The sequence below is a fragment of the Leptinotarsa decemlineata genome, unplaced genomic scaffold (genome assembly GCF_025532065.1).
Source record: "Leptinotarsa decemlineata unplaced genomic scaffold, Ldec_3_MD MMD2_P_RNA_scaffold_12, whole genome shotgun sequence".
Taxonomy (NCBI): Eukaryota; Metazoa; Arthropoda; class Insecta; order Coleoptera; family Chrysomelidae; genus Leptinotarsa; species Leptinotarsa decemlineata.
In genome coordinates, this window is record NW_027412526.1 from 13,949,686 (window position 1) to 14,093,864 (window position 144,179).

General features: G+C 34.1%; 4 protein-coding genes and 1 long non-coding RNA gene across 5 annotated transcripts; 4 read left to right on the forward strand and 1 right to left on the reverse strand.

Moving 5' to 3' along the window:
* Nucleotides 1-11,310: 11,310 nt before the first annotated feature.
* Nucleotides 11,311-13,362, reverse strand: LOC111513264 (uncharacterized). Its single transcript, XR_002723189.2, has 2 exons — nucleotides 13,189-13,362; nucleotides 11,311-13,132 (listed from the first exon to the last, which is right to left on the reverse strand). It is a non-coding gene; the product is annotated as an uncharacterized lncRNA (long non-coding RNA).
* Nucleotides 13,363-17,189: 3,827 nt separating this feature from the next.
* Nucleotides 17,190-19,373, forward strand: LOC141482163 (uncharacterized). Its single transcript, XM_074174972.1, has one exon. The coding sequence runs from the start codon at nucleotides 17,190-17,192 to the stop codon at nucleotides 19,371-19,373; it is 2,184 nt and encodes a 727-aa protein (XP_074031073.1).
* Nucleotides 19,374-20,073: 700 nt separating this feature from the next.
* LOC111514653 (microfibril-associated glycoprotein 4) lies at nucleotides 20,074-77,843 on the forward strand. The gene is made up of 7 exons (XM_074174509.1): nucleotides 20,074-20,223; nucleotides 23,148-23,223; nucleotides 40,465-40,570; nucleotides 44,398-44,546; nucleotides 56,522-56,743; nucleotides 67,989-68,219; nucleotides 77,471-77,843. The coding sequence occupies exons 1-7, from the start codon at nucleotides 20,188-20,190 to the stop codon at nucleotides 77,692-77,694; spliced, it is 1,044 nt and encodes a 347-aa protein (XP_074030610.1). The 5' UTR covers nucleotides 20,074-20,187; the 3' UTR covers nucleotides 77,695-77,843.
* LOC141481983 (uncharacterized) lies at nucleotides 62,187-67,144 on the forward strand. The gene is made up of 3 exons (XM_074174499.1): nucleotides 62,187-64,801; nucleotides 64,894-65,022; nucleotides 65,085-67,144. Exons 1-3 carry the CDS (start codon nucleotides 64,738-64,740, stop codon nucleotides 67,100-67,102), a joined length of 2,211 nt encoding a protein of 736 aa, XP_074030600.1. The 5' UTR covers nucleotides 62,187-64,737; the 3' UTR covers nucleotides 67,103-67,144.
* An 18,108-nt stretch (nucleotides 77,844-95,951) lies between the features above and the next one.
* Nucleotides 95,952-130,416, forward strand: LOC111507187 (microfibril-associated glycoprotein 4). Its single transcript, XM_074174523.1, has 7 exons — nucleotides 95,952-96,076; nucleotides 97,965-98,034; nucleotides 99,683-99,788; nucleotides 118,753-118,901; nucleotides 123,187-123,408; nucleotides 125,547-125,780; nucleotides 130,061-130,416. The coding sequence occupies exons 1-7, from the start codon at nucleotides 96,032-96,034 to the stop codon at nucleotides 130,276-130,278; spliced, it is 1,044 nt and encodes a 347-aa protein (XP_074030624.1). The 5' UTR covers nucleotides 95,952-96,031; the 3' UTR covers nucleotides 130,279-130,416.
* Nucleotides 130,417-144,179: the final 13,763 nt, after the last annotated feature.

Genomic DNA, 144,179 nt, shown 5'->3' on the forward strand with positions numbered 1-144,179 from the left:
AACTCGATTACCACGTGTAACGGAGTTGAGTATAAATCCCTACTGAAAGTCAAAGAACGTATTAACAATCTCGAGAAATACGCTAGAGATAAAGTAAGGGAAAGGGTAGAACGTTACTGCAGGGCTCAAATAGTCTTACCAGAAGAACTGAAAGATTTCCTGCAGATCGCAATAAGGCAGGCTCACGTTGAAGCTGTAAAGTCTTATTTCGAGAAGCATTTCTGGGACGAACTCAGAATGCTAGAAAACCTAATAAGCCTTCTTAAATCTCCATCGGAAATACAGAAGAGGGAGACCAAACCTAAAGAAGACTTCCCGGAGCTTCCTCCGACAGAAAAATTCATCTTCCTAAAGAAGACAACAAAAACAACCCAACATAAAGAGAATATTTCAGTGAACAATAGATTCGACACCCTCTCAGAGCTAGAATCTATGGACACGGAGGATAAAACTCCCACTTCAAGAAACCAGAAATCAACCAACACCTCTACCGCAACATCTCTACGCAACCAAAGACAAGGTAGCCAACGAAAACCTGAGGAAGCAGTTACAAGGTGACTTCTCCATCAAATACACCGGCAAATCAACACTGTTCTACACAAACACCGTGAATGACCATAAAGCAATCGTAAGTACAATGAAGAGAAATAAGGTGAAATTTCACACCTACACTAGACCAGACGAGAAAATACATGCATTCATACTGAGGGGACTGGATTCAGAACCTTCGGCAGAAGACATTGCAGATGACCTCTACGATAAGCATGAGCTGGCAGTGGAGGCCATATATAAACTAAGAACAGAGGCTAGACCCCTATATATGGTCTTTACTGACAGTAATATTACGCTCAACTACCTGAAACGTAATATCACCTCAGTAATGTATATGAACGTCTCCTGGGAGCTACGTAAAAATAGCAGGGTTATGGCCTGCCAGTTATGGGGCCATGCCACCTCAAACTGCTACAGAGAAATCAGATGCCTGAAATGCGCAGAAACCCACCCAACAGCAGAATGACCTTTGTCCAGAAGCGAGGTTGCCAAATGTGCAAACTTCTCCGGCCCCCACCCGGCGAACAGCAGAGAATGCCCAATCTTTCTAGAAAAGTTCTCGCTCAAAGGAAGAAAGCCAATCGCCCGTGAAAATTTGTACCAGCGCAAGATAACAAACAAGCCAGCAACAACCAGGTCAGCAGGACCAGCCCGCAGGACAGTTTATAGAATTGTCAAGGATGCAGGCGACCACGGGTTCACCACCTATGCCTACCACTCAAGCAAGAGAGACAGGAGTGCGCCCTTGTGATCCCGCCGAAATGATGCGGATACTTCTTAACATGAAAGAGATGCTCATGTCGTTAAATGATTTGATAGCTGTGTTGTCCAAGACCACAGATCCGAGGACCAAATGGCTTACTTATATGCAGTTCTTGCAGAATTTCGATCGCTATAATCTGTAAATGCCCAAAAAGGCATGTATGCTGAATGCTAACGGTGTTAATAATAAACTCCCCAGTACTTTGTACATTCCCACAAAGTGGATATAATGTTTTTGTCCGAAACTAAACTCCGACAGAAACATGGGCTGAAACTTAGGGAAGACCGCCCTAATGCAGTGAGAAGCGGAGGAGTTGCTATTCTGATAAGGAGAAGCATAGCATACAAGCGGATACCACTGCGACCTCGAAGCATTGAACATGTCGGCATAAGGCTCGCTGATGGTTCCTGCATGTATGCTGTGTACAATCCACCATCGAATGGGTATACTTCGCGGGTATACTGCTTGATGTAGGCAATAAGGTCCTCCTTGTGGAAGACCTGAATGCCAGGAGACGCGAGTGAAACTGTTTCAATCACCCGAACGCTAACGGAAAGACCCTATGGGAATATTCGCTCAATAACAATATTGTTATCGAGCACTCTGATGAGGCAACTCATTACCCTTGGAACGACGCATCACCAACCACAATCGATCTTGTGATAAACAAAAACATAAGATATCTCTCTGACCTGACGGTGGTGGACGAGTTGAGCTCGGACCACTGTGCGGTGATCTTTAGTCTCAACAGAGAATAACCTAAGTTTGTAAAAAGAAAATATGACTACAAGACCACGGACTGGACTGAGTTCAAATCCGAGTTCAACAAGCTCACCACACGTCAAAGTCAAATTACTATCGAAAATCTGAAGGAGATAACTGAAACGTTTTCATTAAAAACATTCAGATTGCGAGAGATAAGTTCACAAGATTGATTGTGGTTAAAAGTCACAGGGATCTCCTTCCACAGGACATTATGGATCTTATCCGCGAGAAACACCGCGCCAAAAAAATTTGGCAAAATACTAGAGACCATCGATGCAAAGAGCTCATGCTCAGACTTGCGGAGATGGTCAATCAATGAGTTCACCAATGCTCAATGGAGGGTGAAACTGGAGAGACTTAACGTTCGGGACAACTTTTTGTGGAGGATGTCGCGACGTTTCGACAACATATACGAGCCCATGCCTACCATAGAGAGAGGTAATGAAAGTTGGGTAACCGACGTTCAGAAGGCCAGAGTGTTCGGCGAATATTTCCATAATGTTCACCGAACAACGCCAGACAGCCCCGAAAAGCATAAAAACATCATCGAGACGGCGAGGGGGGTGCGTTCAATGCCTCCGCCATGCCTAAACGGTGAAGATCTTGCTAAAATCCTCACCGACTTTGAGAAGGTGAGAGATACTATAAAACGCATGCCACTACACAAGGCACCTGGCAGCGATGGCATTGGAGCAATTCTACTCCTGAATCTGATGTGCAAAGGTCTCGTACAAATGGTACGTATCATCAATGGGATAATCAGATTGCAACATTACCCAGACTGCCTGCGCGGTGGTAATACCCATTCATAAGTCGGGAAAACTGAAGAGCCAAAGAGAGAGCTACCGAAGGATTTCGCTACTTAGCTTGGTCGCCAAGATTGCGGACAATGTCCTATTGAGAAGACTTCTCCGTCTGGAGAAAAGGCTGAAACTTGTTCCGGAGGAACAGTTTGGATTCAGGCAGAGTCGTAGCACGACCTCGCAACTTGTCCGACTGGTTCATGGAATATAGGAGACCTTTAACCAGAAGAATAATACAGTCATGGTCCTGTTGGACATACATAAAGCCTTCGACACTGTTCGGACAGAGGGATTCATCGCAAAAATGTGGACGGCGCAAATGCCTTTATACATGATAAGAGTCTTGGATTCTTATCTGGTCAGCCGAAAATTGAAGGTAAGAATACACCAAGCTATCTCTACGGATTTTTCAATGGAAGCAGTTATTCCGCAGGGGTCCTGTTTATCCCCACACCTATACTCTCTGTATACATATGACTCTCCAATGTTCGCAAAAACGAATGTAGGCATATATGCAGATGATACTGGCATATATGCCCATTCTTACTCTAGTGAGGTGGCAACACGCAAAATACAGATTCACCTGGATCGGTTAGTTGTACCGTACATGGAGAGGAATAAGATAAGGCTAAATCCGTCAAAGACTGAATTTGTCAATTTCACGAAGGAATTCACCGACGTTAAGATCTTCAGGAAATTGACGATTCAAGGAAAGTGTGTGGAAGAACAGAAAAGTGTGAGGTATCTGGGAGTTATCCTGGACAGGCGCTTGAATTTTCATGAGCATTTGAGTCTGGCAATTCAGAGAGCGGGGGTGGCGATTGTACGAAACGACCCTTTCATTGCACGAAATTCCTAACTGAGTGTGGACAACAAGCTCCTGATATATAAGCAAATTATCAGGCCAGCTATGTTGTACGCTTGTCATGTTTAGCCTTAAAAGGACTCCTTTGCGAAAACTCGAAACGTTGCAGAATGAGGTGTTTCGTATCGTGACTGATAATGATCGATATATTTCATTGGAGCGTTTACGAGACATAGCGAAGGTCGAGCCGATTACGGATTTGATCCGAAGGCTTGCTTACAAACATTTCAAGTGGTTCCTTCCGAAAAGTCCGGTGACTAGTAATATCACGGCAGTAAGAGTTTATCATAATCAACCCCGCTGTCACGGTGGGTTGATTTACGAAGCACTCGATATTTTCCATGAGCGACATGTAAATGACCGTTTGTGAGCTCATGAAAAAAACTGGCATAGAAAACTTCCTGTAGACATTCTGTCCTGGTTTTTTCCCGCACTTTTTCCAGGAGTATCCAGCTAACCAACACATCGACAGCTATATTTTCATTTGAATGACCTGAATATCAAAACCATGTGATGATGTGCATAAGCGGCTGGAGGCACATTACCTAGTCGTTTTAATAAAGTCTATGTTTCTGGGTGAGCTTACATCGCGGGGGGCGTTCCCCACTGCCTTCTCTCGACGGGGACGTAAGGGCGCGTCTGTCTGGAGTCACTTTGCTACTCTACCCTTAAGGTAGAGGTACTGATGAAATTTAGGCATGTAAATAGTTCATTTTAATAAACCAGAGTTTTGCTTTGCTTTTACTTTGGTTTAGTGACAAATAAAAGAAAAAATAACCCCAGAGTAGTAAATGAAGCAGCTCAAATTGAAGTTTTGGGAATATTTGTTTCAGAGCCTACGAGCTCCTTACGATCAATATCAAAACAAACGGGAAAACGCGAGACTGTGAATGATAAAATGCATGAATTTCATCCTTATGAAATGCAGATTCTACAGGAGCTCCACGAGGATAATTATGATGAAAGAATAGAGATTTGTAGAATTATATCTTATCGAGTCAATACCATCCCTAATCTTCTGTTAAACATTCGTTTCAGCGATGAGTGTTCTTTTCTTCTAAATAGCAATGTTAATAGACGAAATAGTTGCTATTGGAGTGTCGAAAACCCACATATTTTTCGGGAAAGGCATACACAACCCATGGAAATGCTGTTATTGGTCGATTATTTCTGAAAAAAATTTTGACTGGCAATCTGTACTTCGAAATGCTTGAAGAGACTGTCGATCTATCCTCTTATAACTCACGAGCTAGAAACTCAAATGGATGCAGAAGGTAATGAACTTTTGCAGGAGGATCTGTTACTTTTCCAGCAGGACGGTACTCCACCTCACTATTTTCTTCCCGTCTGACAGTGATTAAACGAGAGATTTCCGGTTAGATGGATTGGCAGAAGGGGAGCAGTTGAATTGCTCCCGAGGCCACCGGATTTACCCCTCGATTTCTTTCTTTGGGTGTATCTCAAATCCGTTGTTTATAAAACAAAATCTTCTGATATTGAAGAACTTAAAAGACGAATTACAGCAGTATGCCAGTCAATTCCTAATGCAGTTTTCCGTAATGTTATAAGGGAGTTCGAAAACAGACTTTATTACTGTTTAGAGCAGAATGGACGACATTTCGAACAGTAAGATAAGGTTGAGTAAATTTTATGTTTGAAATATCTTCCTCGCAAATTATATTTTATTCTGTTGAAGGACAATGACCAACGAATAAAAAATCCCACGCGTAATACATGTATTTCTGTCATTCAAGGGTTGAAACGATGCCACCTACTCTTCTAATCATTTTTATTAAAAGAAGTCATTATAATAATGCATCTCAGAATAGGCAAACTCCAATGACATTTGTATGTTTAGAATGCTATTTTTTGTATACAACTCATCAAAAAATGCCAATCAAAATGATGTGCCACTTGACACCCCTTCTAAGGGTAACATCTTGGGGGTTAAACCACGAGGGCTACAAATATTCTTCAAAAGTGTCCCCCTTGACTATAAAATTGAACAGTTTTCTCGATCACTCACATTTTTCACTGTGAGGAAGATATTAATTAAGGGTGGGAAGTTTCCAATTTGACACCCTGTATGAATAAAATTGTATTCAAAATAGCGCTATGTATATATATTTATTTAATGAATCATTTACAGCATTGCCTATTCATACAAAATAATTTTTTATCTAGTTTTATCTAGGTTGTATTGAGTCAACAAATAATGGACGTCAAAAACAAAATTATCTCATTCCACTTGAATCTTGAAATATTTCATGTGAAATATTTCAAGATTTCAGAGAAACTGTTTTCAATAATTGAGTGAAAAGCACTGCGGAGGAATTTTTGTAAATTATTTAGTTTTGAAAAGAATTCGTTTGTTGTTATCATTGCTTAATCTGATTAGGTTAAAAAAATAGTTACTGAAAATTTTAAATAACCATCCAACATTGTAATGAAACAATTGATACAGATTGAAACAATTCAATTTTTAGACAAAATATTTCCTAATTCTTATTTCCATTCATTGCTTTAGGGCGACATGTGATGAATTGTCACAAATAAAATGTTTTTATCAAATGAGTGTTCATCGCTTCATTATGATTTCGAAAAAAATTCGAAAAAATCAATTTCAAGTTTCAACACTTGATAATATCAAGCAACTTGAATTTTTCGTACAGAATATAAATAACTTAGAGTACCTCTGATTTCAGCACGTACATAATGATTCAGGGCATATTAATATTTCACTAGTTTGGACTTTCACTGTCTAATATGATATACAGGGTGTTCCTTAAACACATGCTAATATTCAAGGAGGTAATTCTTAGACCCATTTTAAGGAAAAAACTTCCTATGGACGTATGTCCTAAACGCCTTAACTTTTGAGATACAGGGTGGCAAAGTTTTCAAAAATAATCAGTTTTTTAATAATAACTGAGATAATTTTGTAGACATCTTTGGCATATTTTGTACATATGTTACATGCCTCAAGGCGCATTTTCTGATGTACAATTTTCTTAATTTTCTCTGCCAGTGGCAGAGAATATTTGAACGGTTGCGTAATTCCATGCGTAGAAGGGCGGAAGCATGCATACTAAGTGCAGGTGGCCACTTCCAACAATTTTTATAATCAGTTTTGGTATAATTACTAACTAACAAATTTGTGCTATTCGTTTAGACTTACTGTCACAAAATAAAATAAAACTCGTTTTTGTGAAAAATTTATTTTTTTGCAGATTATGTTTTCAAATATTATTAGGGAATTGGTAATGCGTTATGAAGCAATTTTCAGATTCTCATTCATTTTAGAATTGATCTAATTTCTTAATTTGCTTTCTGTCGATTTTTATTTTTTTGAGTGAAAATCATGCGTCGGACAAAGGAATACCAAGAGATCAAATTTTCTCAAAAATAAATGAGGATTTTAAAAATGATTCTATTTTGAAAAGAAAGCATTGGCGTAGTACTTTTTCTCCAAAAATATTCAATGCGAAACCCGTAGGGATGCCACTGTTTGAAAAAATACAAATTTGTGTATATCAGAAAATGCGCCTTGAGGCATGGAACATATGCACCAAATATGCCAAAGATGTCTACAAAATTATCTCAGTTATTATTAAAAAACTGATTATTTTTGAAAACTTTGCCACCCTGTATCTCAAAAGATAAGGCGTTTAGGACATACGTCCATAGGAAGTTTTTTTCTTAAAATGGGTCTTAAAATTACCTCCTCAAATATTAGCATATGTTTAAGGAACACCCTGTATAATTATTTGAAATACCTGAAAAAAAAAATGTTAAAGATATGTTCTTTCCGCTAACCAGCTATCGTACCCCTACGAATGACAACCCTCAGAAGTCGAAACGTGTGCGAGCTAAGGACTAACAGGTCTTACCTTATAACGTGTGATTCTTAACATGGGTAGAAAGATAGCCGGTGAAAATCTAGCGTTCAGCCTGCGGCTTGAACCATCCACTCATACATCGGCCGATTGACTGAGTAAACAAAGCACCCACGTCGAACCGCCCGGCTACTGACCTGAAAGAATGAATAAATCAAAGTATTAGCTGAAAATAACAATTATATTATATAGGCAAAAAACCCTGAAGTGAAATAAATAACAATCAAATAAAATACTAGCAACAATTGGGAATCGAACAATTGAAAAGGAATGAAAAATTGAAAGATTTCAAGCCAAGTTACTTCACTATCGTAACGTCGTGAAGTACCTTGACTTGAAATCTTTCGATTTCAATTTCTTTTTAATTGTTCAATTTTCAGTTATTGCTTGTATTTTATTTCATTATCATTTCAGTTCAGAGGTTTTTTTGGCAATATAATTTTTATTTTCAGCTATTTTTTTTTAATTTATTGATTCTTTCAGGGATTTCAAATCATTTTATATCATATTAGACAATGGAAGTCCGAACTAATGAAATTCACCACGAAACATTGTCAACCACCTTCAAACATCTCAATATTTCTTTTTTCAGTAAAAAAAATGTTCTCAGTAATTCGAAAAATAATCAAAAAATGTAAAAAAATCGACAGATATAGCAAATTAGGTGACTACTATTTTACGGATATCTTCATTTTAATCAAAGCACGTATTGATACCAAAGTCAAATTTTGGATGAATAGTAATATTATATTTTTTTGAAAGTGGTAAACAATGTTTTATGGTAAATTTCATCAGTTCGGACTTCCATTGTCTAATATGATTCCACTATGATTCGAAATCTATGAATGAATAAATAAAATTAAAATGAATAGCTGAAATATCAATTATATTCAGCGATAAAACCTAACGTGAAAGTACATTGAAACGAATAAAATAATCGAGATACAAAATGGTAATGACTAGAGTGTAAAAAGAAATTGAAAAAATATATTTCAAATTTTATCCTTATCGAAAATAATTTTGATTTTTGCTTATTTTCATTTTATTTCTTTTCACTCTCTAGTCATTATCATTTTGTTTGTATCTTGATTATTTCATTCGTTTTACTGTATTTTCAATTCAGGTTTTATTGTCCCATATAATTGATATTTCAGCTATTCATTCTAATTTTACTTGTTTTTTCATAGATTTCGAATCATAGTGGAATCATATTAGACAATGGAAGTCCGGTCTGATGAAATTTTCAGTAATATAATGTCTTATCATTTTCACCCAAAAAAAAATTGAATGATAATATAAATGATGAACAGGTGGAGGCTCAAATTTGATGAAGCTCATGATAAAAGAAAATCCCAAATGATGTACATTTTACTGGTCACATTGTACCAATAAATGGTGATATCTGAATTCGTAATGACTATTTTCGAAGCTAAGGTTCACAACTGACAATGAATTAATCCCCAAGAATGAAGACATGGATTACAAATAATATTACTAATAAAGAGAGGTAAGAGAAATTATAGACCACACGTAATAAAGATATTAAATAACGCTACATGTAATTGCAATTGGAACAAATCGAGAAATAAACCAGTGAAACTACATATCTATGAAAAATTTAATAATTTCGATCTGGAATCAATGTTTATCAACAAATTAAAAATATATACAAGGAAATAAATAATGAAAATTAATAAATTGAAAACAACAATCACGTCTATCCCAACTCTCTTCAGTTTCACTGTCAACGTCCACACTGTTATTATCTACACTGTCATTATCTCAACTTTCCTCACTCTTATTGTCCTGTTCGTCACTATTCCAAAGTTTGGCTTCTTTTCTCTTCAATGTGAAAAAACTGTTCCTAATTTTTTTCAAATTTGCAAAAGATGAATTTGAAGAAGACTCCAGGATTGTTTGCACTGTTCCTTCAGCTTCAGAATAATGTCCATAGTATACACCATCAATATTATGCGAATCGTCAAGAAAGTTACTTTGGTAAGTTAACCATTTTTTGACTTTTTCGAAACTACCAAACTCAACTGCAACACAGGGCAACAACCGTTCTGCTTCTTCAATATTCTTGACGGAATCCTCGGTAGAGCTACTAATTGAAGTTTTGACCGTGAAATATTCTGAAATATCATCCGCTTCCTGAGAAGAAATTTGAGAGACTTCCTCGCAAGCTGAAGAATATTCGCTACTTGAAACGGTATCACACAAAACTTTTGGTTCGGTAACGCCAAGAAGCTCCTCTACCGTTTCTGACAAAAGTCGTTCTAAAATTATCTGTTTTCGTTTTTCAACTGAACAACTCATAATGATCGTGGAAAAACTGTCGTTCTGCTTCGAAAATTTGCACTAAGATGTAAGTTAGACTAGCACCTAGATCTAAGCTAACAAACTGCATTCGACTCTATAAGTACTAGTAGGAATATTATTCTACCTGTCTACTATCATTATCAGGTATTGCAATTTCTTGGGAATTACGTTTGACTTCATATAATCCCTATTTCTTCAATGAACTTTCATAATTAACAAGATATGGATAAGCTATCCACTTAAGAGGCATTCAGACAAAAAGCAAAAACGTCCAGAACTGTAAAGTACATTTTTCAATACATTTTTTTCATCTTGATCGAAAATCCCAGCAAAACTGAGACAACTGTTTCTTAGAATGTGTATGAAATATTATCTAATTGAACTGAAAAAATATTTACAAATATCCAATTTGTAGGCTTCACCTAACATTATTTTTGATTCATTAAAGTAGATCTATGATTGTCTTCGAACTATGCCATTAAATTCATATTTACTAATCCCTGGACGAAAAGGTGGCTATAAATTTTTATCCGTAATACCATATTGTACCTCAATATAATACGTTGAGAGAAAGCTAAAAATGTCTTGATGTATACGGAGTGTTTGTTCTTATACGCTTTATAGATAACAACAGTAGTCTGGGTCATAAGATCATTGTTTTAGGAACTTCTGTCCAAGGGCACCGAAAATTATGATCCCGGGCTAATTCCATTCGGATCGACCTCTTGCAATTTTTGAATAATTTCAAAAGAGGCTCGAAAAGAATGCAAAAGTCATAAACAATTTGTTAAAAAAAGGTGGGTTTGTTTTTTTGCAAATATCCCGCAAAATATTAAAGATATCTGAAATTTGAAAAAAGATCCTTAAAGACGAGAAAATTTCATTAAACCATAAAACACCTCTCGGGACTCTATCACCAATATTTATAATTTTAATTTTGAGGCGTAAACAGCGGGCGACGTGCGCGTCCCGCACGCGCTGACCGACACGGACCTTCAAACAATAAACATTATTTAACCCATCAAATATAATTATTAGGAAAAAACATTCACATACCTTCTAGACACTTGAATAAACAGAAATCTATGGAAAAAAAATTCCCGATATTATTTTAATAGATATACTTTACTTCACTAACTAATTTTTACAAGTTTTAAATTTACATAAAAACCCTGATAATTTTTAAATTGAAAACCTCAAATTTTTTTCACTTTTTGGAGCTTTTCTTGAAAGCCTTCAATAAATATTACCGTTGGAAAAATAAAAAAACTTTGATTTTCCATTTTGTTATTAATAATGAAAGACGTTGAAAAGTGGAAAATTTAATAAGAGCAATAAAAAAAATTTACCAATCATCAATTTTATTCGTATTCCTATTATTTGAAGTTACATAAAAATGACTTTTCATAATTTTTAGCTTTATTTGTTCACAGAATTGTTATGAATAAATGTATTATTTATAAGATATTTGAATTTTCTCTAGAGATTTTCATCAGCGATGAATATTATGATTTATAGAAACAAAATCATTTCTTAAAAAAAATATTGCTTGAAAACGCATTTCTTGATTTACAATTATTTTTTTCTACTAAATATGAATATTGAGGAATACTTTTTTTAATCATAATTTCTATTTCTCTTCAATATTCTGAAAAAAAACTTTTTGTTTATTTATATTCCATATAGGTCCGTATCGGTCAGCGCGTGCGAGACGCGCATCGCCCGCTTTTAGCGCTATTTTCGCCTCTAAATTAAAATTATAAATATTGGTGACAGAATTCCGGGAGGTGGGACTTTTTTTAGTAAATTTTCTCCTCTTTAGGCATTTTTTTTCAAATTTCGGATATATTTAATATTTTTCGAGAAACCCCCCTTTTTTACCAAATTGTTTATACCTTTTGCAATTTTTTCGGGCCCCTCTTGAAATTTTTAAAAAATACTTATTCCGAAAAGATTGGGCCCTGGATCATAATTTTCGGTGCCCTTGGACAGAAGTTCCAAAAAAAGGATCTTGTGATCCATACTACAGATCTAAATATTGAAGCTGATAGCTGAAGAATCAATGATCATCTATAAATTCATTACGTGTACATTCAGATTTTCCAACTTGAGAAGAGTTATCTGAATAATTTATTTTGATAAACTCTGATACACAGAAATATTCCTCAAAATTACGAAGAACGCAGAATTCATAAAAATTCGAAAACAAAATTGGTCAACAATATCCATTGATTCAATATCATAACAAATCGTTATAAAATGAAGTCCCACCGCCGCATCTGTTTGTTTTAACGCAATAACCTGAAAAGATACCAAACGGAATTTCATCGGTTGTCACTCATAAACAAAGTAAATATGGTAAAAAGTCAATTTGATTAATTAATTATTTCTTTGTGTGAATTAGTTGAAATAAAACTATATTATTCATGCGAAGTCTGTGAACTTTTATCGAAAACGCTTACCAGAAGTCTAATTCAATTGTAGTAAATAGTCATAGATCTCCTAAAAATATGATCTACAGCTAGACACGAAAATCGTCTAGATTTTAAATATTCTTGAAACATTCTCATATACTTACATAGAATCCTCATATACAACAGTGAGTTACCTTACTCAAATGGTTACTAGTAAATGAGGTAACAGGTAGAATTTCTAAATAAATAATCTCAGTTCTTGGACAGTAGGTAAATTTTGAGAAAACGAGAAGGATTTGCAAAACAATTACAATCTCAGTTCTTGGAAAGAAGGTTGATTTTGAATATTTACAAAATTATTGGCATTATGAAGAAAGGTTCAACAATGGTGAGTAGTTAACCTCTCGTTGGCCGTTCAATAGGGAATTTAAATGTTTGCCCCTATTGATTTCCGGAGACTCCAGCAGGTTCAATTTCTATAATTTATTTTCTATATTGAGTATGTCGTAGATAGTGTTCAAATCGTGATTTTTCTCCAAAAGGTTGCACGCATAGGTGGAATTGTTCTTCTTCAGTTCAAAACTTTTTTCATGTTCGGAGATTCTCGTATGAACATGTCTTGAAGTCTTTTCTACACGAACTTTTGGGCATGATCCGCATGTTAGTTTGTCGATACCTGATCTATCATCCATTTCTATGTGTGACTTGTTCTTTATAGGTCTTTCGAGGCTTTATTGGCTTCATCAGGAACTCTACAATGAATTGATAAAATTGATTTCAATATTGATTTGACAAATTATAAACTCACGAAAACGAAAGTGAGGTTGGTAGGTAATCCCTTTCACTTGCCGAGATTTGTAAAACATATCGCAAACGACAAACACTCTTGGTAAAAACAACATGAATATAAATACTTCACATCATGTATTGATTGATTGAATTATTTGAAAACACAAATTTGTGACGTTGACAGTTGACAGTAATGAAATTAATGACAGTAATTTTCTTGACCTTGTTGCCAACATACAATGAGAGATGAAAAATAAAAATACTAACTATAAAGGGTTGCCAATTTTGTATCAATCTTTGGAAAGATTATATTATTTGTTAGACGTCCCTTGGAGAGGGCGACTTAGTAGAGATAAAATAAGATAAGCTAAGATATAAGCTAACATAATCTATGTCAGTTCTATAGTTAATTGAATTTTGTTTTTTGAAAATTTTTGTCATTTCAAGAAAAGTTCTCTTTTTTAATTGGATCCATGTTCTAAAATAGTCACATTGTCATAATCAGGTATGTATGTACAATTGTATGTTCAGCTAGAGCACAGGTTTTTTTAAATTTATAATATCGCTTTTATGAGAATAAAGTCTGTCTTTCAATTTGGTCGTGATACTCAGACGGTTCACACCGTTCTGAAGAGACCATGCCCATTACTGATGATGAGGCAAGCACCCCGAAACCGGTCTATCGGTTGGTCGTATCGACATATAAATGATAGTAGATTTCATCCTGAGAGATGTGCATCTCAGTAATCATGTCTCCAAAGGAGGTCATGAAATGGACTATAATTTAACTAAAATTTTATTGACTGAAAGAAAGACATCTAAAAGATTGTTTTTGGAAATGTTATTTATATTACAATCAAATAATTGCCTAAATAGATCAGATATTGATCACCTCAGTGAAATATATGCCATCCTATTAGATATTTATAAAAATTCACATGATTTCCAAAACAGTAATAATTCTGGTTTCACATTAATATAATTCATAACATTTCAATTTTTTTTTGAACGAATTTCCAACCTCCCTATGACAGGGTCTTACTTTCATTTAACAACACCTCTCCACTAGTTTTCATCAAATAATGAGGGTGTTGTCAATTAATTATTAATAAATTGGACATATTTGATTTTGAGTTTTCTCATTGAGTTACTTATAGAACAGCAGATGTCTCTTATCACACTTGCACCATAACAGATCTCTTTTGTTCCATAGTTTTATCATCGACAAACAAACACACTTTTTCAAACTGAATCAGATGACAGCTGTCATTGTCAATTGTTGGTTGTCTCTCTCTTTGTTCTTCAACCACATGACTCATACCGGTGATCCATAATTTTAAAACAAATAACGATTTTCAGTAAATTTCAATTCGATAATCTTATACAGTGTCACCATTAAAGTGCGCAACTTTTTTTTTGAAAAAAATTGAAAAAGTGCATTTCTAGATCGAATTTAACAAAAAGTTACTTGAAAAAGTAACAGTTATTGTTGCAATAATGTTGTCTCTTCAGAAAAGAATAAAAATAGTTTTAATATGTGGTGAGAAAACACCATACCGGCAAGTAGCTAACACTTTTAATGAACGCCATCCAGGAAAAAATGTTCAACATACTACTGTATCAAGGATAATGTCGAAATTCAGAGAAACAGGATCCGTAGCGAACATTGGTCCTTCTAGTAAAAAAAAAGTTAAAGAAAAAGGAAATTTGGAGAAACATGTCCATGCCAAACCCAAGAAAAAGTGAAAGGAAAACTAAAGGAATTCCTCCCGAAAGATACAGTGACGTAGGAGAAAAGGCGAGCTGAAATAGAAAGAAAGCAAGCTGAAATAGAAAGAAAGCAAGCTGATAGAGATGCAGAGCTGATAAGGAAAGAAGCTTAATTAAAACGTGAATTGATACAGGAAGGTTCGTCCAAAAAGTCTACAATTTACGGTGCTGATAGTGTTATCGATTTAGACCAAATGAGTGTTCAAGAAAAGATAGCAAACTGGAAAATTGAAGAAGTATTAACACCGATTTGCCGACGACAAATAACTTCATTACAATGATTGCTGATAATTTCAACCAGATCTGTGATGTATTTAAGCAGAACTCCAACAAATCAAAAAGTTCCGAACAATCAGATAATACAAAAACAAATTTGCCCACTTTTGATGGAAATCCAGAAGACTGGCCGTTGTTTTTTAGTCAGTTCGAGCGTTCCACTCATCTATTCAATATTTGTGAAGACGAAAATATTATGCGTCTGCAAAGATGCCTTACAGGGAGAGCCAGAGAAGCAGTGCAACCACTCCTTATCGCCCCTAAAAATGTAACGAAAATAATTGAAACCTTGAAAATAACATTCGGTAGACCTGAATTCATTGTTTCCAATTTGATAGAAAAAGTTCGACGAGCTACTCCTCCAAATGAGGGAAGATTTGAAACGTACCTGCCATTTTCAAACGTTATCGAAAATTTGGTTACAACTATGGAACTATTTCAAAATACTGGACACATGACGAATCCATCAATATTAAATGGAATTATCATGAAATTACCTCCATTTCTAAGACTCAAATGGGCTGAAGAATCCACTTTAGAAGAAACCATCACTTTAAAAACATTTTCACTATGGATGCACAAAATCGCTTTAGCTGCGTCAAGTTGTGCTGATTTCAACAGTTACAGTTATCCTGAAAAACGAATTGAACAAGACAAATTTCAAAGCAGGAAAAATATAAATGTATTTTCTACAAAAAAATATGAGAAATGTCCCAACTGCCAGAATGATCATATTTTGACAGATTGCCAAAACTTCAAAAAACTTGACCTTGACCAAAAATGGAAATTTGTGACATCAAAGAAGCTTTGTTTTTACTGCCTGAAGCCAGGTCATAATATTTATTAATGCAGGGTAAAACAAAAGTGTGGAATAGAAAATTGCCAAAAATTCCATAACAACATACTTCACAATCTTGATCATAAAATCAAGGCGGCGGAAGGTTCAGTGGATAATGTTTCACTCTTGAACAAGGACGACGATCCAGACATTCATGTTGAAAAAATTAACTTTTTTCAAGAAGAAAATCCTTGAAATTGAAGAATATACTCAAAAAGGCTATATTCGAAAGCTGAGCGTTACTGAAGCTAAAAGAGGGGGCCAGAAAACTTGGTATTTACCACATTTTGGAGTGGTAAACCCCAACAAACCAGGCAAGCTGAGATTGGTATTTGATGCCACAGCAAAGTCGAGTGGAACTAGCCTTAATGATCATCTTTTTCAAGGTCCAGACTTGTTAAAAAACTTAACAGCAATTATTTGGAAATTCCGTCAGAAGTCGATTGCCTTTTGTTCAGATATAAAGGAGATGTTTCATCAAGTGAGAATCCGAGATGACGATTGCTCAGCTCAACGCTTTTTCTGGCGAGGTATGGATCGATCAAAATATCCTGATGTTTACGAAATGAAGGCCATGGCATTCGGAGCAACATCTTCTCCCTGTATGGCTCAGTTTGTGAAGAATAAAAATGCTGAAGAACATTATCACATACTTCCCAAGGCAGCTAAAGCAATCATTGAAAAATATTATGTTGACGATTACTTAGATAGTGTAGAAACTGAAGAAGAAGCCGTCAAACTCATTTTGGAAGTAATAGAAATCCATAGAAAAGCAGGATTCAGCATTTGCAACTGGATCAGCAATTCTCAAAATGTTATTGACAAAATTCCCGAACATTTAAGATACAGAACTCAGAAAAATTTGAATTCATTTCTTCAACAACCTGCAGAAAGAGTACTAGGACTTTGGTGGAATCCTGAATCAGACAGTATTATATTTTCACTGAATAAAGGAAATATAGATTCTAAAATTCTAGAAAAAAACCAAGGTACCAACGAAAAGGGAAGTTCTTAAATTGGTTATGTCCATTTTTGATCCACTAGGCTTTCTATCACCACTAGTTGTAAAATTCAAAATCTTTCTACAAGAACTCTGAAAAAGGGGAATCAGTTGGGATGATGAGATATCTGAAAATATGAATACCAAATGGATACAGTTATTGGAGAATCTCAACAACATCAAGGAAACATGCGTGCCCAGATGTTATGGTTGTCATTTATTTGCCAGTGAAGAAGTAGAACTACATGGTTTTTGTGACAGTAGTGAGAAAGCATTTTCAGCTGTCGTTTATCTACGATTTATTCACAAGAATATAATCTCATCATTTGTAAGTGCAAAAACTCGAGTAGCACCTATAAAACAAATAACAATACCCCGACTAGAGCTACAGGCTGCTGTAATGTTAAGTAGATTGATGAATTCTGTGAAAGAAAGTTTAGAAATCAACATATCAAAAATTTACTTATGGACGGATTCCAGAATTGTACTACATTGGATTCGATCTCAGACAAAAAGATATAAAACTTTTGTAGCAGTAAGGGTCGGAGAAATAACTGAGATAACAGATGTATCTAACTGGCACTGGGTTTCTGGAGAAGATAACGTGGCAGATGAAAGTACGAGAGAATTTTTCCGTGCAAATGAAAGTCGATGGCTTATTGGACCACAATTTTTGACATTTCCTAAGAATCATTGGCCGAAAGAAACTGATGAACCCCTAGAAGAAATGGAATTGGAAATGAAAAGAGAAACTATACTGACAACAACAATTACACACAGTTATTTGCCCAGCCTAGACAGATTTTCTAAATACCGACGACTAATTAGAGCCACTGCATGGATGCTTCGATTCATCAACAACTGCAGAAAAAGGAAAGTAAGCACAAATTTGGAGTGTTCAGAAGTGGAAAAGGCCGAAGAAATTTATATAAAATATGTACAGAACGAATGTTTCCATCAAGAAATTGCAGATTTACAAAACAAAAGGACTATCAGTAAATCAAGCCGTATATATACCCTGACGCCATTACTTGATGATAAAGGAATACTAAGGATAGGAGAACGACTTGAGCAAGTCAAAGATCTCACCTTTTTCCAGAAACATCCAGCAATACTTGATCAAAAACATCGTTTCACGAAATTGCTAATTGAGCACTATCATATCAACTTTAACCACCAAAGACAAGAACTCATTATGAATGAACTCCGCCAGAAATTTTGGATTTTGAAAATGAGAAGTGCAGTTCGCAAATGCAAAACCGAATGTTTCTTCTGCAGGAAAATGAGAGTCCAACCTCAAGTACCTGAAATGGGGCAGTTACCTGAAAGCAGACTACAAAGTTTCACAAGACCCTTCACTATTACAGGGATGGACTATTTTGGTCCAATGGTAGTAACTGTTGGAAGGAGAACTGAAAAACGATATATCGTGCTTTTCACCTACATGAGTATTCGAGCAGTCCACTTGGAAATTGCACATTCGCTCGATACTGATAGTGCCATCATGGCCATCAGAAGATTCATTAGTCGACGGGGATATCCAAGAGAAATACATTTCGACAATGGCACCAATCTACATTCTGCTGATCGAGAATTGATAAAAGCAATAAAAAACTTTAACTCAACAAAAATTTCGGAATTTTTATGCTTTAAATCTATAACGTGGAAATTTATACCGCCATCTTCACCTCACATGGGCGGAAGTTGGGAAAGACTTGTAAGATCGGTTAAAAATGTGCTGAAAGTTACATTAAAAGAGAGACATCCCAAAGAAGATGTACTTCAAACACTTATTGCTGAAGCTGAGAACATGGTGAACAGCAGACCATTGACTTACGTTTCGAACGATGCCCTGGATCCTGAGAGCCTAACTCCCAATCATTTCCTACCTCAATGTTCTGATGGATCTGCACCACCTACAGGAGAATTTGAGATAAGCGACGCAAACTGCAGAAAACATTGGAGAGTCACCCAAGCGCTAGCGGATATGTTTTGGAGGCGATGGCAAAAAGAATATTTGGTCAACTTGAACAAAAATACGAAATGGTACTCTAAGAAAGAAAATATTTCCCTGGATGACATTGTAGTTGTTGTGGACGACACACTTCCCAGAAATATGTGGCCCATCGGAAAAATACAGAAGGTTCATGAAGGAAAGGACGGAAAAATTCGAGTTGTCGAAGTGAAAACCCAAACAGGAATCTATAAACGACTTGTTGCCAAAATATGCAAATTAATTAAAAAAAAAAGATACAAATGTTTGAAGAACGAATTCAATGCTGTAGTGATTTCATCACGAGGGGGAGAATGTTGCTGTTAGAATCACCATGTATTTTAATTGAGTTAATTAATATTTATCACTTGTTTTTATGTTTACAACAAAAAAATTGTTATGACATTGACTTGTTAATATAATTTTGAAGTTGAAGATTAAAAATAGTTAAAGTTTGATTCCTGGTTTATTTGACTTTAAATCAGACAAAATCATAGTAGGACTGACTAGTCCGAACAGTAATGTTTAAATGTTAAAGCTATATATAAAACAATTTTCAGCTACATAGAAATTAATTTCACAATATTGTATATATTTACAATGTGTCTTTATGTAGTAATCAGTGAACCCAACAATATTATTTCAACAAGCTATATAGTATGCTATTTGAGGTTCAACTCAGTACTCCTCGAACTGCTTGAGAACACTTCCATTTGGGGAACTGCGTTTATATTAAATAAACTTCCTGAGAACGTTTTTCCATACGAATTCAATCTCAAGCGATTCAAAATCCAACGTGAATCGCTATTTTCGCACAGGTACCGATTTTAAGGATTTTTCTAGGGGCGCTTGTGTTCTGTCCTTAAAAAAATTGCTTACCTGATGAAAGCAATACCATACGATTATACCAACCCTGTAGCCAATAACAGTATTGCTGTAAATCTAGATTCAACATTGCTCCCACACATGTTGATAAGAAATGCATTTCTTTATCAAATATTGGCACATAAAACTAATTTTAAACCATATTCAATTACTATTCGAAATTTGTAAACACCCACCGATAGTGCGGGCGGGAACTAATATAAAAAATTAATTTCTTTCATGCAAAAAATTGCAGTTACTCTCTGTTATCGATAAGATGAAGGTTTTTCTTTTTTTAATTATTGCATTGGTGGTAAGTCCGTTTAGATGATTTCCATACATGGGTTAATGATTTGTATTTTTTAGAAATTGTTCAGCATTTGTGTGCCTTTCAATATCTTGATTAACTTCAACTGACCTCCACAATAACGCTTTCACCTAAAAATCTGTCAGTTCACTGTATCTATTCATCTGATTGAAAATCGATGTTGAAGTAGTAGTCATATTGCCTCTCTTAGTCCTGTTTTTGCCTGCAAAACTTTTTATTTAATAAGAAAATAAATTCAGTTCTTTTTACCTCTACTATTTTCTTGAAACCGATTTTGCTCTTTCCACTTTATGTTTCCAATGATTGTTTTTGACGAGACCATGTTTGATTTTCACGACTTCAAACCTGATTGAACAAAATCTCAAGTAATATTTTTTGAAAAACACATACAATGCAACTTAGGGATTTTTTTCGATTCATATCGATAATAATTCTATTCAGTTCGTGAATGAGAGAAAAAATTTGGGTTTATAATATTATCAGACTATCTTACTACGACGTCATCTACAAACCTGCCTTACTGCAAACTCCAAAGAATACAAAATACAAAATAGTTGCATCAAATTCGCATACCGCACACGTAATCATGGTCACATGAGACCCTCTTTAGGAAACTCTGTCTAATTGCACATAAAGCCACTTCTACTCATGAAGTTTTGGGATCTGTTGAACCTTCACTAAAGACCTAACCTTGTAAAACTATTGAAATTTTAGGGTGAGGAAATTATTTCAGTCTGAGAACTGAACGCTTTGAAAAAAGTCGACTGTTTTTAGTAGCATTCATGACTTCTAAAAATTTAATTACCACAAATATCTGTCATCGGACCTCCACTCTTTTCATTATATATTAACGACATGCCTGCATATGTAACAAAAGGTCATGTAACATGCTTTGCTGACGATACTACCATTACAGTATCAAACTCAACTTTTGAATACGTGTTTTCAACACGTATTCGAACGTCTACAGAAGTCAAATTCTTAGGAACTCATCTTAACACCAACCTGAATTGTGGAAAACAAATCAGCCATGTGTGTGGAAACCTGAACAAAGTCTTTCATACTATACAGCTGATGAAGTCCATTCTAGATGAAGCTGACATGCTCAATCTATATCACGCAATGGTTCACTCCCATCTTGTCTTGGGAAGGAGTAACAGATCTTAGCAGAGTGTTTGTGGCTCAAAATTCAATATCACGGTAGATATTTGATCTTAACTTCAGAGATATCTGCCGAATAAACTTTATAGGAGAAAAGATTCCAATCTAAACTTCTATTGACATTTTAAAATGTGTTATGTTCGCCAGACATGGGTAGGTATGTAATGGAAGATTTTGTTAACTACCAGTTTTTTCGGACATCAATGAATACAATGATCCGCCATGGTTGATATTCGAATAATGGATTGGAACACATCGTTCTATCAGGTAGCCTGCAAGATCACTCGACTTAACCCCTTTAGACTTCTTTCAGGTCGTCGCGAATTGTGCCACATGTTATGAACATGTGGCATTTTCAACCTAACGCTATCATCAATGATGCATTCGGTAACTAACTAACAATACCAGTTTACTGTAACGACAAGAGTTTATTTTCGTTTCATAACAACTCCCCAGACAACCTTCGAGGACGTGAAAGAAGTACGGAGGGATTTTTTCGTGTGATCTTGAAACTGTGTTTCAATCCATTTTTCGAATATGGAGCTATTGTTTCATTTGGAAAATTATGTAGATTTCAAAAGTAACATACCGCGTTGTAACGAAACCATTCTTCTTTCTTTCTACGTCGTTCGTATTTATAGGAATTATGTGTTGTACTATAAATGTCCTTCTTTTGTCGGTTGGAGCGCCATTGTTGTTTTTCATTCAATATTTTATTATGTGCTACCACTAATAGGTAATAGGCAATTTACATTGTGTCCATGTGGTATTGTTAGCTGAATACCCAAAAGCCCAGTATTGGCAAAGAAACTACGTTCGACGTGGATCCGGAGCATTCCACTGAAAGGATTATGAAAACACTAACTACCTTTTTTTGTAATATTGTTCACTTTGTGCGAAATAAAACTCAGTTTTGCAGTCGTTGCCATTGACACTTTTCAAATCATTCCATTTCGAAACCGCAAAGTTATTTCTAGTGTCTTTGGGAGAAATCCAGAAATATAAGATAATTTATATTTCCTATCGTGTGCCTACATTTATATAGGAATGTTTAAATTAGTTGGTACAGGGGAATGTAACTTCATTTTCAAAATGTATTTCTGTATAATAACAATTTATATAAATTCAATCTCGTACTCTCTTTGGTATCATATCTGATAAACACCTTTTACCACTCGAATAAATTGGTCAAGCGACCGGATTCGCATCTGTTTCATTTGTTCCAACAACCTTGAAAAACCCTGAGATAACGAGATCCTTAGCATTGTCTTTCATTCCAGGAAAACTGAAAGTAGAAAAAAACTGCCACTTCGTGAGCATATTCATTATTAGAAATTAACTGAAAAACAAATAGGTACATAAGTACCCTAGTCATTATGGTTTTCAGGCATCATTCTAATATGAATGATAACCTTCGAGAAAGTAGAAGTACTGCAAGTTGAGGATCAACCAAGTCTTACTGAAATATGTATGTTCCTAAAACATACATATTTCGGTGAAATTATTTCGCCCTACTTGAATATAATATATTCCTTTGAATGAAAAATTGTCTTGTTAGATTTCACATTCATATCATTTCTTATTTACGAAAACGATAGCTCAGTATATTTGCATATAATTAGATCAATATTTGTTGAAAAATATACTTCACAAAACTATAAATAAATAGAATCCCATAGATATGAAAGGGGACAAAATATTTTTATATTACCAGCTTTCACTTCTTTCTTTCAACGCCTAATATATAGTTTCAGGTCAACGGAAATGACATCTGCATAAACTACAGCAGTATAGCGAAAATGTGTGGAAGGACTCCTATACTATGTAAGTAATCACTTGAGTTTCAACTCCTAATTTCTGTCCCGAACATAGTGAAAACAATCAATATACACTACAACAGTATCCACTCGTTAAATCCAAATTTTCATATAAAACGAGGTTTATATGTATGAAAGTACCGAAAGGTCACATATTTCTATTATCTGTTTATTGGAAATTACGACTTCAAAAGTCGCTATTTCAACTTTAAAGTCAAAATCGAAATTTCGACTTTGTGATTATGAGTTTTTTATTTCAACCAGTTTTTTTGACAGAAACCGGATATAATGAATTAAAAACTGGTCTTTATTATAACCGGTTTCGGTCATAATATATCAAAAACTGGTCATAGTAAATGAAAAACTTAGAAATCAGCCTAAAGTTATTTTGTTTATCCCAAAATCAGTGTAAATTTTGTAAATTTCTACAAACTGAAAAGGTCATCAATCGAACCAGACAACTACCTAACAAATCACGAAGCTATAATATTTTTCTTCGCCTATTTTTTTCATAGAACGTTGGGATATATGTTACTGGTAGGTAGATTTTACGTTGTGCAAAAATCTTCCAGACATTTTCCGAAGAGCGACTTTGTCGATACTTTTTTGAACTCCAATCAATACAATTTATTATGATATTCAGGAATTTGAAGTCTATTTCCTAAGTCAGTGAAGTGATAAATCATTTGTAAGTACCTGTTTCATAGGAGTACATGACCGAGTCGGTTTAAAAGTGAAAAGTATAGTATTTATTTTAAACATTCAATTTTGTTGTTGTATGATTTGATATAATAAATCTATAATGACTCTTCATAGTTATATATATATATATATATATATATATATATATATATATATATATATATATATATATATATATATATATATATATATATATATATATATATATATATATATATATATATATATATATATCCAAGTATCAATAGAGCTTCCGTACATTTACAATTTTCTATCAATCGGGCGTCCGGTTTCAATGAGGCGTCCATATATGGACGCCGAATTGTTTCACCATGCCAGGCAGTTCAGAGGTTCCCTATCTTCCATCTGACAAAATTTCAGATGGGCGCCTATTTATCAATTTCATTGTCAAAATTATATGTATTGGCGTATATTCTAGTTGAGTCTTTTTTATTTTGGTGGCGCTCGGGAGGTACGCGTATACTTGTGCCGTATATTTTTCATACATGTGAGCGATTATGAGGCGTCCATATAACTGACAACAATGCAATAGTTTTTGCGAGAGGGAAGTCTCAATGATTTGTTAGAAATATCGTTGATTTGGTATGTTTGTAGGTCGGCGCCGGTTTCATACACAGGGTGACAATTTGAAAACTTACAAGGTCTATCTCTGAGCAACCAAATAAAATATAAGAAATCGCTGAAAACAACTTTCATAATACAAAGGGAGAAACAAATGATGTGATGACTAACTTGTTTTTTCTCTCACACCCTTGCCCCCAGCCACCACAACTTCATATTTTTGAAAGGCAACCACCTACTTGTGATACATTATCTGAAAGCTCTTAAGATATGCTCTTCAATGGTACTCTTCAAAGCTACATTCGATGCAGTAAGTTTTGGTTCATCAAATAAAAGAATTCATTCAGAATAAATTTTATTTTCTATTATTAATTTAGTAAATTTTCAAAAACATGATTTTTACCATCGTAGCATTAATATTAAGACTTGAATATTTTACGCCTCTTCTATTTTTTTTTATTCGTCTCGATAATAGATAGGGATAGATAGGGAAGGAGAGTGGCACCTTGTTTTAGAGGTCTTTCGAATACCTTTACTACTCTGTCAACAGAAAATTTTTGTGACGATTAGTTTTCGAGATAATTTGAAGTTTTAAAGGTATTTGCATTGAGTTCAACTCTTTTTAAAATGAATCAAATTGTTTTTAATGTGCAAGTTACGTTCAGAACTCTCATAAAAAAAATAAATTTTTGCTTTTTATGACAACCTGCTAATACGTGTCCATTTGATGTCGAATTATTTGTTTATTACGAGGAGATTTCTCCGGGGGATGGGGTTGGTTACCACCATTACATTTTAGGTAAATTGAGTGGCACCTACTTATGAAGGTTGAATTGCCTCTTCAAGAAGTTGTTAATAAGAATCACCGGTTGAATTTCCATCAATGAAAAATGAACCTATAATATGATTGCCTAATATTCCGGCCCAGATATTCAACTTTTGGGGATGTTGGGTATGTATTTCTGCGTATTGTCTTGGGTTTTCATCCGACCAATAACGGCAATTGTAACGGTTCACGCAACCATTTGAATAAAATGAGCTTTCGTCCGAATAACAGATGTTATAAAGCAGTTCGGGATTTTGCATTAATATTTCACTCATGCCCTCACAAAACTCCTGTCTTCGGTCAAAATCATCCTCATTGAGTTCACGAACAAGTTTAATTTTGTAAGGATGGTATTTGTGGTTTTTAAGGATTCTCCATGCGATCATATGGCTTATTCCTGCCATTGCGGATAAACCTCTGGTACTTAACCTGGGATTGGCGATGACTTGACCAAACACTACAATCGCATTATCGTCATTCACTACCCTTCTCTGAACATCACTTTTTTCATTTAAAACCGAACCTGTCTCCCTGAATTTTGTGACCAAATCCAGAACGTGATTTCTGCTTAGGTGTTTACCAGGTTTTTGCTCGTTAAATAAAATTGATGAAACCCTTTCGGCAGTAGTGAAAGAAATGTTTAAACAAATAACAATACACGACCCGTTTCAACAAAACAATCGAACGTTGTTATTTAACAAAAAATTGATAAGAAGAACTGCTTAAAATTTTTTTTATTTAGGCATACAAGTTACCGAGTGGTCTGTCTAATGTATTATCAACATGGCAATTTTAACTTCAAATTATCTCGAAAACTAATCGTTACAAAAATTTTCTTTTAACAGAGTTGTGAAGGTATTCGAAAGACCTTTAAAACAAGGTGCCACTCGACCTACTTTCCCCATCTAAATAAAGGTCGTCGGACGCACCTCTCTGAGGGGGTGCGTACTACAAAAAATCTGATTAGTCTGAAAGGTGTCCCCCTTCAATTAGAAATCGACGTGTCCGAGCTTTTTTGAAAATCTTACTTTTTATATTCAAAAACGGCTCTGTTAGGTTTTCGTTGTTACACACTGTATATAGAAGAAAATGTAAATGGCGAAATGTATGATCACATGCTAGAAAGATCTATCGAACCTCGGATAGTTCATGAATTAGAGAATCACAGAGACATACACGGCAATTTATCTTTGAAAGAAAATGTATTACATTTTCAACAGAATGGGGAACCTTATTATTTTGTAGTTCCAGTTATTCAATGGTTAGATAATAATTATGCTGATCAATGTATTGGCAGAAGAGATTCTACTGAATGGCCTCTCACATCCCTGGACCTATCTCCTCTAGATTTTTTCCTCTGGGCCACTTACTTAAAATAGGTTGTTTTAAAGACGACGCAATCTGATTCAATAAAGCCACTGAAGGAAAGAATAATCCAAGAATGCTGAGCTATTTTCAGAGAAACATTTGCCAATGTTTCGGAATGACTTTCGGAAATGAAAATTGCGAAAGTTATAAACAATTTAGTGAAAAATAAAAAATGGGTCCAGTTTTTTGGAAATATCTCAAAAACTAATTGGAATTTTCAAAATCGAAAAAAAAAATTCGAAAAGAGGAAGAAATTTCCTATCGAAAAGTCCTGACTACCGGAACTGTAGGACCAATATTTATAATTTTCCCGGAGCTCTGAAATAGAGCTCTAAATCGGGTGTTTAGCCGCGTGTAGGCCGTGCGTGTTTAGGTTATTTTACAAAAAAAAATTTATAGCATATAAAATATATAAATTGAGGAATGAAAAAATTCAGTCATATACTCAAAAGATAAATTAACAGTAATCTGTCGGTAAAAAATTTTTAATGCAATTATTAGATTTATTATGCTATTGTTAATTAACAATTTTTTATCACTCGATTATCATTATTGCAAGTGTGATATTTTTCAAACTAAAAGTGTGGAATTTTTTTCCTTCCATAGAGTTATGATTATAACGGTTAGGAATTGATTTACTTCCAAAATATTGAAAAATTATTATTTTTCAGTTATTTATTAACCATTTACTGCATTTTTTAATGAAAAAGTTTAATAAAGAATCGAAAAAATTTTTTTATTCATCATTATTACTGATATGTTTTTTTTAAATCAGAAGCTACATAAAAATATTTTTTTTATTTCATCACTTATTGTTTAAAACTTTGTTATAAATTCGATAAAAAATGGAGTGAATAAAAAAATGCATGGTTTTTTTCATTCATCAATTGCAACTGGAACAAAAATGAAATGAAAACATTCATTTGTTTATAACAAATTGTTTATTCAATACACAATGGAGAATTTTAAAAATTAAATTGTTTTTGTTCCGAATTAAAAACAAGATGAATAATTATTTTAAAAAATTGGTTTCTTAATATTATTAATTGGTGGTAAAAAAATTGTTACTCAACAAATGCGTTTTTTTGCATTGTAAAAATTTCTTCAAGAGACAATTGAAAAAAATCATGATTTTTATCAAAAATTAAGATCCAAAAAAAATTCAATCATGTTATAAACAATGCATTTGTTTATAATAAATTTTTAAACAATGAGTGATAAAAATTTTAAAGAAATATGTTCATCTAACTTCTGATTTGTTGATGATCGAGCGATAGAAAATTGTTAATTAACAATAGCGTAATAAATCGAATAACTGCAATAAACATTTTTTACCGACAGATTATTGTTCATTTATCATTTGAGTATATGCCTGAATTCTTTCATTCCTTAATTTATATATTTTAAATGCTGAAATTTTTTTTAGTAAAAATGGCCCAAACAGGCACGGCTCACGCGCGGCCAGACAGCCGATTTCGAGCTCATTTTCAGGGCTTCGGGAAAATTATATATATTGGTCCTACAGTTCCGGGAGTTGAAACTTTTTTATAGGAAATTTCTTCCTATTTTCGAATTTTCGATTTTGAAAATCTCAATTAGTTTTAGAAATATTTTCAAAAAATTAAATCCATTCTTTATTATTCTCTAAATTGTTTATAACTTTTGCTATTTTCATTTTCGGAAGTCGTCCGTTTTCAAAAACTTTCTAGACACTATTCCGAATCGAATGACACCTCAACCATAATTTTCGGAGACTGCTGAAGAAAGTTCGGAAAAAAGCACTTCTTGATCAGATTAGTCAAGTTCAAACATAGCTTAACAATCTTTCAACAGCTACAGATTGGGGATGAGAAAAAACAGAGACTCTGTTTTTGCCCATGAAAACACCATAATCATTGGCAGGTTTAGAATTACTGAAACTAGTTCATTGTAGTTGCATAGTAGGTATCTAACTGCAGTAAAACTTAAAGCAGTAGAAAAACAGTGATGAGTGCATCCGATGTTGTTGGGATGATGACAATTTCAACTTCGAGTACGGCATGATTGTTGATCAACAAAATACTAACCATCCAGTATATCGAAAACTGATTCAGGCATTCTACGTATCAAACTCAGATACTAACTCTGACGGTTAAGAATGCGTTAATAATAAATTGTTTTGGTAATAAATGATAAAATTAATTATGAAAAATGTTTCTGTCAATTTGTAGAGAAATGTCAATTATGATTTTCAAAATAGAAAACATTCTCCGAATAATCATTTGAACATTCGAGATATATAAAAAAACGTTCATAAACAATTAAAAATCGTATTTTTTTCTGAATATCATATTATGAAGATAAAAATTTTTTGAATTCCCATACGGTCATACACAATTTATAAACAAATTGCGCTAAAACAGTTTGTTCAACTTACCGAATGTCTTTATTTGATACAGAAACAGGATATAATGATAAATATATAGAAAAATTAAAACAATATGTTATGTTACTAAAAAAAATCATAATGAACAAAATATAATGTTTTTGAACTTTTATAATGTGATCTTGTGGAGCACATTGATAAAAAGAGATTCACGTTCATTACAAGACCAAACACGACTATGATACGATATTTCATCATGGAATCCTAGTGCCTATCTTCCGGCTCCATCATCAGATCAGCTCCAGAGTACCTACCATATTGTCATCAAAATCACATAAAACTGCCAATTTTCATAACGCTACGATCTTTAAAAGATGGTTAAATTAGTTTTCTTAGATTTGACTACATAGTTACATACATACATACAGGTCGACCTAATAAAAGCGTATTAAAAACGAAAAACTCTAGAAAAAATTAAAAAATATTTAGGTCAGTCCTTAAAGAAATATTGAAAAATGCATGACTCGAAAAATCGTATACCATACACGGAAATGAATCTTGACAGGTCTTGATGCCTTCTAGATGGCTATCCTGTGTAGTGTGTATCAGCCAAATGGAATAAATATGACACTGAGTAAATATGACTGTGCTCAACAAAACACTCAGGCACGTCCAATTTTCAACAACCAAATTTTTCAATGCTCAATAACTCAGTTAACGGGAACAACAACTCGACCACGAACTCGGGCTTTGCAACCGTTACCACATCGCCTCTGATAATGTATACCGCAGTAGTAGACGAAACGTCAGGCATAAAAACCTGCAAACCACGCAAACGCTGAAAACAGATTTTACACTGTCATCTACGGCCGTGAATATTTACATTCTTTGGTAATTCATATTATTTATCCTATCGTCTGTCATTTTGGCGTCTTCAACTAGTTTGAATACTTTGAATTCTTGCTGTTTTCTAATGGAAATATACAATGAACTTTTTGTAATTAAAGTTGAACTTTCAATAATCACACCATGCATGTGTCGGTTTCACTTCTCCTATCATTATATTCGGCTCGCTTAAATATCATACAGTGTTAAAATGGAAATATGCCAACCAAGACAAAAATTATCGAATGATATTGAAAATTTCGTTATGGAATAAACTTTTCATGATCAGTCAATATCACTTGGTACCTATGTAAAAATGAAATACATACCGGCTACCTGAAATCCATACGCAATTTGTCGTTGGCACAACGCTTGTTGAAAAACAGATGTGAAGAAATTAAAACCCACTTGCTGCCTACATTTAATGCGGTAAATATTGGCAACGTTGTAAGGATTCCCAATAATCTATTTCATGTATGAAAATATACTTATTGGACTCCCTATTATCAATCAGATGTCTGATGATGGTGTATACTGAGGAGTTCTTATGAATGTTTGACGGACGGACGCTCTACTATCGAATCAATAGTGAACTCAATTTTTTTATGGTGGTAAAAATGTCATGCCAGCCTACAGAAATCAGTTTTCTAGTACTTACCATGAAATATATTCGGTAAATTCTTCAAATTATGATGGACGCCCTATCAGCGCATTCAATGTATGGATGCCATATTGATATCGGGATGTATATATATATATATATATATATACGGTGAATAACAGAATAATGGAACAATCGCATTGATAATCGAAAAATAGAAATAGAATAGAAAATAGAAGATGTGGAAAGACAAAAACATTACAAGTTCACGTCAAGCATTTCGGAAGGCTGCTCTATCGTTTTGAAGTCGCCTTTTGGAAAAGGGAAGCGAGTTGGTGGTTTTGTTGATGGCAGATCATTGATGTTTGGGACAAAGCATTCTGGCGATTACCATGAAAACATGAACGGCGTTGTGTTCGAAGAATATTTTGTGCAAATCTAGACCACATTTTATCTAACTTCATGATTCTGGTGGATAATGTAATTATCATTCCAGAAAAATTTAAAGAACACCAACTAATGCATGAAGCAAACCAAACGTCATTGAATGGCTTCGACAAAAAACATAGCAGTTGACGAAACTATTGACCATAGTATGTTCAAATGAAGCTCGTTTAAAGAAATATCTATAGTCGACAAAATGGCACAGGAACAAAAAGTTTGCGTCATAGCGAACTTAATCCCATTGAACTCGTTTGGGCTCGATTCGAAGGTTCCGTTGCAAGAAAAAACACAACACTGAAAAAAAAAGATGTCAACGTATTGAAAAAAAAACACTTCACTGTGAGATTTCCACTTGAAAGTTCACATAACCGCGACACGTGTTTTACTATACAATAGCATCTTCGTATTGTGACATCGACTGTATTGTGACGCTCCAAAATGCTATTGTAGAGCGAAACACGTGTCGTGGTTTTGTACACTTTCAAGTGGAAATCTCATATTGAAGTGTTTTTTGAATACGTTATAATGGATTGTCATCAAGTATCGTTCAGTTCTATCATATTTTTTGAATATTTTGAGATACACTTCCAAGATCCTTGAAAAATATCGATTCTAAAAACGGCGAGAATATATTGAATATGTTTTGAAAGAAGAGGACAACAATATATGGAAGTATTCAGTTGAAGAAATCATAGAATCTTTGATCATAAAATTCGATGACAATACATTGTATTAATCTGATGATAACCAGCCATAACTTTTGCTTATATCTACTATCTTCCTGAATAAATATAGCTATTTATTATTATGTTAAAATTTCAAATTGAACTGTCATTACAATATTACTTGTAAATGAACAATTTGAAAACCGCACGGTACTCCAGGTGATAAAACGAACCAAACACTCATAAAATCTCTTCTTTGCGACCTTTTCGGGAATAGCTGGTTATATCAACTGCAGCAAATCATAACGAAATCAAAAAATTTGTTTGACCTCTGTTATTGACATTTATCACAAGTATTTATTACCCTCTACTATCGTGAAAAAGAAAATATATTTTTTTGTATTAACTTTCCATGAAATATTTTGCAAGAACCGTCTTTATATTTTGAATATCTGATATAATGATAACGAAAGAGTAAAAAGCAATGTTTGATTGCTCAAAATGCTGAATAATGATGATGTTGAAGGGTTTCGAGATTTTTTGGATTATGTCAGACATTTTATTTCTGATTTGATGAATAATATTGAGTATATTCACTTTGAATCATCTTTCAGTAGAGATTTAATATTTTTGGAGCAGTCGATATTCTCCCAGCTCATAATATTGAGTACTATATCCATTATATTGAAATTGTTTTCGATGTGATGAAGTAAATTTCTGATCACCACCTATTGCTATTTGGAGACTATGATATATCAAATTGTAAATGGTATAATGTTGAACTTGTGTTGATGTTGACTGCCCAGATAATTTGCCAGCACATGTACTATTTACTAGAAACATTCGCATATTCCAATTCGCATCAAGGAAATAATATACATCACTACAGAAATATATTAATGATCCATCCTCTAGTAAAAACTCAATTCAGAAAGGATATTTCCAATGAAAACGTGAAAACTTAAAAAATTCAAAACACCTTTTTGGGAAATAAAGGATTTGGATTTCTACTTCTTCATCTTCATACAAAAAAATTGTGAAAAATTTCCGAAAGGAGGAGGAAAGTAATTTATTTCAGAATTATTTCACCACATATATCTTTATCATGCATATGAGTTACTCTCAGATACAAACTAGAAGAAACAGTCCTCTCGAAACGAATACTTCCATATGAACATTATTGAATTACACGCAAGAAAAAGTACTTTCGAACACAACATAGTATATGAAAGAGATAAACTTTTATTTACATGGAACATGGAACACATGGAACAATGTCCTCCGATTTGACTCTAGACTATTTATATGACGATGTGAAGACAAGAAATGAAATGGAGAGTCTAAGAGACGCAGCTAGACGCAGATGATTGATGAGAAAAAATTACCAGGTGCTGTAGGCGGTGTTGTAGGTTACTACTACCTGATATTCTTCCGAATATAAATGAATAAACAGAATATCGTTTAAACCAGTTTGAATATTTGATAAAGTTGATTTTTTTGTTCGGTTTCATTTCATTATTCAGAATTGGATACACCGAAAATATTTGACTGTTTTAACATTGCTTATCGCTGTATAATCAAAAATTTTATAGTGTTGGTAACAAAATTGAAAAATCTTTCAATTACGGTGCCGTTCGACTAGTATTCTCATCTGAAAATGTTGGAGATGTATCCCCTTGAAAACTGAAATTGATGTTTTTCACGAAGTTTTTCAAGCCTAATACGAAATGATTTATTCAGGGAGGCTCGTTTCAACTCAACTGCACTACATGCAGAGTGGCCACTTTTTTAATGGGATTGTATTGGCAACTTTCAAACCAAAACCAAATGAAGAAGTTGCATTCATAAAAGCACTGTAAGATATCACAATGATAGTGAATTCTGTCATTTTGATTTTTCTTCTTTCTCCCATGTTATTTCAAAGAGTATCAAAAAATAATACGAGTATTTGTTATTCGATAGTAAATTTTCCTCAATTTGACGTAATTATATTGAAAATCCAACGTTTCGTCTTTTGTGAGACACCATCAACCACATTTTTCTTCAATAGGGACCTGCATATTTCATGACACTTTTCGAAATAATTTTTCACGCTGAATTCAACGTTATATCATACACCGTCATTCAAAGTTGATTTTCAAGTGATTTTGATTCTCATCTTAATATATTTGCATTTCACCTTTGATTAAATTAACAACATGCAATACATTTCGATTCACTCATTCATCTTGAACTGAATGAAACGTATCAGAATCAAAGCAAGAAACAAATAATTATTATTTACATGTTTCGAAAGAAGGAAAACCCAATTCATAGTAATTGAAAGGAACTATCCTTAATTTGAAAAAAAATCGAATGATTATTTATTCGAAAGTAAATGAAAATGAAGTGAGTATTCGAAATGTCCACTATTTTGTAAAATGCACTTTGCGGTTCTGGAACTCAAACTTCTTGTACATTTTATACCTTCCAATGCGTTCTCAAAATTCTCGCTAGGACCCATTATTGTTTCATTTTTTCAAAACCCTTTGAGGACGGAATTTATTTTTCTTGGAAAAAAACAAACTTTTATGGAAAAATGTCTTGATTGATTCATTTATTCACAAAGTAAAAATAACGTAGGATCGTGACAAAAAAAAAAAAGGTTATGGTTATTTCAAGTGACCACTAGGCATCATCTAGTTCCGTTGAAAGCTATAAAAACAATTTTTATTGTTTTTGAGACATAATCCCACATTGCACGTAGAACACTTCCAAACGTGCTGTGGTCCTCACTACGTACCCAGATTTTGTAGCCCCTTTTTATAGGTTTTTTAGGTATATACTGGCGTAAGCTATTTCTTCCTTTGTAGCGTATCATTGATTCATCAATGGCTTGATGTTAATTAGACGCGAACGATTTCTGATACGATTCTGACAGTGTGTCAATGAGCGACCGAACTTTGTGAAGTTTATCAAACTTCGCGTCTTACTTTGTTGGCTGAGTTGCATTACCATTCATGTGTAAGTTACTAAGCAACCATCCAAACTGGTCTCTCCCCATTATGTAAGGGTCTCTCAGCTCAATTCTCGATGACCAATGATCTCCATAGTTGGGCATGGATTTTAGTCCCATGAGAATATTCAATCCAATGAAAATATTTATTTCTGACGATATTGTCGCAAGGAAAGCTCTAGAATTGTCACCGCTTTTCTGTAAGGCATAGAAGTTTTTTTGAAAAACAACGTTTTCAATCAAAACATTTGTAAACAAATGAATGAATATATTAGTTGAGCTCTCTACGTCTCCTGGAATGATTGGTCCTGTTTCCAGTATGAATGGAAAGGGGTTTGTACAGAATGTGGCAAAGCTTGTCCATTCTGTGGTCAGTCTCCATAGTTGTAGTTGTAATTGTGATAGAAGCATTTCATCTTTTGTGATCCATCCATCAGTTTATTTGGCCATGGTAGGTGATGCATCAATATCACGCCGACAAACTTGTTCGAATTGCTCGTCATCCAGCATATGAATATGCATTGATTCTATTTCAAAAAAGCTATGCACATCATCTTCTGGACCTTTCATAATTAGGGATTCTTCTGGGTCGGTCGATAATTCAATGCCTTGTGGTCAGCCTGGAAAGCCATACAGTATTTTATGCAATAAAACATCATCACAACACGTACGGAGTTACAGGCACTAATAATGGCTTATTTTCAGATAGTTCGACATAAAAACACATTCTCACTTGACATGCTGAAGACACGTTACTCATAAAATTGATTTGAAAAACTATAACTTCGTGAGCAACCCTTACACTTGAAGAATTCGTGAATAATGGTAATACATACTATGTTCAGGCGGATTTAAAATGTTTGCAATAGTAGTAGTGATATAGGCAACACATTATACAGTACGGTTACACCGCCTGTCCGCCAGACATTCAGAAGAATGATTTAGAAAATGTGGTTTCTTGAGCTGACCAGTTGTCCTCAAAGGGTTTTAAGGCGTAATGCTTCTGATGGAAAGTTGCAATTCTGTAATTGATTTCAACGGGAGGTGTGGTATAACAACAATATTGCGTACAATATTATGTGGGGAGACGAAATGACATTCAATAAATTCTGGCATCACCTTTCGAAGGAACAATCACAGAAAATCCTCCCTAAATTCATGAAGTTAGACATCCATATCGTTTTTCTTTGAACATATGGTGCGGTTTGTTAATTAATGAATCAGAATCCTATTTTATTGACGACAACCTAACCGGAGCAAAATATGTAGACATTATAGAAGAAATGTTGGATGATCTTCCTATATGGTATCGGCGTAATAGTCCATGATTTCAACAAGACGAATGTGGTCTATATAATTCAAAATAGTCATAGATAATTCAAATCGAATATTTTCTGATTCATGTATTGAAACAGTGGCATGGCTTGCCAGATCTCCGGATTTCACTACGTTGGATTTTCATTTGTAGGGATATCTGAAAAATTAAATTCATGATATATATGAATCCCACAATAGTGATTTTTCGCGAGAAGATTGATTATGCCTTAGAAGGTATTCAAAGAGACGAAATGAGCAAATATATAAGAAGTTTGAGTTCTCAACCGCAATGCTTTTCAATTACTTTCGAATTATTGTTTAATTTCTTTTCTTCAAATAAATGATAGTGCCGTTTAATCATTATAAATTTAGTTTTCTCCACTTTTGAAATATATAAATGATAACTTGTTTCTTCCTCTGATTTTGATAAAATCCATTCAGTTCAAGATGAGTGAGTTGATTTTCTTATCGAAATATATTGCATGTTGTTAAATGAACTGAAGGTGAATTTAATACAGATCCGAACTGAAGAAATTTGGGCAGGGGTCAAAAACACCTGAGAACCAACTTTGAATGAATTTATATGACATATCGTTGAATTCACCATGAACAGTTATTTCGAAAAGTGTCATAAAATATGCAGGTCTGTCTTGAAAAAAATGACGTGGCCCAGAGAGTACGACACGTTGGATTCAAAATATGATTACGTCAAATTGAGAAGAATTCACTATCGAATAAAAAATACCTCAAAAATTTTTGATCATTTTTGAAAGATTGTGGATGAAAAAGAAGAATCAAAATGACATGATTTACTTTTCTAATGATATCTCAATAACCGGCCCTGATATTTTTGATTCGTTTGAACCACTCGACAATATTTTTATGAATGCAACTTTTTCTCCTCCTGACCGACCTTCTAACTCTTACGGTTCAAAAGTTACCAATACAATCCTATTAAAAAAGTGGCCATTCTGTATACATGTTTGCATTTACACAATTCATCATAGTTATATACGCTGGTATAGGTTAGAAAAATATTTAATTTCTGTTGTTGGCAGCCAACTCACATTGGTCACAGCGGAAGTGTTTTTAAGCAAAAAATTGGTTTCGCATTGTATATAGTCACGTCTAGTTTTTGTTTTTTTTTAAATATTCAACGATGAACCGAGTTATTTAATAAATCTAGGTCTGTCTAATTGTTTTGGTATTAATTTCAAATTGGTTCAATCAGTATGAATAGAAGTAACCCGCATGATTGTTTTATATAATAAGTGAGATCACTTTTGATGCAATATCGATAATAACTATGTAAAAAGGATATTTTCACGTGAAACCACCTTTACGACGACCTATTTGAAATACACTCTGTAAACGCAGTGTAAACTGATACACAAAATTGAATATTTCGCACTAGTGCGAAATATTTCATTTCACACTCGCTCGAAATGAATATTGCACACGGTGTACTCGCTCTGCGATTGGTACGATTACCTAACTATAAACTAATTTTTACTCATAGATACCTCTGACAATGACATACCTACAAACGGATTCATAACATTATAGTGTCAATCATAGTTACTGATAGTTACTTATAGTTACTGAGTAAATAGGTAGTGAATCGTATACTTTGTTCAGTTTTCTATGGTACATATAATAGTAAACAATTGTTTACTATTCTGTGGTACAACCTTACAATCAAGCCATTCAAAGTTCGATGAAAGAAAATGATAGTATTCCATTGGCACTGAACAATTGTTAAAACATTACCATCAATAATTATTTCTCTAATGATATTTTATAAATACAGACCAAAATATACCCAAATATTTTCGTTAAATGTTCGATAAAATGTGTTCTCTTTGTATAATACATCTTTCTCATATGCTTTTTCAGGCAATTGAATTGGTTTTATGTAAAAATGATTTGTAAGTAGGTATAACACAGTTATGCGGAAAATATTGTGTACAACTTGATAGTTCGTACTGGAACCTCTGACGCGAAATGAATCTATTGAAAACACTCAAACATCACCAGAACAAAAATTACGGTCTCTCGAAGCACGTTTCGCTAACCAAGTTAGCGTCCTCAGGAGATCATTAAGACTAAATTTTACTACAATGTTAATGTTTTTATATCCTAGCGGCCTAACTATTATCTGTTAGTATTACCTAACTACACCGGTTAATATTATATAACTACTACCTGTTATTAATACCTCTAATTTTTTATGTATTTCCTCTATGTTAGTAATCGTCTCTAATATTCATCGGTTTTTCATTTAGAATTATAACAAATATGACCAAACAAAAGGCTGTTCGAAATAGTACCTTTGTCGCTATTCATAGAACTCATTCCGTACTTTTCGATTTACAAGCTTTCGAAGGCATCCAGAAAGCTGTTGTCATGTACCGGTCCAAACAATTTCTCACTTATTCTGTGATCGTTTTCTGTGGCATTATTAGCGATACTAGATTTTTCCGGTCTATGAAACCGAACGTATGAAATGTGTTCCCTCTAGCGAACTAATATAGTCCGTTTGGTTTGACCAAGATATTTTTCATCACAATCCTCGCAGCTTATTTCGTTGAACCCAGACTTTTCTGTTTTCAACGTCTTATCTTTCGGACTATCCAACACTCGCTAAAGTGTACGTGCAATTTTGAAAGCCACTTTTATATTCAATTATTTGAATGCTCGGACCAACCCATTGGTGTATTTGGGTTCATATGGAAACATTATGAGTTTTGAATCTTTTTTGTTTTTGGAAAAGTCAAGACATTACGAAGATTCTCCCTAAATTTTTGTTTTCAAATTGATTCATCCACTATGTTTGATAGATACCCATTGCTTTCAGCCACCTCCCAAACAATGGACAAGAAATTGTAGTCCCGCCAAGAAGAGCTGTCAGGGATATTTCTGAAAGTGCTCGTATTCCCTCTATATACATCAAACTCTGGACTCTTATCGATATTTTCAATAGCTAGTACATCAAAGAATGGTAATTCTTTTTCAATTTCATACATAAATTTGTACTTGCAAATCTGTTGTTGAGGTAAATTACAAATACCTCTACCTTACGCTTATGCTTATCGAAAATGGCAAATACATCATCCACGTATAGGATCCAGGTTCCTGGAAAGTAATCCAACTCTTTCCTTGCCGCAACAACAGACCTGCAAGTATGAAATTGAAAATAACAAAGAACTATCATTCTTGGATGTACTAGTTATTAAAAATATCGCGATAAGAGTTTAGAGTTTGATGTATATACAAAGAATATGAGCACTTTCAGGTAAATCTCTGACAGCTCTCATCATTGCCCACAACAAAAAATGGCGGGACTACAATTACTTGTTCATTGACTGCTCACATTTTCCAAGAGCGTAGAAAGGTACGAGATTGAGGAAAAAGTTAATAGGGAGGTGGCTGAAAGCAACGGGTATACATCAAACATAATTGATAAATTGATTAGAAAACAAAAGTTTAGATAGTACCTTTGTAATACTTCGACTTTTTGAAAAGAGAAAGATTCAAAATTCATAATGCTTCCATATGAACCCAAATACACCAATAGGTTGATTCGAATATTCAAAAATTCAGTACAAGAGTGGCTTTCAAAACTGCACGTACACTTCAACAAGTGCTGGGCAGTCCGAAATACAAGACGCTGGACAAAGTTTAGGATTTGCGAAATGAGCTGTGAGGATTGTGCTAAGGTTGGTGCCAACCATATGGATATGTTAGCTCGCTACAAAAAACATGTTTCGCATGTTCGATTTCATAGATCGAAGATATCTAGTGTCGATCAACATGCCATAGTAAACGACCATAGAATGAGTGGGAAATGTTTAAAATTATTGAGACCGGTACATGACAACATGTTTCTGGATGCCTTCGAAAGCTTGGAAATCGAAAAGTGCGAAATGAGTTTTATGAATAGGTCCTATTTCGAATAGTCCTTTTATACATAATACTTCTAAATAAACATCCAATAAATATTAGAGATGATTACTAACATAGAGGAAATACGTAACAAATTAGAGGTATTAAAAACAGGTAGTTCAGCATAGGATCAATAACAGTTAGTAGTTATTCAATACTAACCGGTGTAGTTAGGTTATACTAACAGGTAGTAGTTAGGCCACTAGGATATAAAAACACTAACATAGTAGTAAAATTCAGTCATAATGATCTCATTAGGACGCGCGTCGTGAGACCATCATTTTTTGTTCTGGTGTTTTCCTACGGCTCGTGGTTCATAATCTTGCCAAACTCGTATGAAATATCCTATTTTTCCACACTAGTATCACAATATACTATTTGACGCAAGTACCACTTTGAATATGTTTTTAAAACGAGTTATTATTTCGACATACCGAAATACAAAGAACACAAAAACTTGAGACCTTTTCTCTCGTATATAAATCCTCATTTCATTTAGTTTGCATTCTCCATAATATCAACCACTGACTGATCCATTCATTATATTCTACAGCGGAACTCGAAGAATTATTGTGTCCTAAATTCTGCGCAAGAAATGGTAAGGATTCCTTCCGGGAAGAATTGGAACCGAATGAAACTGAAAGATTAGAAAACAGATTGTGAGTAATTCATATTGTTATTTAATTTCTGGTATGAATGTTGTCAACTCAAAAACTTCTCATCCAGGTTCAACCTTTCATCAGGGACCTAAATTTTGAATTCACTCCATTTTTTGTAAATCATCACTTTGGGGGGCTGTAACCATGGAAATGAGGAAAAGCACATAAGAACACCCAAACTCTTTAAAATCGGAGGGTGCAGCCTACCCATAATCCTGTCCTATAATGTGCAGTTTGAATATTAGTTGCATTGACAGGTTACATGTAGCCCTAAAATGCTCAAAGTATAATTTCTTCGTAGTAATAATAAAAATCTGAAAAATATTAATGAATTATTACTGTACCTACGTATAACCAGATGTTTACGATATGTTTCTCCAAAAACCAGATACTTTCGTCAGTTGTAATACATGTCTAGACAAACTAATCACTATTAGTCGGTACTCACTTCTTCAAGTTCGAAATTTCGATATTCTCATGAGAAGTTGATGAATTTTATTCATTCAATTGAGGAATCAGAGTTGGTTGACAAGTTGTGGAACATTATTCAAATAGAGGCTATGAATCTGATGGTTCTATTATCTCTAGGTATACTTACCACTTTGAGAAATTACGAATTCAGTAAAAAATAGTTTTTCAATAGTCTCATGAATGATTTATAACATTTTCTATATTTACAGTCCACATACTCACTTTGTTACTAGATTACACGTACTCCATATATCGCACAATAAATAGTAAAACATATTGTAAGAGTTTTCGATATTACATATATATTCAACAGAAATTGTTGTTGTTGTTGTTATCATGAGGATAGAAAAGAAATAAATCAATTTGTCAAGCTATTTCAATCGGCGATTCTAGTCTGTGTTTTTAATTAGTTCAAGTTTGAAGATATATACAGAGTAAACAAAAGATGCGGAAAACAGATGACAAAAGACAAAAATCACTATCTCACTCTCATACGCTTCGATTAATATCGCCTCACATCTACCCTCAAAGTTTGTCTAGGCAGATGTTAGACCTGTCAGAATTATCTGACTACTGGGAAAACACTTTCTTGTAGTTATCCAAGTAACATTCATGAACAATAACAATTATATCAGACAAAAAAACTGAAATTACATTAAAATGAAATGCAGGCAACAACTTAAAACTGAATTATTAACAAGAAATTAGAATTAAAAATTATCAACATGAAATGAAAATTAAAAATTTGAAGATTTCAAGCCAAGTTACTTCACGACGTTTCAATTGTTAGTATCTACAATCGCCCCAGTCATCACCCGAAGACAAATTCACAAATTGAGTATAAAATTAATTATTTCAGAATAAAACAGACAGGGTTTGTACGATACTATCAATCAGAAATAATATTGTATCTGTTGTAGAAAATTGAAAGAAACATAAAAAAATCATTATAATCAATTAGAAATGATGAAATGTTTGGAAATAATAGTTGTGAATTGCTTCTTTAGTTACGAACATTAAATGAAGCTTAGATGAAATTAAGGTATTTAGACATAAATGAGGTTATATGAAATTTGTAAACATATAATAGAGAAATGTAGCTAATTTTAGAAGTATCAATCAAAATTGTAAATTATCTAGTTTAAGAAATATGAAACTTCGAAATTTGAACTTGTGACAATTAGTAGTCGGTATCCAAGGAGAGTAGTTGAGATTCAATTTTTTGTCAACAAGAAGATTCCTTTCCAAGCCTCAAGAGAGAAGCTACGCTAATTTTATGCTCCACGAATAATTGAAAAATAAAGTCAAAAACTATTAAAATCCAAGTATATTATTAATAAAAAATTATAATTGCATAAAATCTGATAATACCTACCTGCAAAAGCCAATCCATCAAGTAAGAAAATAGAGAAAATATCTTTGAGCAGAGTTCGGATTTCCAAAGGCCACTCCCGGTGATTTTCATCAAATTGTTACATCACTTCACACATGAAAGAAAGAAACCAAGTATTTATACAACAATATCCAAAGTTCAAACTTGTCACTGAATAAAATATACAATATGCATATAAAAGATTCGTTCAAATAAACAATAAGGACAAATAATTTGAAATTATATTCATGAATATAAGGCGATTTGTGTCAGAACTTAGTACTCGATGTTTACACAAAATAGAGTGCGTACCGTATTCAATTCACAGTGCGGGTGTAGCATAGAAAATATTTTTGAGTTGGATTGATGTTTTGCGAATTTTTATGAATTTTGATATTTTTTTACACTTTCATTAAATTGTTCTGTATTATTTTACGATTGTGTCTCTTCCAAAATTCATCCACAGTCACCTTTGAAGATCGTGTTGTTTCCTGGAACGTGATATTTATATTTGAGCAAGAATCCACCTGAGGTGTTGAGAAAAACTCCTATACATTGAGATATAAGAATTCAAACTCAACAAAGGAGACAACTCAAATTTATAAAATTTGAAAAATAAATAGAAATAACAAATCTAATATATAAAAATGGATGTCTGTTGGTTGGTTGGTTGGTTGGTAAGTGATAAACTTCTACATCACTCAACCGATCGTGATGAAACTTGACATGTTGAGTAATTTTTCATTGCGGTTTTTAGGCTATCAATTTTTCTCTAACTCGCCACTAGATGGCGCTGTAGAGCAATTTTTTGAAAGCACTGTTCTATAACGCTGCGCACCCCTAAGTTCGTTGATTCTGATTCTATCAAAACATTGGAACAGCAGAGATACAGCAACATAGTACTAATTAGTACTTCAACTACCAAATTCTACGTGGACGAAGCCGTGGGCAACAACTAGTTTTCTATAATATCCAAAATGAATTACTCATCCACTTGTAGAACACTATACTAAAAAAATCATCAGAAGTAATGAAAAGGCCACTAACTCAACACAACTGTTTGGTGTGGATTTTGGGCTAGCGGCATCATCGGTCCATATTTCTTTGGGTCATCCCTGTCAACGGCGAGCACTATAGGTCGATGATCACCAACTTCTTTTGGCCTGAATCAGATGATCTTGATACCAACGACATGTGGTTTTAACAGGACGGCGCTACGTGCCACACAGCTCATGCCACATTGGTCATTCTACATGAGCGATTTGAGGGTATGGTCATCTCACGTGGAGGTGATGTGAACAAGCCACCGAGATCGTGCGATTTAACCGCGTTAGACTTGTGGGGTTTTCTCAAGTCGCAGGTATATGCGAATAAGCCACAAACTACAGTTGTCCTCAAAGCCAACATAATCCATGCCATCGGTCAAATTCAGCCTGATTTATGTGCTAGTCATGCAAATTTTGACGTTTTGAATGCGTTCCATCCATAGAAGTCGCGACTGACATTTGAACGATGTTATATTTCACACCTAATGGCATCAATAGGTCATTAAAATGGATGACAACACTTTATGAAATACCTTATAGAAAGGACGTCTTGAAATTTCTTAACGAGAATTTTGGAGAACACGAAAGAAGTTTTGAAGTAAAAAAAACAATTCGATGTTATTGAATTTATTTTCATAAAAATTTACTAGAATAAATCGCAATTAACCACTTACTGTTTCTAAAATCAACCTGCTCACCAAGAAATAATCTCTATCATACCTAATTACTTTTTCCTAAAATCTGAATGACAACCTAGAATTAATACTAATTAGTTAACTTTGTAATTCGTATAAAATGTATTGTGAAAAATGTTTTAACGTATCAGTTCAACTGAAGAAGCAACTCTGTTGTGGAACTCCTTCATAGTGTGAAAATTTTTGGATTATCATTCATATTCTTTCATTGAATTCAAGATACGAATCGAGAATTTGTTTCAGATCCTGTGCATCTCCAAGTTTGGCGTGTCAGAATGGTCCACTATGTGAAATTTTGGTGGGAATTGACAAACCTAAAATTTGTCAACTACCTTGCGACTATGAACAATCAAAAAAAATTCCGAAGAACTGTCAAGAAATTTTGAAGGAAGGTAACTATCACCTTCATTTGGCAATATTACCAGCCTCTAAAATTTTAACTATTCTTGGATTTGATTGAATACTGAGTTTTTTATGAGGATTCACAATCACTGCAAAAAATACCCAAAATCCTGAGATCGATGCCCGTCCGAATTCCTTGATTTATATTGCATTTCAATTGCCGATTACTTCATTCAAATGGAAAAACACTTTTGGAAAGTTAATTTTATCTAAACAACACCGGTATCCAAATAGAGTTCCTGAAAAATGTTGTTCGAAATGTATTACGTCAAACCTTAGATCAATGAATAGCTGAATTGTGTCTCTCATATCTGACAGTATGAATGTAAATTGTCTCCTTCTCTCAACTTTTGATCGGGGCATAATATCAAAGTGAATAAAATTCACGTGAAAAGTAATGATTTTCAGTAATTTTTAATAAGAAAAGCAATAGTGTTGCATCACTTGTCGTCGACAGGGTGGTCTGTGATATGTCATTTGATATGCATTCCAATTCTTCACTCAACACTTCATCAATTAGCTGAATATTGACGAAACAGGTACATGTAAGCACTTAACATAAAATAAATAATAATTGTCCAAAGAAACTTTCCCTCAGTTATCTCAAGGGTGCGATTTTGTTCCATCCTTTTCATTGAAGAGGACATAGGCTTCTCCACTCACAAGTGATTTTGGTGAAATTGGTGACACGTGTGAATCGTTGTATTTGTGCCACGCGCCAGTATACGGGTGTCTGCAGTATGCTGTATAATGACCTTTGTGAGTAGTCCCACTGTGATTTAAAAGTGCATATAGATTATAACAAAAAGTAGCCACATTTTCTGCTGCACAATTGTTCATATCTGAATTCGATGACAACATTCAATTTGCCTCTAAATCTTTCCGTTGGAGAGAATCTTTATTAATATATTACTAAAATATGGGGAAACTTGTGTACTGATAGGGACTTTGTGCATTTTCTCCTTTCCTTGCATTTCGAACACATCAGTTTTTCATTTCCATCCAAGGTTTTTTCTTTTGTAAACGAATCCAAGCATTGCCACAAACTCAATTGGTCGGTTCTTTGTGATATGGAGAGAGACAACTCCCAGAAAGGATCAAAGGTTACTGGTGAGTGTCCACAGTGTGTGCATTCCATCGTGGATTTCAATTGACCAACGAAATTATCTACAATCTTAGAGTTATGCATCCTCAAATATGTGAGCCATGACTCTTGTGCATTTTCGCTGTCGCCCAATTTTTCGTCAATCTTCGTTAAAATTGGTTTAGGTTTCTCATCAATTATATTAACGTCTTCATGTAAACCTTCTAAAAGAAAACGTGGGTTTCATTGTTTACCTTTCTTCCAATTTCATTGATGAAAGATAAGGCTTCAGAGGCGAAAACACCAAAAGTTTCAACAGCTATTGGGCGAAATATATAATTATTTTCCAAATTCTGATATTTCCGTAGTTTGGAAATTTCTCCTAAAGACGCAGCAGCAACGGCTTCCGCAGAAGTAGTAGGAAGATGGCAAGTTGCTGATGTATCTACACAAGTAAAGTCCCAAACAACAGATGTACCACTTTTCTATGGAAGAAGTGTCATACCATCCGGCCGAGATAAACAACTAGCGCTAGTAGAGATTCAAATAACCAGGTTAAAATTGAAAAAAAATCTGAATACTACTAATATATATATATATATATATATATATATATATATATATATATATATATATATATATATATATATATATATATATATATATATATATATATATATATATATATATATATATATATAATCGATCGCTTCAAAAACACTTTACTAACTTTCTTCCAAAGCTCCCGATGATTCAACTTCCATATTCTCTGTTTTACTATCACTGTCGTCATTTAAATCAATGATGCATTCATTTCCACCATTAATATGGAAGTGTCCAATCTCCATATAGTCTTTCTCAACAAAAATTACTTTTTTAATCCTTTTCTGCCAGTATTCTTCGGTAATATTAGGTACTTCTTCTTTATCTAGCTCTATTACTCTCTTATCAAATATTGGAAAATTATTTTAACGCCTGATGCTTTGTTTCAATTTTCCCAAAATCAACTCGATGAGGTTGAAAACACAAAAATAGGGGGGAAGTCTCAGTATGGTGTGTCCATACATTTCTGCAATACTCCCAAGGGCATATAGTTGGTTTTTGATATAGTTATCTTCAAAATACAAATCGATATTAATCCAAAAACTTTGTATTTCATCTTTTCTCGAATTTTCATTCGGTACTTTGATGAGCTGCCACAAATGATAGGAGCGTTGTCAAGAACTATTACACTATTTGCATCCAAATTTGGTATCAATGTGTTTTCAAACCATTCCTCAAAAATATTAGCTTCCATGTTATCATGATAGTCAACATTGCAGTCCTCAAGTTTTTTCCACATAATTTCATAGAATACGGAAGCCGTCCTTTACTTCCTCCGCAATTCACAATGATTAGTCGCGATCCCTTTTTTTAATAAGGTTTTTAGCAGTGTAGTACCTACAATTTGAATCACATTACAATCATATTAGATGTACAATATTTATAGATATCAGATACTTTAGTGAAATCTCAAATTTATCTGGATTCAAGGCATCACTGTAATTGGTACATACCTTGATGATATGTGTCACATCTAATTCTTCATCACAGGAAATACATCTTTTGGGGTTTTCTTTCTTCAGTAGATGCTGGTGGCTATACCTTGTGTGGCCAATCCTGAGACGGGTGAGAATTTTCTGATGTTTTCGAGAGAGTGATAGGTAACTTTGGAAGTTTAAGCTACGATTGATTGTTTTGAACTTGTTTTTCTCCAGAGCTTGCCACCTTTCTCTCCATGTATTCATTGTTAATTGTCGCATTTTATGGATCAAATCTTCATTACACAGCTACAGCTTCGAAGTCAGTTGAAAGTGGAACTTCTGCCTCAAGAGATTTTTTGGTATATATTGTTACTCCTCCTGCGGCTCGGAGTTGATTGTTTCTAGTTTTGTGGACGGAGTTATAGTGTTTCAAATTGTATCTATATTTTTCAGTGAAGTTGATTTTCTAAAGACATATAACTGGGGGTTCCTCCTCACTTATTAACTCTTGGAGCATTTCCAGATGGGAAAATACCCCGTTTATATTCCACTGCAATATGAATGATATTGAGTAGGTTTTATGGTATTGGGAGATCCTAAAATGTATCTAGAGATATGTCACTTTCGCTTCCGGACGCTGAGATGTTAGACCCAGTTTCGAGTTCTCTTTTGAGCTGTTTTATTATTATCTTTTTCAATTTTGTGATTCTTACGTTCACTAAGAGCCGGATATATTTTAGTGAGTATACCTAGAAGCATGTGAATTTCCTCCATATACCTGGGGGCCACGCTGAGGGGGTCTGGTGAACCAAACGAATCCTCCAGAAAACTCACAATTTGGATGTAGTCGAAAGGATATTTAGATAGCTCATCTTCAAGAAGTTGTTTGGCTGGGGCAACCAGGGGCTCAACAGATTTGGTGTGTATTGTCTTCGTTTTCTTCTCAGTCTGTGAACTGGGAATAACAAAGGGAGGCTCCAGTTCTTCAGGATTTAGTATCGGTGGTTTGATCTCTGAATGAGTTCTTTTTTGCGAGTAGGTATTTATTATAATGGAAATTTCTTCATTTTGTGGGGCTGAAATTTCCACTGGTTTTTCTTGGACAAAATTGACCAAAGGATCAATTATATTCAGAGAAGTTTCTTGGGTTTGAGGGGCTGGATTTTCGAGTGATTCTTGAACAATATCTACAAAAAGCTCGGTTACGGTTTCTTGACAGTAAGCAGCGATATGGCCATTTTTTTTGCATTTGTAGCAGATGGGTTTATCATCAGAAAGGTAAATATGGTAGGGGTGTTATCATGTAATGAAATAAATGATTCGGAAAGATGAAAAGTATTCATCGACTTGACTGTGGGAACTTAATATATGGGTGTATTCAGGTTGGGATATTCCAATGCAAAAAAATGTTATCGGTGATATTAGGGTTAATCCTAGATCTCTGGGGCTCTGTTGTATGATGTTGTGAGGTATTGTTGGACTCACGTTAGAAAGGATTAATCGAGTAGACGGTGTAATTAAGCGGCGGGCTTTCAGGATTTGACGGTCGACTTCAATTTCTCCTTCTTCATCAAGAAATGTATCTACGATTGTCTGGCTAGAAAGGTAGATGCAAACTCGATTGTTCGAAATTTTAGATGAGAAAATTGGTTCCAAGGGCGATTATATATTTCTGGATTTTCACTTCTTCAATAGCGACAAATATGATGGCTAGTTCCTTTGATGGAAATTTGAACGTTTGTACTACTTTGGAGTGAGACTGGTTTGGGGAATTTGATGAGTTTTCTTGATTATGTATATCATTTTGAGTACCCCTGTAGTCAGGAGTACTCGCCAAGTCGATGTTATTCATGTTCTAGATTGATTTAATGGAATAACTAGCATCACTTTCTCCTAAGTGCGACCCTGTTTGGAAAACTGTCCACTATTCAGTAGCAGCTGATAACAAACTGATGTAGCTTTCCAACAAAAACTGACCGAGATAACAATTTGAACTTTTTGTTACACGAATACGATTATTTTAAATTTTAGTATCCATAATTCTCTTAATGTACGACTGTTCACTATCCGAACTCAATACAAACTCTCGTGATACTTTGTTTGTAGGCATGTTAGGCTACACATTTTCGAACCAACAGTCCACCCTTTCGTAACTGTGTCGTGAGTGTCATACCAAGTTTCGTCCAAATAAAAAATTTGCCATTGTTCTTGTCTATATTTAGTTATTTGTTCTAAGTATTTGTTACGCAATTCCATTATTCTTCTGCTTTCCATAACTGCTTGACGTTTGTTTATTATTTTAATTCCAAATTCCAGTTTTTTCATCCAATTCTGAAGAGTTTTGTCACGGCAGCTCACGTTATGGTCGGAAGTATTCAATTTCTTCCTTATGATTTCAGTTGTAGGAAAGTCATCGCTTTTGTAACAGTCGTATATTGTTTTTCTCAATGATTTTATCAGATGAACATCTACATTTAGGTTTTGGTAATCCCGTATCACATCACATCCTGCGTTCATAAGGTGTGTTTTTGACTATTTTACGTACAGTTGAGAAAGGAATTTCGGTCAAATCTGATGTTGCTTGTAATAGTTTGTTTCCCTCGAAACCAAACTTGAGATTCTTATAGATATAGATTTTTGTATACATTGAAATATACTCTCTGTGTTTCAATCTGTTTTTTAAAAATCAATATTCGAATGCATCCGAATCTTATTCATTGGTATATCTTTTTCGCATTGTTCACCATCGTTATTGGAATTACTACACAGAAAAAAGTCTGCGTTGTTATCAAATTGGTTATTACTATTAGTACTTGTCCAAGGACGCCACATTTTGAACAGATAACAAAAATTTGAAGTAATTATAACTGCACCAATATCGAATTTCAACTCTCAAATCGTGATCAGTTCCTGAACTGAACATTGACAACATAAGGAGTATAAACATTCCCGCATTCTATTCGTCACCGTAACATGACTTCAAATTCAATTCTATGATTCTTCAGCCAATCGTAAAACTCGGTTGGTGAAAATTATCCAATACGACCGGCTAATTCTTCAGTCCACGTGGACTACTTGGCAGCGGAATCATTTCTTTGTATTGGTTTTTTTGGCCTTTGAGGACGCCGACACCTTTATCTATTCACAATACCAGTTACTTCGACTATACCAGTTCACCACTCCTATTATGAGCATACTTTCTTTCAGCAATCCAAATTCAAGTGATTGGCAAACACCAATGATATATTTATGAATGTATCTGTTGACGGGGAGAAACCGTAAATGATCTCAAACGTCTTTCATTAGTTCGGACTTCCATTGTCTAATATGATATAAATTGATTTGAAATCCCTCCACTAGTGAGGTAACTTGGCTTAAAATCTTTTGATTTTCAATTTTTCATTTCTTTTTAATACTGTTTAATTTTCATCTTGTGTTAATAGTTCAATTTTTTTATTGTTGCTTGTATTTTATTTCATTGCAATTTCGTTTTTTTTTGCTTAATATAATTGTTATTTTTCAGCGAATCTTTTTGATTTTTGATAGATTCTTTCAGAGATTTCAAATCAATTTATATTATATCAGACAATGGTATTCTGAACTGATGAAATGCAACACGAAACATTATCAATCACCTTCCAACAAACATCCCAATGTCGTTGACCTTTTTGACTATACTCTGCACTCTAGTTTTGATTGGTTTTAGAATGGCATTGTGTCGATAAATCACACATACATTTAGCGAAATATTATGTTATTACCGATTTAGGTAATTGTGTTACTTATTGCATGTGTTTAATAGGAACAACCCTTAACGAGTTTTGTATGGTTTTTTACTTGATTTGGTATCCTGATCCATCATATAAGATTTATAACTATAATTATGTATTTCACATATCCTAAGATGTTCGTTATCTGTTATAGATAACATATTGTTCACGGTTCGAAACCGACATTGTTTACGTTTTTATCTCATTTTCTATATATTTTCAAAAACTACATTCCTTTTGTAATTCAGTAGTTGATTGTTAAGACCTAGCTAGCCACGAAGAGGTCTTTCCCGTTTGGAAATAGCCGCTCGTTTCCAAGTGAGCTAATTAATCTATGTCCTCGCTCCGAAGTTCGATTGCATTCTGCATTCTTCAATCTTCACTACAGTAACACCTCCGGTACTGTCGAGAAAGAATGTAAGAAACCTCTGATGGCGTTTACCCTGGTGCGACAGTTGTTTTGTATAGTTTTCGACTATTTCATTATACTTGTAGATGTACCAAGAAAGGGTTCCGATTCATGGAATCCAAGTTATACGCAGTCTATTGCAGAGCTCATCAATAGAATGAGAAGTGGCCCTGAAGAAATAAATCTAGGAACATTCCATGATGTGAAAAATGAATTTCTAAACTAACTCCATTACTGTCAGAAAGTGAATGATGGTTGATTTGAGGAAGTGAATGATGGATAAACTGAAATGAAAACGAATATAGAGCTTTCATTCACTCACAAACAGATGAAACGATTGCCAAAAAAAGAAGAAGTATCGGATATATAATTGACCTATCTCTTAAACGAATATATCACAAGTCTTCCACTCCTTGAAAAAAATTGATAACGCCTTCCCGATTGGAAATGTTTCTTGCTCCTTCAATAAAGAAGGAACTAGTTTGAGTTCAACTCAAGAATTTTGTATTGTTCAGGATCAAATGATAGCTTTGATTCCGTTTTGTTCTTGTTTCATTCAAATATTGTCGTAAATCTTTATTCATATTGTTTTGTTATGGTCTCATATTGTTTTGTTATGGTCTCATAGTGTCTACAATATGTAGGGCATTTCAAATGAAACACTATACAAATATCAAATGTGATATACCCTTGGATTGTGAATTTATCGCTTCATCAATGTCTGTAATGAAAAAGACAGGTCCGTATTCAAAAAAAAAAAGTTGATGATGGCCATGAAACACGAAACGTTTTATCGAATATTCATTGTCACATCGTCATAGTACACTTCAAATAAAATAACATTTTATTTTTCCATTTTTTTATATCGTCCTAAATAACAATTTCATTCGAAAAAAACGAAAAACAGCATTTTTGTCCCTGTAAATTTTCTTCGACCATTCTATTGTTCCCGATAGCAGTTACCTTTTTTCCCATTTAATCGTATTCGTATCTGTTGTGGTTTGGAATATAGCAATGCTACCACATGATGAAAGAAACGGCCCGTATAAGATGAACAGTAAGGGATCTTGAGGTACTCCAGAAGGGCAAGGAAACGATCTGGATTCAAATCCATTTATTGTTACTTTTTGTTCATGATTTATTACAGACGACTGAATTCACTTTGATGAGTTTTCGCTTACCCCCACTTCAGTTAGTTTGTTCATTAGGGTAGGGTGATCTATTCTATCGAACGCTTTACTGAAATCGGTTATATCAAATCAATCTGTATACCACTTCCACATTTTTTCTTATGTACTCAGAATAAACAGTCGAATTGGTTTCTATGGATCTTTTGGGGAAGAATCCATGTTGTTGTTCAATGATAACATTTTTTGCTTCATATAATGAAAGATCATAAATAATTTTTTCCAATATTTCACCAAATACAGATAGCTTGCTGATGGGCCTACAGTTTTTTACATTCGATTTGTCACCTGATTTGTGGATAGGGGCGACATGAGCTATTTTCCACAATTTAAATAATATAGATGCAAGTGATAGATCATAAATAATTGTAAGGGGTTTGCTTGGGTACAACGCGCATTTTTTATAAATGAAGGTGGAATATTATCTGATCCAGGACATTCAGTAATGTCTAGTGTATTGATTAAATTAAGTACTAGGTTTTGGGTAGCTTTTGTAAATTGTGTGAGAATATAAGATAAGGATGATGTAAGAGTTTTTGGTTAAGTATACACGGATTCAAAAAAATCTGCAAATAAATTACACGTATTACTGCCGTTGTTGGCAGATAAGAATTTTCAAAACGTTGTGTTGTTGCTTGGTATTTCGGATTCAATTATATCTATGTAGTCACATTAATCCTGCCGTATCAAATCTTTTGCGCGTTTTCTCAAATCTTTATAATGATTATAGTCATATTGGTGCCGTTGTTGGCAGAGGAGTTGTAAATGACCTCATTGGGAACACACACAGTTGTTTTCCTTTTGTTAGATAAGAATTTCCAAAACGTTTTGTTGTTGTTTGGCATTCAGATTCAATTATATCTATGTAGTCACAGTAATCCTGCCGTATCAAATCTTTTGCACGTTTTCTCAAATCTTTAAAACGGTTATAGTCATAATTTTTTTTTGTAGTATTTTTCTGTTTTATTATTTTAATAGTTTCTCTTTTGGAATATGTAGGGAATCTGCTGCCAGGTCTTCTAGTTGAAATATTTCCATCAATCATTTTATTCAATTCCCTGTAGAATACAGGAACTGCATCATCAACCCCTAATGAATTTCACTAGTTCGGACTTCCATTGTCTACTATATAAAATGATTTGAAATCCCTGAAACAAGTAAAAAAGAATAATTAAAAAAGAATTGTTGAAAATAACAATTATATTAAGCAACAATAAACCTGAAATGAAATGATAGTGAAATAACCTACAAGTAAAAATATAATAATTGAATAAATAAAAAATTAAAGGAATGAAAAAAGAAAATAATAAAAAAATAAAAAAGTGTAGAGATTCCAAGTCACGTTAGTTCACGACGTTTCGATTGTTGGTATCTACAATCGTCTTCGTCGAAACTAATTAGTTGATCGACGTGGAAAGCCTTTACACCAACGTTCCGGTCGAAAAAGCACTCCAAATCATACAGAGAAAGCTATCCGAAGATGGGAATCTGAAAGAGAGAACGAATCTACCTATAGAAGTAATTATGGAATTACTAGGATGCTGTGTACGAAACTGTTATTTCCAACTGAAGGAAGAATTCTTTACACAAGATGAGGGACTGCCAATGGGATCGCCACTTTCACCAGTCATAGCCAAAATATATATGGAGTGGTTTGAAACTCTGGCCATTGAAGAAGCCCACAAGAAACCTCGAGTCTGGTTGAGATATGTTGACGACACCTTCATGATATGGAACCATGGGAATAGTGAACTAGACGCCTTTCTGAAACACATCAACAGCGTGAGACCTTCCATCACTTTCACAATGGAGAAAGAAATCCACAAGGAATTGCCATTCTTAGACGTTTTGGTGAAGAGGACCGACACTAAGTGGGAAACATCTGTATACCGAAAACCCACTCATACGGGACAGTATCTGAACCACGAATCCAACCACCATCAATCGACAAAAAGAGGAATCATCAAGACTCTATTAGACCGTGCTTTTGGGCTCTGTAATACAAAGGAAGGTCTCGAGAAGGAACTAGACATCATCAAAAATGATCTTCAGCGGAATGGATACTCCAAAGCGATGGTGGAAAAGACTTTGGCTGAAAGACAGCAGGAGCCTCGCAAGGAAGAGAAGCCGTCACAACCAGTGCTTGCACTTCCCTACATCAGAGGATTATCGGAGAGGATAAGAAGAATTGGTTCCAAGTACAACATTAGAACCTGTTTCAGATCCGGTAACACTATCCGTAGCAGCCTCACGAAAACCAGGCCTCCAAACGCGGACTGCGATTCCAAGAATTGCATTTACCGGATACCCTGTGAGTGCGGAAAATCCTATATTGGTGAAACTAAGAGACCATTGAATGTTCGCATTGCCGAGCACAAGAAGCACACACAGCGAGGAGAAACCAGCAAATCAGGAATAGCAGACCATGTTTGGACCCATCAACACAACATCGAGTGGTCCCAAGCTGAGATCTTGCACAGAGAGGAACATTGGTTCAGGAGAAAATTCAAGGAAGCCGCATACATGTTGTCCAACAACGTATTCAGCCAGGCCAGCGTAGATATACGAAACATATGGAAACCCATCATCAAACGAAAAATGACCAACTCCCGCCAAAACGGTCATCTCTCACGGAATCAGTGAAGCGGAAAATGGAAAGTAGAGAAAGTGAAAGTATTTCAACGACCTATAAAATAGTCATCTCTCGGAGGAATCAGTCCAGTCATCACCCGAAGACGATTGTAGATACCAACAATCGAAACGTCGTGAACTAACGTGACTTGGAATCTCTACACTTTTTTATTTTTTTATTATTTTCTTTCTTCATTCCTTTAATTTTTTATTTATTCAATTATTATATTTTTACTTGTAGGTTATTTCACTATCATTTCATTTCAGGTTTATTGTTGCTTAATATAATTGTTATTTTCAACTATTCTTTTTTAATTATTCTTTTTTACTTGTTTCAGGGATTTCAAATCATTTTATATAGTAGACAATGGAAGTCCGAACTAGTGAAATTCATCACGAAACATTGTCAATCACCTTCAAACAAACATCAACCCCTAAGTTATGAAATATTCTCTTCCAATCGGTAATACTCAACAGTTCATGTATTTTGTCAAAATCTGCTTTCTTGAAGTTCTTGACAGATTCAAGTGATTTTCTCAATGGTTTAAGCCTATTTAGTGAAGGGTGGTGCTGAGAGTCATCTGGCACCAATAGGTCATCGGAATGTTCAACGGATTTAATGTAATTTTTGTTTGATAACACAAGATCTAACAGTTTCTTGTTTCTTATCATCAACTCATGCATTGAATTGCATGAGTTGATGATAAGAGAAAGAGTGTATCAGTTCAACATATTTCTGTTCAACATCCCGAGGCTCCAAGTATACTTTATTTTTTTCAGTTGATGATAAGAGAAGAACTGTATCAGTTCAACATATTTCCGTCCAACATCCCGAGGCTCCAAGTATAATTCATTTTTTTAGGTATCTATTTTATACCAGATATGTTGACATCTCTTGAAATAATAACAATATTATTTTACAATCACAATTCAGAGGCATGTAACTTTACCTATACCACTATCGCTTTATCAATATCCGTAATGGGAAAAAAAGTTGATGGTGTCCGTGTTGACACGACACGTTAAATCAAAAGTTCATCATTCATATTAGAATTGGGAAAAATTATTGATTCACCATATATTCAGGGTGCTTTTGGAATAATATTATTTTCCACTTCGTAACTAGAATAGATAGGTGGTTGGATTTATCTAAAATCAGTAGGTATATCGTTATTTCATTTCCGAATCTCGAATCGCTGTATTTATCAAATAGTGTCTTACTAAGCCGTCGTTGTTGTTGAATATAACCTAGTATGGTTGCAACTATTATGCATTTCCAAAAATAGCTAAAACAAAAACTCTGGGATCCTAGAGAGCTCAACAAAATATTGTCATAACCCAAAACTAATACTTTTTTACAGATTCTCTAGAAAGTGGAATGTATCTAATAAAACCAAATGAAGCATCCGAGCCATTTAGAGTTTTATGTGACTTGAAATTGAATGGAGGCGGCTGGACTTATATTCAGAGACGATTTGATGGTTCACAAGACTTTGATTTGGGTTGGCGTGACTATAAGTTTGGATTCGGAACTTTATTAGGAGAGTTTTGGATTGGACTTGAAAATATACATGCACTAACAGGTTTGTTTATGTTCTTATCAACGTTCGTGGTACCAAGGTACGTAACGGAAGAACAGTGAGAAACTCACTAATCATTGAATTTTAAGAAGTTACGATATCATTGAACGCATTCTATACACTTGTTGCTATATAGTTATATCCATGCTTTTCATGTATTAGATGCTCACTAATTTGGACAGTAGTTTTGAGATTCCGCATTAGCGCGTCAACCCATTAACGACCAGTTCGACAGCTCAATTTGTAGGCAAGAAGATGTAGAGTTAGAGATATGCCAACACTGTTTGTGAAACATGCGTGATGTGATTCACCCATTCATTATTGCTGAATAATATTTGAGGCGTTGATATACATGCAAACTTGGAGAATGGATGTTTTCCCTACATAAATCTGATAAAGTTTACAGGTACTATAGACACAGAGATGTAGATGTAGATATGAAACTTATGCCTGATCCATGTGTATATTGCTTCCGTGATGTATTTTCAGTTACTCACAGGCAAAACTACCATCTCAAGCATTTGATATTCATTAGATTTACTTTATCTGTTCTGAATATGTTTTGTCCTCGAAACACAATATTTTAGTGATGAACATATGATAAAAAAATATCCACTATGCTGACAGCTACTCCAAACAGAGGCGCTATTTTCTGACTACTGTTATTGTAGGATTCCAATGAAATATTATCTAGTTCGTGATATGAAAATGATGAAATGCATAATGTTTTTTCACCACATCCGTGAATTTTTTATATTCTATTTGTCGAAAATTTGATGGATGTAGCCGTTACTACGTGGTATGAGATCATAATGAAAAGAGAAATGAAAATTTCCATGTTTTTCACCACTTTTAATAGTAACTAACGTTACTGCAGTTTTGTCCTATATGGACATTCTCAAACTAATATAATAATACAATAATACAAATAATACAATAGTTTATTGTATTAGTTTGAGAATGTCCATATAGGAGGAAACTGCAGTTACGTTAGTTACAATTAAAAGTGGTAAAAAACATAGAAATTTTCATTTCTCTTTTCATGTAAAAAATTTGTTGAATTGGTGATTATTTCAGTATTTCGAATATGTTTGTGCTACTTATACAAGAAGTGGCAGCACTGTATGAAATGGTTGTGATGTTTACTCCCAAATACAGTCAAAAAATTGTGAAATTGAGCACGAGATAAATCTGGAAACGTGCACCGAATGAAAATACGGCTGCTGATATAGTCAGTTAGTTGAAGTTCCGTCACCAAATGTTGAATTACCTCCCAATTGTGACAACTCCACCCAACAAATTAACCTTTGTACCTCAGAAATCGGTTTCAAATACACCAAGTGAATCGTATTGTTGCCAAATTGTAACAGATAGCGAGAATTTTGAGAAACTTCACTTTGTGATTTATAAACCAAATAATTATATCTGCAACTATGAACGATTTCACAAATCTATCGGCAGAGCATCTCCAGTAATATAATTTACTACTGAAGGCGAATCAGGACTAAACCAATTAGATCAAAGACGAATTTCAAAGAACAACTTGTAAATTGATACAAAAATTGAATGAGGCTAATCACGAAATCGAAATTTTCAAACAAAAATTTGTTGAACTGGAGAATAAAACGAAATAATATTCTTGTTTTTGGTATTGAGAAAAAAGAAAATGAAAATCTTATCAACAAAGTTATTGATACTCTGAACAGAAATCTAGAGTCTAGAGTAAATGAAGAGCATATAAACGACATGGGAAAAGGATCCACAGCCCCGATACTTGTTGAATTTATTTCAGCCCTTCAGAAAAAATCTTTATTCAGCAACAAGGAGAAACTCAAACAACTGAGGGAAAATAATATTTCAATTGCAGATGATTCATTGACAGCAAATAGAGAGACAATAAAGGTTTTGAGATATCATCAAAAAACCGCTCAATCGCAGCACCTGGATGCAAAAATAAGAGGCTTCAAACTCATCGAGAACGGGAAACCATACTCTATTGAAGAACTACAAAATAAAGAAAAATTGAAAGACGAGAAAGAGGTAGGTTCTTCGATTGAAGAAGGAATTGAGAGTGAGGAAGAAACGTCCCGTCCGTTGGAAAATCTGAAAAGAAAAGAAAGAAGAGAAATCTCAAATACAGCCCCGTGAATACCAGAAAAAAAATAAGTAAATTAAATAAATTTCCAATTCATAATTAAATAATATATAGAAAAGATGGATCCATATATTAGAGAATATGAAAACGAACCCATTTCTGCCAATATAATACGAGACCTTGATTGCTTCAGGGACATCGTTGACCCCGGTGAGTTGAAAATTATACATATGAACATACGTAGTGTTGCAAAAAATATACATTCCTTCTTAGTCTTTCTTGATAAACTTTCAGTTGATATAGATATAATAATAATACAGAAACACACCAGCTATCTGATCCCTACTTATACAGAATTCAAGGTTATCAATTGGTGTACAGTCATGGATCACTCAACAAAAATGACGGGATAATTATCTATATGAAGGAGTCACTAAAAGTGACAACATGTAAACTACTGATTGGTGAAAATGATGCACTAAAAATTCAGATTTCCACTGAAAAAAAAAAGTTACTATTACTGCCATTTATCGTTCACCGAGTATTGATCCGAAAGTTTTTAATCAACATTTTCTGATATATCTGAGAAATTTTCAAAAAACAGAAATTAATATAATTACACGAGACATAAATAAAAATTTGATTGGAGATTCTGATTATATAGAGATTATATAGAGAATATCCTCAGTTACTTTGGATTTGTTTCATATATAAATGAGTATTCACGATTACCTAGTCGAAGCTGTTTAGATCATTTTTTTGTTAATAAAAACACAAACTGCAGAGAAATGCAAATGAAATCTTTCATCTTCAGATATAACATTACAGATCATAATCCAATAGGACTTACTTTCCATAACAAAGCAAACAAGTCGAATGTGTAACAGAATGACTTCAAATTATTTTTAAATTACGACAAATTGAGGAATTCTTGGCAAAATGAAACCTGGAATGAACCTTATCAAGAGAATAGTGTAGATTATATTTCTGCAAAATTTATTGAGAAAATGAAAAATTTCACAGAATTCCATACAAAAAAAGTTTATAAAAAAATGGATGACTTCATCTTTACTGAATTCAATTAACGACAAAATTAAACTTCAACAAATTATCTCTGAAATATCCGTATATAAAAATGAAGAATTGAAAGAAAGGTATAATAATTACAAAACCAAGATCGAAAAAATTAACTAAACAAGCAAAAAAAGATTATTTTTCTAAACAAATGAAAAATCAAAACTCATCTGAAGCTTTATGGAAAACTGTAAATTATCTTTGTGGAAAAGGTAAAACTAAAACAAACATATAGGCGATTGAAAATGCAGATGGCACTGAAATAACGAATAAAAAAGATATTGCGGACAGATTCAATGACTATTATAGTAACATAGGACAAAAACTTGCTGAAAAAATCTCAGATGTTCCCAATGATAGCGACAGAATCGAGTTTTTTTATCAGACCATGTATTTACATCCTCCTGGACCCGATAAACTAAGGGCGGACACCTTAAAAGAGACTGCATCAGAAATCGCCAAGCCCCTAGTATTCTTAGTGAATAAATGTTTTGATATGGGGCATTTTCCTAGAATACTTGAAAGCGGAATAATAAAATTCCTACACAAAGGTGAAAATAAATCATCTGTCTCTAATTACAGGCCCATTACACTAACCTCTAACTTATCGAAAATAAATTGAAAAAATCATCAAGAAAGGATTATACTCTTAGTTAAAAAAATTCAATATTTTATCAGATCGTCAATACGGCTTTAGAGAGGGCAGATCTACAGAGGACGCTATTCTGAGAATGACGAAGATAATTTATGAATCGTTAGATAAAAAAATTTTTACTGTCATTATTTTTCTAGACCTGTCTAAAGCATTTGACACTGTCTCTCACAAAATACAACTCAATAAACTTAAACGATATGGAATAAGAGGAAATATTTATAACCTTCTTGAAAACTATTTATAGGGTAGAGAACAAAAAGTTCAAATTGAAGGAATTATCAGTGAAACATAAACAGTATCATATGCAGTACCTCAGGGAACTATTCTCGGACCTCTTCTGTTCTGTATCTACATAAATAGTATGTTATTTCTAGACACTAGTGGTGAAATCATTAGCTTTGCTGATGATACTGCTGTGGTGTACCGAGCATCAACCTAGCAAGAACTCAAAGAGAAAGTAGAGAATGACTTTCCCAACATATCAAATTGGCTTGGAGGGAACAAATTAACATTGAACTATGAGAAGATAACTAACCTTCCTTTCACGTCGTCAGATTTTGGGCTTTTGAATGTAGGATTAGACTCTCAAATGAAGGAAGGTGACAAAATAAAGTATTTAGGAATCATTGTCGATCGACATATGAAGTGGAATATGCAAACAAAACAAATATCAAGAAAAATAAGAAGTTTTTTATCTGAATTCAAATATTTGAAGGATTTCTTGAACATCACCCAGTTGAAAACTGTTTATTCTTCCTTGATAGAGTCCTTTTTGGGCTGAGGCGGGGTCAATGATTGCTTCTTGAACCAAGTACAGGTTTTGCAGAGATGGGTTCTGAAAATTATGTATGGCAAAAAGCTGACATTTTCTTCTGACACACTATATAATGAATCTCAATGTAAAGATTTGAGACAAATATTTGTTAAAAAATTTTACTTCATGTCAAAGCTAATAAAATTCAACTCACCCCTCTTCTCTTCACCCTCTTCAACTTCAATATCAGAAGAGCTGATGCAATTTTCTTTCTCAGAAGTGAAAAATGTGTAGGTCAACGAAGTGCAAATTACCTTGCTCCAAGAATATATAGTTTGTTACCAAATGAGCTAAAGAATATATCTGTTGATGAGTTATTCAAAGAGAAAATAAAAAAGTGGATTGTCAGTAATAGACCAATAATCAATACAATTTTCAAGCAAAGACTATAGAGAGAAAAAAAATGTAAAATTAACCGGATTGTGACTTAAATATAACTGATTTGGGAAAAAACTTTGGAATGATGATAACTTGGTGATCGAAACGCGTGGTGAGGTGTTGAAAATAACGATTTGGTGTTGGGAAAAAACTTCAGTAATATTCAGTATCGTAGTTGTTTTGATACAAAGATATTTAGATGTTAGATATTACATTTTTTTTAACGATTATGTCAATTGTACTCTTATATTGAATTTATGTTGTTACTGCCTTCATGTACACATATACAAGTAGCTTTTGCAGCTACTTCTGTGTTTTTTCCGTGTTTATTCACCACTTATCCTAATTTATTGAGTTACTGTATTTTCAAATGAACTTTTTTGTGTATTTATATGTTGCTTACTGTGAATAAACCTTATTATTATTATTATTATTATTATTATTATTACTGAAGATACATGTATAGGCGCTTCTGCCTACAAGTGTATGCAAAAGCGAAAAGGGGTTGCCCACAAGGAGTTTTATCGCCACTGATATGGGCGACCCTAGTCGATGACCTCCCCAGGAAGCTGCCAGGAAAAATATTTTATTGCTTAGGATATGCGGACAATCTGGTTGTGATCACAAAAAGAAAATTTGTTGGCGTTATATCAAAGCGCACGCGAAAGGCTCCTAACATAATCGAGAGGTGGTGTGAGTATGAGAATATTTCAGTTGAGTTTCAAAAACCACTGTCGTGTTTACAAGAAAAATAGTTATCATAGGACTGAAACCACCAATGCTGAACAAAGTGGAGCCACGAAAGTAAAATACCTGGGAGTGACTTTCTTCTGCAGAAGAATAAAAGAATGTGCGGAAAAAACTGGAAGTTGAACCGAATAATGACACAATGGCTATATGGTAGTTATACCCATAATAACATATAGTGCCACAACATGGTGGACAAGAACAAAGCAATCGGAGACGATTGAGCTACTAAGTGGCATCCACACGTCGGCATGCTTGAGTGTCACGCAAGCCACTTTAACGACCCCAACTTGAGATTTCGGTGTTCTTCTTGGCCTTCCACCACTATATCATCACTCGTATATTCAAAGAGGAGCCCGAATGTTGAAACACAGGGGCCAACTTCAATCAGCCAGTCGCAAGGAAAAAAAAACCTAAAACTGTACAACGAAATGACAGACGTCAAAGAAGTAAAGGAATAAGCTCTCAAAAAAGGAATAACTGCGTATATATTCGAATTTTTATCCATTTCTGAAGACGGAGGCAGATTTTGGCCTCCGAAACGTAAAAGATTGTGGAAGGTAACAATTACCCAAAAAAAGGTCGATAAAAAACAGAAATTAATATACTTTAATGTTTATCGTAGTTTATCTGTGTAATTCATGATTCGTTTATTTTGTGGAAATTCATGATCACTTCAATGGAATGAATGAAAACTCTTTTGTTTAATTTTATTTTTACGACTGGTTTTGGGTTTCATTCCAATATCAAGTTTCAAACTAACAAATACATTTGAAATCTGAAAACAAGGTTTTATGAGGAATTTGTAGGTGAGCTGGAAGGAAAGGTAGTCAAATGAACAATGGTGCCAAATATAAAATTCAACTGTGGAGATTATAGAAATTACCGGGATTGTTAAACTTATGAATTCAAGAGTGGAGATTAACATAAATCGAGTTTAGAGGTATATATTTCAGGTTTTCAATTAATTTATTAATTTTCGTGAACAAGGGTGCCAACTATAAAATGCAACAGTCAAACTTATAAATTCAATAGTGGAGACTAACATAAATCGAGTTGCTTGTTTAGGGATGTTAATTTGATATAATAATTTCCATGGCTTCCAACAAATTAATTTTTTTTCCTTTATCACATATGTGTAGGATTGTGAGATTATCTTTACTTACCTTGTGTTTTGATTCTTGTAGATGATCATACATTGTAGATTTTTTGTCCAAACAGACGTTTTCACGAAGCCTTGTGCCAAAATTTCTACCAGTTTGGCCTGTATTTACTGCAGAGCATTCATCACACTTCATTCTACAGGGTATTCATCGAACACGTGGCAAATATTCAAGGGACTATCCTGTGGAAATTTCGTTTTTTGATGATTTTTGATGAGGCACTTTGTTTCGAAGATACATAGCGGAAAAGAATTTCGACAATAACAATTCATCATCAAAAATTACATGGAATATTTCTGAATCTACAAAAACTGTTGAAAATGACTACCTCCCGCTCAGATACAAGAATCCAATCTTCTCCTCATCGACTCCTGAAGTCTTTCAAAAACACCAGGATCGTTTCTGATTGCGTTACACCCAGCAAATTGAATGTCTGCAGCCGATTGTAGTAATCGAAAAGTTGTTGATAGGTACCAACAAAATCGTTAGATTTTTTATTACTTGGTAGGCCCAGTATACTGCCGTGTGAAGGTAAAGGGCAGTAAGTAACACTTTTGCCAAAAATCAGATATTGATGTTGCATACCTAAGCAGTAACTGCGCTAACTCCACACATGGTTTGGTATACATTTACGAATCAACTTAGGCCATAAATCGTAAGGCAAACGGCAGTAACTGACGATTTGGCACCACAGTGTTATGGTAATAGGCAGTATCTAACTCAATAATACATTACTGCTGTTTACCTACACAGTTACTCCTAAGATAATTTCAAATGTGAATGTAAAAAGCAGTATCTACTTTCTTCATTTGTTACTGCCTTTTACCTCTACTTTTGTATATGTTGTTTGTATTATTTCAAGACACGAGGAAGTATTTTACCAGATACTGCTTTTGTTCTAAACGTCACATGACACGTTTTGTCCTCGCATGAATTTGCGCAGGCTTCAACTTTACTGTGGTAGTTAGTTGCTCTCAGTTTCTTGGCGTGCGTAGACATGCGAGAACTTGCTCGGTACGCCAACTAACATTTTGAAATATACTTTGTGTTTATCAAGAAGTTTCAAATAAAATGTCACGGGGCAAATATTTAGTTTCTTTGGCAACAGATAATCGAACGGAAGTATTAGCTCAAGGTATGTATATTATTGAAATGAAGTAAATAGAATATTTTATTGGATTATTTAGACATGTTCATACAGAAATCCAATATAATTTTATATTTTAGACCTTACAACACCGGACTCAAGAACTTTAGCTAATGAAGTTCAAAACAAAGAAGAAATAGATGAACCTATTATTATTCAAACAACTACTACTGAAGCATTTTCTTATGAGACAGCATCTTATCACAGAGGTAAGCACATGATTTTTTAATGAATGTGATTCAAACTATAAATAATGACTTCGTTATTTCAGAACTTTTACAAACATCGGCTAAAAATGCACAAAACGATGAAGAAATTGGTGAAATTACTGGATACTCTGACGATTCAATTGTTGATCCGAATTATCAACAATCTGAGAGCTCAGAAGATAATACGAAGATAAGTTGCGAAGCTAATGAACATGAAAACATGAATAATGAAATAATCTGTACCCGAAAAAAGAGAAGACTAAGGAAAAATTCAGAGAGGAGGGAGAGGGATAAGAACAGTCATCAATTAAGGAGCCCATGTGCATGCAAGAAGAGATGTGTGGAAAAAATAAATGAACAGAGAAGAGTAGCCATTTGGAATGAATTCTATAAAATGGATTACAATACAAGAAGATCTTGGGTACATGGTCGAATTGAACAAAAAGGTAAAGCACGTTCAACAACGAAGGTGGAAGTACGGAAGAGAAGTAGATCTTTGATGTATACGTTACCTGATGAAAACGCACATTCTCAGACTATATGCAAAAAATTTTTTTTGAGAACTCTTGGCTATGACGAAAAAAATGATAAATTCATTACAACGGTTTTTAAAAATTTGGCACCGGATAGCATAAATCCGAATAGAGACAGACGAGGATTAGCAGCACCGAAAAATAAGTGTAATCGTGAAATTCTGCAACAACATATTTCATCCTTTCATCCATGTATAAGTCACTACCGAAGAGAACATGCTCCTAACCGTTTGTATCTACCTCACGATATCACAATTAGAAGTATGCATGCTGATTATCTTCAGAAATTTCCGCAAAAAAAAATTAGCTATTACACATATCGGAAAGTAGTGTCTGACATGAACATAAGCTTTACAAAATTAGGAAATGAGGAGTGCGACCACTGCATGATGCAGATTCAGCATATTAAATCGCATAATGAGGCAACAGCCACAGTAGTAGAAGTAGACGAAAATCTTAAAAATGCAGAAGGTTCTAATGAATATGAAACAACACACAGAAATAGTACTGGTAAAACTGCTACTACTGATCTGAATCTGTCAGCTCTGGAATCTTCAACTACTAAATTTCGAGCCTCTTGTACAACATGTATGAAATGGTTACAGCATATTGAATTTGCCAAATTAAGAAGAGTAGAGTACAGGAAAGATGTGGCAAGGAAAAAGATAGAAACCGAAGCAGTGAGGAGTGTAGACTTGCAAAAAGTAATAATGCTGCCAAGGATTCCCGCAAGCCAAAAAACATTTTTTACAAGAAGAATTGTAGTTTTTCATCTAACATTTGCATCAATGACAGATGTGAAGAGTAGAGACGTTAAAAAAAATATAGCAGTTTTATGGCATGAAGCTGTGGCTGATAGGAAGAAAGAAGAAATTGCATCTGCATATTATAAAGCTTTAGTTGAAGAAAGAGATTACCTTAAAGTGATGTATTGGACAGACAACTGCTCTGCCCAAAATAAAAATTGGTGCTTATACACCATGTTTGTCACAATTATAAATTCAAATGTAATAGCCGCGTCTGAAATTACCATCAAGTATTTTGAGGCTGGCCACACATTCATGAGTGCGGATTCTGTTCATCACGGGGTGGAACAGAGCATGAAAACTACAAACAAAGGTAACATTTATGACTTCAACGATTTTGTCAAGGCCGTAGAAAATTCCAATGGGAGAAAAATGAACGCAATATGTTTGACAAATGATGATGTTTTGAACTGGAAGCCTGGAGATTCAAAAGCCAAATCCAAACAAAAAGATAGACCTTTACTCTGCGATATATCTGTGGTTCAGTTCAGACGAGGGAGCCGATTATTATTTTATAAAAACAATATTGATGACGAAAAGTTTAAAGAATATAATTTTCTTAAAGTAAATTTCAAACTAGAAATTCCCAATAAACTACGGGATAATTCTAGAGGTGTCTCTACACGAAAGAAACAAGGCATAATTTCGCAACTATGTCCCCTCATGCCTGAAAACAGACGACAGTTCTGGCTTTCATTGAGAGAAGCTGATGTAGAAGATTTGATAGATAACGACGATTAATTTGTTAATAATATAGGTACCTACTGATTGTTTTCTTTTAGTGTCATGTCAATGTTTTTTTGCTTTGCTTCATAATAAACTGCTTGATTCATTTTGTATTTGTTTTATTCATTGAGCCGATATTATTTACATGAATCTGAAATATTACTTACTTTTACTGTTTCGAATATCATTTTTTTATTGCACTACTTTTAGGCAAACAGCAGTAACTGCTGATTTCTCCACAAAAGCCAAAGTAAGAGAATTTTCTTTTTTGTGAAAAAATAATACATATTCAATAACGATATTCAATGTCTTTTTATTTGAAATCAAAATAAAAATAAATTGCGTAGAACAAAAAAGACTAAAATGACAATATCTCGAAATCATTATCATTGCACTTACTGCTTTTTACTTTCACACGGCAGTATAATACGCTATACTTTTATTTCGGCTACGTTAATAATTTTGAAATTACCATAATTGTTAATGTCGAAATTTTTTTTCGCTCCGTATCTTCGAAACAAAGAGCCCTATCGGAAATCATCAAAGGACAAAATATCCTGAGAATAGTCCGAGGAATACTCCCTCAATTTTTTGCCGAATGTTAAATAAACACCCTGTTTATATATATAGCTGGTTTTTTTCATTCTATATCGTTTGGATTTTGCGTAGAATAGAATTCAGGTATGAAACTCGAAAACAAGTGTAACAAGTACGGTTCCTTAAAAGCAAATAAAGTATCTCGTCTTGATTTGGATAACCTCGATTGATAATATCACATATTGTTAGGAAGTTTTAGTTTATTCAGTTTATACCTCAAGACAATCTCCTAATCTCTACTGGAAAACACTTCTAGTCCCTTGTGGAAATGTAAAAGAATTTCTGGTCACTATTGTTTTTTTAGGTTCTGAAACCAATGAATTGGTAATAGAAATCACTGGAAAAGATGGGAAAAATGTTTATGCCAACTACAAAACATTTAAAATTGATGGAGAAGATAATGGATATCGACTCTCTGAACTGAAACATTTCATCGGTAGTGCTGGAGACTCCCTATCTTTTCACCTGGGGAGCAAATTCAGTACCAAAGATATCTTTTTTCCCGAAGGAAACTATAATTGGCCGAAGAGTTGTAGTGAGTATCAACAACATTGAAGTATTTCGCAGCGAATACAGTCTAATCTAGACGATAATACTAATTTTGTTTATTCAACAGAGCAATAATGGAATAATACCGCGAATCCGATTATTCACATTTTGAACAGATAACCATTTCAAACCTTATATCAGGTTGTATATAGTTCAGCTAAAAGACATAAATATTTTTCAAAAAAAACATTGAAGTGAAATATATTACTCACGAACTGTGTTGAGAGAATTCAAAATGAGAAGAAATAAATAACTCGAGAGATAAATACCGTTTGATAATATATATATATATATATATATATATATATATATATATATAATATATATATATATATATATATATATATATATATATATATATATATATATATATATATATATATATATATACAATATATATATATATATATATATATATATATATATATATATATATATATATATATACAACAGAATAATTAGTGACTGGATTAACTATAAATCGATTTAATTCGTGAGGTTGCAGTCAATAGCTGAAATATGATAAAGAAAATAAAAAATCTAGTAATTCGAGTATCATTCAGAATTTTCCCACTTGACATTGTCAGCCAAAATTTTTATCAACTGTCATTCATTAATGTTTTTCTATCTGTTTTTGAACCATTTTATATTTTATTCTCACGTTAGTAAGTTCTCCATATTTATATATTTTTTACAAGATATATAATCTTATTATTGTAGTTGTCCTGACGAAGGTGTGAAATATACCGAAAGCTTGACATATAACAAAGAGTTTTCTTTGTAACAGCCCAGCTATTGACTGCAACCTCACGAATTAAATCGATTTATATATATATATATATATATATATATATATATATATATATATATAGATGAATAGATTAGTACTTTTTGATCATTCCCATATTGATTTCAATTTAAGAGCCACCGGTATACAGCTGTTTCAGCCTATTGGGCATCGTCAGTACCGGGCAGGCGGTCCTCGATTGAAGACAAAATAAGAAAAAACCACGAAAGTACTTGATAAAAATAGCTGCGTTAACGCAAGCGAAACATAAGTGGAACCACCTATTGGTGTGACACCCAAGTCAACTTGCTAAGTTTTTATGTCAGTGTTGGTGGTTTGACCAATCAACCGACAACTGCGGTGGCAGAAATTTGGGAAGCTAACCTGAAATGTCATCGGAAAACGAATCCACATGTTTCTAGAAATGATATGAAATCGAGAAAGGTTAATGCAGTCAAGCTGCTGGGAAATAATTCCATGAAAATCAAAAGATGAATAGATTAGTACTTTTTGATCATTCCCATATTGATTTCAATTTAAGAGCCACCGGTATACAGCTGTTTCAGCCTATTGGGCATCGTCAGTACCGGGCAGGCGGTCCTCGATTGAAGACAAAATAAGAAAAAACCACGAAAGTACTTGATAAAAATAGCTGCGTTAACGCAAGCGAAACATAAGTGGAACCACCTATTGGTGTGACACCCAAGTCAACTTGATTGGTCAAACCACCAACACTGACATAAAAACTTGGCAAGTTGACTTGGGTGTCACACCAATAGGTGGTTCCACTTATGTTTCGCTTGCGTTAACGCAGCTATTTTTATCAAGTACTTTCGTGGTTTTTTCTTATTTTGTCTTCAATCGAGGACCGCCTGCCCGGTACTGACGATGCCCAATAGGCTGAAACAGCTGTATACCGGTGGCTCTTAAATTGAAATCAATATGGGAATGATCAAAAAGTACTAATCTATTCATCTTTTGATTTTCATGGAATTATTTCCCAGCAGCTTGACTGCATTAACCTTTCTCGATTTCATATCATTTCTAGAAACATGTGGATTCGTTTTCCGATGACATTTCAGGTTAGCTTCCCAAATTTCTGCCACCGCAGTTGTCGGTTGATTGGTCAAACCACCAACACTGACATAAAAACTTGGCAAGTTGACTTGGGTGTCACACCAATAGGTGGTTCCACTTATGTTTCGCTTGCGTTAACGCAGCTATTTTTATCAAGTACTTTCGTGGTTTTTTCTTATTTTGTCTTCAATCGAGGACCGCCTGCCCGGTACTGACGATGCCCAATAGGCTGAAACAGCTGTATACCGGTGGCTCTTAAATTGAAATCAATATGGGAATGATCAAAAAGTACTAATCTATTCATCTTTTGATTTTCATGGAATTATTTCCCAGCAGCTTGACTGCATTAACCTTTCTCGATTTTATATATATATATATATATATATATATATATATATATATATATATATATATATATATGATGAGCTGTTTTCTCGGGTTTCGCTCCGTGTTCTGTGTATTTTCTCCCCATAAGGATTATTTTCACAACGTTTCGGCAAAGTCTCATTTGCCATCTTCTGGTGATGTCTGTTTTTTTCAACTAGTCTAGTTCGAAAATAAGTACCATGGAAGTGTAGATCATGCAAAGAAGTAACTAACTGAAAAAAAGTTCTCCTGAAACATCTACTGTCATATAAACATTGAATTACACGAAAGAAAAAAAATCTTTCGAAACAAATACTTCTATATGAACACTGAATTATACAGACGATACTTTTCTCTACTCAGTTTGTATTTCAAACATTCGTTGTGGAATAAAATCAGATATCATTCACATGCGTTCTACTTTAAATGAATGGTAACGAATTGCCCTTGCATGGAACACTGTCATCCTCACTGGTATACATCGATGTTTCGCCGTAAGACACTTGCCCTAAGGCTCTCCAGTTTCAAATTGAATAACATTATAGAAAATACACACAATTCATTCATGAATTACGATTTTTAATATCAGAGAATAAGCTTGTTCTGCTTATGTCATCGATGAAATCGTATTGACATTCATTCACCTATTTGATTTAATCCCATCCAAGAGAAATCTTATTTGAATTGAAGGAGTTATATTTTTAGGAGTGATTTATTTTTAGGAAAGGAAGTTCTTGGCTTTCTACTACTCCATCTTGATAAAAAAAATGAGGGAGTCTTCCAAAGAAAGGAAGAAAGTAATCAATTTGAAAATAAGTTACTCTATACATGGATGTGTAATCATGCAAAGAAGTACAAAGAGTACAAAATAGTTGCAATTCAGAAGTAACTTATTATTCAACACTCGAAAAAGATGTTGTGTAGCGAAACACGTGTCGCAGTTTTTGTAAATCCTAGTGAAAATTATACAATAAACTGTATTATTAAGTTTTGATATGGATTTTCATCAAGTATAGGCCAGTTCTATTCAATTATTGAATTCATCTTACCTAATCATATAAAATTTAACAACTGGAAAAAAATTCTTGACAGGTATAGATGAATGTGTCATATTTCTGATGGACAAAAATATGTGCCAACGTACCAAGTTTCTTCCATATTTATAATTTTTCTAAATTGTTGGTGGAGTTATTTGGAGAATCAAATAAATCTAATATATCAGCAACGTCTTGCTAAAAATGTACGAACTGTTCACGATAGATCTCAGAACTGTTTGAAGAAAGGGTTTGCGCCTTTTCGGCTTCACCAGAAGAAATATCGAAGACTTTCTATTGGAAAAATATGCATTGAACAAAAAATGCTAATAATTTGACAATTTATAGAAGACAATTCTGGAAGAAATGGAGATGTTTTGGTAGGTTTCCGAGTTTTGACGTATCAACTGAAACAGTTTCATACGTCAAGAAAGTACTTCAAGCACGCTACTGGAGGTGACAGCCGCAGTTGCAGTTGAATCGTTTGGAGATTGTAACCAAAGAAAGCCACGGCGAAACCCGGAAACCAACCAAAGCATTGACGCCAGCCGTGAAAGCCTACATTCTTATAGAAATAAAAATGCTACTAAAGTCAAATGAGCGAATAAACTAGAGTTATTGGGTGACTCTTCAATTTTTTGGCGAAGGTGCAAATTCTTTCATAATGCCATGATTTTTTCTATATGCTTTGCTCCCAACGAAAACGATTTTCATGGATGGTTTGGAAGTTCATAATCTTGATAAGACTTCTGGTATAAAGGTGGAAATAACGGATCTATAGTTATAGGCATTTGAAGTTTGAAGGCATCATTTCCCGAAAATGAACAATCTTACCTATATTATTTCAATTGCCATAATTTTATTTAGAGAACAATATCGAAAATTTTTGCGAAAATAATTTCTGATATACAATTACTTACATGAAATAGAAATAGTGACCTATAGTATGGTTCAATTAAGTAACCTAGAAATAATTTTATGTTTTCGATGTTCTTTCGAAATTTGGCTACCAAAAGTTAATGCGTATGCAATAATTACATTCGATTCATTGGTTTCATAAACTACACCTTAGGATTTGATCCCCACAAACTTCATCTGAAAAATATTTCACGACACGTTTCGCTAACACAGTAGCTTCTTCAACAGAAATCACTGTTGAAGTACGAGAGTGGAAATAAGTGAACATAATACCATTATGAATAACGATTGTGGGCCAATACCTAATAGTATACTCTATTATTTGTTAAAATAATATTTCAATTATTAGATTCCCCTGACTGTAACATAAGGAAACATTGAAACATTAATTTAAGACTAGTAGATAATGCAATATTGTAAAATTATTTTAAGACACTCAAGACGCAGGTACCTAGAAGAGGTACCAATGGAATAAATAAGGATAACTTTGTAAATGGGATTAGTTTGATCTTCGTTTCGAAGATGTTCACTTGGTGATTGAAACACCTGTCTCGGTATTAAAATAACGGTTTGGTGTTGGTAATATTCATTACCACATCAAAGGTTCCAAACAGTGCATCACAAGAACGTAACGTAAGTCGATCAACTCCGCCAGCCGAAAAAATGTTTGCTCGCGATCCGATGAAGTCTACTAAAGCCGTGTTTGCTTGGTCTGATTTTCGGAGGTCCTACTGGTGAGAAAGTTATCGAAGTGCTCTTTTCGTTAGATTTTCGGACGATGATTTGTGCGTTGTTGTGAGGCGGATACGGACTTTTTCTGTTAAATAGTGCCAGGCTGCTGCTAACTGAATATTCTGTACATTTCGTCATTTTCCTCACAATAGGACTCTGCTGTGATGTTCCGGCCCGGTTACAGAAAGTTATAATGAATCACACCAGCCGCGATCCACCGTACAATAACAATGATCATTTTTGGTGGGTTTTCGCCTTTGGGAAGTGCCTGGGTGGCACATCGGTGTCCAACCACTGTGCTGAACATCTCCTGTTGTCGTAGATGATCCACTTTTCATCACACGTGACGATCCGATCAAAAAAAAAGATGGTTTGTGTTGCGTTTTTTGAGCTATTTGACGTTTTCAATGCGTTTTAAACCATCAAAAACCGCATGGTAGATAACTCCCACTTTTTCCGCCATCTCACGTACCGTTTGTGATTCCTCAGATTCCTTAAATTCTCGTCCTGGATTACCAGGATTACCAGAATGAAATTTCGCAAACCGATTCATTGTCAAGTGTCTGATTGATTTTTCGGTCTATCTTGTAAACGATTTGGTTCAAAATAATCAACAGCATAGCAATGTATGGAATACAAAATTCTCTATCGATAAGTATACACTACGACACATTAGAATGAATATTCATTGAGATATGGAGCTACAAAAACACATGACATTAAAACAAACAAAACTTTTGAAACAATCTGATATTATTATCCGGAAGAATTTTTTCTGGAGGACTGAATACTTTTCATGTTTTTGTGGGTATATAACCTTCCACACCCTGGATAATGAACAAAGTTAAATCAGTAGAGAATATGCTGAATTTAATAAAGGGCAAAGTTCACTCCAAAATGTTACATCGTAATGTAAACCACTGAAAAGTCCAATCAGTCAGTAACTTGTCGTATTCATAAATTTTGCCATAAAAATTTAAAGAAACAATTGAAAAAAATTAAATATTTATACCTAGCTTTTTTTAGTGGTCGACGTTTCTAAAAACAACCTCTTTTCAATTTCAAAACCTGAAATCCACTCCAATACCTGTAATTTACTTCAAAATTTTCGCCTCCATTTGTATATAGCTATAATTCTTTTGGCATACATCAGAATTTGTCATGCACTGTTTGGAACCTTTGGTGCAGTAATGAATATTACTGGCGTAATTCCAACAACAAACCCTTATTTTCAACACATCGACACATGTTTCAATCACAAAGTGATCATATTCATGAGGAAGATTAAAAATTTGAAGATGATCACTTGGTGATTGAAACACGTCTCGAAGTGTTGAAAATAACGGTTTGGTGTTGGAATTAAACTCCAGAAATATTCATACATCAGGATGATAAAATGTCCAGATGTAGGAGATTATATGCCAAAAAAACTGTAAGAAACCCAATAATTAATCTTCCTGAAATAGTGGAATGAGTTGTGAGTTTAGTATTGATGTCATGAGCAAACAAGTGAACACAGGTTACTATGCTATATTGCAATTGAAAAATAGGTTCAATACCAATCGACTCATCAATGTATATTATGCTCAAATCTACCCCATATATCATATAAGATCAACATATATAGATGCCCCAGTAACTCATAAAGAATTATTGGACTTATTTTCAGCCTAAAACCAAAAGAATCATGTCGAACACATTTTCAAAGATATAAAATTTCAACACTTCTATGTATTTCCTAATGTATAATGTGCAAGATATTGTCATGTGCAACATATTGATATGTGCAACATATTAACATGTATCAAAAAGTTTTTCAGCGCCATGATGACCCCACCACAAATGGATACCTCACCAGAATTCCTGCACATATCTCCTCACCATTTCATGGAAAAAGTCTTTCATATACGGTGTGACACACTTAATATTAAATCACCTCTGTATTTTGGTCATTTTTGATAGCAGATAATTCATTTTTGGTACAGGCATAGACCTTTAATGGCCGCAATACCTAGCCCGAGTGAGAGCCAAAAGAGCAAATTCTTGATACCGAAATGAGTTATTCGAAAAAGTTGCTTAGAAATCGATTTTGGCCCTATATACCAAATTTCAACGCAATATTCAAATTTTGATTTATTTTCGATTTTTATATTCAAGTCCGATTTTCAATTAATGGTTTTGAATAAGAAGCTACGAGATTAATGAATTTGGTAGGAATAACCTAATATTTATTATGAATACATTCATTTCATTGAGTTTGACTATTTTATCATTTCTGTACCTTCTTATCGAAACCATCAATTGAAAATTGGACATGAATATGAAAATAACAAAAAAAATCAAATTTCCAATTTTGGATTGGATTTTCGAAATCAATCATTGGGCAACTTTTTCGGTAGGTTTCTCCAACGCGAAACAAAATAATTATAATTGAGAATTTGCCGTTTTCGCGGAATCGCAGTAGGCTGGGTTTTGGGCTGTCATTTGGACTGTCACCGAAACTCAAATCTCCGCTTTCAAAAATGACCTAAATACAGGAGTGTCTTCATCTCATGTGTGTCACACTTCATATCAAAATTGAAGTGATATTTGCAAGATGAATTTCTTTCACTAGTTCTTCTTCAATGGCCAGAGTTTCAAACCACTCCATATAGAAGAAGAAGAAGCCCACAAGAAACCTCGAGTCTGGTTGAGATATGTTGACGACACCTTCATAATATGGAACCATGGGAATACTGAACTAGACGCCTTCCTGAAACACATCAACAGCGTGAGACCTTCCACCAATTTCACAATGGAGAAGGAAATCCACAACGAATTGCCATTCTTAGACGTTTTGGTGGAGAGGACCGACATTAGGTGGGAAACATCTGTATACCGAAAACCCACTCATACGGGACAGTATCTGAACCACGAATCCAACCACCATCAATCGACTAAAAGAGGAATCATCAAGACTCTATTAGACCGTGCTTTTGGGCTTTGTAATACGAAGGAAGGTCTCGAGAAGGAACTAGACATCATCAAAAACGATCTTCAACGGAATGGCTACTCCAAAGCGATGGTAGAAAAGACTTTGGCTAGAAGACAGCAGGAGCCTCGCAAGGAAGAGAAGCCGTCACAACCAGTACTTGCACTTCCCTACATCAGAGGATTATCGGAGAGGATAAGAATAATTGGTTCCAAGTACAACATCAGAACCTGCTTCAGATCCGGTAACGCTATCCGTAGCAGCCTCACGAAAACCAGGCCACCAAACGCGGACTGCGATTCCAAGAATTACATTTACCGGATACCCTGTGAGTGCGGAAAACCCTATATTGGTGGAACTAAGGGACCACTGAATGTTCGCATTGCCGAGCACAAGAAATACACACAACGAGGGGAAACCAGCAAATCAGAAATAGCAGACCATGTTTGGACCCATCAACACAACATAGAGTGGTCCCAAGCTGAGATCTTGCACAGAGAGGAACATTGGTTTAGGAGAAAATTGAAGGAAGCCGCATACATGTTGTCCAACAACGTATTCAGCCAAGCCAGCGTAGAAATACGCAACATATGGAAACCCATCATCAAACGAAAAATGGCCAACTCTCGCCAAAACGGTCATCTCCCACGGAAAATGGAAAGCGGGGATGAGTGAAAGTACTCGAACGACCTATAAATAGTCATCTCTCGGAGGATTCAGTCCAGACATCACCCGAAAACTATTGTAGATACTAACAACCGAAACGTCGTGAACTAACGTGACTTGGAATCTCTCCACTTTTTATTTTATTTTTTTCATTTCTTTATTTTTATTTATTCAATTGTTCTATTTTTACTTGTATTTTATTTCAGTATTATTTCATTTCAGGTTTAATTTGGTTAATATAATTGTTATTTTCAGCTATTCATTTTCAATTCTACTTTTTTAGTTGTTTCAGGGATTTCAAATCATTTTATATAGTAGACAATGAAAGTCCGAACTAGTGAAATTCATCCTGAAACATTGTCAATCTCCTTCAAACAAAGAATTTCTTGATGCAAAATGAAGATGTGTTTGCTTGTGCGAATGAATATGCTCTGAAATGAATGTTCTCATGTATTATGTGTATTAATCTATTGAATAGTGATATTTCCATTTTAGTACCATCTCATTGGTACTGATTTGTTCTACAAAAATGATTGCTGTAGATGGTATCCATTTTCAATAAACTTGCAATTAAAGGTTGATAATGTTTTCAAGGGAAAAATCATTGAAACTGAATTCCTGAATAAAATTATATTTCTACCTGAAATTATATGATCACTAAACCGTCTAATATTGTTCTCTTTTAGAGGGTGGTTGGTGGTATAATGATGGCTTCCATAGTAGCTTGAACGGAGCTTTCCTGAATAACACTTTCATTCCTGAGAAACATGAAGGGCTATACTGGAAAACATTCGAAGATAATCAATATGTATATCCCAAAACGAGGATGATGGTCCGGCCTGCCAATGACTTCTGGTACGAGCAAAGAAAACTAAGATTGGGAGATATAACTAACTCATTTGAACATTAACATAGAAAAAACTTTAAGAATGTCTTTCTGATGTATTTTTCGAGGCTCTTCTACTGGCTGCATCGAATTTAATATGTATATAGTCCAATGCAGATTTGAAATCAAACTGTATACAACTGTATTCCACAAATAAACATTTTCCAGGTCTACACATCCTTTTTATCAGTTTTGTTTCAGATTTGAATATACCGTGTGGGTAAATTTCAATTAGGTGTAGCGGAACATGATGAAAACGATGAGATTTAGAGGCACAGCTGAGCTACTCTTCTTATTTTTAGAAACATACGAAAAAAAAATCAGTAATTTGTTTTTTCGTCGAGTTTGCTTTATGTTTCAGTTAATGACCGGGAAATTTGACGTTTTCGTCACCAGAACAAAAATATTGTCTCATGGCTTACGTTCTGCTAAGTAAACATCATCTGGGAATGACAGAATTACTTTTGACGGCTATGATAATGTTTTCATATGCATTTGGAACATGCATTATGACCTTGCATAATGAGGATCAATTCTGTTTGAAAATCTGTTTAAAATCTGTTTTTCCGTTAATCAGCTGTCGACCCCATATGAACGACAACTCTTAGAAGTTGAGAAACGAGTGCGAACTGAGGACTGACGAGGTCTCACCTTTTAACGTGTGATTCCTTTGTGTGATTTGACGGAAAACAGATTTTAAACATATTTTAATAATACTCACGCAATCCATGACTACAGTTGTTCATGAGAATGATGTCTCAACAACCACCGTCAAGAAAAACCTCAAAAGATATAAGTTCCACCCCTTTGAACTGAAGGTATTGATTAAATGGAGATGAATCTGACAGAAAAATACAGTTTTGTTAATTAGTGTTCGAACGTCGATTGAAAATCGACACTGTCCATGAATTCTTTGTTTTTGTGACGATTGTACTTTTTCTTCGATAGGAAATATCTACTGCCAATATGTATTGGTCAGACATAAAACTTCACTTACTCAAACTTCTGCGAAAACAAATATCTGGGCAAGAATACTGGAAAATATCATAATTTTGGTTCCGAATCTCTATAGGAGGATCTGACTAATGATTTACATTTGGAAACTTTTCAATACCTCATTTACCCATGGGATTCGAGAATATGTTGCCAACAATCAAGATGACTTTGAAAAATTAACTTGTTTTCCAACAACATTTTGCGGCCCCACATTTTGTTAGGCCTGTAAGGGATTGGTTGGATCAGACACATCCAGGCATGTGGATTGGTAGGCGCGTCGGAATGGCCTGCGTTACATTGCTAGCATTAATCCAGGAATATTCCAAAATGTTAAAAATGAGTTCTAAAATAGATATTCACCGTCAGGTGATTCGAAAAGAATTTCATGAAAATTTGCTCAAATGATGAATAACAAAGTGAAAATACTCGCTTCATGACCTCGAAATTACTAATTTATTTCTCTTTTCAATGATTATTCATTCCAAATCATTTGACATAGAGTGGCGGAGTTACAAAATCCCTAGTCCCAAATTGAAATATCATAACATCAATAACTCCGCAACCAGTTGTCGGAACTCAAAAAGAACATTTCATACAAAATACCACTATACTACTCAAAATACAAAATACTACTCTTTTCAAGTGGCAAATAGGGTCACACTATTGGCTATTTCATCAAAGAGTACTTGAAATGATTCCTTTTCACAAATATTTTGTCCGACTCTGGCCCCGTTCTGAAGTTGAAAGAGAGAAAACTATTTACATCCACATTGTATATATACCAGCACTTCGAAACAAATGACGTGAATGAATAATATTTCTCTTGAAGTTCAAGTAGCACTTTTGCCATACATCAGAGTATTATTTTGACTCCAATAAAAAAACGCAAATATTTTTGAAATATTCCCATAATAATAATAACAACAATGATAATTTGCATTTTTCAGTGGACGAATGATTTGTTCAGGAATCGTTATAAAATTAGCGTCCAATCAATTACATTCAAAACACAACTAGTATGCGAGACCTAAATGTATACCTATATGCACAAGCTGGCAACAGTGCTACATTTTTTTCTCTTTAAGCATTTTTTGCATGAATCAAGATTGTGGCGACCCATTATTTTCCGTTAATCACCATAATCATCATAATCCTATCATCATACTTCTCATATCAATTAATATCATATGACAACCGGCATATTACGTGAGTACATCAATAAGTGAATAAGTAAATAACTTTATAAGGTTTGGAAGTTCTTCGAGTTTTTTGTTGAAACCAGACACTATATAATGTATTAACTTTTTTCATGTATTCAACGAAAGTCATTTTTTGTGGAGGAAAAAATCAGTTTTTTTATCGACTTTTTTGGGTAATTGTTACCTTCCACAATCTGAAAAATTTTAAATTTTAATAGAGAACTTTATACAAGTGTAGAAGGGCAAACTATTTAGTTTACCCCGATAAGTTACTGCGTAAAAATCAAAGTATTTTTCAAAAGTTACTGATAAATAGAAGATTTTTCTTTGTGAAAAATACTTTGATTTTTACGCAGTAACTTATCGGGGTAAACTAACAATCATTGCGTGTTATTTCAACATTGAAAGTTCCAATTCGAAACGTACGAAACAAAGGCAAATGTTTGCTACGAATTTCACAATAAATATTCAAAGAAAAAACTCACCAATAAGACGATACACAGGTTCTTTTTTTCACTAATAGACATTACTGTTCACAATCACATTTCACAATAAAACTCTATATGACATCATGAAAGTATTTCTCAACGATAAATGTCTGCAATATACTTCTTAGATTTCCACAAATGTTTTCTAAACAAATTTTATCTAGATACTCATCTCTATGCAAACCCGAAAATGTGACTGCGTAAGTCGACAACTTCTCTCTGATATTCCGCAAACTGTCAATGTTACGCAGAGCGTTTGTCACGCATTTCGAGACAAGCCTACTTATTCTTTGTAACATTTGGACGATTCCATGATTTTTAGCTGCACTTGATTTTTTTATTCTAGAGTGACATCATACGGCGTACTAGTAGTTTGAAGCCGTAGTGAGTATTGAGAGTAATTGGATTATCATCTGAATAATGCATAACGAAGAATCATAGACAGGTGGAATTTTTACCACTACATATGTAGTAAAATATCATGTCAAATTAGGTATTTTGGAGTTGATAAAATGTGAACAAAATAATTCTTTAAGTAGGTTTTAATTTAGCAAGGCGCTACAATTGTGTCTACTAGGTAACTCCTACATACAAAAATACCAAATAATCGAAAACATAATCAGTTGGTCAAAAATATATTGAAATTTATCATTTTTTCATTCGATAATAATTATGTGACATACATAAAGTTCACTTCATATGGATGCTTTCTTCATTAACAGATACAACCAAAATTCGAATTTGAAACTGGTTTCTGCTCGAAAAAAATTTCTAGAATGCTTCTCAATTCCATACGATTTCTCAATATTTCAATTGTCTTTTTTCTCAAATTTCTTCAATCTTCGGATAATTTTTTCTGCTGATTCAGCATGACTCACATTTAATTCATATTTTTGATAGAAACAAAACCTGTATGCAATATTTGATTGAGAGAATATTGGCCTTTTACCAGAAAAAAAATGTGATAGAATTGACGATCCGTGATGAATCACACTTCATTAAATACGCCTGAAGAAGGTGTTGCATTGGGAAATAAGCTATCAGTTATCTTAACCGTTTAAAAAAAACTTCACACAGAAAAATTATTCAAATAGAAAAATCAATAATCATATTGTCATGAGCTTGAAAGATGTGTAATCAAATAACGCTTTTTCATTCGACTCGCAAGGTTTGTTGTTCGTAAGCTGGGAAACGTAAAACATATTTCGAAAAATTGCCAAAATTTAGTTAAGCATCACTATCCACCTAGTATTTCATCGAATTTATATCCAGTCTGAATAATTTTTGTGAAAGAATGTAGGTGACGGTAACTGAAAAATATTTGTTGAATATTAGAGGCCAAACACAATGCATTTATGATTCAACACCAGGCAGCGCTAATTCAATCCTTCATATATCTCATCAGTGGTGACAGGCTGGATCACAAATGTATCACTGGACTCAACTGCTCTCAAAATAGGAACTAGTCTGACTCAACTGTTCTCAAAGGACAAGCCACACAAATGAGGACGATGACAACTCTCCTCACAAAGACGCTACCTATAGGATCGGCAGAGAACCCAATCGTCAAACATCAGAAATAAATATGGCTCCCCAAAGTAGTCAACTGCTGAGCCATGCTTGGACACCGACGTTCGACGAGATTCGTCGTCTGGCATAGTATTCGAACATTTTTAAAATTGGTAACCTGATGGTGAGATCATTATAGAATATTTTTTGTTGGCGTGAGAATAGCCTAGGTATTGAGAAATTCATCTTTCCAGTGAACGGAATTCAAGTTAACCATTCAAAAACTTATGAAGAGTGATTAGAGTATTTGAGTTACTTCCATAATGCTTCCATAATGGCATAGTATTCGAACATTTTTAAAATTGGTAACCTGATGGTGAGATCATTATAGAATATTTTTTGTTGGCGTGAAAATAGCCTAGGTATTGAGAAATTCATCTTTCCAGTGAACGGAATTCAAGTTAACCATTCAAAAACTTATGAAGAGTGATTAGAGTATTTGAGTTACTTCCATAATGCTCAAAGTTTGAAAAGTTCAAAAGGAGCATAAGTTCATAACCTCTTTCGAGATAATAAACATTATATTTGATAAAGAAGTATTTTGAAGATTTTCTCTGAACAACCATCATCAAAGTTATATTTGAAAGATCGTTTCCAAGCTGTTTATCTTCAATAATGTTGTGGAATTGGCCGCGGAGGTAGTGCGCCCGACTCACGATCGGAAGACCGTGGATTCGATTCCCGCCTCGAACAGATATTTTTCTCGAGAGAATTTATCTCGTTGAAGCTGGAATGATTCTGCAACCGTGTTAGGAATCACACTTTGAAAGGTAAGACCTCGTTATTCCTTAGCTCGCACAAGTTTCTCAACTTGTGAGAGTTGTCGTTCGTATGAGGGCGACAGCTGATTAACGGAAAAACAGATTTTTCAAACAGAATAAAAAATCAAATTTCAGAAGAATCAAATACAGGGTATCCCAAGGCTCCGTTCTGCGACCATTTCTCTCGATCATTCGTCTGAATGGACTCTCCAATTTCTTATTATCAAATGAATGATTATTTTTGTTGATGAAACCACTTCGGTTTGTTCTGTCAGCAACGATTTGAGTTGAAAGTGTTATTAAACATCGTCGAAGAGAGAGATGTGTATTGCTCTATCGAAAACAAAATAAAGCTGGATAATGAATGAACGCAAAAAGTTAATATTTTTTTTCTACTCATTTTGGTGCAATGTGTTGATACACAGTAAAAAGTATTTCTTTCGAAGAAGATCATAGGTTGCTTTGAAATTTTTATCTCTATTGGAGAAACTATTACTTCATGCCAACAGCGCCATGTTCCACAAGAGAATCACACTTTTTTTCAACGAAGAAATCAAATTTCTTAGACAGTCAACGCCATCATTTGTTTGATTATATTATTGCGAAGACGAACTATTTTGAATCAAGAAAATATAATATCATCTCAAAATCTACCACCTATTTGAGGAGAAAAATAAAGTATTTCAAATGGAGAGCAATAAATATCAACTTGATCTGAACACATATTGTTTGTTTGAATTTAAAACTATATCCTTTCAATAACGATTATAACAAGAGTTTTGTGAATCTATATACAGAACTATATTATGATCGACTGAAGATAACAAGAAATTGGTATAAAATGAACAAAGTTTCTTTTAATGAAGTATTTCATCGCATACGCACCAGTATGTGTTGAAAAGTAACTTGGTGTGTTGCTATTTTAAGGAGGGAGTGTTTTATGTGTCTGTAGGCAGTGCAATTCTTTTCCGATTATTTTGTATCTACCACAATGGAACAGATTTTACAAGACTGGTGTCTTACACAGTTGAAAAATATTTTCATGGATAAAATTGAGGTGTTTGGGTTACTTGGTAAAGAAACTCCCCTATATCACTAAGTACTACTTTATAAAGGTAGTACCGAAGAGAAAGCAGTAAACTTTGACATCAACTCTTAATTTTGTCCTCATTTTGCGAAAATTATATCGATGCTTCCTAATTTTTCACACATGCATTATTACATTTGTCGAGCTCTGCAAGTCTATATTAATTTTAACTGCACGGAGTATCTTGTGAGTATCTTGTTGATAGAGTAAAGCATTTCGAAAGTTTAAAATAAGTATGAATAATGATGAACCAAATTAAATAAAGTTACAAATCAAAATCATTTCCTCTTGTTTGTATTTGGTTATTAGATTCAATCAACCAAATATTATACTAATTTGAGTACCAGCATCTCGTTGGTAGTAATGGAGCTTCAGATCGGTTCTACTTAAAATTACTTGTCTTCTCTTAAACTTCAATATGCTTTTTACCATCAAATATTTTTCCATAAAAAATCATCAGACCATCGATTGTTGTCATCTCCTGCTGATGCTGTAGATAAAAAGCATTACGTAGTTTTAGTATTGAGAAAAGTACTTTTCGGCAGAATCAGAAATACAGACTCAGTGATTGAATTTACATGAATCTCCAATCATAATATTTCATATTCAATACTGATTATGTGAATTCCATGGAAAAATTTTCAACGTGGGAATGAGCAAAATATAAATAAAAGTCGAGAAATTTCAGTAACAAATGTATTCAAACAATTAATAAATCATAATAGACTTCTACAAATATTTGAATATAAATTCTTCACAAATGGTTAATCCTAATCTAAAACATTAGTATATTTTATTATTGATTATTATTATTGAAATCTACTAAACAACAAATATAGTCGATTTCGAAACCTTTCACTGGAATAATGTTCTAAAATGAAAGAGAACAGAGATTAGTGATTGTCTACATTTTCACAATAATACTATTGGATCAAATTCTACTAACTAGCTTGGATATTATCTCATACAAATATAAAAATATAATAATTTTTTTTGTACAAATCCAATTTAACAAACGAAGGTATCCTTATTTTTTGATAATAGAAAAAAAATGACGTACTTCATCACAGAAAAATTGTATTAGAAATATGACTATGATGACAAAATTCACTCAGCTCTCCAACCATAACTTTCGAACCTTCAAATCTACTGAAGTTGAGAATTCTAGCATTCAATTACTTAGGTACAGACCTGAATAATAGTAAGTATCTACAGTAAATCGGAAAATATAGAGTTATTTATTATAAAAGTTATGAATAAAAGACATACCTCTGTTATATATGATTCTCAATTTATTCCATCAATTGCTTCCTTGATTGAATATTTTCCTTTTGCCAATTGACGGAATCATTTCTTTGAATTCTCCATAAATGATCCTTTCAGCTATGTCAAAGGTTACATCATTTTCTGTTTGAAAAGTATGTGTTTTGAGTATATTAGTGGGAGATATATAATATATGTATTTTTTCACCTTTGAAAATGCCAATCACGTCATTCAATCCCAAGTTATTAAGAAATTCCTCCATGATTATATTGTATGTTTTGAGTTCATGCAGTTTTGTTGGATGTCATCATTTCTGTAAATATGTTACAAATACTTTCCTTTTTCGGTCTTACTGATTTTAATGAAGTAATACAAGAGAAAACTGGGATTATTTCACAGTGTTCTTTAAAAGAAAAATCTGAAAAAGAGGTTCTTTCAAGGATTCAGTATATACTATCATGATGAAAATGAAATCATTTTTCACGGAGCCATTCAATCATTTATGATGTGAGAAATTTACAATTTGAAATAAAGGTACAGTTCTTTGCCGACATTGTATACCTATTTCTGTGGCAAATACCTTAATTGTATTTCATCTGAAAATGTCAAATTCTTTATCCAAAGATCAAAGGTCAACTAGGTACCTAGTGTATGCATACCTACCTCTCAATGATAATCATTTCACTCGACTTCTACTTTCTTAAAAACAGAATTGAAAACATCGAAGCTTTCCTTCAGTCATTACATTAAACAAGCCACTTTTATAGAGGATAGCTGACGAGAAAAATGTATGGGCACGTGCTTGAAAAAAACGATGTCCGTTTATCTATCACATGCTATTCATAATTCTTCAAAATATAGAATGAAAGAAAGTATATGAATATCAACATACCTACGAAAACACTGAAAAACTTCAATCCACGTATAATCAAAAAGAAATTGTAAACCTTTTCGTCATTTCCTTGCAAAACACAAAACACATTTTTAATTCTTTTTCCATTTGTGATTAGTTTACGGTTCTTGCGCAAACGCAAGACCAGCACTCTATTCCTTAGAAGTATTTCAACTAGACCATTTTTTTCAAGGAAATGATTCAATTTTTCAAACCAACAAATAATAAAAATATTGAAATGACATTATCCATAGTCTTGAAATTATTTCCAAAATTAGTTAAATGTATTGATATGTATTGATGAAGTAAAAATAATTATTCAGCTGATTCAATTATATATTAGTGTCAAAACAGCACCCCATAATGCTTAACTGAATTGGAAAGTTTTCATTCAACAGACGTACTTTTGATTTGATAAAATTATACTGTTTGACTCAACCGAATTATTTTGAGAGCACAATAAATGTTATTCTTGAACAATTCCACTATTCATTTGTCTAAGTAAAATACCTCTTGAATTGAAATATTAGAGAAATCAAAATGAGAATTTTATTTTGTCTTTGCAAAATTATCATCTAATCGATACAATACACACATGGTTTGGAATGAATGATATTTAATCACAATGATGAAATAAATTAGACTAAATAAATTTCTTTGAAGTAACAAATCTTTTTTTTCCGTGTGAAAAATCCTCCACATTGATTCAAATTTCCTAATCTCTTGTTTTAAACATATCTTTTATCTTCTTTCAAATAAGTGTAAATAAAACTTGTTTTTCTCTCAGACCGAATTCATTTTTCATTGAACGAGAGAGTTGGTCTAAAAAGCACCTACATATGAACGCCACTAATAGTACTCACACGACACTTTGAATTCCTATAACGGTTTCAAAATAATTATTTTGAAAGACAATTTTTCTGTAATGACTTCTGTCCACCTCTAAGGGATCTGAGGTACGTCTTTTAAATTGATTGTTTATTTTTTATCAAGGAATATTTAAGCACCTTTCAACTTGCTAGGAATCGTATGTCAAACAATACGACCTCAGAGAAGTTTGAAAATTTTAGGGTTCTCGTTCCACCTGAACAGTTCTTTATTGAGAATATATATGTATATATATATATATATATATATATATATATATATATATATATATATATATATATATATATATATATATGTAAGACCGGACCGCCAATTAATTTTTATTGTTGTATTTATTTTATTTTTATCGTTGTTTTAACATATTGTAATAATTTTACAACTTCATGCAATAATATATATATATATATATATATATATATATATATATATATATATATATAATATCGAGAAAGGTTAATGCAGTCAAGCTGCTGGAAAATAATTCCATGAAAATCAAAAGATGAATAGATTAGTACTTTTTGATCATTCCCATATTGATTTCAATTTAAGAGCCACCGGTATACAGCTGTTTCAGCCTATTGGGCATCGTCAGTACCGGGCAGGCGGTCCTCGATTGAAGACAAAATGAGAAAAAACCAAGAAAGTACTTGATAAAAATAGCTGCGTAAACGCAAGCGAAACATAAATGGAACCACCTATTGGTGTGACACCCAAGTCATCTATTCATCTTTTGATTTTCATGGAATTATTTTCCAGCAGCTTGACTGCATTAACCTTTCTCGATATCATATCATTTCTAGAAACATGTGGATTCGTTTTCCGATGACATTTCAGGTTAGCTTCCCAAATTTCTGCCACCGCAGTTGTCGGTTGATTGGTCAAACCACCAACACTGACATAAAAACTTGGCAAGTTGACTTGGGTGTCACACCAATAGGTGGTTCCACTTATGTTTCGCTTGCGTTTACGCAGCTATTTTCATCAAGTACTTTCTTGGTTTTTTCTCATTTTGTCTTCAATCGAGGACCGCCTGCCCGGTACTGACGATGCCCAATAGGCTGAAACAGCTGTATACCGGTGGCTCTTAAATTGAAATCAATATGGGAATGATCAAAAAGTACTAATCTATTCATCTTTTATATATATGTATATATATATATATATATATATATATATATATATATATATATATATATACAGTGTCACACATAAAGTCCGCATCAAATGGGATTTTTTTTGTTCATCTCTTGAAGCAACTTTTGATATCTCCATTAGGTTGGGCTTTAAAAATTATGCCAAATGACATGCATATGACCGATCAAGTGATTTTTCTTCCCTGTCAAATTTGACATTTTTCCAAAAAATGTTCGGAAAAGCAATTATTGCTCGTAATTTCAAAAATCGGTAAGGAGAGAAGATGATTGTTTTTTCATTTTTCACCCATACACCAATTTTCAGCTCTCTATTACAAATTTAGTTTTTTTACAGTTTTTCGAAAATTTGAGATTTGCCGATTTCTCAAATTTAGTCAAACCTCAACAATGTTAGTGCTTTATGCCTAACTTATCTTTCCAACGCATTTTTATTACCAATTGCAATTCTAAATACAACTTATTTTGCAAAAATTCAAAACACCAGAAAAAATTATGCCAAAAATGATGCAAAGTTGATACAGTTTTTAAAAACAGATAAATATTTCACTTTATTTCTACTTTTTGCGAAGTAGCTTGATACATAAGCATAATTAAAAAATATCAATGAAAAGTCAATAATTTATTCTTTACTGCACTTTTCAAACAGTTGAACTTTGATTTAGTAATTACGAAAAATTACAACGCAATTAAACTAAGGGAAGGAATTATACGAAAGTAATTTCACATTCACTAAATATCTTTTATGAGGTATGAACAAAATTACTTCAGAAATCAATTTAGATTTTGTTGCCTAGAAAACTAAACCGTAAAAAATTCTAACAAACATCTGTTAAAATAAAGTTATAATTTAAATTGAAAACACTAAATCAAATCGAAACATATGCCTAAACCATGTAAATACCAATAGAAGTACAAAATAAAAAGTCACATTTCGGTGTGCTTTCCATCACGTTCAACAGTTGGTGGTACTGTCATCTTCTAGGCACTCCTCAAACTGTTTTAGGAGTACCTTGAAGATGAAAGTAGTACCAACTGTCGAAAGCGCTCGCAGATAATCAATAGATGATATGAAGCTTCAAATCTTTTTTGTAAAATATTTTGATTAAGTGGCAACTGTTTTCATATTTTTACCTTTCTAAATTTGAACTAGTGGAAATAGTGGATGAGGATGACTTGCTGATTTCTTTTTTCGTTTCAGAATTCAAGTGATGTTCTGGTAATTGTGGATAAACAAAAGCAGAATGCAGAACTCAATAGACGATAGTGATTTTTTTAATGTTATCTACCGAAATTGCATTTAGTTTCAAAAACTTTATTTGTGTAAAATTACTAATAAATTAATTCATTGTCTTGTTTGAGTTGTTATGTAGTTTATAGACTTCAATTTTATTTTATTTGTTAATTCACAATTTGTCAAGAATATGTCACTTTTTTATATATATGTTTTCTGAAAATTCAGATCTCTATTACATCTCTCTCTCTCTCTATTACAGTTCTCTCTATTTATCATATGCTTTTTTAGGATAATATTTATGATTAGCTGATTAACGGAAAACAGATTTTAAACAGATTTTTTTAAACACATTTGCAATTGCTTAAATTAAACCAATCATAATATATAATGTATTATTTAATTTCCTCCCTTATCACTTGTAGCTGTTCATATTACAGATGAGATACTTTGGATTCAAGTAACTAAAGACATGCATATGAAAGGAACAGTTTTTAAACAAAAGCATAAGTTCATCTTTGATGAAGTAAATGGGTTTATTTGATTTATACAAATAGAAGCGTTTGAATGAAAAATGCTTCTCTTTGAAGAAAACAATTAATTTCTCCTAGGGAGATATTTAAATAGTGTTCCAAGTTAACATATCATTCTTTCAATACTTCTCTTGAGCTATTGTGATGATTTCTATTGAAATGTATGCACAATCTTGGTGGAATATTTTTTTTTACTAGTAAGAAGCGTTTATTCAGTCCATTTGAATTAATGATTCAAATTCAAATTGAGGGAATATACATATTTTCAGTTTATGAAAATATTTCTTCATGAATATAGGAGAGCAAGATTTTTTTTGAATCGGGATAATGTTCTTCACTTTGAGATTTTTATTTTTAGTGTGTAGTGTGAAGTTATTATGATCAACAATAGACGATGGATAGACGATGAAGTCATCAAACTTCATAATTGAAACGCAAATTAATCAGTTCAGTATTGTAACTGCTGGTTTGTCGCACTTTATCTATTCAATTCGGTCATATGCCTCTTTCGCCTTTTCGGTGCTCTCACAGAAATTCATAAATATATGAAATCGTTTTTGAACAATCAATAATCAGATATTCAGAGGTGTCCTCCTGCACTTGAACATGCATGATTTTCGTAATCAATTAAGATTTTTAAATTTGACCTCAACCATTCATCATTTTTCCTTTCTTATGCTTGAAGACTGGCAGTAAACAAATCTAAAGCAAATGAACTTTAAACGTTCAAGCCAGTCTCGATATACCTACACGGTGGGTTAAATGGACTAATGGGCAAATAACGGATATGCAGTTGGTTACTACCTCTTCCACTACATGGAGTGACATTTTGTGATGTTCGCTCCAACTTCGGAAGAGGAATGAAATACTCTGAAAGAATTCCGATATTCAATTGTGGAATATCATTGACTTTAGGTCGATGATGGTCACTATCACTGATGAGTGGCTAATAAGCCCGAAACCGGTCTGCAAGTGTGCCCGTTCCAGAATTGAAGGTCGACTCTTTCAGTTGTATTGCCAATTGCATATGCACATTTTCTGTGAAGATTCCTGCACTGACGCCTGTCGGATATAATCCCACGCCCTTCATGATATTAGCCAGGGAAGTAGTTGTTTTCTGATAGGCGTCAGTCCATTAAACCTACTGTGTAGGTACATCGGGACTGGCTTGAACGTATAAAGTTCATTTGCTTTAGATTCATTCATTATTTGTTCGATGCAAGAAAAGTTGCATCGACCGCAAGGGTCATTAGCAATATGTTACATCGGCTTCAATTATAACAGATACAAAAAAAAGGTACAAGAAACAAAATTGGATCGGATCTGAGTGGATCTCAAAGAACTTCAAGTATGTTACATACATGAGAGTTCTGCCATCTGGAGTTCCAGGATTCCTTTAATAACATTTTTAAGTAAGGTCTTTGATCGCCGTATGGTAATTTCTCTTCCAAGTCAATGTTTTGGTCTCGTAGTGCTTCACGGGCTGCTTCATCTGCAAGTTCTCTTCCTCTGATTCCGACATGCCATGGTACCCATAGGAACATGATGTTTTTAGTTTCTCTTTATGTCTGATAGATTGAAGAATAGTGAAGAGTGTTCCAGTATGAATGCTTCCAAACTTGTACGCCGAGTTAAGCGTCAAAAAAGCTGCAACAACTCCTTCTTGTGACTCTGATGCATCGGTGTAAATTTGAGTGTATGTTGGGATATTTGATAAGAATGTTCGGAGGTGGCATTGTATCAAGTGCGATGGACTAACTGATTTGTCAAAACTAGTTTGGTTGAGATCGTCTATTGGAAATTTGATCGTCCAGGGAGGAATTGTTAGAACATTATAATGGGTTGGAAACGAAAATTATGGGAAAAGTTTGAAGATATATATATATATATATATATATATATATATATATATATATATATATATGATGAGTTGTTTTTCCGGGTGTTCATCCGTTGTGTACTATTCGATAGTCGACGTTTCGCCATCATCCCAGATGGCATTATCAAGACGAGTTACTGCTTCGCTTCGAGAGGTGTAACGAGAGAGTTACACCTCTCGAGTATATATATATATATATATATATATATATATATATATATATATATATATATATATATATATATACTCGAGAGTCCATCGCAGTATGTACGGGGTGACGACACCACTTGCTCTCAGTTGATTGTTTCTGTTTTTGAAGAAACAATCGTGATGATTTTCGACGTTGAAATGTGTTTCTTGTAAACATAATACAGATTGTTTGTGGTCAGAAATCAAAAATTTCAGCATTTCTTGTTGGATATAAAACCCAGTTATATTCCATTGTAGAATGAAGATGAATGACTATTATCAATTGACTTCTTGGGGGGATATTCCACTTTCTAGTCCAGAGAATATCGCTTCTTCTAACTTAAATTGGTTTGTAAGCCTTTTTCCTATTTTGGTACATCAAGATTGTATGCTCCTATCTTGAAAGTGTGGGTTTAATACCGAAAGTATATTCTAGGGAATCTCTGAGTTGATTTTAAGTCATTACGAAATTTTCTGTTTCAATAAAGTTTTAAGCTGGTACAAGAAGGGATTCTACCGTTATATTGCTTTCATTAGATGGGATAAAATAAAGTTGTTTCAGGGTATATCAAATGGGTTTTTGGAATGTGAATGAAGATGCGGTAAGAAGTCTTTCACGATGAATGAGAATGGAATCAGGAATTGAGATATTTTCTGGAAGAGAGATGCATAGTTGTCTGCGAGAGCTTATAATATGGGAGTTCCCGAAATTAGGTATGTTTACTCTGAGGAAGAATGAAGGAGATACCAATCCCAATCTAGTCTGATGCAGAGCTTGTTCGAGAATATCGTGTGGAATAGGACATAGGTCGGATAACGTTAGGAATTCTGGTTCCTGTAGTCAAATACACTTAACGAACTGGATGTTTTGTTATGATTTTTTTTAGTAATCATAAGTAACCTGAGTGCGTCTCTGCATATTCGAGATCGACAAGAACTATCGGTTCCAATGAAAAATTACGTAGAGATTTCGATCAAAATATATAGTAGAATACGTATGAAACTGAAGAAAACGAATTCACTTACGTGAAATTTGATGATTGTGTATGAACAGAGAATAATTAAATAAACTTTGATGTCGATGAAAATATAAGTCAATGATGGACTGGTTGATATGTGAACTATATCACTCGCATTCAGACCCGGACCCACCATTCATTGTTATGATGTGCTACATGTATGAAGTAGGTACTTTTATCAAATCAATTTATGCCATTGTCGCTGTCAACATCTTTTTGTGATTCCTGTTGCAAATATTTTAGGAATTCTTTTGGTTTGAAGATACATAATGGAAAAAATCCTAAAAATTCAAGAAATAGTACCAATATTCCTGTTCCCGAAACCATCGATGTCTCAAAAAAAAACGCACGCATAACCTTCCACAAGAGTCTGGCTGCTTTGAAATGTAACTATACCGTTTCTAAGAGGAACGGTACTGAAGGCTACGAGATTTTTTCTGCTTCCGTCCTCTCGAATACCATCGATGAATGTATCAAATACAATTCCACCGAATCCTAGGAGAAACTTCTTTCATTTGGTTACAGAAACTTCAAAATTCCGTATGATAATGGCAAACGCAAAATATCTCTAGCAAGTATCATAAAAAAAACCTTCAATCAAATGACATTTGAAACTACTGAAACTAAATTTATCAAGAAATCCAAAAATCCGTCTATCTTAATCAAGATGGTGATCAATAAAGTATCAGATGGAGATCTTTCAGGAGCTGTGAAAATTCTATATTCTGATAACAAAGTGGTGAACTTCAGCACGAAAACCTTTCGTGAACTCCAGTCCAAGCATCCTCAATCAAAAACTCGAATTTGTTACCAAACTAACTCCTTTTCAACTAGTTCTTCAGTAGTGAATGAGAATGGAGTTCGTCAAACAATCATGTCCTTTCGTACTAGTTCTTTTGAAGGTTTGAATTCTTTGAGGCCATCTCATCTGCAGGACTTCTTCTTGGTTCCCCTCTCACAGAAGAATCATTCATTACATTTTTTGAGGAAAAATTGCATAATTTCAGAATAATGTCTTTTCGTTCTCTTGCAATTCCAAGACATGTAGCTTTCCTCAGGAACTATTTGATTATTCCAAAGCTCATCTATCTCATGAGATGTTTTCCAACCTGACACCACCAAACATATCTGATCAAGTTTGATGAAGAAATTCGTATCACTGTTCACTTTTATTGGATGATCGATTGGAAAACAATGCATGGCATCAGGCTACCCTTTCGGTTCAGGCATTCGCACAATTACTGATCTTTTACTACCTGCCTTCCTCTCTCAAAGTTGAAGTGTGACCAATATGATTGAATTTTACCACCCTCCTTTCCATTGGATGATAACTCGAGGGAGGCCGAACAACTATGGATCTCACGAACTGATCTAGAAGTATCAATTATCAGAAAAAAATTTCAACAAACCTATGGTATTCCTCTATTGAAAAATGCCTTAAATAATTTGTTAGACTTGGCTAAATCTCCTATAGAAGAGTATTAAAGCAGTGTCGTCAATACATGAAGGCGCTTGGGTGAAAGCCTTACCAGTTCCATTCCTTGGTGCATCATTGAACAATGAATCTTTGAGAGTTGCTGTAGGTCTTCGACTGGGTTTCGAAATTTGTGTTCAACACGAATGCAAATGTTGAGTTTAAGTAGATACCCTAGGATATCATGGATTGGATTGTGGATATAGCGCCGGACTCTCTTCTGGTATTAGACTTTTAATGATGTCATCAAACGTTCAGGTTCGGTAAATATACCTTCCATCTTAGAACCTACAGGCACTTGTAGCGATGATAGGAAACGACCAGCTGGCATCACTCTCATTCCTTGGCGCAGAGGATAACCGGAGCAGCAGCTCCATCAGGGAAATTGTCAGAAAAACGAAAAAACAGTAACTAAGTAGATAATATTTTATGCAATAGCAATCGAAACAACTGGTGCATTTGGCTGCCAAGCATTAGAGTTCATTCAGAAATCAGTATTAGAATCTGAAACGAAACGAATGACTCAAGAGCTACCTCTTTCTTGGTATAAGAAAAGCATTCTGATTCAGAACGAAAATGCAGCTTCATGTTTAGGTACAATTCCTCGATCAAAAACACTAAGTAAATCATCCAGGTTTTTCATGAATAAAATATATCATTGTCAACCTCATGACGGATACGCCAATTATATCCTATCGGCATTTCCAATCGAGAATTATCCATCACAAAGCTCTTTCTCCGAAGCCGCTATCCAGTTTTTACGCAACAGAATTTCTCGGTTCATAGTTACTCGAACAACAGTGAATACGAATGTGTACAGACAATGCAAGAACTGGAGTTGTGCAGTGGTGGAAGACTCACAGCAAAACGGTAAAGCTTTGACAGAAGAGGAAGACGAAACTCTGAATGAGGCTGAACTTAGTCCTCTGGCTGAGCCCTCACAGCCCCCAAAATAACTAATTCCCAACAAAGTTGGAATTACAAACCCTAATTTTTTCACAAAATCGAGGACAAGTCTGTTCTAATTTCATAAAGCCGATGTTTTGTCAAAATCCGTGAGTAGTTTCGACAAAGTCGCTTTCGACCAGGCCGCCAAAAACAAGTAAAACAACAATTAACCCTTGGGTCCCTTCAAGAATTCCAGAGAATGTTCGACCAGTTTGTAGATCCCGATTGTTACAGAATAGGCGCATATTTCTCTACATTCACGATAGACAGTAGGTCAGTGAGTTTGCAGCCGAAGGGTCTGCCTAATCGAAGCAATTATTGCTACATCAACTCGATTTTGCAAGCCCTGATCGCAGTGGTAGGTCCATCACTTTATAACTTACTGATCAGTCCATACAAAAACTTTAGTTTTAGTTGGAATATGTCGTTTTGTGAGGCAGTTTGACTACTCACCTTCCAACATCAAGACGAAAGACATGAGAGTGGGTAACAATTCGACCCGACGTGGATTTATAAAGTGTTGCATAGCAGTTGATATCATTATTGCGAATCTACATTTGACACATTCAAAACAAAAAATTAATTTCAACATCGTAACATTGCTCCCACACGGATTGATAAAATATTGACTTTGTTATCGTGAAATATTGGCACATAAAAACTATTTTTTAATCATATTCAATTGATAATCGAAATTTGTGAACACTCACCAATAGAACGAGTGGGAGCTAATATAATAAGATACATTTCGTTCTCGCAAATATTGCAGTTATACTGTGTTGTCGATAAGATGAAGACTTTTCTTTTTTTACTGAATACAATTTTTCTATCGGTGGTAAGTCCTTTCAGATAATTCTCATTCACGAGTAAATGATTCATATTTATTCAGAAATTGTTCAGCATTTCACTTCCTATGGTTTTTCTTAACAACAAAATCTCAAATGATGTTTTTTGGGAAACAAATGCAATGCAACGTGAGAATTTCCTCAATTCATATCAATGATTCTAATCTGTTTTTGGATAATGGTAAAAATTTTGGTGGCCTGTAGCCAAAAAATAGAAAATAATTGCATCAAATTCGCGGCGCGGCGATTCGTTGCACATGAAGCAAATACAGGAAAAAAATTTCACTTTCACTCATGAAATATTGAGATCTGCTAAACCTCCTTATCTACGAAACAAAGTATTTCCATTGTGGCGAAATGAAACACCCCATATGAATGTTCTGCGTATTCCTAAACATTCATGAGAAGTTTCTTCTCCAATGCAGCTAAATTATACTAAACTATCCCTCTGAAATGAAAGATCCAATTTTGCAATTTTGGATGGAAAATATTTCAGTAGACCCAGATTTTATATGAATCTTACAATTGTATTAATAATGATTGTGAAGAAAAGAGAATTGAAACTTTGTATGTTTTTCACCACTTTTATTTGGAACTAACGTTACTGCAGTTTCGTCCAATAAGGACATTTTCAAACTTATACATTATACAAATAAATACATCTGAAAGGTTGTTTTTGAAAATGTTATTTATATACCAATCAAATAATTGTCTTAACAGAAGACTAGACATTGATCACCTCAGTGACATTTATGCCTTTCTACAAAATATTGATAAAAATTCACGTGATTTACAAATCAACAATAATTCTGAATACTCATTGATATAACATATGGAATGTTTTACCATTTTGTAACAAATTTCCAACCTCCCTATGGCAGGGATTTACTTTCTATTATTAACATTTTTTTTATATAATGCATTTGAATTGGGTTTTCTCATTGATAATCTCATAAAAAAGCTGATGATTCTGATCACACTTGCACCATAATTGTTCTCTTTTGTTCCATAGTTTCACACCATTTTCAAACTGAATCACATGACAGCTGTCAGTGTCAATTGTTTTGTTGTCTGCAACCACATAGCTTTCACCAGTATTTTATAATTTCAAATCAAATAATAATTTTATTCTGTGAATTTTAATGATCTTCCATATCAGTGAGGATTCAAACTCTTTCAATGTAGTGTCTTGTTTTATTTTATTGATATGTTCAATTGTTTAAATGTAACATTCTTTTTGACATGCCCATCCTCACTAACAGTAAGTTGGCCTTCTGTAAAAAATTCAAAATATTGTATTATCATCACTTTTTACAGCTTCCTTGAAAATGATAATAAACTTTATCGAAATATTGGAATTACTTGTGTCATACAAGTACACTTCCGTTCTGCTGATCATCCAAAGATAGTTCCTAAGTATCATTTATAAAGATGTGTAGATTATGCAAAGTAGCATATCTGAATTGGGTGCTTCATCTCATAATGTTATCCAGATTGGAGCTTAACAGGCAATGAGGCAAATGTCCTATTCTGAAACATCGGATGTCCACCAATGAGGATAGATGTGTTCCGTGTGAGCGAAAGTTTTACTTCTTTGATGTACTATATTATTCAGCAATCCTGTAGAATGATATTCTGATTCAATCCCACAAGGGATTTTTAAAGTACAAAGTGATTAGGACATTTTTTATAATACAATGTTCCTATGAAAGTAGTTGTTGCGAAAGTTCTTTTTCTTTCGTGTAACTGAATGATTTTATGGAAGTAGTTGTTTCGAAAACATTTTTTCTTTCAGTTTGTGTCTGAAGGTTACTCCTTTGCATGATCTACACATGTTTGTATTTTGAAATTGATTGCTATCAATCTATATAGTTTCAGATCAACGGAAATGACATCTGCAGAAACTACAACAGTATAGCAAAAATATGTGGGAAGACTCCTATACTAGGTAAGCAATTATTTGAGTTCGAGGTCTCAATTTCTCTTTCGAACATGTTAAAAGAAATCAATGTAATGAATATTATTGTAGTTCTATACCAACACCAAACCGTTATTTTCAACACCTTGACACGTGTTTCAATCACTTAGTGATCATCATCAAGAGAAAGATTGAACTAAGTCTGCATATAATGTATATGTTACGGTAAAAGTACATAATTCGGTAAATGTATACAATTACCGGTAATTGTATACATTTACCGGAGTCTTTGATAAAAGTAGGAAATAACTTAAAAAACCTTCTATTTCCTACTTTTACCGGTAATTGTATACAATCGCCAGAGGAGCTTGGTGAAAGTAAGAAATTCACATTTCAACGATAGACATGCAAGCGCAGTGTTACCACGCAATTGTTTACCACGTGCATGTACAATAACCAATTATGTACATTTACCGAAAAATATATACCATAAATACATCTGCTAGGTACCTGCTTCCTAATTACCAAAAAAAATTTTTCACAATATTGCCTCATCTACTAGTCAGGTAAATCTGACTAGTAGATGAGTCAATATTTCTCCAGTAATATTTTTTACTACAAACAGTGCATCAAGTGAATCAATATTCTCTGCAACAATTCGAAATTGAAGTCGAAATCACGACATTAATTCCGACGAATTTCTGAGATTGAAGTCGTAATTTCGAGATTGAATTCGAAATTTTAAGATTACAATCGAAATTTCGATTCTAGACGTTGTGATTTCTGAGAAAAAGATAATGGAAATTTGTAGCCCTCCGCGAAGTTTTATCCAAAGATATCAATTTCAAACTTCGTTTCGAAGTAAAATTTTTGATTTCTGAAGAAAGATGAATTCGTTGGCCGCTTCACAAAGAGCAACAAACTCTGATTCAATTATGCTCAAAGATACACACTTCTGTTGTATGCTGCACCTACTAACTGCGATTCCTGCAAAAATACGAATATATCCACTAAATGACTTTCGGTCTACCTGATTTGTCAGGAATCGCAGAAGAGCCACACTGACAGGGGGCGCCTATTGATAGTTCTCATTTGTTACCGTAGCATTCTCCACATCATGAGTAAAAAGAGCAATATGAACATATTTCTCAATATATTGAATAAGTTACAGCTTCACAGTATTTTCCATGAAAAACATAAGTCGAATTTTATTCGTTACACTCAACGAACTCCAAAATTCATGAATTTTTTCATATTCAACGATAGACGTTGTCAATTGAAAGGTCTAGGTCTTTCGAATTGTAACTGGGTATCAATTCCAAAATGGTTCAATCAGTATAAACAGAAATAATCCTCATGATTGTTTTCAATAATTACGAGCGCTTTTGATGCAATACCGATAATAACTATGTAAGAAGGATATTTCCCCATGAAACCATCTTAACTTTGGAAGATTATATTAATCAATACTCTTTGAATTGAACATCAACAGATTTGTTAAATTTCATTATTTTCAGTCATTTCCAACTTTGGAAATATTTTCAAAACAAGTTATTATTCCTACAAACCGAAATACAAAGAACGCAAAAACTTGACAAAACCTTTTGCTTTCGCAATTCATTCAGTTTTCATTTTCCGTAATATCAACACTGACTGAATTATTCGTTTCATTTTACAGCGGAATTCGAAAAATTATTGTGTCCACAATTCTGCGCAAAACATGTTGAAGATTATTCAGAGGAAGAACTCGAAGCATATGAAACTCAAAGATCAGGAACCAAAGAGTGAGTAATTCATGTTGTTATTTCATTTTTGGTATAGATGTTGTCAATTCAGAAACTTCCCATCATTATTTTCAAAGAAAAATTCAAATTCTCCGGGTTCAACCTCCCACTAGAGACCAACAATTTGAATTCACTTCATTAGAATTATCATTATTTAAAAAAACATCCCGGATTTATACAGATCTATATCTTTCATCATAGAGTTATTGAAAACATTTTTATCATACTTTGTTGCAAGTTCGAAGACGAATCATATTTTATTGGGTTCCTTATCATTCGGTATATCAATTAGTTGATGTGAAAATTCAAAAATGCACTTTTTTCAATCACCAGAACTGAAACAATAACTTGGTTGGTGAAACGTGCATCGAGTGTCTGAGAAAAGTGTTTGTTCTGAATTTTCTACACGTCAGAGGTTTCCGCTTTATCAGATGTGAAAATGTTGAAGTAATTTCACGATGGCAGAAATTTGACAGATGTACCTTCAGCAAGATGATCGTTTTCAATTGTCAAAGTTCGAGAGTCCCTGTTGAAAGACCCTATATAATGTTCAAAAAGGCCGTTGATTTTTTTTTAATTACAATTATACCGCATCAACCACCTAGGTTATTAGCGGTGGAACAATAAGGTGTTTTACATTTTATATCATGTTAAAAATTTTGATACATTTCAAAAAACACAACAGTGAGTCTATATTCTTGATATCTAGGATACTGAAGTATTCATTTCCTAAGCCGGATATACGTCTTTCGTTTTGGTAGCTGGGATATTCCATGATAATGTGCTTAACACTAAGATCAACGTTGTAGTTGAGGCATCGGTTGGGTGTTTCTTTCTTGATTAGATGTAGGTGAGTATACCGGGTATGGCCAATGCGTAGTCGGGTGAGAATGACTTGCTGTCTACGACTGAAAGGGCGGTAGTTGTTGATAACTAGTTTTGGATTGATATCCCTGACTTTATTGGGGGTTAAGAAGCCCACCGTTCTTTCCATCGTTTGAATATATGTTTTTTTATGTCGTTATATAGATCTCCGTGTGGAACCTGGGAGTTTTGATATGTTCCTGGATATGCAATGGAAGCTTTAGCTTCTGCGTCAGCGATTTCGTTGCCTTTAATGCCTGTGTGAGATGGTACCCAGACTATTTCTACTCTTTTTCTGTTGTTGGTTAGTTCTACAAGTTCTGTTTTGATTCGAAGAAGAATGGCATTTTTGGGGTATAGTTGTTGAAGTCCTTTTATTGAACTAAGCGAGTCCGTGAATATCACGGAGTTGCCTTCGGTTCTATTGCAGTGTGCTAGAGCAGTTTTAATGGCGTGTAGTTCAGCTGTGTAGATACTGGAAGCTGGAGGTAGGGGGTAAGTATAATTATTCGTGTTCGTTATAACTGCTGCAACAACCCCATCATTTGTTTTGGAGGCGTCTGTATATATGTGGTTAAAAGATTGGTATTTTGATGCGACTAACTCTGAGAATGATTTCTGTATAACAGCTGACGGTGCACTATGCTTCGAAAGAGCGATCAATTGAGTATTGCACTTGGGAAGATCAATCGTCCAGAGAGGTGGAATTCGGATGTTTATAAGATATGTGTTACAGAAGTTGAATGAGGCAGTAACTATTTTATTGATTTGGGCATATAGTGGTGTGGGTATGGCTTTGTTTTGTGGGAAAATGCGTGTGTATCGGTTTGACAAGGTATTTCGATATGTAGGATTGTATGTATTGGCTGATATTCTGGCAGCATACTGCCAGGTATGGCGCCAGGTATTGGCAACGGAGCTCGAGGGGTTGTTCTCCTGCTTCTACAAGTAGGCTTCCTACCGGACTGGTGCAGAAAGCCACCATAGCAATTCTAATGGCTGTGTGATGAATGACGTCAAACACTTTCAGAACAGATTTCTTTGCTGTTGAAAAGACTATGGATTCATAGTCTAGTTTGGATCGTACTAAGGCTCGATAAAGGTTCAACAAAATTGTATTTTCTGCCCCCCAGGAAGTATTGGCTAGAACCTTCATTAAATTGAGACCATTCGTGCAAGACCTTCTGAGGAAAGCCATATGATGATTCCACTTCATTTTGTTATCAAAAATCAAACCAAGAAATTTTATCCCATCAGTGAAGTTCAACTGCTCCCCGTTCAGAGTGAGGACTGGAATGCTGTCATCAGTTCGTTTTGAAAAGATCATACCTTTAGATTTGCTCGAAGAAAAGCGAAATCCTGAGTATCGGGACCATGTTTGTAAGCTGTTTATTGCTTGCTGTAGAAGGTTGCATATTGTTTTGGTATTTTTTCCACTAACGTACAAGACTAGGTCATCTGCATAAAGGTTGGCCTTCACTGGCATTTTGATGTCTTTGAGAATGTTGTTCATAGCTTTGATTCTGATAATAATAATAATAGACGATTGCTATAGACATTGTGCTACATATGAATTTCTTCACATATCACTCCTGGAATTGTGGGGAATGTTCCTCCTGACGAAAATCAAGTAGTTCTCATAAAAGAGCTCTAAAACAACGCATTTTAAACTTAACATTTCAACCTTTTTCTTCAAAAAATTATTTAAATACTTAAAAAAGAGGAATGAAATAATGCATTCAACATTTGAAGGGATTTGTTTCCATTCCACCATTTGACAACATCGGTTATAGCTAATAAAGGACAATGAATCTATTACCTGTATGAGACAAACAAAGATAACATATTTCAGAGGCGTGCTGTTCTGTTTCCATATGTTCCGAGTTCCGAAACATTCTGTGACATATGACTTTTTGTGCACCCAACCTATTCCTCTATATAAATAAATAACAAAACAACTGTTGTTTATGTGGCTTGTGGAGGTGGTATTGAACTATAATTTATATTTTGCCTTAATTGTTGATTTATAAAGATAATTTCCCTTTTTTAAAGTAGAATATCTAGGTACGTATAAATTATTTCAACTTGATTTAGGCGCTGTTGCCAATATGTGAATTAGAAACAAATTCCTTGAAACTTAAAACCGAACATTTGAAACATCAATTTGAATACTTTTCGAAGTGAATTCGAAAAACGTATGAATTAAAGTCAACTTTATTTTGTTCAAACTTGCATTTGCTGTAATAACCCAAATTGAGAAACATTCCCCATTCCGTATTATGAATAATCGCAATAAAAAATAATTCTCCAATTGATAAAACTTACTAAATGACATTCACTTCATATAAACATAATTTGCCCCAACGAGAAAATCTAAAAATTGATGAAAATACTCAAATGACAGAAACCGAATCCGTTAAGTACCTTGGCATCATTCTGGACACACATTTACGGTGGAACCTTCATTCTAATTCAATGACGAAAAAAAATTAGAGGACTAATTGGTAGACTCAGGTATTTAGCGAACATTAATTCAGTCTTACTTATCTTATGGTATGCTGTGTTGGGGAGGTATTCTTGACAGTTACCTAGAAAAAGTTACTGTTTTACAAAGATGGGTTTTGAGGATCGTCTAGAATAAAAAAATCTCGTTTTTCTATGATGAACTTTTTTCATTGAGCAGAATACTCGACATAAGACAGTTATACTGCCAAATAATAATTTTCAGTATTCACCGATCATTAATTGAGCTCAAACCTATAGAACATAATCACGCCACTCGTGGTAAAAGCGAAATATGACAAAAATATTGGACAGAGAAGTATATTGCATCTAGGCCCCAAACTACAGTGTGTCTCACTTCTCATGAAAACATCCCCGTATCGTCCGTAATATTCGAAGTGGAACGATGAAACTCTCAGGACAGACGGAAATGCTCAAAATGCACCTACCTCCTGAATGGGGTTGGCCAAAGTGATATACACTGTCCGCCACTCGCGATGGAACATCCCATTTTTACGGTAAAACATATTAGGGGGCAAAAAAGGTTCAAAATTCCTTCAGATTCATGATCAGCACTACCAACACTTCTTTCCTGAAAACATTTCAGTCCTGAAAAATCCGAATTTGTCTTACTTCTTATGGAAACACCCCCGTATCTTCCGTAATATTCGATGTGGAACGACGAAACTCTCAGGACTGATGGAAATGCTCAAAATGCACCTACCACCTGAATGGGGTTGGCCAAAGTGATATACACTGTCCGCCACTCGCGATGGAACAACACCCCATTTTTAGGTAAAACATATTACGGCGCAAAATAGTTCGCTTCCAATACCTGAGCCCCTTCAGGTATTGGAGAGTACTCTCCTCCGGAGAGAACTCTCAGGTATGAAAGATACAGATGCTGTGAGATGCTATCATCCATTTTGAGTTTATCTGAGGAAAATGTCACAGCACATTCCCAGATTATCGAGATAGTGTGAAGCAGTGTATGAAAAATTATTGATGGCGGCATCTATTATGACTGAAGAAGATTATTTGTGAAAATAATTCTTGTTGCTGAACATCCAAATTCTATCCCAACCAGAAGTGAGAGCTCTCGATTGATAAGCACATCAAGAACTTCAACATATAAAAATTTCGGCAAAATTCAAGGCAAGCTATTTCTCATAAGAAATGTGCGGGGTCCTTTATCAAAATATTGAGGAAACATTTTACCATCCAAAAAAAATTAATCTTCATACTCATTGCAACACCGAAACAACTGTTAATTTTTCAAGAAAAAAACCGCACTCGGTGAACAGGTAGATTATTTTACCTACTTGCTGAATTGTTGTCTGAAATCATTTGAAGGGATTGAATTACATCAGTTTCATTGAATCATGCGGTGCCCTGAAATCACCATGGAAAACTGTTGCTCATTGATATTTACTGTCAACCTGACAATATTGTTGAAAGATCTTGTATTAATCCCCAGACCAGTTTTCATTGCATTTGTTGTTTCTAGGATTGTTGTTCTTTAAATCACCGTTGTTCCTGTTGTTTCTGCCATGTTTTTGTTCCCATTGTGTTTATTGTTCCTGTATTCGTGTTGGATATTGTTCCTGAGTTCCAGTTGTTTTCTGTTCGTGAGTTCCTGTTCATATTTTAATATTTCTGAAGTTCCCATTTTAACTGATATCAGCTTAATTTGATCGACATAGTTCAACATGGCACGTCTGTCACTTCAAGCAAAAATTGAAATTATTTTAAATGTTGGTGAAGCGGTGAGGTCTTATCGTGAAGCGGCCGCTGAATTTAATAGAAGACACCCGCTAGAGGTAGCTGTGAACGGAACTGTACATAAAATATATAATCAATCTATTCGTGAGCATCGGCCAAGTAACAAAGGACAGAAAAATTGTAAAACATCATATTGATGATGATACGATATTGGCGACTCATCAAGCTAATCCTAGAATTAGTTTAATAAACTTATCGCTTCAACTCAATATGAGCCGCAGTAAAATATGAAGGTGTTTAAAGAGGCATAAAATGCATGCGCTCAAACCCAAATTTTCACATACATTGCACGAAGGAGATGAAATCCGTCGTACGGAGTATTGTTTATGGATGCAGGGAAATTATCTCAATGACAGGAATTTTTTAAAGTATATCTTATACAGTGATGAGGCTACCTTTACCACGAATGGTGTTGTACCTTCCCAGAACATGAGGTTTTGGGCTGAACAAAATCCAAATCGGGTGGTGAATTGTAGAGACCAGATATCTCAGAAAGTTAATGTGTGGTGTGGTATCCTAAACGAAAATATTTTTGGGCCATTTTTTTTTTTCGATCAAAATTTAAACGGACGACTATTCGTTAATTTTCTCGAAAATGCATTTTCCGATGTGTTGGAAGAACTACCTTTGGATGTGAGACACAGCATGATTTTTCAGTTAGATGGTTCACCAGTTCACAATAGTGGCATAACAAGGGTTTGGTTGAATAGGAATCTACCTATGAAATGGATAGGACCCAATATCCCTCTCGTAGTATGGCCACCACGATCCCCAGATTCAACTCCACTGGATTTTTATTCATGGTTAAACTTGAAAAATAAAGTTTATAAGGATAGGCCAACAAATAAGGAAGATCTCCGTGCAAGAACTATACAAGCGTGTAGAGAAATCATACCTAGAGAACTGAGAAGAGTTGGAGGAAATAATAGAAGGCGCATAGAAAAATGTTCGATTGGAGGGAAATTTCATATGGGGCACGAAAATATAAAATTGTCAACAGTTGAATCATTTGAAATTGATTGTTTTGTTTTTCAATTGAAAATGTGATCTTGAAAGTAGTACTTCGAAAGAATTTTGAACTACATAAAATTTTCGCCACATAATATCCTTCTTTTAAATAATGGGAAAATGAGAATATGAACTAACATTAACCATCCTAAGACCTCACTGATTACATGTTTCCGTCCCTCTTACAAAATTACCATTTTCTCTCTCATTGAGAAGGAATAACTTTCCTGACAACAAAATAAAAAATAAATTATTTATGTGAAAACAAAAGTTGAGTTTCTCTTAAGCAATTTCGTTCATGTTTTGATGTCAAAACCAAAAAAAATCTACTTCATTTATTACGGGAGATACGGGGGTGTTTCCATGAGAAGTGAAACAAATTCGGATTTTTCAGGGCTGAATTTTTTTCAGGAAAAAAGTGTAATCGTAGTAAGTTGCTAGTCCTTATCACGAATCTGAAGGAATTTCAAGCCTATTTTGCCCCCTAATATGTTTTACCGTAAAAATGTGGTGTTCCATCGCGAATGGTGGACAGTGTATATCACTTTGGCCAACCCGATTCAGTTGGTAGGTGCATTTTGAGCATTTCCATCAGTCCTGAGAGTTTCATCGTTCCACATCGAATATTACGGAAGATACGGGTGTTTCCATAAGAAATGAGATAAATTCGGATTTTTCAGGACTGAAATGTTTTCAGGAAAGAAGTGTTGGTAGTGCTGATCATGAATCTGAAGGAATTTTGAACCTATTTTGCCCAGTGTATATAATTTTGGCCAACCCCATTCAGGTGGTAGTTGCATTTTGAGCATTTTCATCAGTTCAGAGAGTTTCATCGTTCTAACTCGAATATTACGGAAGATACGGGGGTGTTACATGAGAAGTTAGACACACTGTATATAACAAGTTACCCCCACAATTGAAATTGATAAGTAATGAAAATTTATTCAAACATAATTCGAAAAAGTGGATTTTCATTACAAATAGGATATTCTTTAGTGACCCAATGAACAATAAAATGTAATGATTAATAAAAATTCTGAAAAATTCTGAAATTCTGACACAAGTACCGATAATGAAAATAATACACCTATTATGGGTAACTTCCCGAATGTGAAGAACTCTCACGTACAAGCAATCACTTGCTTCTGTGAGTACCTATGTTTATTTCATGGTATTTATATAATGTTAGTAGGAGATTTGTTCACTCCACGACGTGTGGCTGAGTAATGCGTATTCATCGGTCTGCCCTCACCTCTCTCCATGCAGTGAAGGCTGTGACGTAACGCATCGCTCTATCCCCAGCAGCAACCGTTCAACGGTAGGAGAGCTAGATGTGCACTCCACGGCGTTTGGCTGAGTGATGCATATTCATCGATGTGCCCTTACCTCCTTCGATGTGGCGTTGGCTATGACGTAACGCATGGCTCTACCCTCACTCTCGACGGTGACGCGTAGGCGGTGTGGACTGTGATATTTAAGAAGCGGGCGAGTGTTGGTTATATGTCAGTTTTCATCGAGTGAGTTAGTGAGAACATATCATAGAAAAAGTATTCTTGTGAATGTGGTTAATCTTCTAGTCGTAGTGACAAACTTCGTCGTCGTCAGCTCCAGAGTTATCAAGGAGGTCCATCAGTGGAACGAGTGAGATTAGATGACGCTGCAATACCTATGTACACATGTATTTGTTGTAATGTGATGATTCCATTGACTCAAGTGAATTCTCATAATAGAAGTCTGCAACATAAGAATAATGCATGTGTACAATTGAGTGATAGTGTTCAAATTATACAGAATGCCTTCAAGCATCGGATTGCTACATACAGGGTGCAGAGTTCCATTGTTTTCACCGATTACATGTTATTCTTTAATGAAATCAGGCAGAAAGTTATAGAATTATTGGAATCAGCCATCAGGGTTTACAAAATCATCAAAGTGAATATGGAAGTATTTGGGAGTTATATTCTGCAAACACAAGACCTGAAGGAAACCAAATCATTTAACTCTCAGAATAGAACATTTGACCAATCTACTGATTTGAATTCCTCATTTGATGGATTTCGAAATGGGATTATTGCTCAAACTACAGAATTCTAGGAACGTGATTCGGGTAAGCATTTCTACCAAGATTTAATTGGATGGATCAGTAATTTTGATTTGTATTTAAGGTTGGACTTGTGAAAAAATCATGTTTCTGGAGGTGAACATCAATAAAAACAGCCCGCTCAGTGGAGCTGCCTGAATGTATCGAGCGTAGGAAGGCCGTGGTTGATGTCCGTAATGAAGATCAGCAATGTTTTGCATGGGCTATCACTTCAGTACTACATCCTGCAATCGATAGAACGTCAGAAGTTTCATCATATCCACATTTCAATACAGTCATAGATGTAACAGGTATGAATTTTCCGGTAAATTTGAAGAATATTGTGAAATTTGAAGACAAGAATGATATTTCAGTTAATGTGTACGGTTCAGAAAGTAAATTCGAGAAGGGTAAAATAATGTATGAAACATGTAGGAGACATTTCAATTTGTTACTTATCAGAGATGATTTTGGTAATAGTCATAATTGTTGGATCAAAGATCTTTCAAGATTAGTTTCAAGCCAATTATCGGCTCATGAACATAAGAAATATTTTTGTGATGGATGCTTGTTTATTATATTTTTCTTTATATACTTTATTTTTTCTTTTCTTCAACACCTTCTCAATCAGATATACCTCTGGATTTTTGGTTCGTAATAACTCTTCTTCGTAAAAACATCCTCTAATAGGTTGTTCATTCATATCTTCGAAATTATAGGTCGTGGGGGTGGTTTTATTAATTTCAACAATCTTGAAGAGTTCCGTGTTGAAGTTCGCAGTGTAAGACTTTTCAAAAATATTTTTGTACTTGCTTATACGTACAATATCATTCAATTGGAATTTGGGTTTACTTTGTTTTCTTCCAACTCCTTTGATTCCTTTGAATTTAAATTTTGTTGTTGAATCAACATTGATGGGTGCCATACCTATTGTACGATGAACTTCATTGTTATATCTACTAGTTATAGTTGGAAGAATATCAAGCCATTTGTGGTGACCTCTTATCGAAAATTCTTTGTAGAGCCATGCCTTCATTGTACGAATCACTCTTTCTGCTATACCCGCCTTCTTTGTGCTAAATGTTGAATAATGATTATTATATTTTCGCATGAGAGATGAGAAGCTTCTATTAAAAAATTATTTCCCTTGATCGCTTTGTATATGTTTGGGGAAAAATTTGGCTCCCATTAGTACATGTTTCATTGCATTAGTTATTGTACTACCTGTTTCATATTTAACTGCTACAGTCCACAAATATTTTGGGTAACAATCAATCACTACAAGTATATATCGGTATCCTTTATTACTTTTTGCATAAGGTTGTAGTTCAGCTAGATCTATTTGCCATAGATCTGCAAAACCTTTGATGGTGGTTATTCTCCTACGAAAATTACGTCTTGCAGGTCTATGTAATTCATTAACAACTTCTCGTTTGACATCACTTATTTCATTAGTCATTCTATTTCAAAATGATTAAAGGGAAAAGTTGATAATGTTACTGCATTGAATGATGATATGAAAGTGATCATTACTTGTGGATATATCAATATATTATACCTTCTTCACGTAATTCTTCAATTATTGAAATTATTTCATTGTCATGTCCAGTATGCCCAGCTGACTTTGAAGCTACCAATAGTCGTAGACGAGCAACTAACTCTTTCGGTGAATTCCAATACACATAATTCACAGGTTTAGAATTATGTTTTCTCCATTTACTTTCGTTTGAGTGCTCCACCAATTTTACTTCTTCTTCTTATTGGATATTGTCGTGAGTCTAATAGAGGTTTGATAACTTCACGAAATTTTACAGAATTTGTGTTTTTAAAAGCATTCTTCAGATGATATTTTTCATATGAAGCATTCGTTATTTTCAATATTTTGGAATATACTTGACGAGTTTCTTCATTATCATCATCTTGCGGATTCTTCAGAAAGATCATATCATACAAGTCTGGAGTACCTGCGCTTTCATATTTTTTCACTATATTAGCATTCCAAAATGAAATGTTTCCATCTTTGAAATGTACCACTAGACTTCCCATTTTCAGCTTTTGTGTAATAGGATCCATACGTACACCAAATGTTCCATCATATGCTGGATTTCTAGATTTTACATTATTCAAATGTTTCGCCAAAACATCTTCACGACTTTCATTCACATTAGGTGAGGAGTCATGTTCCGAGGAATCGATGTGGGACGATGATGGTGTTTCGAATAGAGTTGTTCTCATATCGTCTTGAAGTCTGCTCGTGTCACTATTCACAGATGATACACTACCAAAAAAATTTTTTTTTTCTACTGCAGTACTCATGGGATAATTTGAAGTAGATTGAACATTTCCATGGTTTGACGATAACATTGATTATTTCGAAGTAGCGTTTGATGATAAAACATTCAATGGTTTCGTTATGGGCTCATACAATTTCCCAAGTGTTGTACGATTTTCAATATTATCATTCTTGATAGAGTTGAATTTTTGCCTGACAGCTTCTGTTGTCCCATCAAGTTGACGTTTCAAATTCATTTCACTGTTTTTATCTTCAGAATCATTTTTCGTATTCATAATGCTCTTTTTAAATTATAGCTCAATTCGCTGATGAATTGACCTCTACAATATTCAGTGATCGAATAACTTTAAATAATAAGATCATGGATATATAAAATTATCGAATCCTTTGCGATATCTACCTTCATCTATTCTTCTGTCCTTATCAATGACTGGAAATCCATATTGGTCCTCCCAGCATTTAACACACATCAATGGGAATTGTTTGAATGTTACATCGGGAGATAAATGATCTGAATAAATATGATGTAAATTCGTCTCATCTTGTTTGAACATTATGATAAAATTGGTATCGTCACGCACTAATTGTTTGGGTACCCGTGAATATGTCTGTGCGAGATAAAAACAATCAACATCCTTATGACGTCCCATACAGAAATATGATCTAATAATATCCTGCTTTTCACATATCACATCATCGAAAATGAAAACAGAATTAGGCTTAGCTTCGTTGGGTTCCACTATTTCTGCATTATTGCTGAATGTATAAAAACCTAATCCTTTTATAGGTTCCAAAATATTTCGCAAGTACTGATTTTAGGTTGATTGAGTGATTTCGAATATAGACTCACATTTCTAAATCTCAATTCTTGTGGATGTGTTAATAGCGATATCATTGCATTCGTCTTTCCACAATTTGAAGGTCCTATAATGAGTCCTCGAACTGATGATGGAAGTAGTGGACCATGTCTGAATACCCTTTGTCCATTCAATTTACACCCGAATTTCTCATCTAGATTATCTACTGCAAACTTTTTTTCCTGTTTTACAATGCGCATCGTGCCGTGGTTGGAGACTATATGAATGTTATTAGCTTATTCATTTCAATGTGTACCATCAAACGATACGGACGTATTGAAAGTGGTCGTAAAATTAAAAGAGGTTGTGGTTTTGTTAATGATTTAATAAACAAACTTCCTTTCGAGTAACATCTACCCGGAGGTTATCAATATTGTGAACCAGGTACACAACTGAAACAACGTTCAGCTCGCAATGATCCTGAAAGCAATAAATTAGATATCGAATGCAAAAAACGCGATATTCAATATTCTAAGATTTCATCCGATCTTGCAGCAAGACATTTAGCCGAAAAAGAACTAGAATACAACGCTTGGGATAGGTTTAAATCAAAGGACGCGAGTATTGGGGAAAGAGCAGCTGCATTACTTGTCACCAACATTATGAAAACAAAAAGACATATGGGCATGGGTTGTATCAGCAATAAGAAAAAAAATAAGACAAAACAAACAAAGAAAAATGAAAATAGAAAAGTTGCATTTGGTGCTGGGATAATCCATGAAGTGCGAAATGTATTGAAGAAAGCTGATTGGGATCAATTTGTGACGAATAATAGCAAAAAAGCTATCACTGTGGCATTGCAGGCGGCACGTAAATACCTCAAAGCTGCCGGTGAAAAGAAGAAAATCCGCACACCACGCATAATTCCTGTTCCCAAGATCGGTGGACCTTTGCCATTGATACCAATTTTTGCTGGACTATCCGCACTAGGGAGTTTAGCGGGAGCCGCTGCTGGTATTACCAAGGCCGTGAATTCAGCAAAAGCTAACAGAGCGGCTTTAATGGAAGCCAATCGCCACAATAAAACCAAGGAGGCTGTAGCATTGGGCAAACGCGGAAGTGGAATATACCTCAAACCGTACCGTAAAGGTTTAGGACTATATTTAAAACCATACAAAGCCGCAAACAAAACAAAAAACTAATTGAACCTCTGCCTCAGAGGCCTCTTACTGATCTCGATCTCAGTTATTATGCACAAAAAATGAAAATTCCACATTTTCGTGGTGTTTTTATGCGTGACAGATTACCCTCTTCAGGTCCAAGACAAAACGAGACAGCTATTGTTGATTTAGATGGAATAAGTGGACCAGGAACACATTGGGTGGCATATAAAAAATGCGGGAAAGAAGTCGCATATTTCGATAGTTTTGGAGATCTACCCCCACCATTGGAATTGACTCGATTCTTTCGAAAATGTTCGAATATAAAAATCAAATATAACTATGATCGTCAACAGAAATTTAATACAGTTTTCTGTGGTCACTTGTGCTTACAGTTTCTCTCTGAATAATTTCCCAAATAAAAAATGGATACAACACCAAAATTGGATCGAGGGAATGAGGTTTTCGCTTAGAATGTTTTAAAATATGGTACCTTGAGAAAAATGGATAAAGTGATGCTTGCAAATATGCCCAAGGAAGTGATACTTGCATGTGTTGCACATGAGACTGCATATGTTTGGGAAAAGTTACCTAAACATCTACAAGATGACGTCGATATAATGAAACATAGATAATGTTATGAACACCATCCCGATGAAAATTTAGATTCAAATGTTAATGCTATACCTCGAAAATCTATGTGATGTTTTTGTAATATAGAGGATGTGAATATCGGTATCAATAAAAATGATATTTATTACAATGCAACACCTTCGAAAAAGTGTAAATTGTCTCAAATGTGCTGTTGCTGTGCACAACAATAAATTGAAATGTGTTTCAAAATATTCATCAGTCATGTCACGAAAGTTCGAGCTACAAGCTGTCGGGACAAGTGTTTTGAGTGCGGATTTTTTTCCATCAGTTGAATTGGATAGGAACAACCGTTATGGATTAGGACTTTCAGGATTCTATGGATGCAATACAATCAATAATATAACTGAAGCTAATAATTTAATGAGTTTCAGAATCAGTAATGACAAGTCATCGATATTTCAAAAGTTTACAATTGAAATTCCATGTGGTGCTTACGAAATAGAAGAGATCAATGCCGTCATACAGAAACATATCATGTTCAGATTGTTTCATGATAAAAAACCAATTGATATCGTTGCAGATGATATTTTCTATCCACACGACAATAATAAAACATTCAAATGTGAAATGCGATCCAAATATGAAATTGACCTGACACATCCAAATTCTATAGCAGAAATGATGGGGTTCGCTCATGACATATTTCCACCAAATCAGATATATGAATCCTCATTACCAATAAACATTACAACTTTGAGACTTATCCGCTTAGATTGCAATATAATATCTGGATCATATATGAATGGTAAAGAATCCCACATTCTTTTCTCATTCGATATTGATGTCGAACCTGGATACAATCCTACTGAAGAACCACACAGTATAATGTATATGCCTGTCAGTCCAGAAGGTCGTCAATTGATTCACAACATTACAGTGCGTATTTTGGATGAAAAAAATAACTTTATCGATTTTGGAAGTGAAGAAGAGATTTTCATTATTTTGGAATTGAATAAAATCGAATAACTATTGTTATGGGTTTCATTCACAATAGACAAAATCGTATTGAACAATCCCAAACCAAAACGAGCTGTACTATCAAAAAGAAAAGTGTGCATAAAAAGAAAAGTGTGCATAAAAAAAAGTCATTCCACAAGTGTATGCTAAACAGTTAGCACATAACGCTCTGTCTGTGAGTGATCCTGAATTTTTGAAATCGATTGGATTGAGAGTGAGAAAAAAAGAATGGTGCTCGAAACAAACAGTGAAAAGTTGAATATATTCGATGAACCAGTGCTCGATCATTCTCTCATAAGTTTACATGAGCACACATATAAGCCCTACGGATCACCACTATTCAGGAATTCGGATGAAATTAGAATTGCAATCAATAATCAAGATGCTATACTAGATATTGCCGAAAGCTTCATTTACATAGAAGGTAAATTCACCCCCAAAGATGTAGCGAAAACATGCTATCTCTCGAAGAATGCATTTGCATTTCTCTTTGATGAAATTCGTTACGAAATGGGTGGTGAACAAGTGGCTGTTGTTAGAAAACCTGGGATAACATCTACAATGAAAACCATGATATCATTCGGACAATCACATGCTAACACATTATTGACATCTGGCTGGGGACTTTCACAATTGAAACAAGATATCTTGGATACAAACAGTCATGTTTTTAGTGGAAAACTACCACTGAAATATTTGATGGATTTTGCTGAAGATTACAACAAAAGTATCTTGAATGCTAAACATTGATTTTGATTATCGCTCGATCATTCAAAAACTCATATATAGGCGAGGTTGATGGTGATTTAGAAATAAATAAAATCGAATAGAAAATAAGACATATTGTACCAGATGATAAACACAAGCTCAAACTTTTTAGTAGAATAAACAAAAGCGGTCTGAATGCCAAAATCAAGTTGGCTCATCGTATGTGGGACCTCTATGAACTTCCATCATTATGTGGGACTTCTTCAGACATATGGGCCATCAAAACAACTAACGTTCTGGAAACTCCTCGTTTTGTCATCATCGCATTCCAAAGTACTACCACATCTGAAGATAGAACACAGGATATTACAAAATTCACAACTGCTGATATCAATAGTATTCGAGTATACTTGAATTCTGAGGTTTATCCATATGAGCGTTGGAATTTGAATTTCGATAAAAAAAACTTGATGCTCCTGCTTATTATGCTTTTAGAGTTTTTAGCGGAGTTATTATGATAAAGATATGAGTGAACCTCTGACATTGGACATTGGACAATTTAGAGAGAATCCACTATTCGTCATCGATTGTTCCCATCAATCGAATGCAACAAAATCATCAACTATGATTATAAAGATTGAGTTTGAGACAGGGAAGACCAAGTTTCCAGACAACACTGAAGTATATGCATTAATTTTGCATGATACAGTTTTAACATACAATGCATTGGATGGTTCAGTTCACAGCAGATATTGACACTCTTTAAATTATTAATACTATTTCATTTTTCCACTCTATCATGTACTGTTTCACGATTTATTTTTCTTTCATTTGTAACTGACTTTTATCATGTATTGTAATTTTTCCAAATTCATATATATCATATTCATTGTTTTGTAATCATTTTCTATTATAAATAATGGGATTTTAATAAATGAAACATGAAAATAATACAAAGTTTTTCATTTGACATTATTTATGATTTACAGGAACATACAGACTTATAAAGTAAGTGTATTCAACTAAGTTAGTAATGTTTATATTTCCATATAATTATCATCTAAATTATCTAATATATGAATATTATCAAAACAAAAAGAAATTCACTATACATAATCACCATTATTATTCAATCATACTGAATTTGACTAGAGATCGCGTTTTCATACCTGCAAAACTTTGCGGGCTCTGACCTAAATACACAATCGTATATTTACCACCCGATGAGTTGATACAAGTTATATCGTCATCACTGAATTGCAACGAAATACGTTTTGGTAGCCATATTTTAAATAATTTATCATTGCTCACATCTTCCAAAGTTAATAAAATTGATTTTCCAAACCTTGTAGAAAAACTTGACATATTCTTAATTATATATATTTCATCAATTGGTAATGATGATAAAGCCTTTTGCTCTAGTTTTTCAACCTCCTGTACAATCAAATTATTGATTATATTTAAGTCTACTTTTGAAACGGACATGATGAAAATATGTATGAAAATATAACCAATTTCCAACAGAAAAATACACTCACCGTCTTCCTTCTATTACGAACTGAATAACTCTCTACCAATTGCTTACTGCTGCAGATATATTCGTCTACTGATTTCATAGTGTGCTAGTCATTTCTTTTATGTTCAATAGCGCGAGTCACCCCCACCATGAAAGCATGAAAGGTTCACATTGCTAGTTGCTACCCACTAGAGATGCCTGACGTCACAGTCAAACCCACCTCCCAACTGGATGCGATAACAGATGCCGATACGAACGCCTATTCGTATCGGCATCTGTGCTCTCGGAGAGGGCAGACCTTAGCACAGTCCTCGGCCACCTGCGTGTCACCATCGATAGCGAGGCTAGAGCGATGCGTTACGTCACAGCCTTCTCCACTTCGAGAGAGGTGAGGGCATACCGATGAATACGCATTACTCAGCCACACCTCGTGTAGTGAACATCTTGCTCTCTTACCGTTGAACGGTTGCTGCTGCTGTGAAGTCACACCACTACTAACTTGGTGGCCTCACACCGATGGAGCATTCATTACTTGAAGGATCTTCGAAGTATGCAGACGTATGTTTGTACATAGACAAGCTCATGATGAAATCCTGTAAAGTGCATTCTCTCTCTCACACACACACACACAAAATTTCTTATGAAAAAAAATCCTGAACGATCCATGAACCAGACACTTCAAGCTCACATCGCCTTGACTTCACTAAACAACAACGAAAAAAAAAGCAGTTAATACGTCATAGTGGTGGGGGGAGGCTTAGAACCGGCTCAAATCTCCTACTAATGTTCAATTGTTTTTTGTTATTTTCTTATTGTTAAATAAACATTATTATTATTATTATCATTATTAATATGTGGATAGGCTATTATGAGAGATGTTGATAGTTTGTTTTCAATTCACTGTTAGACTTCCGACATTAAGTATTCCAATGGACCTTTGTATTATTTTCTGTTGATCAACGGAATAATACAATTTTACTTAGTACATCCACAATTCAAGAAGATTTTTGGAGCTCTTGTTGATACTTTGGCCTGAGTTTGTTTTTGACTACTTTCGAAATTAATAAAAACACTTTTTCTGAAAGTTTCAGTATATTCTCTTCTTCTTGTTTTTTTTTAAATTTTTTAGAAATCAAAGAATACCTGCAACGTCTCAGATCTTATTGTGATCATTTGTTTTTGTATTCACCATACATAACTGAATTCAAGTCACTCTTCTTTCTTCGGTACTGTCACTAATGAGGGCGGTCTGTCATTTCAAAAATTATTTTTCTTGGGCTGAGTATCTTTCGATTGAGACCGTCAATACTGACAAAAACAAGTTGAATTTACTTACGTATTTTGACGTGCGGATTACGAATCCAAAATAATAAAAGCAGTGATCTTCCTTATTTCCAGAGTTACAGCCCTACAAATCTCTGAAATTTTCAGCCATCTTATTCCACAATACAAACTATAAAAAAATCAATAACCCATTCATCACGTGATGATATTCACCAGTTTTTCTCCGAAAAACTTAATTAAATTACGGAATTGCTTTTTGGTTATGAATCTCTCTGTTTTACCTTTTCCAGCATGAAAATCTGTTTTTCCGTTAACTAGCATCGCCCCCTACGAACGACAACCTTAGAAAGTCCAAACATGTGGAGCTGAGGATTAACAAGGTCTCACATTTCAACGTGCGATTCCTAGTCATAGTTAGTACTTACTATCAACAATTTTAATCCAATTCGAGTAGTTTTGCCTTCACTGAGACCTTCAATCGTAATTTCGTTGAGATATTTATAAATCGCTCAAGAACATCTGAAAATTATTAATGGATTGTACTTACGTTAAAGTATAACAATATGTTTTAGATGTTTACTCAAAAACTAATTACTTTTAATAAGTACTCACTTCTTCAAGTTCGAAATTTCAACATTCTCATGAGAAGTTGAAGATTGTCGTTTATATGATTGAGGAATCAGAGTTGGTTGAGAAGTTGCGGAAGATTATTGTAGTGAAGACTGTGAAGCTGATGGTTTTATGGTCAGCTCGGTTAATAATGACATAGTTTGTTAACTGCCTGTAGATGGACTTGCAAATGTTTGTTTAGTAATGGCTTTCGATAGATTACAAATTCAGGAAAATATAATTTTTTCAACAATCTTTTGAATGAAATTATCTATGATAACTACAATCCATATATTCACTTGGTGAAAATATGTCATTACATTTCAGGTATATATTTTTTGTAGTTTGGAAATGTTTTGGTTTCTGTTCTACTACCAGCTCAGGTAATAACGACATAGTTGTATATAGATTGTCTGTAGGTGAATTTGCTATATTTTCTTTCGAGAAATTGCAATTTAGAAAGTAAAATATGTTTTCAGTAGTCTTATGAATGATTCATAACATTACCTATAATAATCCATATATCTACTAGGTTCAATAATGCCGTTATATTTGGAAAAATGGGATGACAAAAAACTGCTCAATTTGTATAGAATGCTTTCTGAAATTGTTTAACGTTCCAGTTCATCTGAAGAAGCAACTGTGTAGTGGAACTCCTCTTGAATAAAGTTCATAGTGTGATAATTTTTCGATTATTACCACTAATAACCTTTCATTGAATTCAAGATACAAATCAAGAATTTGTTTCAGATCCTGTGAGTCTTCAAGTTTGGCATGTCAGAATCGTCCACTATGTGAAATTTTGGTAGGAGTCGACAAACCTAAAATTTGCCAACTTTCCTGCGAATATGAACAACCACAGAAAATCCCGAAGAACTGTCAAGACGTTATGAAGAATGGTAACAATCATCTTCATTTGGAAATCTGTTTAAATCCGTTAATCAGCTATCGCCCCCATACGAACGACAACTTGTGCGAGCTAAGGACTAACGAGGTCTTACCTTTCAACGTGTGATTCCTAACACGATTGCAGAATCATCCCAGCTTCAACCAGATAAATTCTCTAGAGAATTCATCATCCCAGCTTCAACCAGATAAATTCTCTAGAGAAAAATATCTGGTCGAGGCAGGAATCGAACCCACGGTCTTCCGATCGTGAGTCGGGCACACTGCCACCGCGGCCAATTCCACAATGTTTTCAAACTTCACAAATTTCAACTATTCTTGAATTTGATTGAAAATTGAGTGATTCATGGAGATTCACAGTCACTGCAAAACTATTCTAAACCCCACGAAACTGGAGCTCGTTAGAATCGCCATATATTTCATTCTTTCAGAAAACACTTCTAGGAAGTTCATTTTTCAAAAATACACACAGGTATCCAAATAGAATCTGAAATGTATTACGTTGAATCTCAGATCAATGGACAGCTATAATTTGTCTCTTCTTTCTCACAGCGCGGTTGTAAAATGTCCCACTCATTCAACTTTTGTTTCTATATAATATCAATGTTGAATAGAATTTCTGTTAGAAGTCATCATTTCAAGTACTTTTTGATAAGTTGCATCACTTGTCGTCGACAGGGTGTTACCAATTTTTTTCGAATAGGAAAAAGTTCTTGTGGGTTCTTGTGATATCTCATTTGATAGGTATTTCAATTATCTATCCAACACTCTTTCATTTTTGTAAATCACAACAGCCATTTTTGAGGATAATGAGGTCTGTTTAAAAAATTGTTTATTACATCATAATATGTTTCTCAAGTGATTTCGTTGCAGGAGCAAATAAACGATAAATATCATTATTTTCATAAAAATCGCTTCCTGAGGATGATAAGGTCTGTTTACTAAATTATGTATTACATTATGAGTTTCTGAAGTGAACCTTTATTCTACCCACGAGAATGAGCAAATAAACGATGAATATCATCATTTGATCATTTTTAAAAAAATCACAATAATCACCGTTCACTTTCTGGGGATGATGAGGTCTGTTTTCAAAATGATTTATTATATTATATGTTTCTGAAATGATTTCGTTGTAGGCACTTTTTTTCTATCCACGCGTTAAGAAATAAACCGTGGATGTCACAACTCAGCTGTCACGTATTCTCTCAAAAATATCTGCAGGCGTCATATCAGGCAATTCAATAGGTATATCTGGAGGACAACTTCTGCCTGTCTAGCACTTTGGATAATTGTCAGACCGATAAATGAATTTTCAACTGATATAACGTTTCAACAAGATCAGTTATATCTTCATTATGACAGTCGGGTTTGAAAGTTATTGGATAACAAATATCCAAACCGGATGAAGTGACCCTGAAAAAATTGAACCAGAATCATTTCATGATGTGAGATATTGTGAGAAAAATGAATTTGGAAACAAACTTCATTATCAGCTATAATATCCCAAGGACATTGATAACTAACGAAATAATTTTATCACAGTTTTCGAAAGCACGTTATTTGGTAACATCCCGACGCCGAAGGCGGTGGGATGTTACCTAAAATAACGTGCTTGAGGAAGTTGTGATAAAATTATGAGTTATTTATCAATGTTCGAGGGATATTCGGTGAGAAAATTTTTTGCAATTCGAACAAAATCATTTATTGAACACACAGTTATTAAAAGAACAATTCGTATAATGATATTCCGTTGATCTTGCTGTATTTGCCTCGGTTACTGCATAGGTGTTTCCACGCATACTATTGGTTATTTGGTTATGATGTTCCTGATCAATATTCAAATAAGGCTTCATGGAATTTCCATTATTGTGCCCAGTAATTTTCAACAATTGCTGTTCTTGAACTCCACTCTTAGCTAGTTGACTGACTGCAGTTGCTCTATTAGTGATTGGTTATTTTCCTCTGTTTCGTATCCAAGCTAATTGCTTCAGCAGAAGATTTCGTCCATCCGTCCATAATTTAATGAATAATCTGACAGGACAAGCATTGTTATCACTATTTTGAACTAACCATTTGCTAGAGGCGCAGTTCTTTGAACCCCCTTGGCAGGTTTTACTGAAAATTGGATTATATTCTATCCTATTAGTTGGAGATCCATTGTTGTCCTTTTCGATATGAAAATAATCAACTAAGCAAGCAGCACCTTCACCACCTCTCCAAGCCAATTCCACCGCTGCTATGTGATAAAATTTGCGTAGGAGTCCTATAGGGGTATTTTCATCCCAAAAGTTTATAATTTTACTCATTTCATTTGAAGTTAATGGTACTGAGCTTGTTTTGCGTTTAGTGGGATCTGTTTGTAAATTTCTTCGTGCTGCGTCGCGTGCATTCCGCGCTTGTTTGAATGCAACACTTTTAAAGGGGTCTAGCATGATATTATACTCCTTGTAATACTTTTCTTGTAATAATTTGCTTGTTATATTCCATACGGTTTTAACAGTAGCCTCCTTAAACTCTGTGCTATCCTTTTTTCTCATATTAATCGCCCAATCCTTGAGTATTAATGCAAGCTCTTCGAGTACGATTTCCATCCAATTCATATTTTCTGGCGTCACAAAACTCCATAAATATTTTCCAAGTGTATTTTTTACTATTGACAGTATTTTTGGTGTATTTTCTTCAATGATTTTGTCAATTGCCTCATCATTTTGAACACCAAAGCGAGGAAGTGACATTTTCGAAATAAATTGAATTACTGAAATGTCAAACAACTTTATTGTGTTGATTGCTTAGCAATGTCATGACATAAGTGATAACTACCCATGAAAACTATCCATGAGTAGTTATCAGTGTAATGATGGTTTCATTGGTTATTTCAACACACATGACTAGAAATAGACAAATTTGATAGGATAATTTTTTTGGCAAAAAATTTTCAGCTATAATATCCCAAGGACATTGATAACTAACGAAATGATTTTATCACAGTTTTCGAAAGCACGTTATTTGGTAACATCCCGACGCCGAAGGCGGAGGGATGTTACCTAAAATAACGTGCTTGAGGAAGTTGTGATAAAATTATGAGTTATTTATCAATGTTCGAGGGATATTCGGTGAGAAAATGTTTTGCAATTCGAAAAAAATTATTTATTGAACACACAGTTATTAAAAGAACAATTCGTATAATGATATTCCGTTGATCTTGCTGTATTTGCCTCGGTTACTGCATAGCACCAAAGCGAGGAAGTGACATTTTCGAAATAAATTGAATTACTGAAATGTCAAACAACTTTATTGTGTTGGTTGCTTAGCAATGTCATGACATAAGTGATAACAACCCGTGAAAACTATCCATGGGTAGTTATCAGTGTAATGATGGTTTCATTGGTTATTTCGACACACATGACTAGAAATAGACAAATTCAACTTAGCATCTTCAAAATATTCTATTCTGTTTCTAGTTCCAAACAGATCAGCTTTTATTTCAGATGATTCATGTGATCTCATTTAAAGTCTAGATTGATAAGTAGCGAAGATCCTAAAACGTTACTCCTAAGTAAGTTTCGAAAGTTGGTAATTGCCTAGAAAAGGAGCTGAGCGTCCACACTAGCGCAAGAGAATGGAAAGCTTTATCAGCTTGGAGAGATATGCTCCGTTTTATAGTTCGCCGTTTTGTTTTATTCAATATTGCAAATTTTAAACTGGCACATCAATTCACCAATGGATAACGTGCATAACTGCTTCATTTTCATAATAATTAAAGATTTACAGAAATACAGATATAATAACAGATTACTCACCACTCACGAGTGTAAGTCTGTACGAAAATTCAACATTTATAAGTAACTTTCTTTCAAAGCAAGTGGTACTTTTCTCAAGAGCTCACTTTCAAACCTGTCATTGGTTTGGAGGCGCAAGTCTCTGCAGCTTTTACTGCAACATAGCTAAATGCAACCAGAGTCCAAAAAATCACTTGAGAATTGGGAGAAAATCAATCAACCACCAATTATTCGGGTTGTTTTTGAAATAATATAATTGTTTTCTACTTCATCACTTGAAGATAAAAGTGAAGATGAAATGAATATATCGTTATCTCATTCCAAATTTTCAAAACTCAAATCGCTGTATTTATCGAATCATGTCTAACTGGGCGTCATCAAATATAAACTAGTATGGTTGCAAATACTATGCATTTCCAATACTAGTTAAAACAAAAACTCTGAGATCCTAGAGAGCTTAATATTATCATGGCTCAAAACTGATACTTTTTTACAGATTCTTCAAAAAGTGGAACTTATCTAATAAAACCAAATGCAGCATCTGAGCCATTTTGGGTTTTATGTGATTTGAAATTGGATGGAGGCGGCTGGACACATATTCAAAAACGATATGATGGTTCACAAGATTTTGATTTGGGTTGGCGTGAATATAAGTTTGGTTTCGGAACTTTACTAGGAGAGTTTTGGATTGGACTTGAGAATATACATGCATTAACAGGTTTGTTCATGTTTTTAATCAATTTTTCTGGTATTAATTAGATTATTTCGATGTTTTTCACGAATCAGACACTCACTAATCCAACCAATATTTTTGAGACTAAGCATAGCCCTTATCCCATTACGACCAGCTCGATAGCTTTATTTGTAGACATGAAGATGTTGAGAATTAGAGTAATGACAACGCTGTTGGTGAACGACATTGTCTACGCATATGATTAACTTATTTATTATTGCAGTTTTATGTTTGGGTGGCTGATACATGTTGACTTGAAAAATTAAATTTTTTGACCTAACAGTCACCCGATAGATTTTTCAGCTCCTACTAAGTATTTTCGCAACTTGTAGGGAGCTGTATTAACACACTCAATGAACTAAGTTTCCACAATAATGTTACGCCAGCCTGGATAAACGGACACGAAGCACACAAGTGCAATGAGGAGGCACATGCTTCAACCCATCAAGGTGCATCCAAGGCTATGATAAATTCAAAACCCTTCTGTGGGCTGACAAATACCAGCACAAATTCATCTTTCAATTCGTGGGTGCAAAGCAAATCGCTAAATTGGTGGAACAAGCGTCCAGAAATGGGCCAGGCAAAATAGTTCATATAGGAACTCTCTTCCAAATTCGCGGGAGACCTGCTAAACTACAATCGCAAGATTGCAAGGTTGGTGGTGAGTCTACTAACGGTACATGAAACACATGAGCATTATGGGCCTGACAGAAAAAACTCAATTCTGGTTCTGCCAGAAGTGAGAAAAAACCGCACTATACGTGATATGTAGATGCGAAGCTTAGGAAAGGAAAAACGGAAATAAGAAACAAGAAACCAAAAGCAATGATCTTATATAAAGGAGCCAATATGAAGACTTTGGAGTCTCATTAAAGAGGTCAAGTCATATGAACAGTTCTGATAACCCAGGAGCATTATAGATGCCCAAGCTCTAGTTCGAGAGTTATTTACGACGCCATGAGTCACCTTTCCAACAAAAGACACATATCACCGAAATAACAACCAATAACAAAAGGGCTTTATTATGAGTACTTGAATCATGGTAGATGATTACCAGTCACCGAATAAGATAAGAATTAGCAATAGAACCACAGGAATAGAGTTGAAATGTTTTACAAACTACATAGGAGATGGAAAGGCTTCTACTAGATGAACAAGGATGTAAGTAACTCGATATAACTTCGGGTAGGAAACCACTGGTCAAAATGGTTTTTGATCGTTTCAAACTCGAAAAAAAAATGTACTACTGGGGTCTTGATCCATCACACCTAGGTCATTCTGAGGAGCAAACCACTGGTTGTTCACGTAGAAGTGCTGGTTTCCTTTCATGTTATTCGATCCTTTCAAACCATAAAATAGATGAGGGGGCACTTAGTGGAAACACAAAAAAAAGCTCATGTAATCTGTCGCATTCAGATAACTACAGGGAGACAACCACTTGTTCACGTAGAAATACTGGCTGCCCAATTATTGTTCTCAATTCTTCCATTAATATATTCTTCTTCTGTTCATTAGTCATTGGACCCCACTGGACATATTAACTTGTAGCCTTCTGGATGTTATAGTCTGCCAGAGGATCATTTCTCAGTGTCGTAAGGGGGCGTGAAGGAACTGCGAATAGAAACATATGTTCAGGCTGGTTATATCAGAATTGAACAGGCAAGTTATCTGCATCAGACTTACTTGAATAGATAGAGAATGGTACTGGCCAGCGATGTGCTGTAACTCAGCGCAGCGAGTGTACTAAGCAACGGTTGAGCTTCTTGAATAGGCCAGAAAAGTATGAGAGAGCACCAAAGAATATACCGCAATGTTTGTCCTAACATATTCAGAAAAAAATCAATTCTGAGATCAATTCAGAATGTAATTCAAAACAAGCGATGAGTGAACAAGTGGAAAAAGTGCGGTTTCTTCGAAACAACTGAAGTATCTCTTCTCCATTTGGATAATATCGATCAATAATATCACATTTCGTTGAGAAATCACACACAAACGTAAATATATTCATCAACAATAAGCTTTCGTTTATTATGAACCAGGAGATTCCACAATCCTTACTGAAAAGTACTCTAAATCCCCCGTGAAAACGTCATGGAATTTTGTCTCACTGTTGTTTCTTTCAGGTTCTGAAGTTAACGAATTGTTAATAGAAATCACCGGAAAAGATGGAAAAACTGTTTATGCCAACTACAAAACATTCAAAGTTGATGGAGAAGATAATGGATATCGACTATCTGAACTTAAACATTACGTCGGTAGTGCTGGAGACTCCTTATCTTTTCATCTGGAGAGCGTATTCAGAACTAAAGATAATATATTTCATCCCGAAAAGAATTATAATTGGCCAGAAAAGTGCAGTGAGTATCAACGATATTTGAGTATTTCACAGCAAATACAGTTTAACCTCCTAGATGATGATACTAATTCTGTTCATTCAACAGGGCAATAATTGAATATAACAACTATGAGAAACCGATCATTCACATACTAAATAGATAATCATTTCAAACCTTATATGAGGTTATAAGTAAAACAGCTATCAGACATAACTATTTTTCAACAAAAACAAAAAAGTAAAATATATTACTCACGTTCTGTGTTGAAAAAATTCAGATTGAAAATAAATAACTCGAAAGTACAACAAAAATAAATTCAGTTTGAGAATATCACATGAGTGTCATAGGTTTAACACAAAAACATTGAAAGCTTCACAGTTGAACATGTTGAACATCTTTCTGAATATCATCACCGTAATATTTCACTATACTACTCGTATAATCGAAATGTTTCTATATTATACAGGAACACTCAAACAGTTTTGTTTTGAGTGAATGGGTGAGTACCAGTAGTGTAGCTGGTACAATAATTGAGTTTCGAGGTTTAAGATGTCCAATGTCCATGTACTTTCATGTTTTGGTAACTTCATTCACACCTAGCGCAGATACTTCGTACTCTTTGTTATCAATCATTGCTCAACAAGATTGATAATTTCCTCCGTTGTGGACATATTGTAACGTAACGTACGGGATTTTTCTAAATCTTCAGTTGAATTCAAATTGAATTTCACAACTGGAAAGGAATTCTTCAAGAGGTGAAGACAAATGTTAGTGATTCTCATTCATCGTCTCGTTCATGATGAACAAAAAAATGTATGTCCAATCAACGTACTTCTATGTTTATCATTTTTCCTGATTTCTGGTGGTGCTATTTGGAGAATCAAAAGAATAAATCTATTAGCATTGTCATGCTATTTGTTGTATGAACTGTTCAAAATAGATTCAAAAACTGTTTGAAGGAAGAGTTTACGCCTTCCTGGCTTTACCAGAAGAAATATTAGAACACTTTTTATCAGAAAAATATGAAATCAATGAAAACTGCTAATAATTTGACAATTTATACGATTTTATATCTCTTGAAATAACACATTTTCAATTAAGCCCAGTTAATGAGAATCAGATTTTCACATTTTGTATTCATCAAGAGCATTCCATGATCTGAACTCTGATATGATTTCTGAAAGATTCTTCAAATTTTTGGCGAAGGAGCTTTTTTCAAAATACCATTATTGTTTCGATATGCTTTGCTCCCAATGAAAAAAATTTTCACGAATAGTTTGAAGGTGCATTATGTTGATACATCTAGTAGAAAGGTGGGAATATTGAAATTATAGTTGAAAGTTATCAGCATTTAAATTTTGAAGGCTTTATTGCCCGAAAATGTGTTCTCAACCAAGTTGTCTACATTATTTAATTAACTTCATTTCATTCAGACAACAATATCCAGTTACATAAAATGAAAATAGTAACCTATTATGTGGTTTAATTGAGTAACAAACAAATATTTTTTGTTTTCGATGTTGCCTCGAAATTTGGATATCAAAAGTTTATTTACGAAAATTATATCCATTTCACTAGGACGCCTTTCTGACAAACAACAGAGCATGTCAAAAATGATAAATTGGGTAAAAACTATGAAAAACAACAAGCTCCTCAACTCCAAAAGAAGTTTGTTATTATTGATACGAATTCTTACCTAACGTATTGTGTAGAATAAATTTGCGACTCTTCTTTCACATATAATGAAGGGTAGGTATGGATGTTGGAATAATAGTACGTTCGAACATAAACTGATCTAATGCAGCTCATCTCACTACTCGATAAAGTTTCACTTCTTGAATTTTCGAAGTTCTCACAGAAGAAATTTCATATAGATAATTTCTCTACTGTACAAATTCAAAAGGAATGATATCCTTTGAAATGTACACTTTTTACCAGATTTAGCTACTTCACGAATCACCCAGAAATTTTGCAGTGTTATGAATACTCAAATAACTACACTGAATAAAACAAAAGTTGAAACATTATCCAACACTCTTCATTTATCAGTCGTTCCGGAATAATTAGTAGTTAATATTCGTTTCAAAAATATGCAAACCTCGATGAATATCATAAGTGTATGACATCCGTCGTAAAATTAGATCATTTGGTCTCTTGGATTGACTCACTAGATCATCTGTTATAACACCTCTATATGTTTTCGGTGTGGATAGTAACATAACTTTATTTGAAGGTGGTTGATCAAGTTTCGTTGTGCATTTCATTATTTCGGACTTCCATTGTCTACTATGATATACATTGATTTGAAATCTCTGAAAAAATTTGTAACAAAGTAAAAAAGAGAATAGCTGAAAAAATAACACATATATCAAGCAAAAAAACTGAAATTACATTGAAATAAAATACAAGCAACAACCAAAAAAATTAAAAAAAAAGAACTATTGACACGAGATGAAAATTAAAAAATTAATAATTCCAAACCAAGGTACTTCACGACGTTTTGATTGTTAGTATCCACAATCGTCTTCGGGTGATAACTGTTATCATCCGAAGACGATCGCGGATACTAACAATTGAAACTTCGTGAAGTAACTTGGTTTGGAATCTTATGATTTTTAATTTTCATTTCTTGTTAATAATTTTTTAATTTTCATGTCATGTTAATCGTTCTTTTTTTCATCTTTTCGGTTGTTGCTTGTATTTTATTTCATTGTTTTGCTTAATATAATTATAATTTTTTCAGGTAATTTATTTTTCAATTTGTTACAACATGTTACATATTACAATGTTACATTTCAAATCAATTCATAGCATATTAGACAATGAAAGTCCGAACTAATGAAATATAATATGTGTACGATATACAACAACGGTTTATTTCAGAATTCGAGAATAGAAAAAGAGATGTTTGCAACAAAATTAGCCAGAAACATATCATGATGTGAGGAATGAATTTATGAACAGACTTTGTTATTGTATACCTTCTGAACATTCATTTGAATTACCTGAATTACCCTCTGCAGATTTCTGAGACGAATATGAAGCAATAACTTGGAAAGAGTCCATTCAATTTCAAAATACAAAATAGTGGTGAATAGAGATATGAAAACCCTATCAAGTATCATAGGATCCCCTTTCCATTCATCGTTCTCTCAGCGATAAGTTATGCAACTCTATTTTCTTTCTTGGTAAAAAGTACTAGAAGCGATAAAATTTTACTAAATTTTGTACGAGCTTGATATCTTGTTCCTTGCAGAACTTAGAAGGGGTGAAACTTCTCAGGTCCGTACTATATGATCCACATAGAAACAATAACAACGGTATAGAAAGGAGTAGAATTAAATATGTACCCCATAATTTATTTGTAAAAATAGAGGGGGAGAAAATTAAAAAATTTCGTTGAGAAAGTAATCTGCCATTTCAATAAAACAATACAAATTCACATGTAACATTAACGAGTAAACATGTTAGTCACATAAGCTGTAGGAGTACGAGAAATATTTGGCTACTCAATAGATGCAATATACAAAATTGAAATGTTTATAATAATATTCATTCAGTTGCAGCAGGGTTACCAATTCATTAGTGAACATTTCTGTCAGTATTTCCAAATATATGAGATTAATAGTATATTAATAACGTTACTAGAATTTATATTTCGGTGTATACCAATTATTTGAAATTCAATCGGTATATTATAAAAGATCACGTGTGACAACAAAATCATTGTACACGGCACCATTCAGTTGTTGATGAGGTAGGAAATTTTAAATTCGAAAATAAGATATGAATTTTCGAAGCCGATATTTTCTATGATTATACACTCAAAAATCTATACAGAATTTTAAATACAGCCCTATATATTTTTTGATCATTCCTTCAGATTAGAAATCCTCTTTTCAACAATATAACACATGTATCCATTTTTATAGAAAATGGCATCAGAAGAGCTATTTTCTTCAATTTTATTATGGCAGCACTATCGTCATCTATAGAAATGTTGTCAAACAACTCAATGTCTTGCTACATTGAGGAACATTTTTCAATGTATTTCCCTGGAAATAAATAACGGTATCATCTGCAAAACTGATTGCTGCTCCTATAGTGTCAATATTCCATAAATAAAACTTTCGATATATGAGGTGAAAACTGCTGAACCAACAACGGTTCCCTTTGGCACAACAGTTCTTTCAGAAGTAAAATCATTGAAACACAGATGAAATTACTGAATTTCTGAATGATATCATCTTTCTACCTGAAATGATGGGATCACTAAACCGTCTAATATTGTTTTCTTTCAGAGGGTGGTTGGTGGTACAAAAATGGCTTCCATAGTAGCTTAAACGGTGCCTTCCTGAATAACACTTTCATTCCTAAGAAAAATGAAGGATTGTACTGGAGAACATTCAAAGATGATCGATATGATCATCCCAAAACGAGGATGATGATCCGACCTGCTAATGACTTCTGGTACGAGCAAAGAAAACAGAGATTGGGAGATATATCACTTGAAAATTAACATAAAATGAGTTGTTTCGCTGAAGAACGTCTTTCTATTGTATTTCTTGAGGCTTATCTACTGGCTGCATCAAATTTAATATGTAAACTGTTTACAACTGTATTCCACAAATAAATGTTTCCCAGATCTACACATCCATATTATTAGTTGTTTTAATACAGGTTTCATACCGTATGAATAAATTTTTTAGTAGATGTATGGAAACATCGTGAAAATGAGAGTTACAGGCCAAGGTATGAATTATAAGCCTCGTTATCATGATGGCTTCATGTCTATACAAGCCCCGGAATGCGAACCAAGTAAGTCGACAACTTGTCTTTGTAGTATTTGGATGATTTCATGATTTTTAGCTGAACTTGATTTCTAATTCTAGCGTGACGTCCCACGTCGTACTAATAGTTCGATGCCGTAGTCAGTATCGAGAGTAATTGGATTATTTTCTGAATAATGCGAAATGAAGAATCACAGACAGGTGGAATTTCAACAACTACATATGTAGATAGTGAAATATCATACATGTTTTTGGGAAAGAAAGTTTTGGCTTTCTACTACTCCATCGTGATACAAAAAATGTGGTAATCTTCCAAAGAAAGGAAGGAAGTAATCAATTTGAAAATAAGTAACTTTATACATGGATGGTAGATCCATGAAGAAAAAGAAGAAACTTTCAGACAGAAACTGGAAGAAAGCCCTCCTGATACAGCTACTTTCATATAAACATTGAATTACACGAAATAAAAAATTCTTCCGAAACGAATACTTTTATATGAACACTGAGTTATACAGAAGATACTTTTCTCTATTCAGTTTGTATTCCAAACATTCGTTATGGAATAAAATCAGATATCATTCACAGGAGTTCTACTTTGAATGAATGGTAACAAATTGCACTTGTTAAGCGGCGTACACACATACATGTGAGTCGGCCGATATCGACTTTTTCATGTGATTTGTTTTGGTGTCACGAATTCCAATAAATAATCAAATTCTGTTTCGGCCATTGTTGAATAATTGGTGTAATCTTTCGCACTGTTATGAAGAGTCGCCAATTTTCTGGCGAAATACAAAGGCGAATTGTTGTATTAATGTAGGTAATGTGTGAGCGTACAATATGCAAAATTTTATCGAAACCGGCTACTGACATCCGATGGTAGTTGAAAAATTTCTCAGGATGTTTTCTTAAATCTTGATACTTTTTATGAAAAAAACTTTTTTTTTTAATATTTGGCTAGTCAATGGATGAACCAAATATTTGCGAAATTTTTGATGACGTTTCTTTTTCTGCTTCTTAGTATTAGAGCAACAACACATACAGCTCTCTTGAAATCTATCTTCAAAGTGAAAATCGTGGCCAGTTTCGCGGTTTTTAAACGTAGTGTGTGCGTCTCGGGCGATTTTGCGGTTTACCGCTTGCGGAAAAAACCCTTCTGCGGCCTCAGCCTAAAAAAAGTAGTGAAGAGGCACAAAAGTAGTATGAATTTCTCTCATTTATCCCCTTAGCCAGAATAACCAATAGGTCTCAATTTAGCAGGGCCATCTCCACTTATTTATCAAAGAAAACCTTTATCAAGTTAGTAGAGTAGCTAAGAGATTATGGGGCAAATGGCAACACCGCCTTATGGGAAATACCATGTAAATTTAGAAAAAAAAGCCAAGCTCCGTTTTGCAATTTTTTGTCCCATCATAGGAATCTCCATAAGACAGTGTTGTCAGATTTCCCCAAATCCACAAGATTTCATACACCATTCAGATATCGCACGATCCACTGTATTGAAAATAAAAATAAAATAACTCTGCTCGCTCGTCTCAATACTATCTAGCTTTAAAGATGAAATTCAGACATTGCCACCCTCGTGTGGGTTAAAATTTTCCAAACTACCTGATCTATATTAAAAAGTAGGATCTGTGTGTGTGAACGACCGGGAGCCGTGATGTTGTAATCGATTTAAGACAGGTGTTGAAGTAGTGTGAAGTGAGAAGATTAAATAACTTGCATTTGATAAACAATATTGTAAAATCTCGTGAAGTATTAACTTGAAAATTATCAATTTGAGTTGTGTCAAGGTGAGGTTAAAACGAATTGTAATTTAAGACATAGGTGTTGGAGTAGTATGAACTGAAGAGAGTAAACAATGTGCATTTGTATACGTTGTGTACGTGCGTTGTGGAATTGGCCGCGGTGGTAGTGCGCCCGACTCACGATCGGAAGATCGTGGGTTCGATTCCCACCTCGACCAGATATTTTTCTCGAAAGAATTCATCTGGTTGAAGCTGGAATGATTCTGCAACTGTGTTAGGAATCACACATTAGAAGGTAAGACCTCGTTAGTCCTCAGCTCGCACAAGTTCTCAACTTTTGAGAGTTGTCGTTCGTATGGGGGCGACAGCTGATTAACGGAAAAACATTTTAAACATAGGGAATATTTGTTTGAAGGTAATTGACAATGTTTCATGATGAATTTCACTAGTTCGGACATCCATTGTCTACTATATAAAATGATTTGAAATCCCTGAAACAACTGAAAAAGATTAATTGAAAATGAACAGCTGAAAATAACAATTATATTAACCAAAATAAACCTGATATGAAATAATAGTGAAATAAAATACAAGTGAAAATAGAACAATTGAATAAATAAAAATGAAAAAATGAAAAAAAAATAAATAAAAAGTGGAGAGATTCCAAGTCACGTTAGTTCACGATGTTTCGATTGTTAGTATCTACAATCGTCTTCGGGTGATGACTGGACTGATTCCTCCAAGAGATGACTATTTATAGGTCGTTTGAGTACTTTCACTTATCCCCGCTTTCCATTTTCCGCTTCACTGGTTCCGTGGGAGATGACCGTTTTGGCGGGAGTTGGCCATTTTTCGCTTGATGATGGATTTCCATATGTTGCGTATTTCTACGCTGGCTTGGCTGAATACATTGTTGCACAACATGTATGTGGCTTCCTTGAATTTTCTCCTAAACCAATGTTCCTCCCTGTGCGGAATCTCAGCTTGTGACCACTCGATGTTGTGTTGATGGGTCCAAACATGGTCTGCTATTCCTGATTTGCTGGTTTCCCCTCGCTGTGTGTGTTTCCTATGCTCGGCAATTCGAACATTCAATGGCCTCTTAGTTTCACCAATATAGGATTTTCCGCACTCACAGGATATCCGGTAAATGCAATTCTTGGAATCGTAGTCTGCGTTTGGTGGCCAGGTTTTCGTGAGGCTGCTACGGATAGTGTTACCGGATCTGAAGCAGGTTCTGATGTTGTACTTGGAACCAATTCTTCTTATCCTCTCCGATAATCCTCTCATGTAGGGAACACTATCCAAACGCGGATTGCGATTGTAAGAATTGCATTTACCGGATACCCTGTGAGTGCAGAAAATCCTATATTGGTGAAACTAAGAGGACATTGAATGTTCGCATTGCCGAGCATAAGAAACATACACAGCGAGGGGAAACCAGCAAATCAGGAATAGCGGACCATGTTTGGACCCATCAACACAACATCGAGTGGTCCCAAGCTGAGATCTTGCACAGAGAGGAACATTGGTTTAGGAGAAAATTCAAGGAAGCCGCATACATGTTGTGCAACAACGTATTCAGCCAAGCCAGCGTAGAAATACGCAACATATGGAAACCCATCATCAAACGAAAAATGGCCAACTCCCGTCAAAACGGTCTTCTCCTACGGAACCAGTGAAGCGGAAAATGGAAAGCGGGGATAAGTGAAAGTACTTAGACGACCTATAAATAGTCATCTCTCGGAGAAATCAGTCCAGTCATCACCCGAAGACGATTGTAGATACACAATCGAAACGTCGTGAACTAACGTGACTTGGAATCTCTCCACTTTTTATTTTATTTTTTTCATTTCTTTATTTTTATTCATTCAATTGTTTTATTTTTACTTGTATTTTATTTCACTATTATTTCAATTCAGGTTTATTTTGGTTAATATAATTGTTATTTTCAGCTATTCATTTTCAATTCTTCTTTTTGAGTTGTTTCAAAAATTTCAAATCAGTTTATATAGTAGACAATGGAAGTCCGAACTAGTGAAATTCAGAGAGAATATTGTCGAATCTCGTGAAGTATCAATCTGAAAATCATCAACTCAGCTGTGCCAAGGTATGGTTAGGGCGAATTGGATAAATATAACAATTGACAGTAACTCTCCCTATTATAGGAAAAATTGACCTTATATTCTCGCTTTGAAACTTCATTGAACTATTGAGACAGCGTCGAAATGCAAAGTTAAAGTTATGAAATAATTAGAGATTAGTATTGAGAAAAGTTTATTGCATGTATTCAAATGATTCAACATGAATCAAACCAATTAAGCAGAAGTGATGAGAAATAAGAGTTCAGAGAGTGAATTCTCGTTGTTTGTAATTATCCACTGGAATTTAAGATCTGAATCTTGTGCAATGTTGTAATCATTTTGACGAATAAAAAAACAGTTATCATTTAGGTCTATTTTATGTAGGGAAAACACTGAAAAGATTGAAATTGAATTACAGAATACATATTCGAGAGAGAAATATTTTAGGATTGACAAAATCTTGGGGTTTGGTTAGAATTCAAAAATTGTCGGAAGAGACAACTGCTCTGATGAGCCAATTTTTTATTGTTCGTACCTGTATTTCTTGGTTACCAATAACGAAAAACTTGTCGATTTCGATATTGCACGTAGCTTCTGCATTCCGTTACGACCTTCACAGCATATGACATCGGCGTGACTTCAACTTAAAAGTAGAATATGCTATCACTTTGATCGAAAATGAATCAATTCACCTGTCATTACCAGATTTAGTCGTCAAGTTTGACTTGACTTCGAAATAAATGCAAGGTTATTATATGTCGATGTCATGCTAGATGGATGTATGTATGGTACCCAAAACAGATGCGTAGACTCAACACATAACATTTTACAGGAGAACGGACTGACATTTCTCACGCATATGCATGCCAAACATGAACTACCACTTATTTAATAATGATTCAAAATGCTACACTATATTTTTCTTGAAATATAATTTCATTACAATTTGAAGCAACATAGTAGATGATATTGACGTAACTTCAACTGAAAAGTGTGTATCACCTCACTTTGGTCTCTTTTTCTCCACACATTGGCCAGATCTGATGGTGAAGTTCGGTTTACCCTTGAAACTGAATGGTAGGTTTTTTTCGAGGGTCGGGTTTCCATGTATGCCGATAACACAACAATCATTGTGACTAAATAAAATTGAAAATTAAACAAAACTAATGAATTCGAATGTAATTAATTCGAATGTTGGTGTAGAAACAATCATTTAATGAATAATGAAAAAAAAACAACATTTATTCAGTTTTCAAGTGAGTATAAATCTAGGTTTTGAAACAACAGGATATACAAAATTCCTTGGAATTTGACAATGAATTGTCTTTCAATAATCACATCGAATACTTGTGTACTTCTCTGAAAACCATATATTTTGCCTTCCTAACAATGAAACCAAATTTTTTGAGACATAATCTTTTGGATATATACTATGGTCTAGTGTATTCTAAGGTCAATATAAATATTACCATTTGGGGATACTCATCAGAAATAAATATAATCTTTATAATGCAAAAACGCTTCATTTGATCTCAAATACAGAGAATCTTGTAAGAAACCATTCCAAGACAAAAAATGTTTCACATTACCATGTATTTATCTTCACAAAATAATAAGCTACGTTCATGTACAATCTCATTTGCTAACAAGAAATGAGGAAATTCACTCTCATCAAACGAGACGTAGGAACGACTTCCATCAGGAAAAAATAAATCGTAATGACTAGAAAGGTTGACCTCTTTATGCCGGGGCAAAATATTTTAACTTATCACCACACAGCATCAGAAGTGAAAAAAAAAAATCTCGAATTCAAAAAAAAATTCAAAGACTCTTTTGGTAACAAGTTGTTTTTACTCCCTGAAAGAGTATGAAAATAATATTTTTGTGTAACATGTGCCGTTATTGATATATTTGATATTGGATAAAATATCTGTTGTAAAGTGTGACGTGTCATATATACATTCATGTATCAAAAATGATTAATAAAATTTGACTTTGACTTCTCCGCCAATATCATGCCAGACGGAAATTTGTAGACATGTAGTGTCATCACTTGACATCTTACAGGAGAACAGACTGATATTTATCACACATATGCATGCCCTACATGAACTTCCGCATGTTTAAAAACGATGTAATAATTAAAAATATCACACTACGTTTTTCTTTTCGAAACATAATTTATTACAAATTATAAGCCATATAGTAGATGATATCGATATGATTTCAACTGAAAAGCAGTTTGGTGTGAGCTTGAAACTGAACGTGAGTTTATTCACTGTCAAGGTTATGCTATACGGAGATTTGCGGAGTTTCCGAAAGAGATGCGTAGGGTCAACACATGGCATTTTGCAGTAGATGATATTTCTCACACATGCATATGCTCGCCTAACAAGAACTTTCACGTATTGCAATACAATCTAATCATTTGAAATGCAACACTATATTGCAATATCTGACGGTGGAGTGTGGTTTGACTATGAAAATGAATACAGAGTTCATTCTTTGCGAACATCATGCAAAACAATGCATACAGTCACAACACATCATTTTACAGCAAAAAAGACACATATTTTTCACAACTAAATATATTCTCGACATGAACTTTTACATGTCGCAATATACATGTTTCAATTTGAAATGTATTACTATATTGTTGTTGAAACCCAATATTATCCAAGATTTAAGCCAATATACCATATGAGGTAAGTGTGTATTCAACTGAAAATGAGGTATTTCCACACTTCAACCTGACAACTGATCAATTGTGACCTTCAACTTGAATACGAGATCATTTTCTGTCGATGTCCGGCTATACGGGTCTGTAAGCCCCCCTCCCCAATAATATGTTAATTAACTTTTTTTTGTTATTACTCATTTATTCAATCACCAGTTCATATGTGGGGTATTTCAGATATAAACAGGATAGGGTTATTTGCTCACAGCTAGCTTTTAGACAGCGAGAGGGGGGTAAGTTATACAAATGATTTACGTTCCAAGGGCGCCAACAGATTTACTATTATTCCTATATGATGTAATAGCAAGCAGATCCAAATCTATAAATTATCCACAATACAATAATGCCCCAATAAAACTCAAAATTTGGCAAATGGATATATTGACATATTTTCACACAGGGTTTGGCAATGTGCAAGGAAAACCGTAACTAATAGTCAACCACGGAGGGGGGTCGTGCACGACAGAGAAAACTGTACAGGATGTTTGGGAAAGAGAAAACTACCCTTCCAATCTCCTGCACAACGAGGGGGAAAACTTATTTTCTAGTTAGAAATTTCTGAAGGGAAATTTGACCGGAAGACATGATATTGATAATGTGAAATGTGAAGGTATTGGTATAAAAAATAATATATATTCAATTTTCACTCAAAAGAAAAGTCCTTAATGCCGCTATGCGGTACTTAGTCTCGATTCCAAAGGGCCAGATGTAATACGGCACTATTGCGCTGCTCCATCAAGGAAGAGGATGAAAAACCCATGTGACATTTTCTCATTTCCTTGTCCCCAAATAACTGTTCATATAATAATATCGGGTTTTTTTTCCTAGGTGGTATACTAATTTATAAAAAAAAACGCCTGTAATTAGATTATTGTTGGATTCCTCGTATTATGGGATATATTGTAGTCCTGTGATGACACAAGGAAGAATACTTGAAAACTCACCTCCGATTATCGAATCCTAATAATTCGAAGACGTTTTCAAATACAGTTGGAAAAAACTGATATAAATATCCTCCGAAGAGATGAGAAAACGGAATTCCCAACCTTCAAATCAGCACTATTACGAATCCGTTTCTGCGAACATGTGATTTACAACCGCTTATAGCGTTTACGAAAATCTCTAAGTTAAATTTAAAGATTTTTGAATATTTTCGCCTTTGAATAACATTACAAATCATACTTACAGTAAAAATGAGTGAAAAACAATGAATTGAAGATATAAATTGACGTAAAAGTTAACATGTATACGATTTTTCTTGTGGGTTTGACAAATGTCATACCTTCACATAAATATCATTTTTCAATGGGTATGATGATTTGATAATATTTTACTGTAATGAAAGAGTTATTGATTGATACATCTTTCATTATTATTATGTTTCTGATGTAGTTCTAGTAAATTACTATATTTATACTGCTGACATTATCAATATAAGTTTTCTTATTCATACAATCAGAAGACTTAATAATTTCCACCATTTCAAGAAAAAGGCGTTTGGAAATATTTTTTTCTGTATGTAAAACTTTGATATTGGAGTAATTTGGTGTATGACCTGTTTCTATAGAGTGTTGTGCTAATGCACATGATTTTTTATTGAGCTTTATATCACTTTCATGTGAAGTTACTGTATCATTAAGAATTCTAGATGTTGTTCCAATATAATTCAAGTAACAATTATTATATATATATATATATATATATATATATATATATATATATATATATTGTTTACAGACGAATCCAGATTTGGATTTCATCCAGATTCTCGTCGAATAAGACTGTGGGGACGACCTAGAAATAATGAACGTTTGAGACACGTCCAGGAAGTCCACACATACAGAGGTGGTACAGTAATGCTATGGGCATTACCCATATCGTTTTTCCAAATCGCTCCCTCACAGCTCGACAGTACCTCGACACTATTCTTTTACCTATAGTCCGTCCGTTTGCTGGTGCTGTTGGTGAAAACTTCCACCTAATGCACGATAATGCTCGTCCACATGTCGCGCGTCTAGTGACTGACTGGCTCACCAACGAAGGAGTTGATGTATTGCCATGGCCAGCACAATCACCGGACCTGAATCCCATCGAGCATGTGTGGGACATGCTTCAAATAAGGATTACTCCGCATATGGGGAAGATTTACACAAAGTTTCAATTGAGAGAGCTTTTAATCGCTGAATGGGCAAATGTACCTCAATAAGACATTGACAATCTCATTTTGTCGATGCACGATAGATGTAGGGCCGTAATAAACCAGCGCGGAGGCCATACATTGTACTGATTCCAATTTTGTTTGTATTATGATTTTTCTTCGGGGTGCCAAAGAAGAGCCATATTTTTTTTTACTTTTGCTTATTAGCGCACTCAGTATTTTTGACCATTTAATGAATTTTGTTGTAAATTACATTCGTTAAATAATCACCCGTCAACTTTTTTTCCCTTAAGCGATCTAAAAAAAATTATTGTCATTTTTAAAAATATCCCTAGACTTTTCCGATGTATATATATATATATATATATATATATATATATATATATATATATATATATATATATATATATATATATGGCTCTTACATCGAAATCAATATGGGAATGATGAAAAAGTACTCCTCTATTTATATGTATATATATATATATATATATATATATATATATATATATATATATATATATATATATATATATATATATATATACAAATATAGATTTTATCGAGTGTGCATGATATAAATCAAAAATGAAAAAATTCGTGGATACAACACTCCAAATATATATATATATATATATATATATATATATATATATATATATATATATATATAGATATATATATATATATATATAGATATATATATATATATATATATATATATATATATATATATATATATATTGTTATGATAAGTTTTTTTATAAGATTATTGCAAAGTTAAAGATTTTCAAATTTTAATTAGTTGAAAGTTTACATTTATTTTAGTAGTTAAAAGTTAAAAGTTTGTATTTATTTTGATAGTTCGATGTTAAAAGTTTTTCATATTATTAATTTGATGTTGAACGTTCACATATTTTGTTAGTTCAGTGTTGAAAGTTTGTGAATATCAAAGTTATTCTTAGATGTTTAATTTTATTAGAAAGCCAGATACTTTACCTTTATTCAAATTCTTATCTGTATAATTTGGAGTAATGTTCAAGCCCAGATCAGGCAAAGTTGTGACTTATCAGTATTAGAGTATTTCAGATCATTTCCAAACAGCACAACTAACCAGAAACCATCAATCATCGGGATAAATACACTGAAAACAGTAAAGACATTAATACAACATAAAAACATACAATAAAACAGATTTACACTACAAATTAATAACAAAAATTCAATTAACACTGACATTAGGAATTTTATCTGAAAAATGGTAAGAACACTCAGTACATGATTTGGATGCAACTGAAGAGTAGCCAATCAGATTGATAAATTGAAAAGGAGGTGTTAACTTCTGAAAAATGATGAATTTTGGATTCAAAATTAGAAAAATTCAAAACAAAATGTGATGAAATTTAATCAAAATTAATCATTATTAGTATTAGTGAAAATTGGGTAACAGAAATCGTAAATATAATATGTGTAAACAGTGAAAAGTGTCAAAATTGAAGAAATTTCAAAATTATTGTTATGAAAAGTAGCAGGCAGGAAAATTTTGTCTGGTTGCCAGGGGTGAATCAATAATGAAGGAGAAGAGAAGCTTTTGAATTGTCCAGACGCGAATTTTTTTGAAGAGCTGTTGAAATTAAAAACAGGAAAAGAAAGAGAAAAGGCCATTTTGCATTTTCTTATCAATATAAATCCATCAATAGGAGCCAGAGTATAAATAATAATAACAAGAAAGGATACTTACTGGAGATTTTAGAGTGTCTGGAAGAATTCAAAATTCCAATCAAGGGAAAACCAATCCAGGGAAGCCGTACCAGTTTTGAGGTATTACAATATCATTTATAATTCCCAATCCATAAGAAGAATACATTTTTTGAAAATCTTGAACAATTCATAACCTCCAAATCGAATCAAAAGTTTTCCAGTCACAAGGAACTTCCAGTGTGAAAATCACAACTTCTGAACTTTTATTTATCAACGAACTTCATCATTTTATTTATATGAACTATTATTGGATTTAATATTAGGAAAATTTGAAAAATTCACTGACATTTAGCACAGATATTTTTAGAATCGTTTCCCACGCACGAATCACAGACATCTTAAGTTTTCAAGTAACTAATTTGCCGTTACACGTGAATTTAACTGTACGGAACACTATTCTAAGAATATTTTTGTTTCAAATTTAACATTTATTGGAACATTTCTTAGCATAAGGTATTTTGGCGCAGTTTTAGGGTAATTTAAGTTTGGTTTGACAAAACATTTACAAAAATTTGACATTCATTATATATTTTTTTAACTTTGAGACAAAGCTTTATTTTCAAAAACACAGACATACAAAATTTTATTTATAACACCTTTCCAAGAACTCTACTCTGAGAAAGAGAGCTGCATGAGCTTCGATTGAGCTGAGCAACTTTGAAGAATAGAGGTAAGATTTAGAGGTAAGGACAGGTATCTGCCGGAGCACTAAGAATTTTGATATCACAGAAAATTTTCAAATTATTTGAATTATCAGAATAACAATCAAGAAGCAAATCAATTAAATTATAAATACTCTTCTAATTTTCTATATATATATATATATATATATATATATATATATATATATATATATATATATATATATATATATATATATATATATATCAAAAAAAAGATAGAGGGATATTGAGTGAAATGGTATTATCAATGGAAAAAGGTTATTAGACAAAGCACTCATAGGAAGGTGGGCAAACCGCAGACACGTGTTTCTGGCTATTTAGCCTTCGTCAGTACGGTACAGCCAAGTGTAAAGGATAGACAACACTTGGTTGCATGAAAGGGGTCAAACAAAGCAAGCAGATTCATCATCAGGGGCCAACTGCGATTTCGTGTCATCGTTGGAAGATCTTGTGATTACAAGGACTAACTCCCAACTTCGTCACGGGAGCAGCTATAGTAACCTGCGTGACATCCGGGTCCAAAATAAATAAAAAAAAAGATAGAGGGATATTGAGTGAAATGGTATTATCAATGGAAAAAAGTTATTGGACAAAGCACTCACAGAAAGGTGGGCAAACCGAAGACACGTGTTTCTGGCTATTTAGCCTTCGTCAGTACGGTACATCCCCTGATGATGAATCCGCTTGCTTTGTTTGACCCCTTTCTTGCAACCAAGTGTTGTCTATCCTTTACACTTGGCTGTACCGTACTGACGAAGGCTAAATAGCCAGAAACACGTGTTTGAGGTTTGCCCACCTTCCTATGAGTGCTTTGTCCAATAACCTTTTTCTGTATATGTATATTCTGTATATATATATATATATATATATATATATATATATATATATATATATATATATATATATATATATATATATATATTACTTCAGGGATAAGTTTCCTGATCAACCCAACTTGATATCTTTTATATGCCAGGAACCCAAAGATTTGCCTGTTTCGAAGTTGGCGAGTTCATAAACATTCGTTGATAACTTTTTCAACACCCGAAATTCAAAATATTTTGGAGCTAATTTAACCTGAAAGTAAGCAGATGCATCAGAGAGCTGAATATTTTTTTTCCACATTTCCTGGCCCACAGCCAAGGTCAAAGGGCGTCTACGCATATTGTAGCGCTCTGCACTCGCAGAATAGGACTTTTTAAGTTTCGATCGAACCTCTGAACATAATTCCTGGACTTCTCGAACATGGTCTAATAACTCGTCCCTAGAAGCGAAATCTAGAGGCTGGTTATCTTGAAATTCCTGATGTCTTCTAAACATCCTACCCGAACCGCAGACCTCAAAGCATATGCTAGACTTGGCAATTCGTCATCCCATGTACGATGTGAACCACTGATATAGCTCTTAATTAACGTTTTCAAGACTCGATTGACCCTTTCGGTGGGATTGGCATTAGGGCTATATTGGGCGTTGAATACAATTCTACAATCATAGGATTCACACATCTTCCGAAATTTGTTGAACACATGCTGTCGACCATTATCGCATATCAATCTTTCAGGGACTCCAAATACCATGAATACATTTTCCTGGATGAAGCGGGCACAAGCTTCACCGGTCGCCGACTTTAAAGGACAAAGCAATGTGAATTTGGTGAATAGGTCCGTAACAACCAAAACGAACCTAGTGCGCTTATGTGACAGTGGTAAAGGACCTATCAAATCCGTAGCAACTACATCCCATGGATGAGATACTACTCTAGTGGACATAACTCCATAAGGCTTCTTTTGTTCTGGTTTTTGAGCCTTGCATATTTCACAACTCCGCACGTATTTTGAAATATCGCTGCTCACACCGGGCCAATAATGAAGTTTAGAAATACGTTTTCGCGTTTTGATATAGCCCAAATGTCTTGCTGTCACGTCATCATGATTCTCTAAGAGAACGGATCGACAAAGGTCTTTGGGGACAACGATTTTTCAGTCCGAATCAGCATCGGGCGATGGATAACCTGTATCGACAAACTTGTAGACCAAATTCTTTTCCACCTTCCATTTCGGAAACTTTTGGTGACTAGTCAAAATATTGGAACGAAGTTTCCGATACCAATTTCCACAATTTACTGGATCGATATCAATCAGAGATATTCCTGGTGTCACCATCCTAGACAGGGCATCCGGTACGAAATGGTAGTTTCCACTACGATGGATTATCTTGAAGTCATAACCTTGGAGTTTCAAAGCTCAACGAGCTAACCTTCCAGATGAGTTTTTCAAATTGAATAAAAACTTCAGAGAAGATTGATCAGTTACTACTGTGAATTTCGAACCTTCTATACATGGTCGAAATTTGTTTATACCAAATAAGACGGCTAAACACTCAATCTCTGTCGTTGAATACTTCATCTCGGGAGCAGTGAGAGTTCGACTGGCATAGGAGATCACCCTTTCCCCATCATC

What these genes read in the sequence shown, in the direction of transcription:
- LOC141481983 (XM_074174499.1), top strand. Translation starts at nt 64,738, where the DNA reads ATGTCACGGGGCAAATATTTAGTTTCTTTGGCAACAGATAATCGAACG. An exon ending in AACGGAAGTATTAGCTCAAG is followed by an intron (nt 64,802 to 64,893) that starts GTATGTATATTA and finishes TTTATATTTTAG; the next exon opens with ACCTTACAACACCGGACTCA. An exon ending in GACAGCATCTTATCACAGAG is followed by an intron (nt 65,023 to 65,084) that starts GTAAGCACATGA and finishes TCGTTATTTCAG; the next exon opens with AACTTTTACAAACATCGGCT.
- LOC111507187 (XM_074174523.1), top strand. Translation starts at nt 96,032, where the DNA reads ATGAAGACTTTTCTTTTTTTACTGAATACAATTTTTCTATCGGTG. An exon ending in TGGGAAGACTCCTATACTAG is followed by an intron (nt 98,035 to 99,682) that starts GTAAGCAATTAT and finishes TTCATTTTACAG; the next exon opens with CGGAATTCGAAAAATTATTG. An exon ending in CAAAGATCAGGAACCAAAGA is followed by an intron (nt 99,789 to 118,752) that starts GTGAGTAATTCA and finishes AATTTGTTTCAG; the next exon opens with ATCCTGTGAGTCTTCAAGTT.
- LOC141482163 (XM_074174972.1), top strand. Translation starts at nt 17,190, where the DNA reads ATGAATACCAAATGGATACAGTTATTGGAGAATCTCAACAACATCAAG.
- LOC111514653 (XM_074174509.1), top strand. Translation starts at nt 20,188, where the DNA reads ATGAAGGTTTTTCTTTTTTTAATTATTGCATTGGTG. An exon ending in TGGAAGGACTCCTATACTAT is followed by an intron (nt 23,224 to 40,464) that starts GTAAGTAATCAC and finishes TATATTCTACAG; the next exon opens with CGGAACTCGAAGAATTATTG. An exon ending in AAATATACATGCACTAACAG is followed by an intron (nt 56,744 to 67,988) that starts GTTTGTTTATGT and finishes TTGTTTTTTTAG; the next exon opens with GTTCTGAAACCAATGAATTG.